At 31.7% G+C, this 140297-nt stretch overlaps 19 protein-coding genes and 2 pseudogenes across 19 annotated transcripts; 14 read left to right on the top strand and 7 right to left on the bottom strand.

Moving 5' to 3' along the window:
* Positions 1-12265: 12265 nt before the first annotated feature.
* Positions 12266-12871, bottom strand: LOC113557663. Its single transcript, XM_026963227.1, has one exon. It carries the CDS (start codon positions 12869-12871, stop codon positions 12266-12268), a length of 606 nt encoding a protein of 201 aa, XP_026819028.1.
* Positions 12872-15747: 2876 nt separating this feature from the next.
* LOC113557662 (NFX1-type zinc finger-containing protein 1-like) lies at positions 15748-23515 on the top strand. Its single transcript, XM_026963226.1, has 12 exons — positions 15748-18559; positions 19006-19089; positions 19181-19452; positions 19516-19658; positions 21361-21629; positions 21692-21893; positions 22036-22183; positions 22263-22415; positions 22490-22754; positions 22812-23045; positions 23337-23413; positions 23465-23515. The coding sequence occupies exons 1-12, from the start codon at positions 15748-15750 to the stop codon at positions 23513-23515; spliced, it is 4710 nt and encodes a 1569-aa protein (XP_026819027.1).
* Positions 23516-25016: 1501 nt separating this feature from the next.
* LOC113557661 lies at positions 25017-26182 on the bottom strand. Its single transcript, XM_026963225.1, has 3 exons — positions 26086-26182; positions 25593-25996; positions 25017-25511 (listed from the first exon to the last, which is right to left on the bottom strand). The coding sequence occupies exons 1-3, from the start codon at positions 26180-26182 to the stop codon at positions 25017-25019; spliced, it is 996 nt and encodes a 331-aa protein (XP_026819026.1).
* A 5675-nt stretch (positions 26183-31857) lies between these two features.
* LOC113558669 lies at positions 31858-32289 on the top strand. The gene has a single exon (XM_026964162.1). It carries the CDS (start codon positions 31858-31860, stop codon positions 32287-32289), a length of 432 nt encoding a protein of 143 aa, XP_026819963.1.
* Positions 32290-39391: 7102 nt separating this feature from the next.
* On the top strand, positions 39392-41463 carry LOC113557660. Its single transcript, XM_026963224.1, has 3 exons — positions 39392-39488; positions 40136-40169; positions 41028-41463. The coding sequence occupies exons 1-3, from the start codon at positions 39392-39394 to the stop codon at positions 41461-41463; spliced, it is 567 nt and encodes a 188-aa protein (XP_026819025.1).
* Positions 41464-46300: 4837 nt separating this feature from the next.
* On the top strand, positions 46301-47680 carry LOC113557659. Its single transcript, XM_026963223.1, has 2 exons — positions 46301-46314; positions 47050-47680. The coding sequence occupies exons 1-2, from the start codon at positions 46301-46303 to the stop codon at positions 47678-47680; spliced, it is 645 nt and encodes a 214-aa protein (XP_026819024.1).
* A 3795-nt stretch (positions 47681-51475) lies between these two features.
* LOC113557658 lies at positions 51476-51854 on the top strand (annotated as a pseudogene).
* A 2926-nt stretch (positions 51855-54780) lies between these two features.
* On the bottom strand, positions 54781-58310 carry LOC113557657 (putative leucine-rich repeat-containing protein DDB_G0290503). The gene is made up of 6 exons (XM_026963222.1): positions 58168-58310; positions 58002-58104; positions 56369-57927; positions 55367-55962; positions 55102-55303; positions 54781-55042 (listed from the first exon to the last, which is right to left on the bottom strand). Exons 1-6 carry the CDS (start codon positions 58308-58310, stop codon positions 54781-54783), a joined length of 2865 nt encoding a protein of 954 aa, XP_026819023.1.
* Positions 58311-69062: 10752 nt separating this feature from the next.
* Positions 69063-69548, top strand: LOC113557656. The gene has a single exon (XM_026963221.1). The coding sequence runs from the start codon at positions 69063-69065 to the stop codon at positions 69546-69548; it is 486 nt and encodes a 161-aa protein (XP_026819022.1).
* A 6865-nt stretch (positions 69549-76413) lies between these two features.
* Positions 76414-77603, top strand: LOC113557655. Its single transcript, XM_026963220.1, has 2 exons — positions 76414-76423; positions 77023-77603. The coding sequence occupies exons 1-2, from the start codon at positions 76414-76416 to the stop codon at positions 77601-77603; spliced, it is 591 nt and encodes a 196-aa protein (XP_026819021.1).
* A 704-nt stretch (positions 77604-78307) lies between these two features.
* Positions 78308-80721, bottom strand: LOC113558950. The gene is made up of 2 exons (XM_026964537.1): positions 80568-80721; positions 78308-79062 (listed from the first exon to the last, which is right to left on the bottom strand). The coding sequence occupies exons 1-2, from the start codon at positions 80719-80721 to the stop codon at positions 78308-78310; spliced, it is 909 nt and encodes a 302-aa protein (XP_026820338.1).
* Positions 80722-82155: 1434 nt separating this feature from the next.
* LOC113557654 (piggyBac transposable element-derived protein 4-like) lies at positions 82156-83242 on the top strand. Its single transcript, XM_026963219.1, has 2 exons — positions 82156-82366; positions 82584-83242. The coding sequence occupies exons 1-2, from the start codon at positions 82156-82158 to the stop codon at positions 83240-83242; spliced, it is 870 nt and encodes a 289-aa protein (XP_026819020.1).
* A 30-nt stretch (positions 83243-83272) lies between these two features.
* Positions 83273-83908, top strand: LOC113557653. The gene has a single exon (XM_026963218.1). It carries the CDS (start codon positions 83273-83275, stop codon positions 83906-83908), a length of 636 nt encoding a protein of 211 aa, XP_026819019.1.
* Positions 83909-91221: 7313 nt separating this feature from the next.
* Positions 91222-91836, bottom strand: LOC113557652. Its single transcript, XM_026963217.1, has 2 exons — positions 91432-91836; positions 91222-91248 (listed from the first exon to the last, which is right to left on the bottom strand). Exons 1-2 carry the CDS (start codon positions 91834-91836, stop codon positions 91222-91224), a joined length of 432 nt encoding a protein of 143 aa, XP_026819018.1.
* A 387-nt stretch (positions 91837-92223) lies between these two features.
* LOC113558980 lies at positions 92224-100873 on the top strand. Its single transcript, XM_026964575.1, has 3 exons — positions 92224-92353; positions 100338-100643; positions 100701-100873. The coding sequence occupies exons 1-3, from the start codon at positions 92224-92226 to the stop codon at positions 100871-100873; spliced, it is 609 nt and encodes a 202-aa protein (XP_026820376.1).
* A 1008-nt stretch (positions 100874-101881) lies between these two features.
* Positions 101882-102283, bottom strand: LOC113557651. The gene has a single exon (XM_026963216.1). It carries the CDS (start codon positions 102281-102283, stop codon positions 101882-101884), a length of 402 nt encoding a protein of 133 aa, XP_026819017.1.
* A 6708-nt stretch (positions 102284-108991) lies between these two features.
* Positions 108992-110058, bottom strand: LOC113557650 (protein ALP1-like). Its single transcript, XM_026963215.1, has 2 exons — positions 110051-110058; positions 108992-109925 (listed from the first exon to the last, which is right to left on the bottom strand). The coding sequence occupies exons 1-2, from the start codon at positions 110056-110058 to the stop codon at positions 108992-108994; spliced, it is 942 nt and encodes a 313-aa protein (XP_026819016.1).
* Positions 110059-111633: 1575 nt separating this feature from the next.
* On the top strand, positions 111634-112212 carry LOC113557649 (annotated as a pseudogene).
* Positions 112213-116433: 4221 nt separating this feature from the next.
* Positions 116434-118752, top strand: LOC113557648. The gene is made up of 3 exons (XM_026963213.1): positions 116434-116602; positions 116663-116710; positions 116813-118752. Exons 1-3 carry the CDS (start codon positions 116434-116436, stop codon positions 118750-118752), a joined length of 2157 nt encoding a protein of 718 aa, XP_026819014.1.
* Positions 118753-119886: 1134 nt separating this feature from the next.
* On the top strand, positions 119887-120135 carry LOC113559304 (ATP-dependent DNA helicase pif1-like). Its single transcript, XM_026964977.1, has one exon. The coding sequence runs from the start codon at positions 119887-119889 to the stop codon at positions 120133-120135; it is 249 nt and encodes an 82-aa protein (XP_026820778.1).
* Positions 120136-128059: 7924 nt separating this feature from the next.
* LOC113557646 lies at positions 128060-129497 on the top strand. The gene is made up of 2 exons (XM_026963212.1): positions 128060-128551; positions 129168-129497. The coding sequence occupies exons 1-2, from the start codon at positions 128060-128062 to the stop codon at positions 129495-129497; spliced, it is 822 nt and encodes a 273-aa protein (XP_026819013.1).
* Positions 129498-140297: the final 10800 nt, after the last annotated feature.

Raw genomic sequence — 140297 nt, 5'->3', positions numbered from 1 at the left:
GTAAATAAAACTGAATAATACGAGGTGTGATCAAAAAATACCCGGATTTTTTAAATAAAACTTTATTAAGACAATATTATTCTAAATACACATTATCACCTTCAAAATAATCTTCCTGGGAAGCAATACACCGTTGCCATCTTATTTTCCACTTTTGAAAACATTCCTGGTAGACACTTACTGGAATGTCCTTAAGATCGATTTCCGTATTTTGTTTAATGTCATCAATTGTTTGAAAACGACGTCCTTTGAGCGTTGATTTAAACTTTGGAAACAAAAAAAAGTCGCACGGAGCCAGGTCGGGTGAGTAAAGTGATTGTGGAACTACTGGAGTCTGATTTTTTGCTAAGAACTGACGAATGAGTAAAGAGCTGTGAGCCGGGGCGTTATCGTGATGCAACATCCAAGAACCACTTTTCCAACTATCTGGCTTTTTTTTCCTAACATTTTCTCGTAATCTTTTCATGACTTCTAAATAATAATGCTGATTTACTGTTTGTCCTTGAGGCACCCATTCACGATTAACTATACCACGAAAATCAAAAAATGTGATTAACATCGCTTTCACATGTGATCATCTCACTTGCCTTGCTTTTTTTGGTCTAGGAGAATTTGCTAATTTCCACTGTGAAGATTGACACTTGGCTTCAACATCATACCCGTAAATCCAAGTTTCATCACCTATTATAGAATTTTTTAAAAAGTCTTAGTCACTTTCTGTTCTTTCAAAAAGTTCTTGAGCGATGGTCTTTCGGTTTTGTTTTTGTTCATCGGTTAAGAGGCGAGGAACAAATTTAGCTGCGATTCGGTTCATGCCCAATTTGTTTTGTTAATATTTATTGGCACGAACCATAAGATATTCCGACGTCTTCTGTTACTTCTCTGATAGTTAATCGACGATTATTTTGAATAATTTCACGAACACGAGCAACAGTTTCATTTGTTTTACTGATCGATGGTCACCGGGTCGTTCGTTATCCTTGATGGATGTTCTACCTTTCTTAAACCGTTTAAACCACTCAAAACATGTTGTCCGAGACAGAACATCATCTCCAAAAGCTTGCTGCAAAAGTTCAAAAGTTTCACTCGAACTTTTTCCTAATTTAAAACAAAATTTTACGCACACGCGTTGTTCTTTTATACCTTCCATTAAGGAATTCGCCATACGACTGAAGCATGTTTTTGTAAAAATAACATAAAATAAAATAAAATATTGTTGTCGATTTCAAACCAACGCTCAAATCCTCGTTAGAAGTTACTTTATCGAATGACATCGGAATTTTGTTATCTTAATTGGTATAAATATTATTAACACAGTCCGGGTATTTTTTGATCACACCTCGTATATTAAGATTTTCTTAACCTGTCATCATCTTTAACAATTGTTAAACATTTTAAATGTCGCCATTGATTGTTTGATTGAATGTATTGCATACCATATGATGATTTGCTTCCTGGGTATTAAGAACAAGAAATAGTACCTTGACAACATTTTATAAAATCCAAAGTAATTAAACACTTTTGCACATCTTCAATGTTTTCAGCTTTAAAGTCACTTAGTTCTATTTCTGATGGTACTATTGTCTTACCACTAATTTGCATAATTAATCCAAAATCTAAATGAAAATTTTATTTTTGTACTACAATTATGTTAAATTTCAAACAAATTTATGCATTTTAATGTAGTACTCATAAGCAATTCAATATTGGGTTACCAATATAAAAGTTATAATTAAAGTTACCATTATTGAGTTTTGATTTTTAACTTACTAATTTATTGTATCAAACATATTTTTTATTATAAATGAAATTATTACCTTCAGTTATAATCAATTGCATTTCAATGTATTTGTTAAAATTATGTTGAAAATTGTTCAATTTATGATAGGAAACATAAATTTCAATTCCAAAATACCAATTTTTTGGAATAATAATTGAGCCCAAATTTTTCAAAACATTTTGATAAAAATATATTTCTGAAACTTCTGTATCAATCTGTTAATAACATTAAAACATTGGGAAAATTCTTAAATCATACTAGCTAGTATTAATTAAATTAATATTCAGAACATTTCTTCTTTTAAAAGTCGAGACTTCTGATAATATTTCATTAAGCATAAGTTATTAATGGTAGTAGAAGTTGCTTGTATATTAGGATTGAACATTTTTTTTTGAATGACTGATTTTTTATTTATTATTGGAAATAGCATCGATAGACGTTGATATGCTAGTTTTAGTTTTGTTGATAAGTGAGGCCCCCAGGTCAGCCTCTTATCAAGAGTGACTCCGAGGTATTTTACAGTTGGTTCCCAAGGTATGGGCACGTTGTCAAATTTTAATGGTGGTGGTGCGGAGTAGTGACGAAGGCTGAAGATGATTGCTGTACTTTTTGATGCGTTTATTTGAATCTTCCAGTTTTTACACCAATCTGATAATACATTTAAGTGGCTTTGTAGGTTGTGAGTTACCGCTTCTATGTTCCTGGATTCGCTGTAAATTGTCGTATCATCTGCGAAGAGGGCAATATTGGTGCGTGGTGACTGTGGGATATCAGATATATAAATATTAAATAAGATTGGGGCCAGCTTGGATCCTCGGGGTACACCGGCAGTGATAGGCTGGCGGTCAGAGAAAGAGTCATTTATTTTTACTGAGAATTGTCTGTCCGAAAGAAAGGATTTAATAATATAGAATAAGTATTTTGGTGTTTTTATACTTTATAATTTGTACATAAGACCTGTGTGCCATACTTTGTCGAAAGCCTTAGATATATCAATAAAGACGGCACCCGTGTGACAGTGCTTTTCAAAGGAGGTGCTGATATGCTCTGTTATACGAAACAGTTGTTGAACTGTTGAATGGTTCGATCTAAATCCAAATTGGAATTTAGGAATAGTGTCTGCGCTATTTATAAAATCTTGTAACCTGGTGTGAATAACTTTTTCAAATATTTTGGATAAGGAGGTTAAAAGACTTATTGGTCTATAGGAATCCGGGTTCGATTTATCTTTACCAGGTTTTTTGATAAGTATGATCGTTGCTATTTTCCACTTCGGTGGGAAGTGTTCAAGTCTTAACAGAGAATTAAATAATGCAGTCATAAGGACGAGACCTATAGCGGGTAACTTCTTGATCATGATGTTCGTGATGCGATCGTTTTCTGGTGCTTTTTTGTTTGGTAATTTTTTAATAATTAGCTTAATTTCATTAGGTGTTACGTGTACCATGGGTTTCTGGATAGAGTAATCGGGTAGATCTAAAAAATTTTGGACTCGACGATCGTTGTTAGTATTAGAGATTTGGTTAACAGAAAACGTGTTGAATAACATTTCTGAGAAGACGTTGCATTTTTGGGCATCAGAAGTCACTAGTTGATTGTCTTTACAAAAAGGGGGAATAGTGTTAATTTATTGATTTAACAGTCGTTTGGATGCCGGGTTTCTTTGGATTTGCCAGTTCCGTCTAGCAATATGTTTTTGACGTATTAAAGATAGTATAAAGTGTGGTATAAAACCGATATTTTGAGAATTATTATGTGTCTTGGGTTTGAAGCAGGCTTGTGCGGCTTCTGTAATGACTGTAATTAGATGTTCTGATGTTTGTTCCGCCGCTTGTATAGAAGGTATACTATTTAGTATTTTTAAATTTGTTTTTATTTGATTAGAATATATATCCCAGTTTGGTTTGCCTTTAATTAGTGAATTATTATACTGATAAGATTGATAAGTAGAATTTAATGTAATTTTTACAGGTGCGTGGTCTGAGTCAAGCTCAGCGAGAGTTTCTTGCATGCATACAAACGGAATTGATTTTAATAATAAAATATCTAAAATATCCGGTAGTCTGTTAATGTCCGTAGGGAAGTAGGTAGGTTCGTTTGGTGCAGCTATTGAGTAGGGAGTATTGGCGATAAAATTTTGAAGTTTGACACCATTCGGATTATTGACACGACAGCCCCAATTAGTGTGCTTGGAGTTAAGGTCACCAGCAACTATAATAGAATTGTGTAGGCTCATTACTTTATCGTAGTCAGCGATAAGCATTCTACGACTGGGTGGTTGATAGGCGCTAACGACCATAATTGTTTTATTATTTATGTTTATTAAGACTGCCACGGCTTCCAAACACTCGGGACCGGTTATAGGCATTTGTTGCTGAACAATTTTATTTCGAACTAGTAAGGCTACGCCGCCCATAACACGGACTTGTGTGACTCGATCCGCGCGGTATACATGTACTTGACAAATTATTTCATCAATAACACAATAAGGTACTTATTAGGTGGCTTCACACATGTAATATTAACAACACTTAATATCCCAAAATAAATAAACAGTAAACACAATTTAAAATTTGCCAAATATCAATTTTTGTAACAGCTTCTACAATTTACACATTTGTAAAAGATATCATTTCTATCAACACCCTTTTTTAATTTTTGTTTTTTAAGCATATCTACAAATTAAAATACTATAACATTTAACATATACATTGTACAAGTGTATTATATAATATATCATTCTTATTAAAAATGCACGTTGTATGTAACTCAATAAAGAAGTATACTTATGGTATACTATTATTAAGTCCTTCACCAGACTCCCATATGCTAATAATATCAGATTCTTTTAAGTGTGAGGCACACACTAAAACTTTTTTTTAGTGTAATACCTAAAGCATCTTCCCGAAGTTTTTTTATTTCGTCTTCTTTAGGAACGCCAAAAAGAATTTTAGACACATAATGTGACTCACGAATTGCATAATAATTAGACATAATAACCAAAGGCAATAAACGTAATAGAAAATTCACTAGACCAATAACCAAACACAGACTACAGTGAATAGTGATGAGATTTCGACATAAAATAATCATGATATAGACCACGAGAGCACTGAATCGTGATTATAATTTAGTTATTAACTCAATTATATTTAAAATTGAATATTCAATAATTTAACATTTTGGCGGGATATGGGCATATTATAATATTGTAACTCCAATTAACAACCGCCGTGAGCGTTAGTAGTAGTTCACTTTTTCGTATGTTAGATAAGAACTTTCGTACACCGCGGTCTAACATTGCGTAATATACCCCGATGTTCAACCTTTCCATCTTAAACCGTGCTACGCACACACACACATACACACGTACAAACACCAATTGTTATTTTTATTTTTTGTATTAGTATTTGTGGTTGTGAATTATTTTATAATAATATTTAATTTCGGCCGCCGCCAACTCGCTGATGCTCGGATAATTAGCACGGCCGCCGTAATTCGTCAGTTGTTTTCTCGTACCGTACGTCGTTATGCTAAAACCAACCAGCAAAAATGGGCATTATTAGTTTAAAATTGGCGTTCTTTTTTATCATTATATTGTCAATCGAAGTGTATTGGCGTTTTTAATATTCGCGAGGCTCGAATCGCCTAACCTTTATTATATATACATATTATCCAGTGAGAGCGAATCGCCACTTTTATTTTAAAAAATTGTACGTGCGCGAATCGCTGTATCTTTATATTATATCTTAGGACAGTTCCTTGAGGGATTGAATAATATACCGGTAATTCATTACTAAGTGAATTGTTTAACTTTACTCTTTGAAACTTATTACTCGGGTAGTCGGGTACGATTTCAATAATGATTATGGAAAGTAGTCCTAATAATGAAAAACTAAAATTATTTTATGACTATTTTGTAGAACATTGGCTCGAAAATGAAATAATGTCCAAGAATTGAGTTGTTACAAATGTCTTAAATTAGAAACTGAGCATGGAGACTTATTGTTCAATCGACATTTTTTAAATTTTGAAGGAAAGAAAAGAAAAAAATGTTACATGGAACTCGACATTAGAATTGACAAAACATTAAAATCATATGAAAAGGACATAAACTTAAAAAAGAACTCTAAATGGTTACTAAAAAAAATGTTTGATGGTACAAACCATCTCCTCGAACACTATCGTAATATTGCATTTTTTTCAACTCTTAAGTTCACACATACCAAAATCTAATGACTAATAGTAGTTAAATTAACGGGGATTGTCATTTTTTTTTTATTTCAAAAAAAAATTAACTTTTTGTATCCACTGTTTAAGCGTGAGAAATTTTTCTTCATCAATATTTAAATAAAAAATGAGTTATATGCATGAACGTTTGAATTACGATTATTAATAAGGTCCATATAATAATTTATTACATTATCATTTAGATAAAACTGAGTATTTGAAAAAATGTTGATGTATAAATGAGCGATAGGTAGGCGTATAATGTTATGTATTTTATATTAATTTACTAACTTAAGGAAAGTTGTAGTTTACTGTATTATATTAAAAAATTATTGTTATTATTAATTTTTATATTATTATATCAGTATTGTAAAACCAGTTCATTGGTATAAAAAAAATAGTGACCACAAGTGCCACAAAAGGTGCCTCTTATCCACAATATTCTAACTTTTTATTTTAATATTATGATCCTCTGAATCAAATGCTTTCTTAAGATCTAAAAAAACGCCTAGTACTTGTTTTCTTTTTTTTAATCTAACTTTTCGTAAATAATTATGCCATAAAATTTCCCCCTTGTAACAATACATATTTAATTTTTTATACATAATAATAGGTTAGATGGTTGGAAAATAGATTCTTTATTAAATATACGAGCATCTATCGACTATCATTATTCGCATTCCATAATATGGAACGTGCTTGAGTTAACTAAATCTGATATAGGTGTAACAAACAATATTTTGGAAGGGTGAAATAATAAACTTTCAACACTATAGCGAATTAATCATCCAAATATTTGTCACATATACCGTCGGTCGCGGAATCAACACAAATATAAATTTAGATGTCATGCATCGAGTGTTAAAATACATTTACATAAAAAAATTGAAAGGTAAACGCTTAGATAACCTGATTGCATTACTTCTGAAGATGTCTCAAAGAAGTTTATTCAAGGTTTACCCAGCTAATAATAGAAAAAGACATTCATACTCTCAGATCTATCAGGGAAAGACATTCAAAAGGAAAGTCTCTGTAAATTCAGAATCTAACTCAACATTGAAGTATTCAGTGACAATATCCGAAAAAGGTTCCTGTAATTGCAAATGGATTTGTCCAAGCTGAAATATTTGTCTACACAAATACTCTTGCAGTTGCCCCGACCATAGTATTTCTAGTCAGTTTTGCAAGCATATAAACGCGGTATGTATCTTTGCCTTACAAAATAAAAATAACTTCAATCACCTTGATTCTGAAAACAATGAATGTAATATAATTAATTGTTCCCGGCCACTTATTTTAAATAAGACCTGCGAAAATTCTTTTTCTAAAAATGTATTATTATTGCAGCTAAAGAGGTATGCAAAAAGTGATAATGAAACAAAAAAATCATACAGAGCTGAAGACGGCACATGATTCTAATACTATATATAATGTTGACTTATTTTGTATTTATACTTCAGTGAGAGCTATTACTCTGTTCAACGTTGGACGAAAAGTACTGATGTATTTTTAAAAAAAACTGCCATTACCTATTAATTTGAAAGCCAATGGTAATAATCATTGTCTTAGTATGGTAGAAGTATGTAAAATTGAAATTCAATATGTTTAGACAGATGGGTTTAATGTCCCTTGTTAAAAGAATTGTTATAATGATTGTGGGTAGTACTGTGTACCGTAGGTAACTGAGGTATTTAGTGAGCACAGCCATTTCAACTTTAAAAAAAAAACACATTAATTTGTTTAATTTAAAGTGTTTAAACTAAGTGAGCTCATATGCTGTTGATTTTCTAATATGGAACGTGATTGAGTTAGCTAAAGCTGATATAGGTGTAACAAACAATATTTTGGAAGGTTGAATTATCGCTGTGTATATATACCCGACCATGGTCGTGCTGGTAGTAGACACACAACCATTTTGTTATCAAATGTACATGCGTGAATGTGTGATATACTTTTAAATTATAATTAATTATATAATATGTATTATAAGCACAATATGATGTTGTTACTTGTTGATTGTTAAATAGATGTCAATATTAGGACAATTGTGTTAAGTACAAACAAAACAAAAATGGTAAGTGCTTAAATATATTTAATAGATTTTTGTTTAATCATTAATATTATATTCATTTAAATTTTATTTCATTAATTTACATGTTTCACAAAACCAATATTTTGCATTTTGTTTTGATTTAACGCAGTCCATATGATGCCAAATTAAACAAGAGTCACACAATATGGAATTTTGATTTGCTTTTATGTCATTATTACATAATGGGCATACCCAGATAATATATATTTTTTGTTTGTTTAATTACATTATTAATATTTTTCCATGCATTATTGGAGTAGTAAGACTTCACAGTACTTAAATCAACCTCATTTTCCATAATCCCATTAAATATATCTGAATAGTGTTTAACATCTTCTTTTTGTATTACATACTTATCTTTTCTCACTTTGTTGACAACTGTCTTATTTGTGAGCCATTACATTATTAAATTTTCTTTATGTAAATAATTATGCATATTATAAGGAATTGGTGTTATGTGTTTCTTGCGTATTGGAAGACCTATAGTTGTTTGTGTTGCACCTTTTGGTCTACCACTACACTTAATTTTTGTTGGTAATTTAATATCAGCAACTTTAAACTTGTTTGTGGTAGGGTTTTTGTCAGGTCCAGAACTTGTTGATGGCTGGCTAACATTTTCTAAATTGAAGCACAAATTGAAATAATATATTTATTAATTATTAATAATTAAATAATTCACTTTTATTTTATTCTAGTATGTACCTGACTGGTCATTCTGGACAGAACCTATCACATTTCCAATGATATTGTTTTTCACAGGTCCAGAACTTGTTGATGGCTGGCTAATACCTGTCTCCTTAATTAAAAATTCTTCTTTTTTGCTCCATACTATAATTATTTGTTCTAACTGACTCATTCTTCTTTCATAATTGAATTGAGATGATATTGAAAGAAGTTCGGCCAATTTAGATGCTTTAACAGATGCCTTTCGAAACTTTCCGTTGGCTGATAATAGACTTCCGTTTTTAGGTTTCTTCTGAATTCCAATAGGAACATCTCTTTCAGCCTCACATAACTTAAGCGATTCTTTAAAAATGACCCTATATGACTATAAAAGGATTTATAGTAATAATTCCTTGTCCATCTTTTATCACAGATATCTTCATCGTACAAGGAATGATTTGTTGCTCTTCTTTTATTAAAAATATGCTTGCATGGCAACTTCATTGAATTATAAATGCACAGGAACAAGGAATTATAGAAGTACTTTCTAAGATTTTAGTTTTGTTTCTACAGGTTAGACCCTTTTATAAATAGTTAAATGCATATGACTTTAAAAGCATGCTATATTTATATTCATCACTATTTTCAATTTTTTTTGTTGGGAGTTTTTGTATTAAATTTATGGTTTTACTGTCCCTTTCTGACCGAACACACTTAATAACCACAAATAGATGCTTAAAAAATTCAGAAAGATTTGAAAAAAATGGTATAACTGATTTTAATTTTGAATTGAAACTCTCAAGCCTGTTATTTGTAGTATTTAAAAAGTTATCACTTTTAAAAGTTAAACTAGTAACTCATTATTTGCGGATATCATGCCAATTCTTCACAAAGTACATTTTGACTTGATGTGGGGCTTGACTTAAAAAAATGACATGTATCTTCTGGTATTCTTTTTCATTTTTGCAGTAGCATAACTGTTCAACAAACTTTTTGCTATTATATCGTTCATCTGGCGTTATACCTTATTTTTCACAGGTGATTTCTCTGTTAAATGTGCGCAGAGTGTGAAAAAGGTAAATCACAAGATGAGAGGTTGGAAACAATGATTTAATAATAGAACGCTCCTTCATGTCTTTATCTGTAATAAATACTCTTGTATTTGAACAGGTTGGATTACATTCTTTGAACTTATTAAAGAACCATTGTAACGTGTCTCTCTGTTCATTTACTAGCGATCCAAGAGCAGCTATCTCACTCTGGCCATTATCATCCTCAATTAATAGCACATATAATGGGATTCTCATATTGATCAACTTGTATGTAGCATAAGCACAAACCATCTATTTAATAATATTTAATATAATTTTAATAGCTTAATTTAAATCAATATTTCAATTTTATAATCACATCAGGAAATGCTTGAAACTTTTCCTTCATCCTTAAATCTTGAAGAAACATGCCTAAAAAGTTCCCATCATTGTTTGTCAACAGTTCAACATGACAACCATACATATTTTTGACATCTTCCACCGTTTCTTCAAAACTTTTCACACATTTTCGTTTCTTTAGAAAATGGAACATTCCACATTTAAGTAAGTCACCCATAATGTTATTTTTTTAAACTAAGTATATCTGTACCTGTACTGCATATGTTCTTATCTCTTAATCTCTAAGAGTTAACACTTTGCCAGTTTCAGCTTCTACTTTGGCTCGAATAAGTTTTTTATTTGCATTCATCTCCATCAGTTCGAGTACATCAGCTTGTATCTGTGGTTCCAAGCGGCGTTGATTTGGCAAATTGGAGAACAATAATTCTGATGTCTCGTGGTTATGTGTCTCATTTATTTGAGAAATCTCTAACTTAGTGCCATTAGTTGTAACTCTTACATAGATGAAAGCTGGACAATTTTGCTTCATTGTACTACATAATAAAGAATATAGTAAATGTCTGAATGATGATGAAAGCAATAAAAAAGTAAGGAAAATTCATTTAGTTGATACTTTGGGGGTCAAAAGTAAAAAATATATAGTTTATATAGTTTTCAAAAGCGCCAGGAATAACCCTAAAAAGTTTTTTATGATTAGAATCAATAAAACTGTTTTTTCCGAGCCCTGGTTTTTAATTTTTTTTTCAAAATATTTTGTATCATGCTTTCTCAAATTGTATGTAATTTTTATTTTTTTTCACCCTTTTATTTAATAGTGAAACCACTAACAACTTTTGATTTTAATATGACAACCTATATTTGAAATATCCTAAATTAAAAGTGATGACTTTTTTTGAATTTTTCAAGTTATTATTGTTTGTTAATTTTTTAGCGAGACATAGCTTTTCAAAGTTGGGTGGTTTTTGGTTTTTATAATACTTTTTGTTTTTAAAGACCAGTAGTCACATTGGTTATGTACATATTATAAAAGGTACACATTTTCATATGTAATAAACTCATTATCGACTATCGACGCTGTGATGAACTGTGTACCTGTGGTTATCCAACGCCTCACAGCTGTAATAACCTGTAGGATAAACATCTAAAAATCTTAAACTACCCAACTTTGAGTAGCTATAACTCTTTAACGGTTCAATGAAAAATAATGATTTTAACGTTAAAATAGCTTTACTATTTTATGACATTTTAAATACCTATAAGTTACTATTTGTAAATCAAAAGTTGATAGTAGTTTCATTATTAAATAAAAAGGTAAAAATAAAATAAAAATTACATACAGTTTAAGAAAAGCATGATACAAAATATTTAAAAAAAAAAATAATCAATACTTGACAAAATGAGTATATAATGATAAAAGATACACCCTGTATAATAAGTTATCGGAAGATAGTATGTGATCGTGACAACTATGAATATGTATAATACATTTTGAATTTCACCTCATTGTGGTTTTTTCTGGATAACGATGATTGAAACTCAAATATTATTTAAAAACCATTGCCAATTTATTTTTAAGACGACTAAGAGCTCTTGTTAACGGCGACGGACAACGGTCCGTTTTCTACAACGGACCGTTATCCGTTGCACAGTGTTGCATAGATTAGTATATTTGTTTGTTTATGCACGGGAAAACCATCCGTTAGCTGATAAGAAACGGATCGCCGTACGTTGTCCCCTCGGCACACCGGGGGACGGCACGTTGCAGTGAACCACGCCAGTCTATACGAGTGTGTTGACAACGTCGGTATTCACTCCGTTTTTCTTTCAATTTTCAAATTAAAACAAACTTAAAATCTAAAAATGAATATCGATATTGAAATGCTGATTTCCCTGGTTGAAAATAGACCTGTGCTTTGGGATAAAACTTCAGAAAGTTACAAAATTAAACAGCTTAATTTTACGGCATGGATGGACATCTGCAAAATGATACATCCAAGTTTTGATACATTATCTGATAAAGAAAAAAACGAATTTGGTAAGTTTACATTAATTATTTATTCATTATTATTTATTATTTATTAAACACATATTATTTTTTCCCTATTTTCGTTAAATATACTGATTCTGCCACGATAATCTCCCTTCTGGTGACACAAAGTACTCAGCAAATTTATTTCTAATCATATTTGATGTTAAGCTACCTCTTACCGAATTTGAACGAGGTAATTGGCGTAGATCGGAGTTTAGATTTTCAGTAGTTGAATCGCTAGATATACTATTAATAATTCCCTCTTCTTTGTGAATAAAATTTTGCAACAAACAACAAGTCTTTACTATATCAACTGCTAAATCCGTAGATACATTTAATGGTCGATGTAAAATTCGCCATTTATTCGCCATTATTCCAAATGTACATTCAACATACCGTCTTGCTCTTGTCAAACGGTAGTTGAATGTACTTTTTAATTCATCGAGTTGATGACCACCAAACGGTCGAAGTACATGTTCATGTAGGGCAAATGCTTCGTCAGCAACGAATACGTAAGGTAGATCACAATCAGTTCCTAGTTTATTTGTAGATGATGGTATGTTCAATCTATCATTTAATAAGTTTTTCCAAAATTGTGTTTGTTTGAATACCGCTGAATCGCATTCTTTTCCGTATGCACCAACATCGATAAAAATATAATTATAGTTAGTGTCTGTCACGGCCATTAGTACGATGGAAAAGTAGTGTTTGTAGTTTAAAAACATTGACCCACTTTGTTCGGGTTTTATGACTCTAATATGCTTACCGTCTATGGCTCCTAAGCATAGAGGAAAATTTGCAGCGCTTTCAAAATTATTAGCTATCATTAACCAGTCGTCCTTGGATGGAATTTTCATATATATATTACACAATTCAGTCCATATTGTTGTACATACTTCTTGAACAATATAGCTTATTGTTTTTATTCCGATTCTAAATGTGTATTGAAGATCTGTAAATGTACTTCCTGATGCCAAGTACCTGTAAAAATAATATTTTTAAGTTTATAATATAAATATTAATTTAATTTTAATTTTATAATTTTTATTTGTTTTTAATTTTAGGAAAAAATGTTATAAAAAAATGGAATAATGCAAGAGATAATTGGATGAGATGTGATAAAAAAATTAAAGAGTAAAAGTCAGGTTCAGCAGCAAAACCTGTTCAAAAATACAAATTTTATGAGCAAATGCAGTTTTTAAATAAAATTGTAGGTCATAGACCGACAGAAACAAATATGCCTCTTGCTGAAGATGTCGAAGAAAATCAAATTGTATCTGAAAGTCCAGTTCAAAAAAAGAAAATGAAGAAACAAGTAACAGAAAAAGATCAGTTGGAAAAAAGAATAACGAGATTAGTCGAATCTGTAGAAAAAGATGATCAAAGTAGAATTATGTCTTTTTTTAGCGGAATTGCCCCGACCATTGAAAAATTTAATGATGCTGATATAGTTGAGTTTCAGTATGAGGTCATAAAAGCCATGAGAAACATAACTCAAAGAACTCAGACGCCATATTTACAGCATGATGTACCAAGAAATTATTATCAAAATCTAAGTCAACCCGCGCAATTTCATTTATCACATCCATCTCATGTTGCACCGAACATTAATGAAGATCCACGTGGCATATATCGTAATTATAATGCAAATGAATCAAACAAAGTTCATCAATATATGACAACGAATGGTAAAAGGAGCTTTTCTTCGACTGCTGAACCTTCGCCAAAATCAATCGACAGTCTAGACACAGCCGAAAGTCAATCAGCCGTTTCCGATTACGATTTCGATTTTTCAAAATCACCAGTTTTTTACGAATCATTAATTAATTAATTCATTCATTGTTTATAATAATTAAGAATAAATAATATTTGTTAAAAAATATATATGTTTTTAATTATAATAAAATAATCAATAATATTATAATATAACTATTTGTGTGCAAATGAATTAATTTTGATAAATTTATAGTGTGCTAGATCAACAATTAAATACCTGCAAAACTCACCAAGTCCATATATACTATGCAAAAGTCAAAATCTAACTTAGTAATTTGTATTTTAACCATAATAAAAATGAATAACTACTTAGCTTGCTTAAAGAAAAATCAATTTTAACTAGCAAAAAACAAATTTGGTTACATTTGGCATACAGCTATATAGCTATATTTAAAGTTTGAAATTGGGAAAGCTGATTCTCAAAAATCATGTTTTTGGGCTTGGTGTGTTTTGCCTAAATGGGGACGATATTATATTTTTATATTATTAAAATATAATAATAATTTTTATATTTTTAAAATTATATTATTCATACATACCTTAAGGTTACAGCCAATCGTTCAGTAGGTGTAATAGATTCACGCATATTAGTATCATCATGCCTTAATTTATCTTGTACTAATGTTAATAATTTTTGAAATGTTACTTGACTCATTCGAAAGAAATTAAAAAACTTTGTTTCGTCTTTCTTTAAATCTTCAAAAAGAGTGTAGAAAATACCATATCTTTTTCTTTCCAATAAAATAGGATGTACCCACATTTTTTTCTTTCTTTTTTCTTTCTGCTGCATTTTTTTGTACAAATAGTACGCTATTATAACCTTTTTCTTTCTAGTAAACATTTGTCTAGACTCTATACTCAGCCGCTTCTTGTTTAGAACTGACTAAATTTAATTACAGATAATCGATAAAATATTACAGGCAACGGAAGTATATCCGTTATTTTAACGTTTCGTCAACAAAACCATCCGTTTTACAACGGACCGGTATCCGGTAAAAAAACGGACGTTAACAAGAGCTCTAAAATGGCTTAAGTAGGTGGAAACGGGTCTCGCCCCAGATTAGGATACCCGCCTAATACAAATAATTTAAAGGTATAGAAGCCATTACACCTCAAATATTAACTATAGGTTACCAGTATATATCTACACTATGACATTTTATTAGTATTCTTGAACCAGAATTGCTTCTATATTTTTGTAGATAAAAATATAAGGATGGCGCAAATTATAAAAATTAGGTAAAATTAGTTGTTTTTACAGTAACTTTTGTAATTCTTCGGGAAAAAACTTTAATTTTTTTTCTAAAAAAGTACCAGTAGAGCAAGCGTAGATTATAGGTGTGTTTTAACTTAATTGTTGTATAAAAAATTGCATGTTTAGTCGTAGAACTTCAAGTTTTATATTTATACATGAATATATTAAATTATATATTTAATGCATAAAAACAATTCATGTAATATAGATTTAATTAATTCAAAATTCAAAATTTGTTTTCTTTTAAAGTAATAACAAATTACTTTTTTAAATAAAAAATATATTTAATAGTTTATATTTTTACTAATAGGTAAGACGATAAATGTTGAATTATTAATTAAACTAGTTTATAACTTAAACTTAAAATTATAAAATAAACAAAATTTCAATTTGTTCACCTTTTTGAAAAATTACAGTTCAGTGTTTAATGTTTGAGTTACAGTAAAAGCCTAAATTTACTATAGTAAATATTTAATATTGTTACAGGATACAAACATAAATATATAACTAGTCATAAATTAGAGAAATATCATGTCCAATAAAAAACATACAGACAAGAATGATCTAGTTCAAAATTATCATTCTAGAAGATCCAGAACAAATTCATCTGTTAATTCCGAAAATGTTCAATTTAATGTTAAGCCGCTCAAACAGCAGAATGGACAGTCACATCCAAGTGGTTCTAGTAAAAATGAAGAACAAAATAAAAATAAACCAAATTTGGATAATAGGCAAGAATATTGGAGAAAAACCCTAAATTTTGAAATTAGAAAATTACAGTGGACATCAAAATTTAATCTAGAAAAACGACAAGAACAATGGAACTTTGAGCAAAAACAAGATTTGTATAATAATGCTAATGAAAAAAAATATAAGTATACTTTTGGATTTAAACGCCTTAAAGAATTATGTGATAAGGAAGTGCCTGAAATTATATTTGTGATGTCCAACAAAACTAATGGATTCGTCGACTTATTTAAACAAAATAAAGAACCAGATTGGATATTTTTGCTTATGAAAGTTTCAGCTAAGGTTTGTTTTTCAGAATTAATGCAAAGTAAATTTTTTTTACTTACAGAATTAACATGTAATCAATTTTTTAGTCATATAAAAACCTATATATTGAGTACACCTACGGAAAAAAATCAAAATCGATGCAACCATATGAATACATTTTTTGAAGATTGTTTAGTAGTTTTTCAATCTATAACTTTATTGTTTCCGAAAACAGCGGAAGAAAAATTAAAGGAAATAATAGTTAGTAGTAATATTGCTTTAACTGGTATTAAAACTTATTGTAATCATATCAAAATAAATGAAACTACAATCGCTGGAATGAATGAGCTTCTACAAAAACTGAATGAAATCAAAGTAACAGATGAATTAAAATTAAAAGAAAAATTTATGATTAATAATATAGCTCAAATCATTCCTCCTCCTGAAAATTTTAGGGAACTCACAGTATATCCAAATGCGAATGATCTTGAATATGGTGAACCATTTTTACGACCTAATATCTTAAAAGGAGCATATCAAAATGTAGAACATTATTTAGACGTTCAATTTCGTCTTTTACGTGAAGATTTTATTGCTCCATTACGAGAAGGAATGCAGTTTTATAAGGAATCAATAAATGATCAACGCCAACCTCAACGTAGAAAAAAAATAAATAATATTCGTATTTATTGTGATGTTAAATTTCAAAAAAAAGGTGAATTTGTTTGTGATAAATATGGTTATTTAATAAATTTTGATATAAAAAAAAAATTAAAAATTAACTGGGAAATGACTAAACGTTTCATGTATGGTTCTTTATTGCTATTTTCTGTTGATAATTTTAAGACATTTTTTTTGGGTATTGTTTTAAATCGAAAGATTGAACTTTTGAAACAAGGGAAGTTGGTTGTTGAGTTATTAGAAGATGCAAAACCATTATTTAATATATCTCTTACCATGATAGAGAGTGAGGTATATTTTGAACCATATAAATGCTCAATGGAAGCTCTTAAAAATATAAATAGACATAATTTCCCAATGGAAAAATATATAATATCGTCTTGTAAAATAATAAATTATCCATATTACATAGACACATTACCTGAACCAATCTATTCAATTGATGATTTAGAAAAAGTCCATCTACTAAATACATTTGAATGGCCCACTAAAGAACAGCTAAAACTTGATGATACGCAATATAGAGCATTTAAAGCAGCACTAACTCAAGAATTTACAGTTATTCAAGGGCCACCTGGTACTGGAAAAACATTCATTGGATTGAAAATTATGAAAACTATTATAAATAATTTATATTACAACCAATGTCTCTCTAAACCAATTTTAGTAGTGTGTTACACCAATCATGCATTGGATCAATTCATGGAAGGTATTTTGAGTTTCACAAACAAAGTTATAAGAATTGGTGGCCAATCTAAGTCCAAAATAATAGAAGAATACAGTTTAAGGAATATAACTCGCATGTACAAAAGATCCATAACTACTAATAGAGGTTTAAGAAATGTTCAAGAACAAGTCAAAACAATTATGAATAGCATAAACTATTTCAAGACAGTTAGCGAAGTTGTATCATACAATGCTGGAATATTAGAACTATCGTTACTGAAAAATGGTATGCCTAAAAAATATCATGGTTTTTTTAAAACTTCTTTAAATCTTCTCTCTTGGTTATTTCATGATTCTAAATACTTTGATGTCGACCCAATTGGGTTTATAACTAAAACTAACCAGGATTTGATCAATAAAATTTATCATTCCGAAAAATTGTTGAAAATTGAAAAAGAAATAGATGAAAGTGATGATGGAGATGAACAATATGAATCAAATACTTCAGATCTAACACAAAATTATAAAGATGTTGTTATTTATAGTATGACTTTAGATAACATAAAGTATTCTTGTTTGGAACTTCTTGAGGAGAATATTCGATTGGAGAATCTATCAAACTTGGATATAAATTATTACAATGAATTTGAAGAAGCCAAATTTAATTTTGATATGATGGAAAAGTTGCACAATTATTTTGAAAATATGTTGAATTTGGTTGATGTTTATACTGAACTACCAAAATCAATTAAAGATTTAAATTTATTAAGTATGAGTGAAAGATGGTCTTTATATTATTTTTGGGTACGGGAAACAAAAGAGATGATTAATCCAAAAATAATGAATTATGAAGAAAAGTATACTCAAATATTTAAGCAATACTCTGAATTAAGAGAATTGGAAAATATAGAGCTATTAAATAAGATGCATGTAATAGCATTAACTACTACTGGTGCAGCTAAACATAGAATAATGCTAGAAGGCCTAGAGTCACCAATAGGTATGTATTAAAAGGATATATCTAGTACCCGTATGTGTTATCTCTGTTTTACACGCATACAACATGGCATTTTTTCGTTCACCAGTTTTAGTATTGTACTGTTAGTCATAATATTTGAGTGAACTGAACTATTATAAAATTTTTAAGTAAATTATGATAATTTTAAATTGTGGAGTTTCAAAAAAAAATGATAACTTACTTAAGAATAATATTAAAAAATGCTACGTGTGGTCCTAGATAATAATCTCATCTTTAAATTTTATAATAGATAAGTTCATTCTATATCAAAACTAACAGTACAATATTGAAACTATCTAGTGAACGAAAATTTGATATGTTGTACGTGTGTACGACCAAGACAACACATGCGGATAATGCATTCTCTTAAGATCAATATCAAATAAATATTTATTTTTATAAATTGATTAGTCAATTTCATTTTTTAGTTGTTGTTGAAGAAGCTGCTGAAGTTTTGGAGGCACATATAGTTTCTTCATTAACAAGACATTGTCAACATCTAATATTGATAGGTATTTATATAAATATAAAACTATAATAACCTAACATAATGAAAAAAATAATGAAAATTATGGTAACAGTTAATTATTTTACCTTTAATAGGTGACCATAAACAATTACGTCCTAGCAATGCAGTTTACAAATTGGCTAAAAATTTTAATTTCGATATTTCACTGTTTGAACGTATGGTCAATAATGAAGTACCATGTTATACGTTGGGTGAACAACACAGAATGCGCCCTGAAATAGTATCCCTTATAACTCCATCAATCTACAATGAATTGAAAAGTCATATTTCTGTTAACAATAGAGAAAACATTCGTGGTGTAACTAAAAATATGTTTTTCCTAAACCATAATGTGTATGAAAAAGAGGTACGTTATGTGTTGGTAATACATTACAGTATAATTTGGTTAATTCAATATTATAACATTTAGGTTGAAGAAATTTCAAGCAAAAGTAATGATCATGAAGCTAAATTTTTAATTATGTTTGCCAGACATTTAATTTTACAAGGGTATACAACTGATCAAGTGACAATATTAACAACTTACAGTGGTCAATTATTTTTAATTCATTCATTAAGTTTACATAGTTTTTTTTTTAATCTGGAATACAATTTATTTTTATTTGTCTTATATAAATACAAAATAATACAAATTATATTAAAGGCTTAATTTATAATTTTATTTTTATTTTTTAATATCGCTGTGTACATGTTTGCTAATGATGTAGTTTTAATTGAAGAAACCCTAAAATAATTAAATTAAAGATAAGAAGAGTGGACAGTATTGCTTGAAGGTAAAGAGCTAGTTAGTCAGTGTAAACAGCGGCAATAATATGTAATTATTGTAGTGAGATTGAAACTTTTCAAGTACTTAGAATTAGTAGTATAAAAAACCATTTTTTTTGAAGTATATCAAAAATATAATTTAATATAAATTAATAAAGTGGATAGAAGCATTTGGTATTTTGAGTGACAAGAGCAGTGTTTCTCAACCGGTATAACGTGGCACATAAGTACCGATAAGATTAAATGATAGATATTTTAAGATTTGTGAAACTAGCTATGTCTGGATAGAATTTTGGCAATGAATAAAGAGACAGAATAGAGGATAAGCGCAGTAGAGATGAAAATGCTTAGATGGATGTGTACAGTAACTAGGGAATGTAGTATAAGATACAAATACCTTAAGGGGGTAGTGTAGAAGTTAGGTACATAACAGTGGATAAAATGAGGGAAAATAGGTAAAAGAATTTTCAAAATCGGTTTAGTAGATCCAAAGTTACCCCTAATAACATCCAAAAATAACTTCTCTTTATATAATACATATATATATAGATTGGCATGGCCAACCAGCCAACATGTCAACAGTCATCTCTTTATTTTTAATTAATATAATTAATTTGATTTACTATAAATATAATAACTTACCTTATAGATAAATCATAATATTTCAATTGTTTTAACTCGTACTCTGCTACTCTCGTGATCTCCGATATACTATCCTTAAGAACAGGGTTATTCAGATGATAGTGTGGTCTTTAACCTTTTTGGACTTGCGGCCCACTTTTTTAGGCCTACATTTTTCACGACCCATGTAAGCTTTGTAAAAAAGTTAAAATTGCTAGACTAACAGAAGACTTATCGCGAATCAATTTTAAAGCTTACGTGTTCGGTGGATCATTAAAGACCACTATAATTTACTTTATAATATTATACGTTGTTATATCGTTTCAATTGTGTTAATGTATGAACGCAGGTCATAAGTTTCTATGACTTGTAAAATATAACTAAAAAACTTTGTTTGTATTAGTTCAAAAGCCTGGTTCTCAATTCAGGTTCGTTTAGTGGAAATAGCTAACCAACTACTCCTTAATTAGATAGAACTAGATATAAATATCGTAAGTCACTTGGTTATAATAAACAAAGTAGGTATATGTGTTGCAAATCCAAAACTTATAAAATATTATTGTTGTTATTATTTTACATCTTTCAACATAATAAGATAATTCACAAACATTAAGTATAGTTGATGAAATGATTGAAGAAGAATATCAAATAAGAAATGAAATAGAGAGTGACACTGAAATAGCTAATATGTATACTAGAGGTTAGATTAGCCCTATGGAGATGTAGGATAACGTACAATTCGATGTGTAAGTCGCAGTACAAGAAGAAGATTATCGTTATTAATATTTATTTTAAATAATTTAATACATAAATATCATTATTTTATGTTTTATTTAAATAAATAAACATTTATATATATACTTTTTAAGTTACGAAAAAAACATTCAATATTAGAGGGCATGAAAATAACGGTTGTCGATAACTATCAGGGCGAGGAAAACGATATTATACTGCTATCACTAGTTAGAAGTAATGAACAGGGGAGTGTTGGATTTTTGAAAACTGAAAACAGAATATGTGTTGCTTTGTCGAGAGCTAAATATGGACTTTACATAATGGGTAACATGGACAATTTATACAATTCTGGTAATTTATGGAAACAAATAAAAGAAACATTAGTAAATCAGGATTCATATGGTAACTATATTTTTGTTTAGTTTTTAAGAGTATATTTTAATTTTTCTACGTAATATTTTAAGGCGATGAATTGACTTTGGCATGTACAGTACATTATGGTATTACGACAAAAGTTTCAAAGAGTGAAGATTTCAATATAATTATGGAAGGTGGTTGTAACATGTTGTGTAGATCATTATTATTATGTGTCCATTATTGTGCAAGTGTATGTCATTCTTATGATCGTGACCATTTGGAAATTAAATGCAGGGAGCCATGTAACAAGTAAAATGTTCAAAGATTTTATTTATAATTTTTAAAAAAGATCTTTAATTAACTTTTTCTTTTTTTTTATATTAATAAGCCACAACAACTTTGGTTATTGACTTTTTGTTAATTAACTTTTAATATATGACGTGTATCATAGATTCTGCGATTATAATCATCCTTGTACAAAAACATGTTTTATGGATTGTGGACAGTGCACTATACTTATGGCCAAAGATTTACCATGTGGTCACCAAACAGAATTACCATGCTTTATTGATATTGATACTTATCCGTGTGAAGAAATGGTTGTAGTTTTACTATTACAATTCTAATATTTCTAATTTATTAATTTAATTAAAAATTGTTCTTAAAATTAAAATTTAGATGGAATCTATCCTAGAAGAATGTGGTCATAAAGTTATAAAAAAATGTCATGACAAAAATCCAAATTGTTCAGTTAAATGTTATATTCGTTTAGATTGTGGTCATGCTTGTGAGCGAAATTGCCACAAAAATGATGATCCAGACCACGAGAAGGTAGTGTTGTTTATAAAGGTGTTTGATATTGTAATATCTAGTATTAATTATATTATTTTAAAACTCATCCACAGTATAATTGCTTAAAACCTTGTGAAAATATTAACAAAAAATGCTCCTTTAATCACAAATGTCAAAAGATGTGTTATGAAAATTGTGCATCATGTACTGTTAAAGTTAAGAAAACTCTGCCTTGTGGACACATAAAAAATGATGTTCCTTGTGGATTAAAATCTAATGAGATTAAATGTAATCTTCCATGTATTCGTCCTTTAAAATGTGATCATAAATGCCTAGCTAAATGTTATGAACCGTGTAAACCTTGTGAAAAATTGGTAAGTTCAATGTTCTCTTCTATGACTCTGTTTTATTTATTTTATTGATTTTTTTAGGTAGAAAAAGTAATACCAGAATGTGGACACTCAGTAACAATTAATTGTGAAACAATACCAGAACGTAAGCATTGTACTAAGCAATGTGATACAATTTTAATTTGTGGACATTTATGTAAGAATCCATGTGCAAAAGAATGTATATCTGAAGAATGTGAGGATATTGTATTACAAAAAATAAGCAAACTAGCTTGTGATCATGATAAAGTTTGGGTCTTATGTTGTGACAAAGATAAAGGTGATTTATTTTATTATTTTGGTATTGTAAAAATCTATGTTTAATTAAACATATTACAATATGCGATGTTACATAAAATGATTGTTTTTTATTTAAAATCATATTGCTATGACTTTTGAAGATTATAATATAATTATTGTGAAAGAAAATGCATGCAATATTACCACGTTGTTTTAGTTACATACCTACTTTTTACTATTTTTTTATTTTATTACCCTCTGGTAATTTTTTTAAAATTTATATTAATTTAATTGGTTACGACCCCAGTTCCTTTTGAGGCGTTATAATTAGGAAGAGTACCTGATGATAAGTGGGACACTAAAGGATTGAGTGAGATGGTGTTGCAGCTTAGAATGAAATCTTTTATAGTATGATTTGGCTAATTGGTCAACTGTTGTAATTTTTAAATCATTGTGTAGGGTTTTATTTGTTACGTACCAGGGGGCCGAGTGTTATTAGCTGAAGAGTGATGGACTGGGAGGCTTGGATGGTGCGGATACTTATCTAGATTAGCTCGTGTTTCCACGCGTGCTCTGTCGTTGGTTCAAAATATAGTTCTTTTGAGATTACGTCAATTTAGAATCAGTGTTGCAATTATTTCCAACAACTCCTGAGTCTATGACTTTTTGTCAATCGTCGTCGTTGACGACAACCTTTCGCCACACCGAGTGCCGAATCTCGTCGTCAGTAAATCATATGAATACATATGATCGATCCACTTATTTATCAGTTCCTGCTGTCTTCGTCTCCAAACTGTTGATTATCAAATCACCGTGAGACTCGATTGTTTTCCCGATATTGGGACAGGTGCCAGAATATTCAAGTAAATTCACTAGCAACCCAGAATGCTTTGTGTTGCGTGGTCGCCTAGGTCGTCAAGTTGAGTTCCTCACCTGATCGGACCTTCAACTGCCTTAATTTTAAGTATATTTTAAATCCGTCCTATTATTATAATTGTTCCCTGTAGCCATTGCACCAGACCAGGCTGACCACAGGGCACCCCGTCCTTATAACTAGCCTGTATCACCTTAATCCCGTGTATAAATCTCCATTCTTTCGTTCCATCAATAATAACCCATTCCTGATAAATTTATGTCATTGTGTGTTAGGTTGTCTATGGTGCCTGGCATGTCAGTAAATGGACTACCCCGATCAATCTCAGGCGTCTATTTTATATTTTTATTAATGCTCAATAATTCTCGGTTTTTACCAGCCGAGTGGTCCTTCGACGATTTAATTGTACGTACACAATATATACAGGGTGATTCTTTTATCATAAAACACTTATTACAGTGGAGCGTCGATTATCCGCACGTCAATTATCCGACCCATCAATTATCCGCACTACAACATTTTTAAGTACAAATTTATTTTTAGTTTAATTTAATTCAGTTTTATCATTCGTTATGTTTTATCGTATACTATAATGTTATATTACATATAAATATCTATATATACAGTGTGTAATCGGTTGTTGGAAACACTCTATAACTTTACAAATATTAATTATACTTGAATTCTGTTTGTTTGTGGTGCTTAATAAAGTTTGTTATAACTTATTAAGGTAATTAAACAATTTTTATGCTATTTCATTTCGCGCATGCGCATAACAACTTTTTTTTTTTAAATGGCAACCCCACTATTTTTTGGCTAACTATTTTTACTTTTATTTTTTTATGAATTTTAATGGTAAAACCAACTTCCTATGTTAAAAAATAGCCGAGTTATGGATATTTTATTGATTGATATTATTTTTTTGACATTTTTGAATTATTCATCAATTTTATGGCTTAAATTTTTAGCACGTCATGATATCTTCTAGTGATATTTTTAGTACCTACTTTTGGAAGGATCCTCTTCCCCCTATAGCAACTAATTTTTTTAAGTTCGTCTTCTTAGGCGATTTAAAAAAAAAAAAAAATACAATGTTAATAAATTTTATTTTTTTTAGTTCAAAATTACATTTATTCATTATCTTATGAATTGTTCAAACTGCTCTCCATTATAATTTAAACATGCTTCTGTCCTCCGTAGAAATTCTTTATTTGTTGCAGATGAAATTTGCCCTTCAGTAAGTTGGTTACACGCCACAATTATTTTTTGTTTCAAATCAATAAGATTAGTAGGTGGGTTTGCATAGACGACAGTTTTTAGATGTCCCCACAAAAAGTAATATAGTGGTGTAAGATCTGGGGATCGAGGTGGCCATTTTATTATACCATTAGTTCCTATCCAACGATTTTCAAAATGTTCATTTAAATAATTCTTCACGACGATCGCATTATGTGCTGGGGCTCCATCTTGTTGCAAAATCAAATTGTTCCTTGTTGCAAGAGGAATGTCGTCTAGCATGATCGGTAGCTCATTAATTAGAAATTCTAAGTACCGTCTTCCATTTAATGTTCCGTCGTAGAAATAAGGTCCCAACAATTTACCTCCAATCAAGCCACACCAAACATTTGTTCCCTAGACATATTGATTATTTGTTTCAAAAACCCAATGGGGATTTTGAGTGTCCCAATAACGATTATTTTGTTTATTTATTACTCCGTTGTTGGTGAATTTGGATTCATCTGTCCATAATATGTAATTTAAAATAATAGGATTGTCTTCTAATTGAGTTACCAACCAAGAAATAAACATAATCCTACGCTCAGCATCACCTTGGCGTAAGTGTTGCACTAAATCAGGTCTGTATGGATGAAATTTATGTTTTTTTAAAATTTTATGAACGGCATTATGAGAAATACCTATTTCAAAGCCAACATGACGCGTACTAACTCTAGGATTTGCTCTTACGTATGCCAACACTTGAAGCTCAATATCTTCCCCTAATGCATTAACTTGTCTAGGTTGTTGGTTGGCAATAACTCTTGTATTAGAAAAAGAACCAGTATTTCTTAAATTCCTTTCTAACTTATGAAAATAACTATGTGACGGGTGTTCCCTATCTGAATTTAGAAAAACGAAAAATTGTTTTATTATTTTCACCACGAACATAAAAAATCATTAAAAGTACTAATTAATAATAAATACATACTTGGATAACGTTCAACATAAGCACGCGCAGCCTGACGTGAATTTTTTTCACATTCCCAGTAAACAAAAAGCATATCAACTTTTTCTGAATTATTCATATTTTTTTTTAAACTACAAGGTATCTCAATTATGAAGTTATTTAATGTAACTTAACTATTGTTTAATAACACTCGTGAATTCGTAAAATACGACTGTAAAGCAAATACAAAACAATAATAGTTGCACTGGTCTATTTGATATGAATCGTTTGATCGTATCTAAATTACCTAATAATTCAGATAAGAACAGTTGTGAAATGATGGGAGAAACCCATCATTTACATTTTACAAAAATATCACTAGAAGATATCATGAAGTGCTAAAAATTTAAGCCATAAAATTGATGAATAATTCAAAAATGTCAAAAAAATAATATAAAATACGCCACTGGATATATCATCAGGTATTTATTGTAATATAAGGCCGGCCGCACACCAAAAGAGCAAAGCTGTTTTAGTCATCGCTAGTAATTTTTGTCTTAAGTCAACTAAAAACAATTTGTTTTGGTCGGTCGTACACCAAAAGAGCAAAACTGTGTAAGTCATTGTTAGTCGTAAAATTGTAGTTCAGTATTTCAGTCACCAACATGTCTTCCGACGAAGTAGAAGTTATTGTTCCTATTTTGTGGTCTTTGTTGTAAAATATCGAAGAGGATGAAAAACAAAAAAGAATGTGGGTTCATCCTTTAAATAAAAAACGTACAACAAATAATTTAATCAAATGTTTTTACGTGAATTACGTAATGATTTAAAATTTAAAAATTTTACGAGAGTAAGTCCTGAAACATTTGATTACATTTTGAATATAATTTTTGAAAAAATTCAAAAAGCTGATACTAACTTCAGAAAGAGTATCAAACCGGATGAACAACTATTAGTCACTTTATGGTAAGTAGAATTTAATTTAATTAGTATCGAATTCAAGTTTTAGAGGAAAAATAATTTTTTTGTAGACTAGTATTATGGGTACCTATTACACCTTTATTTTAATGTAATAATCTAAATTATAATTTTATATAATTATTTATGAAATACATTTAACTTATTTATTTTTAAATTATCATATATATCACTTAAAAATTATTTATATGAGTTCTTGATATGAGTTTGAACTTTCTGAAGAAGACAATAATTCTGGACTCTGAGAAAAGAGAAACTGTGTAGTTTGAGGTGTGTTTTGATTTAATAGTTGGGGCTGAATAGTATGCTGTTGATTTGGCTGTACAATGTTTGAATATAATGTCGACAAAGTTACTTGTATATATCGATGTTGCAGAAGATGAAGTTTCTTGTTCATCAAGTAGTTGATTCAATGTACTTAAAACAGTGTTTTTAAATCTACGCTGGTTTTTGTTATTGAGCTTTTTAAAAATAATAGTTCTGGTGGATCTTCAATTGGATTGACTTTTGGAGTAGTTTTTGATTTTAAATAGCTGATCATTGGTTCTGCAATCATCTCGCTTGTCAGAACTTTTTTAATTTTTTTTGGTTTCTTAAACTCGTGTGAACTTGAACTTTGTTCACTATCTATTTCTTCATCCACATTTACATCTGGGTTCAACTGAAGTGTTACATCAGATTCTTCAACATTTCTATAGGTTATTTCATCCAAATCATCCGCAGTAAGGTTGCTTGTCATAGTTTTATGTTGCAACATATAATCTTTTAAAAACGCCATGTTATCGTATAAATACCATTTCCTTTTTTTCGTTGCACCGGAGCCAGATGTAAATTTTTTTTCCTCACGTAATTGTCTAGAAAACGAATTACGTAAAGTTGTCCATTTGGTTTTATATTCTGAAACTATAAAGAAAAAGAAAGTTGAAGACCTTATAGTATGTTTTATTTATTATACATTAATATGTACTTAATGAATAAAAAAGTTACACAATATGGGTAAGTTTAAAAATTAGAAAAAATGTTTTATATTAATTCAAAATGACTAAAAAATGTAATGGATTTAATTTAAAAAAAATTATGTCAAAAAACGAATTTTTCTATGAATTAAATGTATATAAAAATAAAACAATATTGTTGAGTATGCACAAGTGTGTCACTTTTCTAGAGTTTTGTATTTGTGTAAAAAATGATCCATTATTATTTTATTTTAATTTATTCCTCATAATTTATGTTATAAATTTATGTTGATTATCCTTGGAGATTTCAATGCTAAAATAGGAAAAGAAGAAATGTATAGACCAACAATAGGTAAAGAAAGCCTCCATACTAATTCTAATAAAAATGGAAACCGACTAATTAACTTTGCAATCTCTAAAGGACTAAGGATAAGTAGCACGTGTTTCCCACACAAAAACATCCATAAAGAAACATGGGTCTCACCCGGAGGTAGTACCAAAAACCAAATTGATCATATCATGACAGATATGAAGATAAACAATATTATAGAAGATGTTAGGAGCCATCGTGGAGTGTCTGCTCAGTCAGATCACTTCTTGGTTAAAGCTAAAATACAAATTAAACTACCTCGTAAATGGAGAAAAAGATTAATAATAGAAGAAAAAGTTGATATAGATAACATAAAAAACTCTGAAATGTTAAAAGAATACAAAAATAAACTAAAGGACGGAATAGAGGCAGAAAATATTGAAACCCGTTGGAAAAAATTAGAGGGAATAATAAAAACAACTGCTTTGGAACACCTATGAAAAAAGAAAAAAAGTACAAAAGCATAAATGGTTTAACGATAAGTGTCAAAGCGCAATTGAAGAAAGGGATAAGGCGAGATCATTGATGCTTACAAACCCAAACACAGAAAACAATAACAATTTTGCCCAGAAGCTTAGAGAAGCTAAACGTATAATAAGAAGGGAAAAACGATTATGGGAAAAGGAAAGAATAAAACAGATTGAAGACAACAGGACGAACCCGAAACTCTTCTTCAAACAAACAAAAGAATTAAAAACGGGGTATAACCCCAGAACAGAAATAATGAAAGAAGAAAATGGAGAATTTGTAACAGAAGGAGAAGAAATTGCAAAACAGTTTGGGAAAGTGTTCGAGGAACTACTCAACCCACAAACGTACCAAGACCATACGCAAATTGAGTACTATACAGCAGAACCTGAAGACGTAGAACCAACGGACGACGAAGTTAGAATGATCATAAACACACTTAAAAACAATAAATCGCCAGGTGAAGCGGCTTAGCTTCAGAACTCTTAAAGTATGGTGGTGAGGAACTAATAAGAGAAGTAGGGAAATTAATCAGAGGTGTATGGCATAAAGAAGAAATACCAAAAGAATGGCAACTAGCAATAATATGTCCAATTTATAAAAAGGGAGACAGATCAAGATACCAAAATTACCGAGGAATATCGTTGCTAAATACAATGTACAAAGTATTTTCAGGTCTCATACTAAACAGAATAAAACCTTACATAAAAGATATCATTGGGGACTACCAATGTGGTTTTATGAGTGGTAAGTCCACCATAGATCACATTTTCAGTGTTAAACAACTAGTTGAGAAACATTATGAATTCGACAATGATCTACATCTACTATTTATTGACTATAAACAGGCTTATGATTCAATTAATAGAGAAGTACTATGGGACACACTTATAACCTTTGGGATACCAGTAAAGATAGTGAAAATGACCAAATTATGTATGAATAAAACCAGGTATAAAGTTAGATTCAATCAGCATATATCAGATGAATTTGAAGTTAAGACTGGACTTCGACAGGGAGATGCCCTATCCCCAATACTCTTTAATATAGCTTTAGAAATGGTAGTTAGAAAAACTCAGAAAAAATATGGTGGGGTAAACTTGGAAGAGAATAGAAGACAATGCGGAGTACTAGCGTACGCAGATGATATTATCATATTGGGATCAGACAGTCAAGAAGTCAAAGCAGGAACCAAAGAACTAATAATAAACAGCAAAGACATTGGATTACAAATAAACGAAGGAAAAACCAAATATATGGTAATATCTAGGCGAGAAAATCACGAGGAAAATTTAGAAGTTGAGAATTATAAATTTGAAAGAGTACAAAATTTTAAATACCTGGGTGTTACAATAAATAGCAAAAATAATAATCACGATGAAATTAAAATAAGACTAACTGCAGCAAATAAATGCTATTACGGAGTAACGAGTATACTAAAATCAAAACAGGTATTACTCAAATCAAAAATTACAATATACAAGGTAATTATCAGACCAGTCCTTCTATATGCGTGTGAAACATGGCCAACGACTAAAGGAGACGGAGACAAATTAGCAATACTCGAAAGAAGAATATTAAGAAGAATATTTGGGCCAAAAATAAATAACATGACACAACAATATGAGAAAAGAAACAATATAAAAATACAACAGTTATATAAAGAGCCAGACATAGTAGCAGTATTAAAAAATAGGAGAATGGCATGGGCCGGTCATGTATGGAGGTCAAATGGTCTTATGAAAGAAGATTTAAAATGGAAACCCCAGGGGAAAAGACCACTTGTCAGGCCGAAACAAAGGTGGATCGACAAAGTGGAGAAGAACTTAGCAGAGATCGGAATACGAGATGGAGAAACAATAGCACAAGACAGAGACAGATGGAAGCGAGTTTGTGTTGCGGTAATGGGCCTCAATGGCCATTAAAAACCGAAGAAGAAGAATTTATGTTGTAATAAATGTTACAGTTATTTAGCGTCTGGTGAACGTTTTCAACGATTGCACTTCCATTTTCGTTTGGGAGCTACAACCATTGGAATAATTGTTGATTCTGTATGCTCGGCGATATGGAAATTACTATCTCCTATTTATTTGCCATCACCGAAAAAAGAAGACTGGATATAAATATCAAACGATTTTAATGAAATATGGAATTTTCCAAATTGTGTTGGTGCAATTGATGGTAAACATATTTCTATTATTTGTCCTCCAGGTGCCGGATCGGAGTATTACAATTATAAGGGCTATCATTCAATTGTACTACAAGCGGTAGTCAATGCTCACGCAAAGTTTGTTGTAATAGACGTTGGTGATTATGGTCGATCTAGTGACAGTGGTATTTTTAAAGAATCTTTATTTAGTAAAAAATTAATTAATAATAAATTAAATTTGCCTGAACCAAAAATAATTGACCAGAATATAAACGAAGACTTCCCTTTTGTATTTGTTGGGGACGAAGCTTACCCACTTTTACCAAACCTAATGAGGCCATTCCCTCGCAGACAGTTAACAAATGAAAAACGTATTTATAACTATCGTTTATCCCGTGCAAGAAGAATAGTAGAGTGTGCATTTGGAATTATGGTAAAACGATTTAATGTATTGGAAAATAAGATGTTAGTTGGCCCCGAGAAAGCTACTAAAATAACTCGGGCCATATGTGCACTTCTTAATTTAATTATGACAAGGGAAGTAAACCTTACAGAAATTCATAATGAAATTGAAAATCATCATAATCAAATAGAAATAAGAAACGAAGCAAATATTGTTCATCATAACAGATCGTCTATAGCAGCTATCGAACAACGTAGGCCCCCATACACGATCAAACAGTTTGCGCAACCACTATGTTTGCGCAAAAACATGGTTGTGCAAACACACGTACATACACGGTCAAGCGGTTTATGTGAACCTCAGTCCTCAGTACGTTTTTGTATATTACGTAGACATAATGTCCGACACACTAATTGCTTGCGCCGCGATAATTATTGCCTGTTTGACCGAAAAGAAAAAAGAAAAACGAAAAAGAAAGCAGAGAATATGGATGAAGGAATGGTTAAAGAAGAGGGTAGAATTTGGTCATGACCGTTTAGTATCAGAACATAAACTAAGTTCAATAGTTGACTACAAAAACTATCTTCGAATGGATGCTGATACGTTTGGAGAATTACTAGAAATGGTTACACCTTTAATAGAAAAAAACACTACAATCATGAGGACACCAATATCGGCCGAACAAAGATTGTTGGCCACTTTAAGATATCTTGTAAGCGGTGATTCATTCGAAGAGCTAAAATTCCAAACTGCCATAGCAGCCCAAACACTTGGGAGAATAATTGTTGAGACTTGTCAGTGTTTGGTCCACGTTTTGAAAGGATGTATAAAAGTAAGTAACAAAATTAATATTTTATTATTATTTATAATTATTACTATAATTATAATTATTTATTATTTTATCATAGGATATAAAAATTAAATTATTTAAAAATTCATTAATACTGTTCATCATTAGGAAGATCATTAATTGATGACGGTACAGAGTCTTGTATAACTGGAACGAATGTTGTTGTGTGACTGGAACTGGAGTACGGAAGTTGATGTGGTTGTTGTAGTAAAATAGGTGAGGGTGATTGTGAGTGTGTAGAGGGTGAAGATAAATATGATGAGCGTGAGTTATATAATTGTGGATACTGATGATTATAGAGTGTTGATTGGGAGTTTAATGGTGAAGGCAAATGATTGATGGAAACTGAGTGTCTGTGAAGATTACCCAATCGCCCTTCGAAGAGAATGTCATCAATAAATTTTTTAGCATACAATTGCTGATTTGGGGTCATTTTGCTAAGCTCTATACCCCACCCACTTGCTATGATTTGGAATTCTGATTTGGGTTTCTGAAGAGTATTACATGCCATATCCAACAATTTAGCCCTTTTAGTTTCTTCGTTTTCTGTAGTATTTCTCTTGTTTGCCAGTTTTTGTTTTGAAGTGGACTGCTGTTCTGATGGCCTAGGAAAATCCCTATCTCCATCAACCTTAAAATAATAAAATAGGTTGGAATTATATTAAATATACTAAAAAACTATATTATATTACTATAAAAAAACTAATTTTAAATATAGAAATTAAATTTAATAAATTTAAATATATTATTGCAATATAACACATGGTAAAAAAAAATTACACGGCTGGTAGTCGGTAAATGGTAATATTTTATGATAAAAATTAAATTTTTAAACTAAATTTAACTTCTCATTACAGATTGCAACTAATGAAAACGAATGGAAAGACATTGCTAAAGATTTTGAGAAAAGGTGGAACTTCCTCCATTGTATAGGTGCTATAGATGGTAAGTATATTACTATTCGTAAACCACCAGGAACAGGCTCTTACTACTTTAACTATAAACAGTCATTCAGTATTGTTTTAATGGCAATAGTAAATGCTAATTATGAGTTCATAATGGTAGATGTAGGAGCTAACGGAAGAGTCTCTGACGGAGGAGTGTTTTCAAATACAAAATTCTATGAGTTACTTGTAGAAAAAAAACTTAACATTCCTGAAGCTGATAAATTACCCAATAGTAAAATTAAACAGCCGTACGTTTTAGTGGGGGACGAAGCATTTTCTCTTATGGACAATTTGATGAAACCGTTCAGTCGAAAAAACCTCAACGAAGAACAAGCCATATTTAATTATAGATTGTCTCGTGCTCGCCGAATAGTAGAAAATGCGTTCGGAATTCTTGCATCCCGGTTTCGAATATTACTTAGAGAAATTAATTTGAGTCCAGAAAAAGCCACACTTATTCTTCAAGCATGTACTCACTTACACAATTTTCTAAGAATGAAAAAAATTGAATTGTACTACCATGGAGGTTTGGACGTTGAAAACACAACGACAGGCGATATCGAAAACGCCGACTGGAAATCACAAAGAACACTACTTTGTTTACAACAACTCCCCGGCCGAAACATTTCTGTATCTTCAAAAGAAATACGTCTAAACTTTTCACGCTATTTTAATAGTGAACAAGGTGCTGTCCAGTGGCAAGATAATTTTAGACTATAGTAAATATCATTACTTATCGGCTATTAATAATACGTACCTATAACATTATTAATATACATTTATTATAGTCCTACTGATAATATAATTAGATTTATATTTATGTTTATAAATAGAATAATCAAATTGAAAACTGTTTTTAAATAAATTTTACAATTAAAAAAACATAAATAATTACCGTTTCATTCATTTGATCTATCTCCTCGGCAATTTCGTTGTCATCCATTGTGGAAGTTCCTTGAGTTTGACCCTCTTGGTCCCTCAAAAAATCAAGTTCGTTATAATACCATAAATTAGGTTTATAAATGTCGTCAGTCCCTGCACCAGATCTTATGCTTGACTTAACTTTTTTCAACTCTCTCCGGTAAGAAGTACGAAAAGCATTAATTTTTGTACGCACCATAGCTCTATCCGCTTTGGGTTCGATTTCCTTCATTTTTTCTACCATTTTATCATATGCTGCATCCTTCTTATTTCTGTTTTTATACACTTCACTTTTTACTTTCCAAAATTCTGGTAACTCTTGGTAAAGTAAGAAAAATTCACACCAGAATTCTCTGTCTTCGTCATTTTTAGTTCCCATACTAATAACTGTATTATATATTTATATTATTAAAATAAATAATAATAGTAAACGTGTAAAGACATACACGTTCAAACCGCTTATCAATCATTGAGCGTTGCACAAAATATTTCGGACTCGACCGAAAACCTCAAGCTTGGTTTCAAACAGTTGCGCAACTACTCAATCCATTCCATACACGATCAAAATGCTTGCGCAAACATAGTAGTTGCGCAAACTGTTTGATCGTGTATGGTAACCTTAATAAGTTTATGAATTTTTTCAATTCAGAAGATGGTTCAATTCCTTGCCAAGACAGGTATTTAGTTTAAAAAAATAATTTTAGTTCTAACTTTTAAAATATAATGTAATTATGATAATATGAATAGATTTAATAAATTTAATTTTTTTTAATATAAGGTTAAAAAGTAAGTTGAGATCCATTTTTATTTAGTACATTTGAAGTGCTTTATTTTATTTTTTCTATACTTTTATTTTATAACTATTCAATATAATTTACTACCTACTTATTTCTATAAAAATATATTGACCAATGATCAATTTTATTTTGTCCTATTTACTTTACTAAATTATTTGTTTAATTATGTAGTGTGTATCAGCCATATTTCATAACATTAAAATGGAAATTGAAAAAGTGAATTATTAAATGTAAAAAAAAAAATCTAAAAATATTTAATAATATATTCGGCTCAGCGGCGTATACCTACTATAAAATATAGTATATGCATGCGCAGGCGTGTCGCATTATTTTGTACAATAATAAGTAAATAATTTTGATTTCATATAAAAACATAAAATAATTCAAAATAACATAAGGGCTTGAGCAGGAAGGCGCTCAGCTGCGAAACCTAGAATTATATTATTACCTATAAAATATTATAGGTACCTGGAGCTTTTAGTATTCTGGAGATTTCTGTCCATAATTTTTCCTGAACATCTCGGTTGCTATGTTGTTTGTCTTTATAATTATAGATGGTAGATCTTTGTTGAACAAGTGTTATGAGTGTTTCCAGGTCTATATTTTCAGTGGTCATAGTTAAGACTGAGTAGAAAATTTAAAATAATACGTTACATGTTTATTATTTGTTAATATATTATGTAATATGTGGAATATGTTTATAATTACCTTTATATAAGTATAAAAAATGTATAACGTATAAAAAAATTTTAAAATATATATGATAATATGAATTGTAATTAATTATATTAATGATATTAATTCTGCAACGACTGTGGTATCCAACTAGTTAACCATCTAATACCGGTGAAACTGAGGGTTTGACTGATAAAAAATTTTTTGTTTTGACTGACGGAATAGAGCCTGTTCTATTTCGATAGAACACGATTAGTCATGACTAGAATTGACTGAAGAGCAAAAATGTTTTGTTTTGACTATAACTTGTCAGTGTGCGGGTTTCACTGAATTACATGTGTTCTATTTTTAATTAGTCATAATAAAGCTGCCTCAGTCTGCTTTAAGCAGTTTTGCTCTTTTGGTGTGCGGCCGGCCTAATGTAGACCAAGGAGTCCCCACCCGTCAGACCACCACTGATTAGAAATCATATAAATATTAATTAAGTATATACGACTTAAGGCGCCTTTACACGTAGAATCTTTCCTTCACTCCTGGAACCTACGGGTTTGAGCGAGGACTTGACTGCGCGCAATACTCTGGCGCGCAATCCTCTCTAGTCAAATTGCTGTAAAATTCTTTCCCGCGCGCTTTCCTTCTTTCCATTCGTCCTTCGCTCAAAAACGTTCGTCTAAAGTGTATTCCCGACGTTTTGAAAGCGTGAAAGCGTAGCGCGTGGAGTGTTCGAAATTCCAACAGTTTTGCAGTCGCGTGGAAGTTTTTTAAAGAAAAAAGCTAAATATTTTTTTTTCAAAATGATGAAAATTCGAGAAAACAATCGTATTTGTACTATTGCGTTTGTTGGATTGTTTTCAATAATGGATCAAAATCGATTAAAATTGAAACGAGTTCGCAGTGTGTGGGTGAAGGAATATCGGAGGCGTTTTGGTCATTTGCCATTAATATCGGAACTACGAGAAAATTACCCAGACGACTTTAAAAATTATTTACGGATGGATAGTGCATGTTTTGATATGTTATTAGCATTAGTTGGTCCAAAAATTTGTAAAACCGATACAATAATGAGGAAATGTATAAGTGTAAAAAAACGTCTCACAGCAACACTTAGGTAAATATATTTAGGATTTTAGCATTTAAGTCATTACTTGTAATTTAGTTTAATAATAAAAAATTATAAATGTCAAGGTTTCTGGCAACTGGAAGATCTTTTGAGGACCTAAAATTCAGTTCAGGAATTTCTGCTCCATCATTAAGTGTACTAATTCCTGAAACATGCAAAGCCATTTTTGAAGTGCTGAAAGAAGAATATATGAAGGTAAAGTACCTATGGCTTATAATATTTGTAAATTATTATGTTATATATTTATATAATTACGGCTGTACGACTGAACTAACTAAAATATCATAGTATTATTACTTATTAGTATTATATCTAGTAATATCATCTAAATATAATACCTAATATCAAATACTCAACTATGCCCCATATAGGTTAGGTCAACTGTTATTTGTTAAGATGGCTTAGATTTATTTAATAACATCATAATTACAATAAGATTATTCTAATTTCAGTTGACTTTACAATATAATTACAATTAAAATAATTAGAATATAATTACATAACATTGAACATAGGTAATATATTATTGTTACTAGCACCTGTATTTTAGTGTAAAGTGTTAACAATATAATATCGTAGATAAATACATTTAATAAATTTAAATCTAGTAATAATTAACAATATTATGTTGGTGACTACTGACTTGGTATATTATGAACGGTGTAACAATTGATAAATCATTAACTTCAACAAAAATTACAAAATGTACCTAACAGAAATGGTTTATTTTTAAATGTATAACATTGGTTTAACATATTATATTAAAGCATTGATTTAAGTATATATTTATTATTTTTAAATACAATAACACATAGGTAGGCGCAGAAAAATGTTTTCGTCACAGGTTAGAATAGTTATTAGAAAACTTTACTTTGTGTTAAGTTAGGTTGACCTAGTCTTTAGTATTAACCAACTTATTCACATTTTTATTTTATGTTTAAACTTTTAAATGGAAACTATAGATGAATTTTTGAAGTTTCTGAACCTATACCTTCATAAAAAGTTTTTAAAATTGTAAGTTGATTGTTGTTTTCTATAAACGATGAATCATCTGTACGTAATTCTGGAATTGAAGGTGGACCATGAGATGACATTTCTTCTGTATAGTATTGTGGTGTTGGGCGTGAAGGTGTGGCTGTATACTCCAATGGATATGTCCGAGTTACATTTTGATAGTGGTTAGAAGTTAGAGATGGTGCGGCATTATGTGTTGATGGGATAGAAAGCAAATGAGAAAAACATTTATTATTACATACATTTGTGTCATCTGTCAATGTATTAAGTAAGCCTCTACGTAAAACTGTATTTATTATCGATTCCACATAAACCATTTGAATTGGATCCATTCTTCCTAACTTCTTGGTCACAGTAATGCCGATTGCTTCACACTCACTGACATCAGTAACAGTTTGAGTTTTTAAAGCAGCTGTACATACTTTCATAAATTCCAATTGTGTATCAGCCATTTTTATTTTTTTTTTTTAATGCCAGGACGAATTGGCGAAGGTGTTGCAAATATGCCACTCTAAACAACCATGAATTAATATTTAATTGAACAATTTAATTTTATAAACAAAATAATAACGTAATTTAATTAAAATTATTCTACTTAATTTGCAAATAGGTACATATCAAACTAACAGACTATTAATCATTATTTAAATAATATGAAATTATCTTATAAATATTTCATCAACATAAAAATATATTTGTAGTTTTTCTAATATTTTTTAGTTTCCTACAACAACAGATGAATAGCTTCAAGTGGCTAAAGATTTTCAAGATAGATGGCAATTTGTTAATTGTGGAGGATCGATGGATGGCAAACACATACGTATTGTTCCACCACCAAAATCTGGATCAACATACTATAATTACAAAAATTTTAATAGTATTGTTTTAATGGCTTTAGTCAACTCTAACTATGAATTTATATATGTTGATGTTGGAAAAAATGGCAGATTATCTGATGGAGGTGTTTTTGAGTATACAGAATTTGGCAGAAAATTATTGGCTAAGAAATTAAACTTGCCAGATACTAATGCAACTGTGAATAATATGAACTATGTGTTTATTGGTGACGAGGCATTTTCTTTGGAAGAAAATTTTTTAAAACCGTATGTCCAGAAAGATTTGAATTTTGAAAAGAGGATTTTCAATTACAGATTGTCCAGAGCTCGTAATGTAGTTGAAAATGCATTTGGGATTATTTCTTCAAGGTTTCGTATTTTGCACACACCTATCAACATGCAGCCAAAAAATAAATCTTATGTTATATTAGCGATATGTGTTTTACATAACTTTTTAAGAAGAAGATGCAATGCATACATTTCACCAACCACAGTTGATAGCGAGGATACGGATGGTTATGAAAAACACCAAGGGGATTGGAGGAACAATGCAGTGGAATTAGTGGGTTTACAGCCAGTTAATTCAAGAACTGCTACTATAAGAGCAAAAATAAACAGAGATAATTATAAAGAATTCTTTAATACTGAAGGAAGAGTTGAATGGCAAGATGCTATGATTAGAGCTGGAAGAGCTTAGCATCTATAACTTTGTGTATTCATTGTTACTATTATTATTATTATTATTATTATTATTATTATAGTTGAATATATTATACTATTAATTAAATAATGAAATTTAAATATGAATAGAATATTACCGTGTTTTGTGGTTGGTCCTCACGTACAATTGAATTAATTGGTTCAATGTTGTCAGTAATATCATTTGATTCATCATCATCAACCATCGGTTCATTCATCACAGGACATTCATTTTCACCCAAATTTGAAATACTGTCCGTGGGTATTTCTTGGTCTTCAGTGAATAATAACAAATCATAATACCACAGTGTAGGTACATAAATATCATCTTTAGAAGAACCACTACGTTGGCTTTCCATCACTTTTTTCATTTCTTTTCTAAACCAAAATTATATTTAATGAATTATAATATTTAAATTTTAAGTGTTATTAATTATTAAAAACATAACCTACTTACTTACCTGGTACCTTGTTTTTAATTTTCAATCCTAAACTATGAAAGTTAAAAATTTTATCAATTTTTAACTAAAAAAAATTTTAATTTAAAATGTGAAAAAATTTGTCAAAATTCGAACTTTGAATGCTTATAAATAAAAATTGTGCCTATAGATTTTGAATATTTTTCAACTTTTATTGTAATAATATATCAGGAGTCTTATATAAAATTTTTACGCTTATTGGGCAAACAAATATATTTTTTTGACATTCATAGGAAACTAAAAAAAATGGAAATTTAAAATTGTCCGTAAACAGTTCAAAACTAATATAAATATTTTGAAAAATGTATCGTATATAAAAAATGCTAATATAAACATCCAGTGAAAATTTCATGTATCTACGGAAATTATTTTTAGAATTACTCCAAAAACCGACATCCATTTTGTACTTATGGTTTATAACCAAATATAGTAACAGCTTTAATTCAAGAGATGGAGACGAACGTCGGTCTTCGTTTCATATCAAATTAAAATAAGTAAAAATAAATATTGTTAAAGCTAAATGTTTCTAAATGTTTATAAAACAAAAATAGATTGATACGTTTTTTATTATTTTATATTTAAATTAAAACTGTTGACAGCTAACAGGTCTGCGTTGTTATAATATCTATACAATATAATTATTTTTCAAAGATAAATATAGAACACACGACACACGCATTCACTATTCATAATGTTTGTTATTCTTTGTTTAAATATCCTTAATCCTTATCCAAATTATGGACACGGTACACAGTGAATGAATGTATTTTATCTTAAACTGTGTTGTTAACTTGTAGCCTGTAGCTGTAGGTACTAAGGTAAGTACCTATGTAATATTATGTTCACAGGTTTATATAAATTACAATTATGCCTACTAAATTACAACTTGATATTATATTATTATACACCCCATTGCCAACAAACACCCACCCACCCAATTTAGGTGGTTCATTTGAACCACCTAAAGTACGTACTCGGCGCCACTGGGCCACTCCCCAGTTTTTTTTTAAATTTAAATTTAAAAGTAATTTAATAGGTATGATACATACCTAATAAAATACCTATTTGAAAATATGTAATAACAAATATAGGTGCTTTATCTGAATGATCCACGTAAAGCGGTCCATACACGATCAATATTTAAATCAATAAATGTTTCAATTTCTTTTGCACTCACACGATCATATTATTGCTCAATATTTACATCAATAAATGTTTCAATTGAAATAATTGAATATATTGTTCAGTTTCGGTCAAAATGTCTAGCGAAGAGAACGCGATAATTGCTATTGCTCTTGCCTTGTCACTTGATGAAAAAAATAAACCAAAAAACAACGAAGAACCTGGTCAAAAGAATGGTTGAAAAATAGACAACAATATACTCACGAGAAGCTATTAACTGAGTTGCGCAATTTTGAAAGAAATGATTTCAAAAATTTTTTAAGAATGGATGATGAATGTTTCGATGAAATTTTATCTTTGGTGAATCCATTTATTAAAAAACAAAATACGTCAATGCGAGAAGCTGTACCAGCAAGTCAAAGACTGTCTATAACTCTACATTATTTGGCTACCGGAAACACATTCGAAGACCTGAAATTTATCAGTGCGATATCTCCTCAATCCATTGGAAAAATTGTGATTGAAACTTGTGAAGCTTTAATATATTGTCTTCGAAACTATATAAAGGTAAGCTACATATTCTGCCGCCTTAAATTACATACATTTTTTTGCGTTAGAGAATGCTTTTATTCATAAGTATATTTATTATAAATGAATATTATTATTAGTAGGTAGTAGATATTATTAGTATCGTAAATATATAAATTTATAGAACAAAATAACAATGAAATTAAAATTAAAAAAATTACGGTTGAAATGAATTGATAAACGCAGTTGCCGTATTTATGTTCCCAGATGGTTCAATTTGTGTTTTAATAGAGTAGTTTTGATCTGCTACACTTGTCATAACCCACGAAGACGGACTTGGCGTAGGAACTGGTGTATAACTGTATGGAGTACTCACTCTGCTTGAAATAGTATTGATTTGAATAGAATCACGGTTCAATGTACCCAATTGTCCTTCAAATAAAATGTCAGCTATCCCTTTTTTGGCAAAAAATTGTTGAGATTTATTCATTTTTAATAATTTATTAGCCCATGTTTTAGCTATTTGTAATTCTTCACTTTCCGGTTCACACAAACGTTTACAGGCTAATGATATAAGTTCATCACGTTGATCTGTACTTCGTTTAACTGGTTTATTTTTAACAGTTTGAAAATCTGTATCATTATCCTAAAATAACAAATTCAAAAATAAAATAAAATAAAATCTAAATGATGTATGATTTTGTATAAAGCTAATTAAGTATTTTTTATTTGAGAACCTAATTAATTATTATTAATTTTTAGTTGCCAAAAACTTCACATGAATGGAAAACAATCGCTGATGAATTTGAAGAAAAGTGGGATTTCCCACACTGTCTGGGATCTATAGATGGAAAACATGTGACAATAAAAAACCACCAGACTCTGGATCATTTTATTATAACTACAAACATACATTTAGTATTGTGTTATTAGCTTTAGTAAACGCTAATTATGAGTTTTTGATGATGGACGTAGGATTAAACGGAAGAATATCTGACGGCGGAGTAATACGTCACTCAGATTTTGGAAAAATGATGGAAAATCAATCACTAAACATTCCTGAACCTCAACAAGTGCGACGCAGTAATAAGATTCTTCCATACGTTTTTGTCGCCGATGATGCTTTTGCTATGACTCAAAATTTGTTAAAGCCTTATAGCCGTGTAGGAAATAATTTAACTGAAGAACAACGAATATTTAATTATAGACTTAGTCGAGCGCGGCGTATTGTTGAAAATGCGTTTGGTATACTTGTATCTAGATTTGGTGTATTACAAAAGGATATACTTTTATCTCCAGAAAAAGCACAAACTATTGTTTTAGCTTGTTGTCATATACATAATTATTTGAGATCAAAAAACTCAAAAACATATATTGGTCAAGGTTCTGTAGATTTCGATAATCACGAGACAGGTCAAATGTATAACGGAGCATGGCGGAATTCAAATGATCAATTATTAACATTACAAACTACTACCATCAGAAATACTTCGGATAGAGCTAAAGAAATCAGAGACATGTATTCTATGTATTTTAGTAACGAAGGGGCTGTACCGTGGCAAAATAATTATGTTTAAAACAAAATGTAAATAAAAAAATTAATAATAAATAAAAAATAATATTATTATTATTTTTATTATTATTTAAAATAAATAATAAAAATTTAATTCAAATAATTACCTCTCTAACAGTTTCAGTGATTTCGTCTATTTGATCATCAACATTGCTTGTATTTGCGACTTTTGATGGTGGACGGATTTGTAAAGTGCTTCGTGATTTTGCTGGTGTTTCTTGGTCCCGGAGAAAATGCATTTCATTAAAATACCACAAGTGTGACTGATAAATGTCTTCTAAACCAGCTCCAGATTTATACGAATCATTTACTTTTTTTAATTCTTTTCTATAATTTGTGCGTAAAGAATTAAATTTTTTTTTAAGATCATCTAATGTCGCTGTCGGAAAACGTTCTTGATATTTCTTTAATAAAACATCATACGCGTGATTTTTCTTATTTCTGTCCATGTAATCATCAGATTTGATTTCCCATAATGCTGAATGATTACGATAAACTTGAATACATTATAATATAAAGTTTCGTTCCTCATTTCTTTCGGAAGAAGACATTTTACATACGCTTTTAAAACTATTTCCGTACAGAACACGTGTACACGCACTTGTTATCGTGACAAAAACAAAAACCATACAGACGGAATATTCTCAATAGTATGATAAGTGCCACAAATAGCACAATAATATTGACAATCTATCAATAAATATCAAAATAATTTTGATTGTTTCAATATATTGAACACGTCTTCAATATGATCCATACACTGTCAATATTATTGTCAATATCAAATATTGAGCAATAATATTGATCGTGTATGGACCGCTTAAGCTTTGTATTTTTTTGACAACAAATTCCCTATTGGCTTCTGGAAAACTGGGCTTGCAAAAATTAACCATTTCATCGTATGCATCATTGCGCAGATGTTTGTTGCTATAATCTTTTGACTTACTTTTTCAAAGGCAGGAAAAGGACTTATAAATGTTTAAGAACTCTATTAAGAATTCTTTGGACCAACAGCGAACATCAGACATGTTAAGATACTTGAATAAAATAAATTATAATGTAATATTTATTCTTAATGTTTATTAATAATAATTAAAAAATATATACATTATATTAAATTATATGTACTTACGTATTAAAATATTATAGGTACTAGTAACCTGTTCGCTTAATTAATATTTAATAGTCTTAAATAATTAAATTTCTTAAATATCGGAATTCAAAATATTACGCGGGTATTCTACCAGGTGGCAGTGATTGAACGGCGCGTCGTCACAAAAATGAAAAAAAACGATAAAATGATTAACCACGCGCAAGAACGGGCAACAACCGTACCGGTTTGAACACGATCAATCCTGCAAGACGGAAATTCTTTCCCGCGTGATAGCCCGCACGCCATTCAATCGCGCGGTCAAAACTCTACGTGTAAAGCCCGCTTTACTATTTCACTTTTAATATAATAAAATATGTAGACATCTAATAATTGTTCTTTTTCATATTATTATGAAAATGGCTTACTATACTGTTCATTTATATTGGTAGATATTTGATGTGTGAATAAATAATAATTAAGAATAACATATACAAATTACTAATTAATCGGTTATTTCAAATGAGTCTATTTCGAAAAATGTATAATACCTAATTGGGCCAACTGTGCTCTTTTGAGTTCAAGTACTGTAAACTCAGCTTCTTTTTATATCAGATAGGTAGTTAATTAATGTTGAATGTATCTATTTTATAACTTATAGAGAAAGCTAGGGGAGCCATTAAAATATAATTATAAATGATATTTTCCACGAACTTAGAATTAAAAATTATTTTAACATAATCAGTTGTTATATGTTACAAATAAACTGAGTGTTACTGCTGGTTAACTTTTCTATTCACGTTTTTTTATGTCATTGTTATATTACGCACATATGGTTATTGTAAACTACATTACAGATTGTATACAGAGTGATTCTTTTATCATAAAACACTCATTATTTCAAAAAGTATTCATGTTTTTGAAAACATTTTTTTACATAGTTTCAAGTTGTTAAGAAATAACGTTTTTATCCTTATATTTTTTTTTAAGTTTTTACTTTATTTAATGACAACATAGAGTTTTAATTTCATATTTCAAAGAAGAATAATTTTTTGAGTATTTTGATGCATCAAAATCGAATTTAAGGCGACTAGTTTATGAGTTATACGTATTTAAAGTTTAGACAAGCGGAGTAGTGGACAAACATTTTGCAGGGTAACCCCATACCACGGAATTTTAGGCTGTTTTATTAAAATATTATTTAACTAGCCAAACCCATTAAATAATTAATCTGTTATCGTATACGCGCAAATTCAATAATATTATGACAAACAACATTGTTATTCAATATCTGTCCCCCTACCCCCCACACAAGCAGTGATCATCACGTCGATGTCGCAGCCGATTGCCCGTCGTCGCCGTTGCGCGCTGCTGCCACGGCCACCGGCACTTGGCGACAGGGCAACCTGTTTCTCAATAATACAATGTATTCAAAAAGTTCGTGACGCGATGACACTGAAAAACTCGCTCTCCACAACATTTTCGCCGACTTGCCAACCACCGCGCTCAAGTTACTTTTTCCACGACTGCTAACTACGCAAGACGTATTTTCGAGTTGCGTCGCCCGGACTGACTCCAATTTGTTCAACAAACACTGTTGTCATTTTCAATCAACACTTTAGTTATTTTGCTAACACTAAATTTTCACTGGTGCATCATTACAACAGTATGGGCTAAGCACAACCGTGGCGGTCGAAGCAGCCAATACCGCGTATTATGTACCATCTACACCGTCGTCGTATTTGTAATGTATACTACACTGTTTCCCTCAATATAATGATCATAATTTCCCGTTTTTTCTTAATCTAACTTCGTTTTTCTTCTTTTTTTGTATAACAATATTCCAAAACTAATATAATATATCGTATAGGTGTACGTTTGTGGGTTTCAGTGTTTAGCACGAACATTGAAGTTACGAGTTACGACGTTGAACTACACTGAATTTGTATTATCATGCAGTTACTACGAATTAACACATTTCACGATTTACTATTACTTCGAATTTATAAAATAATTAAATTTAAGAACTATTACCACGACACGTTAATACCCCTTCATCATTTTACTACGTACAATTTTTTATTTCCAGAACCAAATGAATTTTAATTCGTCTATGTAATTAAAACAAATTTAGATAAAATAGCTGCATAAAAGTAAAAATGTCAATAAATCACAATTATAACATTATTATAATAATTATACTCTACTCTGAGTCTATAGATAATAACCGTACATTAAGATTAAATTTTGATATTATAATATTTCTACTACCACTAATTGCTATGGTTGTAAATTTGTAATTAATAAAAATTGTTGTTTATTAATTATATTATTGTTTTTATTTTATATTTTTTATAGTTGAAATTGTTTTATGTATAATATCATTAATATCATATATGTTATATTATCAATTTTATATTTATAATTCATAAACACTCGTCATTTATATTATTATTTATTACACGAATCAACTAAATAATAAATAATAAATATAATAATAGATCATTGGATCATTTATCGTATTTGTAATTCGTATCTTTGAGCTAAGAGACTGCTAAAAGCTTAGACGTTTAATGTTTAGTATATTAAATTCTTCAAGTCTTGCAATTAAATTTGGCAAGTAGGAAAACCATTTTTTATTACTTTATTGTAATACGTATGTGTGTATTGTACTATCGTAGTATCGTGTAAATAACATAATAAACAATTGGAATATTGGATATAGACATCTAGTACTATTTAATATTTTTCATAATTATAATTTGATTTAGATTAAAGTATTGATAGCTTAATAAGTATGAACGAAATGGTCCATAACGGTTAATAATATTTCGAGATAAATGTCGACTTAAAAACTATAATTTTATAAATAGTTGAATATTCAATAAAATACACGTGTTCCTTAGAGTGAGTTGAAATTGAAAAATTTTATTTTTATTTTATTTTCATGTAGTCACACTACATAAAAGTAGCTTCGGATGACTCGTAAAAGGAAAACTTTATAACCAGCATGCACCTACACTTTTCTCAGTGGGTCAAACGATAGAGGAAGATTGGAAGATTTCAGCAGCATTGAAGATGCAAGCTATGGCCAAGCATCAAAAGCGAATAAGAGATGTCTAGAAGAGCAAGAAACACTCCAACATTTTAAGCAACACACCAACCGTAATGAAGAGGGATGTTTTATCGTACAGCTTCCCACCAAGCAGGCAATCAGTGAAATAGGGGCAACATTGCCTATGGCGACCGCACGTTTCTTGAATGTTGAAAAAAGATTACAACATGATGAGCATCTAAAGGCTGAATACATACGATTTATGAACGAATATATTGAAATGGGACACATGTTTCAAGTAATGGACGATTTGATTCAGACGCAGAATTCCTTTTATCTATCACACCATTCGGTAATAAAAGCGTCAAGTTTAACTACAAAAGTCCGAGTGGTTTTCGATGCATCTGCCAAAAGTATATCTGGCGTATCTCTTAATGATGTCTTGAGGTGTGGTCCAGTTGTTCAGCAAGATTTATTTTCAATTCTCATTCGCTTCCGCAAGCATCAATTTGTCTTAACTTCGGAAATAGAAAAAAAAATTTCACCAAATAAAGGTGGCAAAGGAAGACTGGGACCTACAAAAAATTGTTTGGAGATCCAGCCCTGAAGAATTACTACGTTCGTACCAGCTAACTATAGTCACGTATGGAACAACTCCTGCCTCATTTCTGTCAACCAACTGTCTTATTGGGAATCGACACCGCCACGCGGTAGACTAAAAATGGCGCACGGAACTGGGCATGTAGTCCGTCCAGCGCGGTGGCAACAAGCTGTAGTTCAGTGGACTCGAGGTCATATAAAGCACAAGATAGAGTAATGAATGTCTCAAATCTCAAGATATCTTACAATTAAATAATAATACCATCATTGGTTATAAATTCTAGTATTTATAATCAATGACACTATTAATAATATTATTAATATTATTAGATGGGTATCATTAAAATTTCGTAAAATGGTAATCCATCAAGTTTTATTTTAATATTTTGACGTTATATTATACGCATATTATACCAATTGATAATTATATTCTCATCAATGAGGTCTAATACAAATTTAGCGTAAAGTAGTTAAAAATAAACTGTTATCGTCATACACTTTGGATATTATTCTATTATATAAAAATAGATATCATTATACAATTTTATTATATTATTTTACAAATCTATGTTTATCGTCGATTAGTTTCATATATTTTTCATTTTTCATTTTGTTTTTCATTAAAAACTTTTGTCAGTACTACATTTTTAAGTACCTATATCATAACATAAATTACTGTATTTATGCTTAAAAGCAAAATGGACACAATTACTCTAACAAAAATTTATAGGTTTTGCAACGGTACTCCGACCACCAGAAATATGGTGGAAGGAGAAAATGTGTTAAATAGTGGGCACATCATTAATTGTGGGTACGTTAATAAAAACCAAATGAGCATTCAAATTTTTGCGAGATGTCTACAAATCTCATTAATTAAGGATAAACCACACGAATTATATGTTAATCTAAATTTTAAAAGTTATTGGGAAATAAGCGAACTGAATGGTACATGTAAAGCTGGAGCTAGCCAGAGATGTAAGCATGCTGTTGGTGTATTGCTTCACATTTTCAGGTCAGTACCTAATTAATAATTTATGAATCAAATTTAAATAACTATTTTTAGTAATATAAGTATTTTTTTAAATATTATATTATTATTTTTTGTTCAATTAGATGTGGAATAAATTCTCTAGATCCCATTTCCCAAACAGACCGTAAGTGCATTTGGAGTGAACAAAAGTCTGTTCTCCAAAAGTACACACCAAAATCACTTAAGGATCACCCAATGTTTGCTCAGAAATTAATTATTTCAAATTCATCTATGCCTAAGGAAATAGAAAAACATATAACACAGTTACTTTTGGAACAAAAATAAAAACTCAGCAATTTCAAAACATAGGTATATCATATTTTAAATATGTTAATCAACAATACCTACCTATATTATTATTTATTAATTCAGCCACTTTAACATAACTTACATTTATTGTTTTCTGTATAATAAAATAATAGGTTAAAACAATTATAGCAAATTTAACACATGTATAACAATTGTATAGGTACCAAATTATTTATTTATTTATTTCAGAACTGGAAGACAGTTGACTATGAACAGTGAAATAAATATAATTAAAGAAAGAGAAGAATTTGACCATATTTTAAATTTAATTATAACCAGAGAAAAATACTCAATAATAATAAACTACTATTTTGTCTCATTAAGAGAATGTTGCCAACATAATTATGATATATTGATGAGTGCTAATATAGGTGAAATATATTTTGAAAATAAAAAATATAGATATATATGGGAAAAAGAACGTAAACTTAGAATTACTGAGTCACGTTGTTATTCTTTACAGTTTGGAATAGATGACTTGGGTAAATTGCAAGTTAGAACTGCAATTTTTTTCAAATATCGTTTAGTCATCCAAATTTAAGGATTCAGAACAGTATGATAGTGCATCTGACACCTTTGAACTAATAGTTTGCGTTGCTAAAAGTACCTTCATTTTTTCTTTGTGATATTTGATGTGTGTTTTTTCGTATTTTTGTACAAAGTATTTCCATTTAATAGGTACCATGTTTTCATCAAATATTATTTTCCAATCTCCCAAAGTATTACGACACAAATTCAGCATATGAGCTTGGTCAAGTATAATATGCACAATCGTTTCTGATCCCGGGTGCTTAAAAAAAGGTTTGAGATTAGTTAAAGTAAAATCAGCTCCTAAATATTTGGCCGTTGAAAAATTTTAAACCGTGTACCATCAAAATTCAACGTTTTAACTATCACTTCATAGTCACACAAGTGATCAAGACAAGCATTTACTAAATTTGCTTTTTCTATGGATCCAATACCATTTATTAAAAATAACCTACTGGCACTTTACAATTTGAGTTTATAGAAACTAACATAAATACAAGAGCTTGCGTGGCTTTTGGTCAACTATCACAACATTCAGAACCAGTACCATAATTTACATGACCTATCAATCTGTCACCTTTAAACACAATATTTTCTTTAATGTGCATTTTATCCATCATCAATGCACTAATTAATTTTTGTCTTTACTTTTCATTTCATTAACCTTAATTTATACTGCTTTAAGGGATTCTTATATGAAACCAGGCTTAGCATCAACAGAATAATACCATTTTCTTCGAGTGCTTGGGTATAGTAGAGCATCTTTAAAAGTTTGACGTAGTTATAGGCATCTAGCGAATAGAAATTAAGTGTTTAAGTTCCTGGGTGAAGTTGCCTTTTAAGGAGCTGAGCTTCTACATCAGGTACACAATCCTTTTAATAAAAAATATAACAATAAAATTAAAGTGTTAATAATTAATTTATTAATTGGCGTTTTAATCGACCTGGCATGGCACTGAAGTTGCAGTTATGCATAGACATTTTTTAGTCAAGGTATAAAGTCTTTAAATCATTCCACCAAGCTAATGGATTTTCATGACGTTCAGTTGGTGGTTCATTAAAATATTTGTCTATTTCTATAATTCCAGCCGCTTGAGGATTTTGGACTACTCTATAACAGTCGAATTCTTGGTTAGATTAGTTCGATTTATTTTTTGGTAGATTTAGACGGTTAAAATACCTAGATATATCAAGGACAGACTTCATCTCATCTACAGTTCTTTCAGCATATGTATAACGTAATTTGTGTTTGAAAAACAAGTCAAATGCTAATATAAATTACTTTATTGAAGAAGGGATGAATTTTTTGAGACACCAAAGAACTGAATATTGAAATCCTGCGAGAGAATCATCAGAAGAAATGCAATTTTCTTGGAAAAAAAGCGGTGGCATTACATCCTTCGCACGATTTTAAATGCGATTATTAAGATTAAGGTTTGACGTCAGAAATTGGAATACAGTGCAGTTCTGTGTGTTTGGACATGATTGAATTACATACGACAGTAAGTACGACAAAACACTAGAAGAGCTTATTTTGAATAATACAAAGAGGTCAGTAAACTATTTATCACCAATATTTCAAAATAAATTGTCACCATCGGTGACACAAGGTGATGATAATAAACATTTTGTATTGGTCTGGTTGCGCTGGTCACTCTGTCACTATTGTCACTATCACTAACATTTAGATAATTCTATTGAACTATATTTGATAACTGAAATGTTCACCAGTCATAAGACCAATGTGTTAGAAAAAGACAACAGATAAATATGGTGATGCTATTTTTTTTTTATCACACATAATTATATGAATTGATTACCAAAACATTTTAAATTCGTTGTTCGTTTAACGTTTTGACTTTTGTTCTGCTTTCAGCGTTTTTAAATTTTTTAAAAAAAATTAAAATAGTGTGCACTGTGCAGTTAAGACTTAAAATGTTGAATTTTTGTAGTGCCTTTAATTGTGCTAGCTCTAGTGATGTTGGAAAAGACTTGTAATTTCACAAGTTTATTAAGTTATTATATAGTGTTATTTACTCATTGATCATTTTAAACAGATTTACATCTATTATTTTAATATTCAAGGTTCCCTCTTAAAGATAAAGAGAGGCTTCAAAAATGGGTGCATGCTGTTCGAAGGAAAGATTTTAATCCTAGTTCCAATTCAACTTTATGTAGTTCACATTTCATTATTTCAATGAAACTGACTTCTATTCAGTAGTTGTAAGTGGAAAATAAAATGTTAGTCAAATCTGCTGTACCAACTGTATTTGATTTCCCAAATCATTTAACTCCAAAAATTTACAATTTCTGATTTAAATAAATATTTTGATAGTTTATTTTAACTGCAATATCTTTTTTTATTAATTTATAATTTTATTGTCATTACAGAAAAAATATCTAGCTAAAGTCAACTCAACATAAGTTACATTAGTTAACTTAACAGATCATATAACTCCAAGGTTATGAATATAATTAAAGTATCTACAATGTATCATAGTATGTTTAAAAATTTATTTTTTTTAGGACATTTTGGTCATGAAATGTATTGCAAATTTTGTTTACTGGATATTCCCAGTATTAATATTTCCTAAATTATAAATCTACAATATTAAGCTTAAGTTAGGAAAGTAGTAAGTACACTTCCTATCTAATAATCTGTGGCAACAATTAATAAATATTTTTCTTATTAATTTATATATTAATAAATTAACAAGACAGAGACAATATGTGGGTATAATGTCCTCTATATTAAAACTATAAACAGTATTAACTATTAATTATTGTTAATGGCATTGAAAACATTTAAATAAAATGTATAACAATCTATAGACTTTATTCGGAATGAGATCGTACCTCGGTGGCAACCAGTTTTTATCGAGCGACACTGCGACAGTCAGCCAACACCTGTTTGTCCACCTCACCGTGTCAACTATCTGTACGCCTGCTGTGTAGTAAAGCCACGCCCATGCGCACAAGTTGGTACGATATCATTCCAAATAGAGTATAGTTATGATTTAAAAAAAATTTTGATTAACTTTTGATGGTTTCAGACGATTTCGACGTTTGTTAAAAATTAATCCAACCTTTAGAAATACCTTTTCACAAGAAACTGACGTTGTCATATTACAGTGTTTCTCTCTTGACAATAAACTTAAATTTGGGTGGTTAAATCTATACTCATTCCACCAGTTTAGTGGATCACCTGTCCTTAATAATAGGTCTTCTTCTATATATTTATTGACTTATACGATGTCTTAAGATGTATAAGATTATTGAGATGTAATTTTTGACTTTGTTGTATCAATACTATTTCAAATACAAAATTCATTGTTTTCAATCTGGATATTATTGGTAATTGTTATTATTTGGTCTTGTGGTTTATCTTTTTTTTCTTGGCTATTTGAGTTGTATTTATTATTTTATTTTTGTTCGGATATGCTATATTTTCAGATAATGAAATTGCTTAAATTTAGGAATCCAAAAATATACAAATTGTTAGTGTTACTTTTTTCAAAATTTAAAAACCACTTTTTAAGTCAATTTTTAATTTAACAATATTTTATGCCACGTAAATATCAAAATCTTAAGTATACATAAAATTTAATTAATACATTACATTAATAAGAATTTGCAAAATAGATATAAGATATTTATATGGATTCTTATTTATTATTAATATGATTCAGGCTCTCAACGCCAGTGTTAACTCATACAACAACAAAAACTTACGTGGCCACACGATACAGTATAAATCACAAGCAATTAAAGATAGCCAACAAATAACACCACTTTTATCGTCAATGCTGAACCAGTAGACACAAGATGCCAGAATTATTTGTATGTTTATAAATTGACAACCCTTAACTAATAATACAAAATAAATACATTAATTTACAAGTAAGAGTTGCTGAACCATAATTACCAGATGATATAATACGAATAAAATAAAAAACAATTGCCGATCACAGCATACAACAAAAGGGTATAACAATTACGCATATGGTTTTATAACAAAAAAAAAAAAACTGCCAACAGTGTCGCCTAGAAAAAATAAGTATTGTCTTAGAGACTAGTTTTTATACATTTAAAGCTCTACGTTGCTACCACCGATAACACTACTACTACAAACAGGAGAACAGTGGCGATAGAAACTTAGTAGGTACAGTGGCGGTTTTTGGGGTAAGGCAAGTGAGGTGGCGCCTCACCTAAAATTTTGTGATAAATAATACTCAAAATGTGAATTTCTTGGTTCACTAATAGCATATATTTCGCTAATAATTTTTAATGTATTTACGACTTTATTTGAGAAAAAATGCTTCTTCGTTTCACTTTAATCATTCCGTGTATATTATCAAAAATATCGATAAACCGATAAGAAATGTACGAAATAATTAGTACGTAAACGTCGTAAACGAATTCCGGTATTTCAGCTTATTTCCACTGATGTCAGAGAGGCACCGTTTTACGTCACCTCTGATTTTGTACTTGTGTACACAAATTACACACACATACATATGTATGGGAATGCACGCGACTGGGTAATTAAATAGAATTACGCATGGGCAATAATTATAGTGAGGCAAGTTTTGTCATCGCCTCTACGTACTGAAAATAGATTTACTATTGTAGTCGGCGTCAGCCCGCAGCCACGGCTAAGAACACTTTGGCAATGCGGCACGTTCAACAAAAAAATAAACAATCAATTGTTATTGTTGTAATACATATGTATATGTCACTATATATAATTAAAATTATATTATATTATAACTAATTTTATAATTTTAAATTCCATTCTTACTGTTTAATTTTTGTTATGATAGGAGGGGAAGGGTATACATAATTCGTCTCACTAAAAAAATACAACCAAAATCGCCACTGAGTAGGTACATAATGCGCCAAACACACAAAATATAACATACAGCAAAATATATACAAACCCCGCTGTAGTTGTTTAATACAAATCAATATATTACCTAACAACAATACATTTTGTATTTAATTGTAACAAACGGATTTTATAAGTGTATCATTAATTTGAAACGCTGGCTCTTGTAGTACCTATCCTGACTTCACCGATTTAGATTTTTGTTACTTTTGATATAATATTTGACTTGTTTATCACAACACTGCTACTGAAGTAATTCATCTTTCAATGTTCTACTTGCATTTGTGATTTTTAACGCTTATTAATTTTGTTAATTGTCGACTTCTCGTGAAACTCCGTTTTTATCACCCTGTCATTCTACAACACCATCTCTCTGTAGGTTTAAAATTTTTTGTCTATTACAAGGATTTTTTGATCCAATACAACAAGGTAAATTCAATTTGGGACCATATTTATTTTTTTTCTTTTCGGTCTTCTTAGTCTTTTTCAATGCGCAAATACTTTTGTTAACATTTTTTCTGGTCGAAATTCGTTTTTTCTTCGTTAATGTTTGAGATATTTCTACTTTATTGTCCAACTCAGAAAACATTTCATTCAGATTATTATTGCCGTCCCTAAAACATAATTATTTTTTTATAGCTTACATAAATAAACACGTTTAATCTGTTTTTACGTGATTAATTGGAAATTTTCAGCAGATGAATGTTTGTTTAATTTTTCTAATTCCAATGGTTTTTGATGATTTAATAATGGTTCTTCATAATCTTTCTTACTATTACTTGCAGAAACTACTTGTTTTTGTTCAGATTCGATTTTTTTATCCTTGTTTTGTATCGTTTCATTAAGTTTCTCAATTTCCATTTTGAATTGATGTTCTTTTAAATAATTTTAAAATGTTTCATATTATTAAAATTATATTTAAATAAATATTATTTTACCTCGTATTTGGAAGTTTTTCAATTCATATTCTTTATACAGAATTGCTGTTTCGTATGATTCTAATTGAGCGTTAGCGTCATCCAATTGTTGTTGGTATTGTTTCCTTGTGTCATCTAGACATTTGTTTATTATCATATCCTTATTGTAATAAATCTGTTCTGTGTCACATAATTCTTTCTTTGCTGCCTTTTCTTTTTTTTTTAACAGTAGTTTCATTTCATTCAGTTGACGTTGAAGATTTTCTTTATCAAATAAAAAACCAAAACATTGTGTTGAGACTTTTGATTTACCAAAACAAGAACAGTTATCAGAAGCGCTAACAAGAGAATTTTTCTTGAAATCCATCTGGCATGGATTATTGCTAATTTTATCGGAATCACATGAACTAATACAACTATTACAGTTATCACATTGTTTAGATTTGCAAGAATTGGAATTATTTGTAATAGAGTGAAATGTTGATGTTATAGGCTGACATATGATCGGACACATATGTGTCTGTGAACCAGCGTCAACTAGGTTTAAATGTATTATTTGTTCACCATCATTAGCATTTCTCGCAATCTTACATGACATCAAATTTGGATTACTGAGTCTGTAATCATAATGTATACAATTATATCATAAATATAGAATAATATAGTATACAATATCATCGAAATTCTTTATTTTTAATTTCTTAAGTTCAATAAATCAAAGTTAATCTACATTTTACAAAATATTTTTTAGATTTAATTTTACGACTGTATTGTTGAGAATAATAAGCCAATTTTATATAGTGCTTTTTGAGAAGTGATACAAATCTAAAATCACGTGTACAATAAAAACAAATATTTTTAATATATAAAGGAACAAAGCCTAAATAAAAAAAAATGTAAAATAAACATCAACAATTGACTTACTAATTGAAAATTATTAAAAGAATTATATCGTTAATATAAAATAACCATTTTCATACAATCTATAAATTAAAAGATAGTATGATTTACGAAACCAATAACCTGTTATTATCGACATTCAGACACTTTTCTTGAGGACACGAATAATCATACATTATACTACAATATTTTTCATTTATTTTATCTTTAAGATGCGTTTCATTATTTAATTTTAACTTTATCTCTTCTAGTTCTCGTTCAGTGCATGTTAGTTTTTCAGTCGTTATTTCCAATTTCGTGTTAATACATTTTATCTCTAGATCAAAATGACTTATTTCATCATTTGCAATCAATAGTTTCTCGTTGCATGCAGCTAAATCTTTTCGCACGTGATTCTCCTCTTTGTTGACACATATTATGTTTTCATTTAATTCATTAATTTTTTCCAAGAATTTACAGTTTTCACTTTTCAGATGATCACATTCCTGAGTTAAATCATGGAGTGTCATTTTATATTCTCTATCGATTTCGTTAATTTTAGTTTCTAACATTTTAATTATCATTTGTGATTCTGATAGATCTTTATTACTCATCATACATTGATTTGTTAAAATATCATGTTGTACTTTATAACATTCTATGTCTTTTTCATAGTTTTTAATGTTATGTTCTAATTGTTGAATTTTTTGAATTTGGCAATCGTTTTTATTTTTTAGAGATTCTTTAGTATAAGCTAGTTCAGATATGGTAATAGCTAATTTATTTTTTTGTGTATTAATCATACTATTAAATTCCTTTAGTTTTAGTTCTGCTTCATATTTTTCAGTTTTAAGTTTGGAAATTTCCTCTGTATACAACAATTTGTGATCTTCAATACCTTTTATTATAGTTTCTAAATCATATATTTTTTTGCATAAATCATCAATATAAATAGCTTTTTTGCAATTATAATTTTTTTCATTTTGTAAATTATTTTCAAGATTTAAATTTAGTAAAATTAAATCGTTACATTTATTGTTACAAATATTATTTAACTTTTTTGATTTTTCTAACTTTTTTTCCAAATTGCTTAATTTAAATTCCATCTCCTGTTTAATTATTATTCCAGCTTCAATAATTTGACATTTTTTACTTAATTCTTTTTTAATACATTTACTTTCGTCAATCCTCAAGTTTAAACAGTATTCCACGTTGTTCAACTGTTCTTTTAGCTCATCTGATTTCTTCAACAACTCTTTATATTCAATTATTTTAGACAATAAATCTTTTGAAACTTTGTCTATATTACAACTCAAAAAGTTATTATGTTTAATGATTTCTTTGAGTTTATCAGCGAGAATAGATAAATCTGTTTTCATTCTGCATAACTCAGAATCTTTATTCTTAGACATTTTTCGTTCTTCGTTTAATGATTTAAAACAACATTCAAATTTCTCTTGGTTATATTTTAACGCTGAACTATGTATTTCCATTTCCTCGATTAAAGAACAAATAGTAATCCTTGATTGTTTCAATAGTTTATTATTTGGGTTGCATGGTTCTTTTGAACAAAATTCTTCAATTTCACACAACAATTGTTGTGCTTTACAAGAAATATTATTTTTATTTATACAGTCTGGTAGTGGTTTGTTTTCATATGAGCATTTAGCAATACAAGAATTTGAACAATAACTTGGCCTTTCCTATACATTTACAGATTATTTCTTAATGTATCTGAGTTATTTACAACATTTATTAAAAATACACATACCAATTTAATAACTTCATTGTTTTTTTCAGACAACAAAGAACTTAACAAATTTATTTTGTCTAAATCATTTTTTTCGTGGTTATTCCGCATTAGAATTTCATCAATAAAACTATTTATGGTTAAACATGTTTAAATAATAAATAATTTAATATTTTTTAGTTTTAATACTTACTGGTTTCCATTTCCTAAGACTTGTTCATCATTTTTTAAATTTTGGTTTTCCGTTTTTAGATTAGTTTTTTTATTAAATATGGTACAGTTATCAATCATGTAATTAGAATTATGTTTACACTCTTCTCCAATACAATTATCCATACTTTAAAGTTGAATAGAAATTATTAATTTTTTTTTTTTTAACCATGTACAAAATTACTAAAATAATTGAACTTAAACAATTTGTTATTCATACATTATAATTGTAATTTCGTTTGTTTCTATGGAAATTATATTTCTAAGAAATAATCAATTTCTTAAATTATTAAGGTTCAGAGATTAAGTGAAAAAAATTTAAATTGTAAGAAAACAATTTGAACAATTTAATAATGACTTAGATAAAAATAATGGAGTATTAATAAAGTAGTGGACAAACATTTTGCGGGGTAACCCTGTACCACTTCACTCCGCTTGTTAAAACTTTAAATACGTATAACTCATAAACTACTAGCTTTAAATTCGATTTTTATGTATCAAAATAGGTATTCAGAAAATTATTCTGCTGTGGAATATGAAATTAAAACTTTATGTTGTCATTCCAAAAAGTAAAAAACTTAAAAAAAAATATAAGGATAAAAAATATTTTCAAAAATATGAATACTTTTTGAAATAAATGAGTGTTTTATAATAAAAGAATCACCCTGTATACCATTAATATATGTTGGATGTATGCTAACGCACTTTTTATCACTTGATAAAATCTGCTATATGTCAATGAACTAATGTCTAAAATAAAATGTTGCTCATGATAAATATAGATATTTATAACCTTACTGAAATCGCAGATAAGCATATATAATATATTAAATTGAAGGTATAAAGTTATCATTGCGTTCATTTTATCATATGACGTGGTGCTAAGTGCACACGTTTTAGATTTGTTTTATTTTTTTTTTTTTGATATATATTATTGATACTATGGAACAAGGTAAGTATATTTTTAGAAGTTTTAAACATTTATGTATACTAATTTTTTATTTTTAAATTTTTAAAATTGATTTTCTAATATTTTGTTAATTCAAAAGGGTAGTCTTAAAAATGTATTCATTTTTACAATTTGAAATACATACAAACTATAGTTAAACTAAAGAACTATACAGATAAAAAAAAAAATTTGCGACTATTTGCTTTTGCGCTTAAAATTTATATTTTTCTAGAGACTAGTTATTGAGAGAGTGGTGTAATAAATTTGAAATTTCGCGATCTATTTGAATTATTGCGGAATAAAGGACTATTAAATGTTACTAATGCAGTAAAAAATAAATTTAAAAAAAACTAAATCCTAGCCTATGTATGGTTATATGATTATTGTTTTCATAGTCATCTTCAAACATGTCAAAACTATAAAGTAATATAATTGTTTACTATTATATTGACTATCTAATTACCGCCTCGAGGCACCGTTCATTTGGTGACCTTTGAACAGTAGATAACCGTTAGCGGCATAATGTCATCTAATCGGCCAAATAAAAATAAACCTTCCATCGACCATACACCTATACAGTATGCCTCAAATATCCCAGTGCCAACTATCAAAATCGTCAAAACATCTACCTCTAATAATTCAAACAATAACGGATCCGGCTGGACCCTACAAACCAAGCATTCTTAATCTCCGGGTACGTCCCCCCAACCAAAAGGGAATAAAACAAACAATGTTTTCTTTACGCCAAACCGTTATGAAGTCTTAAATATTGATGACGATACTAACGAAAGCAACGAAATGACCACCGAATCTGTCCCCCGACCACCATTACCACCGCCAATATTTATCACATCAGCAATTAATTACATTGATTTCTGTAATCAAATAAAATCGATTTCTGGCGATGAAGGATTTTTATTTAAATCTACATCTAAAAACCTCAAATTATCATTATACTCGTCCAACTCTTTTCGCCAAATAATCAAGTTACTTAACGACAGTTCCATCGAATATCACACATATCAATCTAAAGAAGACAAGCCTTACCGCGTTGTCTTAAACCTTCACCACTCAACCTTTACGGACTACATCACACAATCACACAAGAATTAACTGAACTCGGTTATTCTGAAAGAAATGTCACAAACAAAAAAGAGGTTATCAAATGATCCACTACCACTTTTTTTCATAGATCTCAATCCGGAAACTAATAATCCCGACATATTTAAACTTGAAACACTATTCTACTCAAAAATTAAGATAGAAGAACCCCATACTAGACGTGATCTCCTCCAATGTCATCGGTGTCAAGACTATGGACATACTCGTTCATATTGTAACCGTAAACCAAGATGCGTACGCTGTGGACAAGATCACCTATCATCTGACATGTGCGAAAAAAGCAAAGACCTGCCAGCTATCTGTGCTCTATGTGGAGAGGGTCACCTATCAAACTACAAAGGATGCACGGTCCATAAACAACTCCAAAAATCAAGAACCACGAAAATCGCAGAGCAACGCCAAACGAAGTCTTCAACTACAGATTCACCAAATTCCATCTCCAATCAACCAAACAACATCGTCCAAGATTCATCATCATCTTAAAACTTAACGGGTAAGTCACTCAGCACCACCACTAACCTACAATATACATACTCCGACACTATTAAATCCCCAATACCTCAAAATGAACAATACCCTACCTCCTCCGAAACTACACTTTTCACTCAAATATCATCTTTCTTGGAAAATTTACAATCACTTATTACACCACTTATAAGTCTCCTTACCACTCTTATTAACAAAATAATCTCAAAAAATAACTGCTAATAATATAATTAACTCCTCGTTGCTTATACTTACCTGGAATGCTAATGGGCTAAAACAACATAAAGATGAATTCCTTTTTCTACTTCAAGACAAAAATATCGATATAGCGCTAATATCTGAGACTCATTTCACCCCAAACTCCTGTTTCAACATTTATGGTTATAAGGCGTACTTTGCCTGTAATCCAGATGCCACATCTCACGCTGGCGCAGCAATATATATCAAATCCAATCTATCCCACCACCCTCTACCTCCTTATATTTTTCCACATATTCAAGCTTCCGGTGTTTCGATTATAACATAAAACAATATACCTATAAATATATCTTCTATATATAGCCCTCCTGGTCCTGGTATAAACGCAGGCCAGTTCTCAGATTATTTCTCAACCCTAGGTCACCGATTTATTTCAGGTGGAGATTTTAATGCTAAAAACCCAAAGTGGGGGAACTGTTCTCCCAACACTGAAGGTAGGGCTTTACTGAACTGCATAACCAATAACAACTTATCAACATTAGCTCCCCCTAATTCTACTTATTGGCCCTCCTAATACAATAGACTACTCGACATCTTGGACTTTTTTGTTTACAAACTGCCTAGTAATATTCATAGCACTATAAGCAAACTTTTTATGACCTATCCTTTGATCACACACAAACCTTACTTGAAATTGGATTAAGCCCCATTATACCAAAAAGAAAAACACTTACTCCTGGTCGAATGAATTGGTCAATCTTTAAAGAAACTTTAAATAACAATATAAAACTAAACATTTCCTTAAAAACAATAGATGAAATAAATGAAGCGATGGATTCTCTAACGTCATCAATACAGTCAGCTGCTTTGTGTGCCTCCATTACAAAAACTAACCCATCTTTGCATAATAATATACCGAAACACATCAAAATTTTATTGTTAGAAAAACGTAAGGCTAGAGCCAAGTGGCAAAATTTAAAATACCCCACTGATAAGATTAAACTCAATCAGTTAAGTAACAAACTTAAAAAGGTAATTCGAAAACATAAAAATGATTCCTATAATTCATACGTTGATGCTCTTACCTATGGAAGGCAACCAAATCCCTACTACGGTTAAACCAACCTTCTCCCCTTCACAAAGTAGACAACTCCTGGACTATCACAGACCTTGAAAAAGTTAACATGTTTGCTGAGCATCTATCTAAATGCTTTACTTCTCACGATATACAGCCTAATGTATCACAACTAGAAATAGTGGATAGCTCTCTTCATTCACCCCTTCCTATGTCACTTCCTGCTAAATACACCTTTCCTGGAGAAATTGAATACATTATCAAACAGCTTCCTATTAAAAAATCACCCGGTCATGATTTAATTAGTAATGTCATCACAAAGAACTTACCCAATAAAATCATTATTTTTTTGTCACACGTATTTAACGCCATCTTCAGACTATCATACTTCCCAAGCACTTGGAAATAATCGGTCGTCATTTTAATCCCTAAACCCAACAAACCGCCACAAGACCCTGCCTCATACAGACCTATAAGTCTTCTCCCAACCTTTTCTAAAATATTTTAGAAAATTGTTTTAAAAAAATTCCTTCCTCTCACTTCCTCCAAAAATATAATACCACACACTCAATTCGGATTCAGACCAAAACACTCAACAATGCATCAATTACATAGAACAGTCAATATCATGTCCAGCTCACTGGAAAAAAAAAACAATTTTGTACAGCAGTATTCCTAGACATATCCCAAGCCTTTGACCGGGTTTGACATGATGGTCTATTGTATAAACTTATAAAGTCCTTACCCGCCCCTTATTTTTTTTTAAATAAATCATACCTGTCAAATCGTTCTCCGCCTAAAAACCACCTACTCAACCCGTTACACTATTAAAGCTGGAGTCCCACAAGGAAGCGATATCGCACCATTCCTTTACTCGATTTTCACTCATGACATACCCAAGACTTTCTATACCTCTCTAGGTACATACGCTGACGACACGCTAATAACTGCCTCCCACAAAAACCACGTTACAGCCAGTGAAATGTTCCAAAACCATTTAAATATGATCAGCCTATGGGCAAACAGGTAGAAAATCAAAATAAACGAAACTAATTCTGTCCAAGTAACCTTCACATTAAGAAATCTCGATGCTTCACCTGTTACACTAAATAATTTAATAACTCCAACGGCAAACGAAGTCAAATATCTTGGTCTAATCCTAGATAAACGACTAACCTGGAGCCCACACATTAAACATAAACGTAAAACTGTTAACTCTAGACTTTATATCCTTAGACCACTCTTAAAATCCAAACTTTCCCTACCCAATAAACTTATTATTTATAAATCAATAATCCGACCAGTTTGGACATACGGTATTCAGTTATGGGGCACTGCAAAGCCATCCGATATCAAAACGCTTCAGGCCTTCCAATCCTTATGCCTACGAGTAATAACATCTTCCCATTGGTACTTCACAAACAATAATCTTCATAAAGATCTAAAAATTTTTACACTCAATTAATTAGCAAAATTATATTACTCTACATTTCACAACAGCTTAAACTCTTACAGTAACCCATTAATAAAACAACTATCCTCCAATTCACTTCCTGGTAATGTACGCAGAAGACTCAAAAGACAGTGGCCTAGAGACCAACTAAAATAAAAAAAAAAAAAATTATAATAATATTTAAAGTGTACCCGGTCGGGTGGTACTGCTGAGTGCCTGCCCATAAATGTTAATCTCCTGTCACCAACCATTATAAGATATCAAATTTGCTTATTGTACTAATTTTTGTATAGATTGTAAATTATTTTAAATAAAAAAAAAAATATATCAATATTAGGCGTGGTTCAAAATTACGTACCTGTGATATATACCCAACATACGATAATATATTATTAGCAAAAGAAAAGTGCTATCCTGTCCGATCCATTAAATATAATATCAGACAACGATTTATTCTTGTTTTCTTTGGTACCAATTCAGTTTAATGGATGAAAAGGTGTTTGTGATATGGGAAAATCCCTGACCTTCATCAACTAGGTTTTGTCGGTAAATTCAATTTATGTTGATGAAAGAGACGATTGAAAATACAAAAAAAGAAGTTGAAGTCATTGAAACTCAAATAAGTAGTTTATCACCAACAATTGTCACATTTCAAGATAATATTTTAAGCGTTAAACATAAATTAATATTTTCAATGGTGGATGGTAAGGTAAATAAAAATAATAGCTTAATAAACAATAACCTCCAATTTTGTTATTTTTAATAAAATCAACATAAATAATTTGTTAACAGGTGTGTTATTCGATGACTAATACATCTAGTCAATTGTGTTATATTTGTGGATACACTCCAAAAAAATATAAATATTGAAAAAGTAAAAAACATATTAACTAATTCCGAAAATTTCAAATTTGGTCTATCCACATTGCACGCATAGATTCGATTTTTAGAATGTATATTGCACGAATCATATAGACTAGAATTTAAAACCTGGCAGGTATACCTAAATATATTACTTAATTTTAAAATGAATTAATTTAAAAAATTTAATACTTTTATAAAAAGTAAATAAATATTAAAAAAAAAACAATATTTTTTAATAATTAGTGTATAATATAAAAAAATATTACACATACCTACTGTTTTTTTACTTCGCAAAAATATAATACACTTTTAATTTAATCTAATATTTATAGGTTAGATTAAACGACAGTAAATTACTTTTCGCGACGAAGAAAAAAGATGTGTAAGACAGGTTTAGATTGGAAATGGGGTTATTGGTTGATATCGTATTATAAGGTATATTATGCAAAATAGTTATATATTTACTATTACATTAGTATTTACTTATACTACTATATATCTACATATGTTTATATTTACAGGGCATGGGACGACAAATGATGGTAATACTGCTCGACGATTTTTTAAAAATGCGGAAAAATCAGCTGAAATTACCGGTATAAACTTAGATTTGATTCAACGATTTGGAGTTATGCTATCAGTATTATCTATATTTTATGAAATAGATGTTATTGCTTTTGAAGTCTACAGTTTAGAAACTGGCCAACGTTTTGTACAACTTTATGCCTGCCAGTATCCACAAAATTCTTATTCATAGAGCAGATGTTATTCGACACGCACTTTTTCTAATAGGTATATAATTTTATCATTATACATTTTATATTTGTATTAGTACTTTAGAAAACTAATAATTTCTATTTCATTAATTTTAAAGTCAATTGTCAGAAGAGGCTCAAAAATGTCGCAATAAGGACTTTGAAAATTATCGAGAACACCACAAAAATAACCAAATTCGAAAATATTGATTTTCTTCGAGGATATTAATTTAGGTAAGCTAGATTTCATTTCCTACCACTGCCTGTCGTCAAGATTTGTCTTGTCCGGCTCAAATACATACCAGTATACAATATTTTAAAATTTTCCGCTAAAAATCATTGTCATGATTCTGAAGCGGCGAGAATATTTGGAAATATAAATATTTCCGGATGTCATTCGAGCTGAAATGTTTTTAAAAAAATCGGAGAGTTACATTTATTATCAAAATATAACAATGAAGCAAATTTTTGAGTTGCTACTAAAACCATTTTTGCGTTGGCGTTTGTCCCATTATGTGATTTAGATATGGCTGTAGATGAGTTAGTATAATAAGTTAGTGCCCCATCAAAATGTGTGGCCTACAGACTGGCCTTGTCCTGACATAAGCCTGAACCAAGAGCTGAGGATAGGGATACAGCTATAACCGGCAGTGCCCTAGAAAACCGGAAAGATGATTAAATGCATCCAAATAAACCTGAACTGCTGCAAAGCAGCCCAGACTCTGCTACACCAAGTAGCAGCCGAGAAGTCATCTGACTTCATATTCGCAAGCGAACCAAACCGAGATGAAGGTCCAAACTAGTACATGGACACAATGGGCAAAGCCGCAATCGTTAACACTAAGCGATCAAGACTTGACGACGAAGGTACCGGGGAAGCGGGTTTTAGGTGGGTCTCAGCGCATGGAATAAGACTCTATTCGTGCTACTGGTCATCCAACTCCACGTTCCCGGAATATTTGGATTTCCTAACCAGACTAGAGTACAGCATAAGAAGCGAGCGAAGCGAGGCTATCATAACAGGCGACTTCAACGCTAAACATACAGACTGGGGATCGCCGAGAAGTGAACAGCGAGGAGAAGCTTTGGCCGACCTGATAAACGCCTTACGGCTGGCTATCTGCAACGAGGGCAATAGCAGCACTTTCAACAAAGGGAGTATATTAGATCTGACTTTAGCAACTCCCAACTTAACTCGCAAGGTATCAGGATGGAGAGTGTCAGACGAAGAGTTGATCAGTGACCATTCCTACATAGTCTTCGATGTACATCTTGGCGCTGCAAAAAATGAAGCACAGAATTCTAGATTCCCGAAAATAGATTTCAAAATGCTGGAATCAGCACTCACCACCGAACGTTTTAACCAAGTTACATCCTGTAACGAAGCCGAAGAAAGTGCGCTGGCCCTCACAGAAGCAATACACGCCTCTCGTAATTAACTCCAGCCGGCAAGAGAGCTAGAAAATCAGTCCACTGGTGGACCCCTGAAATCGGCATACTCCGAAAAACAGCCAACCATCTGCGCAGGGTCTTCCAAAGAAAGAGGAAACGGGCCGGACTCAGAAATAGTAAAGCTGAAGAGGAGAACGCGAAGGCAGCGAGGAGCCTAGTGCACGCTATAAAGAGGGCGAAGAAAGACGCTTGGAGGAAGCTCTGTGACCTTGTAGAACACGACACTTGGAGACTACCATACAAACTAGTCATGGATAAGTTGTCGAGACCGCCCCCCATTCCGAAACTCAACGCCACAGGACGCATAGAGTATATCGTCAACGGATTATTTCCACAGCACCCAAGAAGGGAGACCATCTTTGGGCACCGTTACCCGTTGCTGGACGAAGCCCATTGGAGAATAAGCCCCACAGAGCTAAAATCCGCAGCAAGCCGGTTGAGGAACAAGATAGCACCAGAAACGTATTACTCAGCGTCTACAACTTCTGTCTGGCGGAGGGGATTTTCCCGCATAAATGGAAAATAGCCAGGCTGGTACTCCTACGAAAAGGCGACAAACCCCTTAGCGAACCATCTTCTTACAGGCCCCTATGCCTACTAGACTACCTGGGAAAGCTGTTCGAGAAAATCCTGGACACTCGTCTGCGGCGCCATTTAGAGGATACCGGAGGACTGGACGATATGCAATTCGGTTTCCGTAAGGCCCATTTCACACAGAACGGTTTTGTCCGTGCGGATTTTATTCGTACGATTTTCCTCCGCACGGACGTTGTTTTCACACAAGACGGTTTTTCCCCCGTGAATCGTCTACGTTTGGTTATATTTTATCTTTTTTAACTCAGTTGGATTTCAACATGAGTCGAAAACGCATCATTGCCATGTGGCTTTTGTTCCGTCGTTTGCGATTACGTAGAAAACAACGTGTTCGTAAGTACTGGGTGCACCCAATTAATGAACGAAGAAATGTCATGGGCACATTTAACTCGCTATTTGAAGATTTACTTGCAGATGAAAATAAATTTTTCAACTATTTCCGCATGTCTATTTCATCCTTTGACGAACTCCATAACCGGCTGAAATGTAGTATTCAGCGGCAGAATACTAAAATGAGGGACTGTATTCAACCTAAGGAAATGTTAGCTGTGACACTGAGGTAAGTCAAAATGTTTTTTATTACAACTCGTCTATTGAATAAAAATAAAATAATAACTTTATACAATAAAAAAACATATTAGCAAGAAATAACAAAAGGTGAGTTGAAATATTTCCTAATACAACTCATTTAAAAATAACTTAATAACTTTCCTGTGTAAAAACCATTTTATTAAGAAATAAAAATAATATTTTAAGCTTCTTTCTTAGGTCAAATTTTAAAAATTTAAAAATTTAAACGTAAAACATAGATTAAGTCTGGCTGTAATTGGTTGAAAAATCTATTTCACTATAACAGGAAGAACTTGACTGGGCTGGAGATATACTTTGAAATGGTCGATTTAGTGGTGTAATAGTATTTGAATTGGAGGGTTGACCATAGTTTGGGAAACACTGGGTGGCAGTTTGTGGAGATTGATAACTAACAGGCATCATGTAATGGTATGGTTGAGAAGTTGACGCATGTTGTTGAGGAAATGAAGGTAGAGAAACTCTTTGTTTTTCATCGTTGATTTGCGAAATGAGTCGTAAAACCCCCATTTGGAACTTCAAAACCTCGTTTTCGTCAAATTTGTCCAATGCTGGCAAAACTCCACGAAAGAAAGACAGATGTCTGTTTGGATTAACATCATTTTCTAAAGCTTTCAGCATCTTCATCTCGATTTCATCAGGCTTACGTTTTTTTGAGCGAGAACCCAAATCTTGACTAGCACGTCTAGTGGGAGTGGCTTGAGTTGAAACTTCATCATCCAAAGTTTTCGACTGTTTGTTAATATCAGTATCAATATCAATATTAGAATTCAGGGTATCATTGTTATCGTTTTCGAAGTTTTCAACTACATCTCGTTCTATATATAATTTTTTTAAAAACAACAGTTGATCATTGTAAACGTATTTTTTGTGTTTGAATGCACCAGAACCGGATTTTTTATTTTCTTTTTCTTTTTTGCAAGACTTTGCAAAGGCATCCCGTACATTAGTCCCCATCTTCTAATTACTTCTTTACCTATATAATTATAGGAAAGCATTTATTAAAAATAAGTATTACGATTTAATTTTATTTTATGTTCTACATAAGTTGATATTAAGGGGGTGGTTTTGAGCAAAATAATAGGTCGGGAGCAGGCCTCTTAATATAAATATAAACATTAGTTGAACGATATCCCGTAAATATATTTTATTAGCGTTTGAAGTTCGAATTTGTATAAAACTCAACACAATTATATTATATTATATTGAATTTATATTACTAATTTTACATGTAATGCAGGTTAATAAAACTTAATAATTTTCGTTTTTTAGATATCTTGCAAGTGGATGCACTTTCACAGATCTTCACTATACATATAGAATTGGTATTTCAACAGCAAGCATGATAGTAAAAGAAGTATGCAATGCTATTTGGTCAGTAATGAAATCGGAATTTCTACCCACACCTTCAAAAGAAAACTGGGAAAAAATCGCATTGGATTTTGAAAGAAATGTTAATTTTCCCCATTGCATAGGAGCAGTAGATGGGAAGCACATTCGGATAATTTGCCCATCTGGCAGTGGGTCCACGTATTATAACTACAAGCAATATAATTCAATGGTATTGATGGCAATAGCTGATTCAAATTACTGGTTTGTATATGTTAATATTGGAAGTTATGGGAAAGATTGCGATTCTGCTATTTTTAAGCGAAATGAGATATGGAAATCTATTACAATGGGAACGCACCAGCTTCCAGAACCGAAATGTCTGCCGGGTACTGATAGTCCTAATGTGCCTTATTTCTTCGTTGGAGACGAAGCCTTCGCATTACACAAACATTTATTACGGCCGTTTGGAGGATCAAACCTCTCAGTACAAAAATAATATTCAACTATCGCTTAAGTAGAGCGAGGCGATATATTGAATGTGCATTTGGAATTTTAAGTAATAAATGGCGAATTTTCCACCGACCAATAAACGTGGAACCAGATTTTGCAGTTGATATCGTCAAGGCTTGTGTTGTTCTGCATAATTTTGTGAGAGAGAGGGATGGAATATTTTTTGAAGATACTACAACAATTACAGGGTTGGAGAATTTACAACCAGAATATTCATCTCGTGGGGGTTTATCAGCAAATAATATACGACAAACATTATGCGACTATTTTGTAAACGTTGGATCAGTCCCGTGACAAATGTCAAAAGTGTAAATATTTTAAATGTTATAATATTATAATATCATAAATATCATAAATATTTTAAATTTAAATTAAATTAAATATACTACTCAAAAATAAATAAATATACAAACTCACCAAATTCGTTTTTTCACTATTTTGTAAGCTGTTGAAATTTGATTTTAGTTCAACACACACTTCTTCCCAAACGTTTTTTGTTCCATTCCTATCCCTATACATTTCTTGGGATATATCCCATAAGATGGGTCTGCATTCCACAGCAGAGATTAAAATGTCTGTGTCGATATCCATGTTTTTTTAATAATTATTTCTAAAAAAATAGACAACAAGTACCTTTGAAGACAGACGGTAGACGACTAAAAACCGTGAAGTATGAATACGCGTGTCTAGTCACGTAAGCCACTGATAAGACGGCGACGGCACGGCGCCGTGATTTTCAGTCGTTGACACGGCTGTATCACGGCGACCGTACATATAAAATTCGCCCACCGTCCCGTGTGAAAGCCACAATTAATTTTATTTGTTTACTGCCAAATAAAAATCCGTACGATTAAAATCCGCACGGACAAAACCGTTCTGTGTGAAATGTTTTTAAGGGCCGATCAACAACGGACGCCCTGAACACATTGAGGGCTACCATCAAGACAACAAGGGCAAAAGTAGGTATACTCACGATGGACATCAAAAACGCTTTCAACTCTGCCCCCTGGGATGCAATTATGAAGGCAGTACATGAGAAAAACGTTCCTGATTACCTGCAACAAATGATCAACAGTTACCTTGGCAACCGCAGACTAATAATCGAAGCAGGCGATGAGGGTATCACAGAGATCGAAGTCACGTGCAGAGTCCCACAAGGATCGGTCCTCGGGCCTACCTTGTGGAACATATTGTACGATGGGCTCCTGAGGACTATTCTCCCCACTGGGGTCAAGTTCCTCGCATTTGCGGACGACGTCGCCCTTGTGGCCGAAGCCAGGGACAGCATCCAGCTGGAACAACTGTTGACCATCTCAGCCGTCAGAGTCAAGAACTGGCTCGACAATGCAAGATTGAAACTCGCACTCCACAAATGTGAAGCGATGATTATCGCGAACATCAGAACGAACAACGACATGCGCATCACTATCGATGGTCACCAAGTGACCACACGCGACAGCTTAAAATACCTCGAGCTGCAACTGGACAGCAAGTGGTCGTTTTCAGCTCATGCCAAAACAGTTGCGGCAAAAGCTGGCAAAGTCGTCCAAAATTTGTCTAAAATAATGCCCAATATAGGCGCTGCGAAATCGCGGAAGAGGAAGTTACTCAGCAATGTAGTGCACTCTATCCTGTTGTACGGCGCTCCGATATGGGCACAGGATATGAGTAAGACAGGTTGGACTACGCTGCTGAAAATACAAAGAAGGATCTGCCTGAAGGTAGCTTCGACATACTGCACGGTATCCAGCGATGCCGCAGGAGTCATCACAGGCATTGCCCCACTGGACCTCATGGCTAACGAAAGAAGAAACATGTATGAACTCAGAGGTAACACAAAAATCCAACACGCCGAAGACACGCTGATAGCTTGGCAAAACAGATGGGACGACAGCTCCAAGGGCAGATGGACGTACTCCCTAATCGGAGATCTAGAGACTTGGGTGACAAGGAAACACGGGACCGTAGACTTCCACTTAACACAGACTCTCAGTTGACACGGATGCTTCGGCGCCTACCTAAAAATATTTGGGAAGCTCAACTCCTCAGAATGCTGGTACTGTGGCCACCCTGTTGATGACGCTGATCACACTCTATTTGTTTGCGATGCCTGGGAGAGCAAACGGTCCAGGGTGAACACGCTATATGCGACCACCATAATAACCGCAGAAGTCGTCAAGTGTCTACCGAAAAAAGCAATCATACTATTAACTTACATTTACAACGCAATTCTAAGACTCTCTTACTTCCCCTTACTATGGAAATTGTCTCACATCGTTAGGTTCTCCAAACCCAATAAACCACCTAACTCCCCTGGCTCCTACAGGCCTATAAGCCTTTTACCGTTCCTTTCAAAAATTTGTGAAAGGCTTATACTTCATCGCATTTCCCCATATATTATCACCAATAACATCCTTCCTCCATCTCAGTTTGGCTTCCGTACCAACCATAGTACAATCCACCAAACACATTGACTAGTTGATGCCATCTCAACAACTCTCGAACGCAAACAATACTGTACCTGTGCATTCCTAGACATATCCCAGACATTCGATCGCGTCTGGCACGATGGCCTCCTATTCAAGCTTCGTAGTTTTCTCCCCTCGCCACTTTTACTTCTTATTAAATCGTACTTAACAGATAGATATTTCAAAATTCGCCTCGGGTCTTGCACTTCCGATTCAGTCCCAATCAATGCAGGAGTACCCCAAGGAGCCATTTTATCGCCTCTTCTTTTCAATATATACTCCTCCGATCAACCCTTTTCACAAGACACCCTAGTCGCCGATTATGCCGATGATAAAGCTATAATGTTGATCCATGAAAATCCAGTTATAGCCTCAGCCAATTTGCAATCCCATCTTGATCTACTCTCCCAATGGTATACCAAATGGAGAATTAAACTCAACCACATTAAATCAGTTCACACTACCTTCTCTCTTAAACATTATTAACAGTTATTATGTGGCAGCAGATATTCTGGAATGCTTGGATGGTTCTCTTATTAGATTTTTTTGGCAGAACCCCATATAACAATTCCATATGCCCATAAAGATTGTAAGAGAGTTTTGTATAATATAATTTTAAGTGGCAGTGATAAATTTGATCGCAGTAGTGGTCCTAATAGATGAAGTCTTGAGTTTAATTTTTTCCGTTTGTCTTTGAGATGGGATGACCAAGTTAGGCGTTTCAGTCCAGTAAATAAGGGGTTTTGCCTTGCAAAAAATACTAAAGTTTTGAAACTTGGCAAAAAGTTTCGCCTTGGGGCCCTGATTAACCAAAAAAAATGCGCCATCCCTCCGAGGTCCGCAACCGTCCGCCATCTTGGATTTTAGGGGAAATTTTTAACTCTTTTACAGTTTTTTTACAATTACTCTAAAGTTATTAATTTTACGATAAAAACAGCTTATATAAAAATTAAAGGTCGTACAATTTTTGATAAGAAAGGTTCTATACGTTTTTAGCGTAAGAGTAATAGATAAGCGACAAAGTCCATCTGCCCGTCATAGAATGTGCCGCCGAGCGATATAATGACGTATTTATTATTATATTATATACATATGCACGTAGTTTGCAAAACTAAGATGGTATGTAGAATTGTACGTAGATCAAATGTAGAATTGGTATATGTTTAGTTTCGTGTTATTACCTATATTGTAAATAGTATTGCTGAAATATATTATTATTAATGACTTACCTCATTTGTTATTTTTTATAACAATAACATTACCCTTTATACTTTTTATATTTATTCTTCTCTGTAGATATTGTCCGCAGTACTTAAATTAATCTTTTGTAAATACTGAATAGTATACATTTGTATCATTAATTAAATTTTTTTGTGAAGAAAATAGGATAAATAAAGTAACATGATTTTAAAATATTATTAAATGTAATATTTTGTTTTTAAAAACATTACTGAAAATAGAATTAAATAAAAATATATTATACGAGTAGCTACATGTAAATATTTACAGATATTAAAATTGTATTTCTTCTTTTTTATCTCGTTCTTTCCTCTTCATAATCATGCATTGTCCACTGAAACTGAATAAATCAAATTATTATATACCTATACTAGACAGTATTATATTTGCAGTTTTCTAAATTTAATTATATTTACTTTTTTTGCGCTTTGTTGTTGTTGTTACGTCTTCATGATCTGAATCATAATCGCTAAACTGGTCATCTATTTGAATTTCGATACGAGAATTTGAGCATGATTCACCGTAGCATGTTTTACATGCAACTGAGCACTTCATCCCTTGTTTCCGACAGCCACAAGCCGATCCACAGTTTTTCAAACAACCACAAGAAATATTTTCCATAATACTTTTTGGCGCTGGTTCATCATTTGTAAAAATTGGTTGTAATCCGTTATTTGTTAATTTCCATCCCCAATGTTCTGCATTGATTTCACGTCCGTACCATGTTTGCACCTGATGAAATTTTCGGAATAAATGCTGTTTTAAGCTTTCCTGTGTAGGAGGAAATCCAGCTAAATTAAATTTTGTTTTTGAAGTATTTCGGACAAAGGAAATATAACGGTAGTTATTGATGGAATGTTCTTCATCGGGAGCTCCATAAAGTTTTAAAACATAATTTTCACCTGATTTTAAAATTTCGTCTTGTGTTGAATTTGGATTATTAAAAATGGATATGACTTGTTGAAGGTCCGCATATTTTTCTAATAATTTAAAATGTTTATTTTTTCCAACATTAAAAAAACATGAAACAGTGTCGCAACCACTTATCGCGTGTAAAAATAAAATAGATTGTTTCATTCCATTTATTTTTTGAACTTCTTGAGTGAAGTAAATATGTTTATCATTATTTCCTTTTCCTGGTTTTAAAAATATGATATTATTTTCTTCTGGAGTAAAAGCAACCAATAAAACTAGTAAGTCTATATCTTCTCCAACTACAATGACATCAGGCTCATAGTTTGCTTTTAATATCGCCTCGTTTACTATCATTGTGTTGGCATCATCGGCTGCTTGTAAAACGGTGTAACCATTATTTTTCAAGTCTATAGATAACATATTAATAAATCTACTTTTATTTTGTAGATTTGATAAAAATGAACTTTGTGCAATTAGGTGCAATCGAAGGCGAGAGAAAGATTATTGGGAATCAATACTACACGATTAATTTATATAATAATAAATTGTATTATTCATTTATAGTTTCTCGTTATGAATTTTAAGACTTTTTCTTTAGTCGTAGTTTTATAGTAAAATTATAATTCATAAATATACATTATAATGTTTATACGACTATATATGTATTGATGAATGACTTGAATGGCATTAAGTAGGTATTTGAATATAAATACACATTTATAAGCATTGTCTATTTGTCTATTATATTAACGCCGCACAGTGGGAGGAGTACGAGTTCTAGCTGGCCAAAAATAGAAAAATTAGGTATTGTAATTAACGGTTAATACCGGGAATATTTGGACCCACTGATATGACGATGGTAAATATATCACATTATGTAATAATTGTTAATTAATGAGCTGATAGGAGTAGGTAATGTACTTAAGATTATTGCATTCGGCGCAATCACTTGTTATTCGAACATAGCTTTCATTTTAGTTTGTCCGTTGACGTTATTTCATGAGTATAAATGTAATTGATTTTTGCTAAATCAAAAATGGATCAACCAACAGACATGAGTAAGTTACATTTGTTCTAAGTACTATTTATTAAGTCATATGTCGTGATAAAAATTCATAGATATCATGATTCTAAAGAAATTCCACTTTATTTAATTTTCATAGTGTAGACATTTTTTTTAGAGGCTCTTAGAAGTGTGAATTTTGTTTTAGTTTAATCATATACATGTACACTTTGAATTATTTCGTTTATAAGTTGCCCCAATTTGCCCCTTATTGAAATAAATTTATTTTTCTAGATGAAAGTAGCATCGTAAAAAATCGCTGTTTATTTGAAGTTTTAAAAAATAATAGTTTTATTTTAACATCAAGTATTTATGAATCACGAAATGCAATTATTGCTTACATAACTCATAGGCTGGGAGAAAAATCGAATTTAGAAGGCAATGAGGAATTTGAGAAATGTATTCAAAATAAAGTTGAAGGATTTAGTAGTACGTTAAAGAAGAAATGGTTAGATTCAAATCGGTGTTTGACTAAATTTTTAAAATAAAATGATAATTGGTTGGATTTAGAATTTAAAATTCCATTATTGAAAAAATGTGAAGAATTGTACGAACCTTCCACAAGTTCTGATAGGCCACGTAAATCTTTTTTAGAGTCAAGTGATCGTTCTAAGCGCAGGCAAAAAAAAACCTAAGAGGAATAACTTCATCAAATGAATTAATCTGTGCAGCAAAATCGACATTGTATGTTGAAGGAAAACGTGCTGCAGCCGATCTTGTTTCCCAGGCAACAGAGTATTCTCCCCAACGTGCAATAAAGATTAGAAAATTGTATAAAAATGAAGCAAAAAATAAATATAATTCTTACACAGATGATGAGGCTGTAGCATTTATCATCGATACTCATATGACTAAAAATGCGTATCACAAAACTAGATTAGGTGCTAAAAAACACGGAGCTGACATATACCCTTCGTATGATAGAGTTCGATTAGCTAAATATAGATGTTACCCTGAAAATATTATTATTAGTGAAATAAGTGCGTCAGTTCCACTTCAACATTTGTTGGACCATACAATTAAACGGTTATGGGAAACATTAGATTTTGATGATACAATTGATTATGCGGAAGAGTATTCCGAGCTCAAATTTATTTGTAAGCGGGGGTGCGATGGTAGTTCGGGTCACAGCTAATACCACCAAAGTTTTCATAATATAGAATCTGATGATACCGAGTGCAGACAAAATGCTATAACTGACAGTAGCATTGTTTTATTCTGCATTGTGCCAAAGCGTCTTACAGGAGTTATTAAGGTTTCGAACACTCAAGTTATTTTATGGGAAAATCCGACACCCTCTTCTACCCGATACTGTAGACCTTTAAAATTTTTATATACAAAAGAAACTAAAGAAGTTACAAAAACTGAAGTCGGAAGAGTAGAGAAAGAAATTATGGAATTAAAATCTGTCGAGTTAAATATTAACAATAGTGTTTTATGTATTAACTACACAATGCTTATGACAATGGTTGATGGAAAGGTTATAAATACATTAACCGAATCTTCGAGTCAAGTTTGTTATATATGTAAATGTAACCCAACTAACATGAATGATTTGGATAACATAAAACGTTTTGTAGTTGATGAAGATAATGTTAAGTATGGAATGTCAAGTTTACACGCGTGGATAAAATTTTTAGAATTAGTATTGCACATTGCGTATAAATTAGAATCGGCTCCTACTACGAAACGAACAACTCCCGAACAAAAGAAAAAAATTGAGGAAAAAAAGAAGGAAATACAATTTCGTCTTTGGAATGAATTAGGTATTAAAGTTGATAAAGTTGTTCAGGGTAGAGGCACGTCTAATACAGGAAATGTCGCTAGACGGTTTTTTAGGAACACAGAAAAAGTTGCTGAAATCACTGGAATCAATTTAAATTTATTAAAGCGATTCTCAACTATTTTAACAGTTATTTCTTGTGGTTATGAAATAAATTATGACGAATTCGAAAACTATGCAAAAGATACTGCAGAACTTTATGTCAAACATTATAATTGGTACAGAATGCCACCAAGTATACACAAAATTTTAATTCATGGCTCATTAATTATAAAAAATGCTCTTGTACCGATTGGGCAGTTGTCGGAAGAGGCTCAAGAGGCAAGTAATAAAAACTACAATCGATTCAGAGAACATCATTCTCGAAAATCATCACGTATTCATACAAATACAGATATTTTTAATTTCTTATTAGTGTCATCTGATCCATTAATTACAAGTTTAAGAACACAACCTAACAAATCACATACTAAATTACCTCCAGAAGCCATTCATTTACTTAACATCGAAAGCTCAGAAATGAAAGAAATAGAAACTAGTGATAGTGAAATAAGTACTAGTTATTCTGAATAATTATTAATGTTTTTTATATTTATTAATTTTTATCCAATTAAGTACCAGATAAATTTAATTTTTAAATTTCATACATAAATGTTTATTAGGCGGGCACGCACACCAGAGAAATTATAAACACGAAACTTTTTATATGCAATCGGTTTCAGAAACTAGTTTCACGTTGATCTGTATATTGAAGAAACTTAAACAATGAAACTATAGAATAAACGAAATATGATTAGTTTTCAAAATGTCGTCTGACGAGGACGACGTGATTTTGCTTTGGTGGTGGGCACGTCAAAAAAAAATTTCAAAAAAACGTTGTTATTGGGTACATCCGATAAATGTATCTAATATATGTTCTAGTACTAGTGTTGTTGCAAATGAATTACATAGCGATCCAGATAAATTTAAAACATTTTACCGCATGAGTAAAAGTAATTTTGATAATTTAGTACATATAGTTGGGCTAAAAATTTTCAAAAAGATACAAACTTCAGGATTGCAGTACCAGTAGAAGAAAGAATTTTAATTACATTACGGTAATTACATACATTACTACTAATTTATTATTTAAAAAGTAATTTCTGCATTATAATTTAATTTTAGTTTTAATTTTTAATTATAATTTGATTATTAAAAAAAAATATACAACAAGTATCTAAGTATGTTTAGTCAGTTTTATAAATATGTGTATAAAAAAAGGATATTGTATACATCATTCAGGCATCAGGCATGTAGTATTCTTGGTTCATCGTATTCGAAATGTCCACGTTTGCTTTTGAAATGTCTACGTTAGTCAAATTGTTTGTCAATGTTGTTTCTGATGATAAAGTTTGATTCCACGGTACATAATCAAGTCCTGATGAGGATTCACTAACCCATGAACTTAGTGGTGTAGAGCACAAGCTTGTGTTGTTACCATGACTAGTATCCTGTGTAGTTTTTAAAATATCATCAATCAAAACATTCACCTGAGTACGAAATTTTCTAAATTGTGTATTATTCATTTCATTCAAATCTGGCAGTAAACTTAACAAAAATAATTTTTTTGGATTTTCCTCTGAAGTACGTTGTTTAGCCTTAATATAATCTATTACACATTCATCTACACTAGTGATATTATTTGAATTTATCTTCTTTTTCAAGGGTGGTTCAATGCCAACGACTTTATTTTCTACAATATTATTTGTATTTGTAGAAGGAATTTCTTCGGTTATTGTTATGTTATTGCATAAATCTGTATTATTGTAGTTGTCTTGAGAAGATGATGCGCCTTGGTCGTTGTCATTGTCATGTGTAGGAGAAGGTAAATTTCCCGGTAGTGAATTTCCTTTTTTCAAGTTCAGATAAGGTCTTATAAACTGCATCTTGTCTGTAAGGTAATATTTTTTTTTTGCAGCTGATCCACTTTTTTTGGTAATATTTCTTGTAAATACAATCCGTAAATTCCTCCATGTCTCTTTACAGTATATAACTAAACAAATATATATTAATAATTAATATCGACCATTAAACATTTTTAGAATTAATTATTTAAATAATTTATTCGATTCACATATATCATTTTTTGTATGTATTTTAAATGTAGCGCTATTTGTCATATTTTCAAAATAAATAATTTTCTTAACCTCATGTCAAATGTACACAAAAAAAAATTCGTTACGATTGGTTTATTATTTGGACGTATACCCCATTAAGGACGATGTGGGAAATATTTTTCGAAATGCCTCTGACAATTAAAACTAGATTATTAAAAAATATTAAAAAATTGATTTAAGTCTATTAAAAAAATATTATTTCAAATTTTTAGCCACTGGGTGTAATTTTAGAGCATTGGCTCAACATTTTATGAGAGGAGAGACTACTGTTGGTAAAATAATTGCAGAAACTACAGAAGCTATTTGGGAGTGTCTTTAACCTACCTATTTACCAGTACCAAGTTTAGAACTATGGAAAAATATTGCTGCACGTTATGATCTATTATGGCAACTACCCCATTGTTTGGGCTCAATCGACGGCAAACACATACGCATAAAAAAATTCAATAACACAGGATCAAGAAATTTTAATTATAAAGGTTTTTTTTCAATACAACTACTTGCTTGTGCAGACGCAGACGGCTGTTTTATCACTGTAGATATTGGAGATTTGGGTAGAAATAGCGATAGAGGTGTGTTTAGATTATCTCATTTGGGTAGATGGTTAGAAATTGGAGAAATGGACGTTCCACAATCAGAACCTTTACCACACGACAACGAAGGTCCCAATTTTCCATATTATTTTTGTGGGGATGAAGCTTTTCCTTTAAAATCTTATTTGCTACGACCATATCCACAGAAGACTTTAAACGATCAAAAACGGATTTTCAATTACAGATTAAGTAGAGGTAGAAAATCAGTCGAATGCGCCTTTGGAATGATGGTCTCCAAGTTCAGAGTTTTTGAAACACCAATCGCGTGTTCTGAGTCAACTGTAATATCTATTGTAAAATGTGCTTGTGATCTTCACAATTACATACGTAAAACTGAGGGAAAGTTTTATGAATCACAAAATATTAACAGTCAAGATGAAATTAATATTCCCCAGCATTTAAAAACAACACAACACCAACAAGCAGTTCATAATTTATCGACAGCAAGTTCTGTGCGAGAATATTTATCAAGTTATTTTTTAAGACCAGAAGTTTCATTACCGTGGCAGTGGAAATACGCAGTTGAACCAAATATTTAGCATCAATAGCATCTATATAATATTAAACATATTTTTAGCTATATTCAGTAGCTAATTGTTATGTTTCTTTTATTATTATCATAATTTTGTAAGTAATATAAATAATAACAAGATATCCAATCTGATGTTCCCAAACTTGTTTTTACATTTTTAAAAAATCGTTTTTTACATACTATAATATTTACAATGTATCAATAATAATAATTATAATATTTACAATACAAAATAGTTATTTATATTAACACTAACCTGTATCGTTTACTTCTTTAGCAATACTTTCCCAAGCTAGTTGGGTTGACTCACGTTTGCTATATTCGTTTAAATTATAATTGTACAAACATGGATATTTTTCTACTGCTTCAACTAATAGTGTATTAAAGACAGGATCTTCTTTTTTCGGCATTTTTAATTAACTACGGAATATGTTGAACAAAAAATATATGAATATAAATAAATAAGTATATAAAGTATAATTTAAAGTATGATTTTGTTTTATTGATTAGTTTAAAAAATATGTTTTTACTAACTTACTTTATTTCAGTACGTCGAAAAATTCGAAAAAAATATTGTTTTTTAAACTAGCACTAGTATTTTAAGTATTATTATATTAATAATAAATATTAATATTAATATAAAAATATTGAATAGTAAATAAGTTTATAAATCAAATTATAATGAGTATAATTCACTCAGTAAAAACTAAAAACGTGCATGACTGTGTGAAAATGTTCATGAAACTGAAACAATGAAACCAGAATAACAAATTTCTTGTTATCAATTTCGTAAACTATAAATAAAAATAGTTGCATGAAACTCGGTGTGTGTTTCCCCATGCAAATATATCGGCTGGTTTCATGCAATTATAGTTTCGTGTTTCATGTTACAAGTTTCGTGTTTATAATTTCTCTGATGTGCCCGCCTTATAAAAAATAAAACGACTTTGTTTGTAATATTATTATTCAAATTCAATGTCAACATTTAAACAAATAATAAATTATAAGTATTTGACTTAAGTTATAAAATGAACTAATATTATTGTTATTTGGTGATGTTTTGTTTTTCTTGATAGTAATAAATTATAAAGTAATAAATTCTGTTGAAATACAATTTAGTATATATGTAATATTTATTTACCTATCATTTATGTATTGATTTTTGACGTTGGCTACCATGAGTATGTCCGGTGCTTCTCGACAAAACAAGCATATCCTACCGAGCTAATTTTTTAAAAACTTCTATTGCGTACCAAATCCATAATTCCATAACTAAGCAAGATAAAAATATTCTGTTTGGATCATTTTGATGTAGATTACATAGGGATCATTAGTATAATTGTTTTGGTGTGAGAAGTTCCGGTGACACACGTGGTACAGAATGAATACATTTCATAGTTTTTCATATGAGAATTACCAGGGACTCTCAGAAATATTTCATGGTTCTTCAACGAAATATCTATTTTTGAACGCTGTATTTAGATTTTGTTTACGTTAATGTTTAGATAAGCCTTATTTAAAGCTATTTTTCGCATGAAAATTATCGATAACGACGACGACGACAATTGGGTATAATTATAGCTAGAGTATTATATATATATATATATATATATATATATACATTTATTGTTCATTTCATATTATATTGATTACAGTTTATTAATATTATTATTTTTATAGCCAAACTAGATTCTCTGTTACTGCAGTACTGTACACTGTAATATTGTTTAATTTGTTTAGTCCCTATTCATTAGTTGCTGCGTAAAGTTATCCGTAATTTTAAAACTATACCTTTTACGTAAAATTACGTAATTTTATCTTACGTACATTTTACCTTACGTAAAATGGATTCCGATGAAATTTTATCAGCACTTGAAACCGAATTTGAAGATTCTGGAAGTGATTTTATTCCTAGTGATTTATCTGATTCTTCTGATGAATCAATAGAAGATGTTATTGAAAATAGTCAATTTGACTTTGAAGATGATATTGAAGAAAATTCAAATAACGAACAGACTACGGAAATGCAAACTGATCAATGGTTTGATGTTTCAAGTATGTATAATAAATCATAAAATAATAAAATCAATGTAATTTACACTAAACCATTATTATTTTGTATATAATATTCGGTTACAATATTTATTATAATTGTATAGATGTACATCAATCAACATTTCCATACATTGGTAACGATCGAAATATTTGTAATCTTGATTCAGACAGTAAGCCAATCGATTTTTTTATCTATTTTTAAATAATGATGTTATAGAAATGATTGTGCGAGAAACAAATAGACAAGCCAAAAAATATAAAAGAGATTGGGTGGATACTGACCATTTAGAGATAAAGAAAATGTTGGCCATAGTCATGAATACAGGACTAGTCACTTATCCAAAATTAAGTGATTACTGGTGTCGAAAATTGCTATATAAAAACTCTTACATTCCTTTACTGATGCCTCGAAATCGTTTTCAACTTTTGTTGCGATTCTTTCATTTAGCTAATAATGATGAAATTTTGGATCATGATCGATTAGGCAAAATTAGACCTTTAGTAGATATGTTGATGAAAACGTACAATGATGCTAAGATTCCTGGTGAGAATGTAGTTATAGATGAATCCATGATACCTTTTCGAGGCAGGTTGATTTTCAGACAGTATTTACCTAATAAATCATCAAAGTATGGAATAAAATTATACAAATTATGTGACTCTATAGGATATACATATAAAATAATTGTACATAGTGGAAAAGATTCTAATTTATCTCTTCAGACAAACTTTCCTGCTGCAGGAAAAGTTGTTATGGAATTAATGGATGGATATTTAAATGAAGGCAGGACTTCAATAATTGATAATTTTTATACTAGCTTAAAATTGGCACATACATTACTCCAAAACAATACCCATATGGTAGGTACACTATGAAAAAATGCCAGAGAATTGCCAAAAGACGTGATGAATGCAAAAATTAAAAAGGGAGAAATAAAAGGAAAAGTAAATAGCAAAGGTGTTGTAGCAAGTGTCTGGAAGGATAAAAGAGAAGTAAGGATGATTTCTACTAAACATGGTATTAATATATTGGAAACAGGGAAAAAAAATAGGAAAGGTGAACCCATAAAAAAACCAGAAAGTATAATATTTTATAACAAACATAAACAAGGCATCGACGTCTCCGATCAAATGACCACCTACTTTTCTCCTTTGAGAAAAACTATTCGGTGGTACCACAAAGTAGCATTTCATTTGTTATTAGGAACATCAGTAATCAATGCAATGATACTACACAAACAAATTACAGGTAAAAAAATACAAATTTCTGAATTTAGAGAGAAAATTATTATGGCTTTAGGAAAAGTTGATCAAATTATTTCTCCGAGGTCTAATAAACATAAGTTGGTTGAAAATAATCAGTATAGGAATAATAGTAATAGGAAAAACAGGAGTAGATGTGTTGGTTGCTATGAACGATTAAGAAAAGAGTTAGGAAGAAATGAGGCACAAAAAAAATGTAAACAAGTGAATACCATGTGTGAGACATGTGAAACTAACCCTTATTATTGTATCGACTGTTTTCAAATTTATCATAAATAAGTTATAAATTTGTTATTAAATTTGTCATATAATTTTTTTTTATTTAGACAAGTGTTGTATTTTTTTTTTTTACCAAGACAAGTGTTGTATTTTTTTTTTTACCAAGACAAGTGTCATATTTAAAAACTATTTAATTCTAAGTAAATATTATGTTATTAAACATTTAAAAGATTCTTATGATGTTATTTAATATTTTATATAAGTATACATGTACAATAATAGTATTATGTAAAAGTAGTCATTAATACATTTTGATTGTATTTTATTTTATTACATTAAATCTATAAAACATTTAATATGATCCTTGTGTGTTTTTTTAATAAAAAATCATATGCATAATGAAAATGTACATATTTTAAAAATCGGGAGATACCGGCACTTCTCATTATACCCCAAGGTAAATAACATAATAAAGATTTTATTTGATTATAGTTTTATCCAATAGAGCGCGCTAACAGTATATACTGAAGGTACTAAACTAAGATAAGCTGAGTGTCACCGGTCACTCCCACAGTATAGCGAGAAAAACAATGTGAGAGTTACCAGTACTACACATGGTAACTAGCGCAAGTTGGTTGAAAAACAGATTGGTAGCCAACGTGTTAAAAAATACGCGATCGTTGTAATCGGTGTAAATACGCGATCGTCGTTATCAAATAAATACACGACCGTTGTTTACTAACGACAAGTCGTAAGCAAGCAGAGAAACCCATTACATGGTGTAGTGGTCCCCGCGCCAGCAGTTTCGGGGCTAGCGAACGTCGATTCCACAAGCGCAGTCGAAGAGGAAAGTCGTCGTTAACATCCAAGGAATTCGAGCCAAGCCAAGCAGAACATCAGTGCAGATCATTTGAGCATCCAGTAGAAGTGTTAAAAAAATCAGTAAATAAAAAAAAAAACCATGGCAAGGATCATTTTAACTGCACTACTGTAAGTAAAAAAAAAAAATAATAAAGAAATAATAATAATAATAATAATAATAAAAATTAATTATGAAACCATATCTCGACTACACTCCGTACTGATCAATAAGTACGTTTTTCTTTCTCATCTATTTTTTATTTTTTTTATCATTATTATTTCTTTCTGTATAATTTAGAATCGTAAATCTGTAGTATTCTTGTATTAATATAATATTAATATCGTAGTTAACATAAGCATTAATTTATAATTGCATGTAAACATACACACATATATATAAATATAGGTTAGCAATTCGTTAAGTATCAGCCAAGTAGATAAGTAGTTAATGAGCGGAAAACGGGAAAACGGGTTGGATAGATCGTCCCCAAATCCAGATAACGAATCGAGTGATCCAATAACACCGCCAAGTCCTACCCCTCGTGTAAGTTTACCAGTACGATTCTCAAATCCAGAAAATCCTACATCCGAACGTTCTATTGGGAATATCAGTACTGATAACATCTTCATCAGAACTGGCGTACTAATAGACCATAATTCGGAGTTAATACATAACGTCTCCGTAACTTTGGGGGAAGTAGATACTGTTTTGGGGGAAGCAGAAAATCAACTCAACCTTAATATCCTAGACCAAACCATTGAAGAAAATCTTTTAAATCAGACTATACCCTCCCCTCCTCTTAACTCCAGCTACCAAAACATGAATCAAGACACTCAGGAAGCAGTTCAGACAACGGGTATCAACGATAATACTCGACAAAGCATCATGGTAAATTCTGAAGGACAATCGAATACAGATACACAAGCAATATCAAATCCTCCAATAACTGAAGGAAACCCGAATCAATCAGGTGTCCGATATTCATTCGGACCCAGAGAAGAGACAATAGGATTGGAGGCTGCTCTAAAACTCTTGCCAGGCTCGTTCAGTGGAGACAAGCAGGAGGAGTTAGAGATATTTTTGGAAAAATGCGAGTTTGCGTTGGCATGCGCACATGACCATGTACAGGCTCGACTACTCCAAGAAATACAAGTTAGACTGACAGGGAAAGCCCGTCAGGCAGTCAAGTTTAAGGAGATAAGACACTGGGCTGAACTAAAGGAAGCGTTAAAGTCTGCATTGGAACCGCAGAGGACGACCACATATTTATTCTCGGAGTTGTATTCGACGAGACAGAAAATCGGAGAAGACGTAACAAACTACGCCAACAGAATTGAGCAACTCCAAACACTCATCATAGAGCAAGAGACGAGTGGGCACAGTTGGGAGGTAGCCTAAGCGCTAGGAACAAGCATCCAAGTCTTTGTAGAGGGACTAGGACCTTTAAAGGATTTTATAAAGGCGAGGGATCCATTAACATTAGACAGGGCCATACAAGCAGCACGGGAAGAAGAACGGGTCAGAAACTCAAGGAACCTCTTTAAAATCAGTAGACAATGAACACCTAGACCTAGAATCGAAAAGGGAAGGTGATACTGGTTATCAAGCATTTCTGGAAGCAGATGAAAGTAAACTGGGTCCTACGATGAAAATTGCCGAGCTAACAGGAGATCTGTTTTCCGTAGAGGCTGGAATCTCATTAGCACATTGTGTATTAGCAGATTTTAAAGCAAGGAAAGGAATTGCATTTGAATTCCGAACCCGATTTGGAAAAGTTAATGAACTTCGTCAAAATAACATATACAATGCCAAATAACAGAGATTGCAATAATCAATGTGAACAATCATCAGGTGTTTTATATAATCACAAAAGAATTTTTCTGGCAAAAATCAAGTTATGAAATTCTCTTCCAAAGTCTACAGAACCTCAAGTCAATCTGCGTCAAGTATAAAGTTACGCAGCTCGCTTGTCCACGTCTAGGCTGCGACCTAGATGAACTGAAGTGGGAAGTCGTACGAAATATGTTAAGGTATACCTTCCGTGACTCTCCTGTGTATATTCAGATATACACTCGCGATGTGTTAACGACAGATAACAAACTACAGATCATAAAGGAATTTCACGAAAATCCACTTGGTGGACATCAAGGTGCAACGCGGACATATAATAAAATTTCACAGCAGTACCAATGGCAGGGTATGATGGCACAAATCCGGAAATACATCAAGAAATGTCCTGCATGTCAAATCAACAAAACTCCAAACCGGACCATCAAAGAACCTATGGTAATAACAACTACTGCTTCGAAATCATTCGAAAAAGTATTCATGGACATCGTAGGGCCACTCAACAAGTCCTACCACGGGAATTCGTATATTTTAACTCTAATCGAAGATTTTTCGAAATTCACTTGGGCGTGTTCCATGAAGGATCATGAAGCAAACACCGTCGCACAGCATTTTGTCACTCAATTTGTATGTCTGCATGGGCAACCTGAATCTCTAGTGACGGACTGTGGAACTGAATTCCTTAGTAAGGTTTTCAAGGAAGTATGCAAACTCTTAAATATCTCTCAAACATCGACCACCCCGTATCATCCGCAGAGTAACGGTAGCTTGGAGAGGAGTCACCGCACCTTAGGTGAATATTTAAGGAACTACTCTGGAAAAAATCCACAAAACTGGGATGTACATGTCCCTTATGCAATGTACTGTCATAATTCTCCAGTAAACACAGCCACAGGGTTTCAACCACATGAAATCGTGTACGGATATCCATTATCAATACCAAATTCGTTAAGTCGTAAGCCAGAACCTCAGTATAATTATCAATACGAAATGAAACGTCTTATGCAAGAAACGCACCAGATGGTAACAGAGCAACAGATGAAATCAAAACAGAAATCGCAGGAGCGATATGATCGTACAGCTATGCCTTTGCAAATCAATGAAGGTGATAAAGTCATAGTGCAAGAAAAAACAAGTAAAGGAAAATTATCACCTAAGTGGTTAGGACCATTCACAGTGGTGGAAACTAATGCGGACTCTCCGAATGTGACCATCTTAAAAAAAAATAAACATGTAAAATTGCACAAAAATCTCTTGAAGAAATTTCATGAATCAAATCTAAATTGTGTTTCAGAACCTCAATGGTATGTCGTAGGTTTTCAAACTCTCAGAGCGGAAGTTTCCAAGTTACTTCATTTCAGAACTCATCGGGCTTATACTTTGAAGCAATGGGACCTCTTCGCATTTCCTACACCAATTGGGATTTCATCACTTACGTGAATCTGACAACTTATTACATGAAGTACCAAATACTCCAGAAATTCCATGATCAAACGGGTGACATTTGTATTCAATTGAAAAAAAGAGAGGATTCGATCTTAACTAGTGCGTGTACGGATTTCATACAATCCACGGTTCCGTTCATGCAAGAAATTGGATCAAATCTCAATTCTATCATACGAATCCTTGGGTCAGACCACAGAACCTCTGAACATCCGAACCGACAACCTCGTGGGTTGATAAATGCAGTAGGAAGGCTAGTAAACATTCTTTTTGGAGTTTTCTCCTATCAGGATGCAGAATTCTTTTACAAAAACATTCAACATCTTGCTCGTTCCGAGGATAAACATGTTCATCTATCACAGGAACAGATACTCATAGTCTCTTCAGTCATAAATAACGTAAATTCCACCATGCATGAACTGCTAACAGATGATCAGAAATTGCAGCAGAATATAAACAGAATAGAAGAACAATCAAGGTGTTCTGAGGCAACAATCAATGTATTGGAAATACAAAACACCTTCCTGGAGCACACTGCAATATTGACAGTTTTCCTAAACCAATTCGCTTGGGAAACTCAAAACCTCCAATCAATTGTCAACTCAGCATTAAATGGATTGATGCATACAAATGTCTACCCCCCTTCTCAATTGATTCACGAACTTAAACAAATACAACTGACATTACCTTCTACACTAGAGCTACCTATAACTGAATCTCATTTATCTATCCCGGAATTATTCCGTACATCCAAGTTAAGCGTAGTGTACATCCAACAGAATCTCGTATTTGTAACCCGTATACCCTTATTGTCAAACCTTTGGTTTAACCTGTTTCATAATATTCCACTTCCGATACTTACAAATAAAGGTAATATATTAATCATTGAACCACAAGCTCAGTACTTAGCAATAAGCGATACTAACGAATATCATTTCAGTCTAACCGACGATCAGTATGAAAAATGTGAAACATTGTTCTCTTTAAAGTTATGTGTAAATCCTGAGGCTATTAGTAAATCTAAACACCAGGATAATTGTGAGGTATCTTTGTACAATTCCCCGTATCAAATGATAGGAGCTTGTAATTTCAAATATCTGAACCTAAATACTACAATCTGGCATAAGCTTTATCTACAAAACGCGTGGTTATATTATTGCATTTCGCAGGCAGTTACAGTAACATGCGCACAAAACTCTAGCAGAATCCTACTCAACGGTACAGGAAAAATTCAAATTTCCGATAATTGTGTTATATATACAGAAAATCTGATTTTAACACCATCAAGAACCCTATCATCAGAAATTCATAGAGATTTCGTCCCAGAAAATCCGAATCTGCACGCAATATTAAAAATGCCAGAAATAATTAACAGCCGTGTTCCCGAGCAAATAGATACAAATAAATATTTTAAAAATTTTAATCAGTTAGCTGAAGATGCTAAAAAACTGAAAGAATTATCTAAAATGTACAACGATACCAACATATTTGTAAATCCAGATCATCATTTTATTATAGTTTATTGTATTGTCATTTTAATAATAGTAATAGTTCTGTACATGTTGATCACATATAAGTGTAATCTACCTCGACTCTACAGACCGGAAATAGCAGAACCCCAGAATGTAGCAGAGTATGTGCAATCCACACACTTCCTTACAAAATTCTAAAACTTCAGAGCATCACAACTCACGGATGAAGTGAAACATGGTGATCATTAGACCCCCATGTCTCATGTAGTCCGGCGGGTGTTGTGAACCCCTGTCTGTATGCTATACCCAGAATAGGATATAGTTATAATATAATATAATATAGTATAGTGTGTAAGCATATTAACATGTGAACCGATAGAGTGACACGGTTTTAGGGAATTCGCTGTGTGGACAGTTTTGAGCCCGAGCGAGCCCCTACCGTGTCTCGTCGTCTGTGTAATATTTAGTGTAGTCCTGGCAGACCATCGAGCAGAGCCTCTGTTATTTTCTTAAGTCTAACAATTATTCTGTGTAACTAAATTCTTTTAAAATTGATTATATTAATAAAGTATTAGTGATAACTTAAACACCGCGTATTTATTACTAACGAACAAACTCGGTTGTGGAGACGTCCATAACACTACGATCATTTGTTTTAGAGTTACACCAAAAACTAAAATTGATTTTGCGTAAAAATTCCCGTTTTCCTTAATTTTTTTTTTGTTTTTATCCGTGCATATTATGGAACTACTGAAAGTTTTTTTATTTTTGACCCCCCAAAGTACCAACTAGTACTAGATTCACTTTCCTATCAGAAAAGATACGGTTGAATGACATACACACACATCGCTCTGCTCAGAATCTAAAGAAACTTTTTTTATTCCAGTGTCCTAAAACAGCAAATGAGTGGATGAAAATCGCTTCAGATTTTGAAGAGAAGTGGCAATTTCCTCATTGTTTGGGTGCGATTGATGGCAAACATGTCCAGATCATTCCACCAAAGGATAGTGGTTCCCAATACTACAACTACAAAAAGACACATAGTATAGTCTTAATAGCTATTGCAAACGCTCACTGCGAATTTATATATTGTGACGTAGGAACGAACGACTTGTAAATAATCAATTGGATATTCCTGCACCTGAACCAGTAAGCTTCGATCTTGACCTGGAATATGTTTTTGTGGGGGATGATGCTTTTGCGATGCGACCTGATCTTATTAATCCTTACAGTCGAGATTCACTTAATAATGAGAGAAGAATATGTAACTATCGAATATCGAGAGCACGGCGAGTGGTTGAGAACAGTTTTGGAATTTTAACATCAAGATTTCGTATTTTTAACACTGCAATTAATTTACAAGTGGAAACTATTGAATCAGTAGTTCTCGCATGCTGTACCTTGCACATTTATTACGCAAAAAATCAGTTTCCTACACCTCTCTTGAATGTTTTGATCACGAAAATACTATGGATGGTACTATTCAACTAGGTGCAAGGTGTAATCCCGATATATTACACAACCTCGAACGACGTTCAGGAGGTCAAGTTTTAGAAAGAGCAAAAATTATCAGAGAAAAATTCTGTACATATTTCAAAGGTGAGGGGTCTGTTCCTTGGCAAGAAAAAAAGTGCATTGAACGTTTGAAATTTATAGTTCTTGAAAAAAGCTTATCATATGTTAATTATATTAGAATGCTTATTATATTGCTTGTAAGAATTTAGTTTTATAGCGATTTTTTCACTTTACTAGATTACAGACAATTCATTTGAACACTATTTATCATTAATTCATTAATTCATAGTAAAGTATAATATTATACTATATAACATTTAGATAAAATTATTATTTAATTATTATTATTAATTATTATTTAATTATTATTATTATTATTATTATTATTATTATTATTTATTATTAATTATTAAGCTAATTTTACTATAAATAATTTGACTTACAATATATTGTTGTGTTTCTTCGTCCTCGTCATCCATTGTGTTCCTAGTAGATCTTACAGAGTCCTGGTCGTTCAAAATATGCAGAAGGTCGAAATACCACAAACTAGGTTTATAGATTTCATCCGCTCCAGCCCCAGATTTTAACGAATTATTAATTTTTGATAGTTCTTTCTTATAAACCGTACGCAACGCATTAATTTTTTTCACAACAGTGTTTCTGTCTGCTAAAGAATCAAACTCTTTGTACTTTTTAACCATCTCTTCATAAGCAAGGCTTTTTTTATTTCTGTCCGAGTATTCTTTGCTTTTAACAAGCCACAAGCAAGGAAAACTTTGATATAGCTCAATAAATTCTCTCAAGAAGTCTCGAGGTGTTTGCTTGTCACGAGGTGTTTGTTCTTCCATGATAATTTGAGTAAAAATAAAAAAAAATTGTCAACGAAAGAACGAACTATCCTTCGTGAACGGCCAATGCAAACTAAATCAAATTGTAGCAATAAATTGTTGCTACATGTTTACATGTTCCAACTTATCGTTACGATTTGGAGAAATTGATGCCGCTCGGCATCAATCATCCGATCTAATTCCAATTCCAATAAATCGTTACTATGTCCTATTTATACACAACGATAAATCGAAACAATTCGATCGTTACGATAAATTGCTGGAATTTATTGTTACGTTGGATCAATTTTTTATATTTTTTACGTTTTCTATGGTTACACAACAAGCGGATTTTGTTATATCTTATAATTATTGTTTATATTAATAAACTTTATTAACTTATTTAAAATGGCTAAAATGAAGTTGTATCCACTAGTTCCGTGTAACTTCGCCATGTTCTGCGGAATTATTTACATAATCATTATTATGGTTGGCACATTTTATTTTTCAAGCATTATGTCATCACAACAACAATCATGTGAGTGTCCACTATGATACTTTTATATAATAAAATAAGTATAATACTGTAACAAAATGTAAACAGTAATTGTTTTCTGTTTTACAAGTTTTATCTTTTTATTAATATTAATACAATATAATAACAAAATTGTACAGTTTATTTTTTTACATCATATATTATATACCATGAATAGGTTTACATTAAAAAATAACATATAAATGATCCAGTTCACAAATAAAATATCATTGTATAAGTATAAATATAAATATTATAAAAACTGTCCGGCGACTGCTAAGTTGTGGGTCCATTTTGATGGTGATACGCAGAATAAGGCTAGGTTCACATGAGAGGCGTTTTTAGTCAGTGTTCACATGAATTACAGATTTTACGCGTTAAGCGAGCGTATAGTATAGTTGTATATAGTATATAGTTATACTATATAACTATAGTCAGTCATGTTTTTCATTCCGGCGAAGATGGACGTAGCAGAAGCTGTATGTTATGGATCTTATATAGACGAATGCAGCGTCGTAGGCAGAGAAATAGGAAATACTGGGTTCATCCTATTTTAAAAAACAGACTAAGTACAATCACGTTGTATCCAAGTTTGAGAAATCATGAACTAAATTTTTTTAACTATTTCCGGATGTCGATTAAATCTTTTGATGACTTGTTGGAGCAAATCAAACAAGAAATTGTGTCTGACGAAAATGCAATTAGATATTGTATTTCACCAGAAGAAAAGCTCATAATTACTTTGAGGTATGTTAATTTATTTATTTTAATAACAAGAACATAACATTACAGCATAATATAAGATAACAAGTGTAACATTTTTACTAACGAATATTTATTATATTTATTTATTATATCTTAATACATAATATTTTAAAGAACCCTTTGCATACATTATATAATACAATTATTGATAAGTAAATTTTAGTCAAATAAATCAAGTATAGACTGTGCACTGTCTGTTTCACTAACATTTGTTGGCGTTGGTGATGGTGCAGGTGCAGAAGTATTTAGTTGATTACTTTTATCAGCAAAATTGTGATCATAATGAAACCCTTGTGTTGTGGTGTTTTGTGGCGTAGAATTATAACCACAATTTGGATATCCAAAGTTACTTGGCCGATATTGTTGTCTATACATAGCATGTTGATATCCATCAGATGATGAAGTCTGATTTTGTAAAATTAAATTGTACATATCAATTTTAAGCTTGAGACGTTTGTCTTCAGGAACTTTTTTAATTTCTTTTATTAGTGATAAACAAAATAGTTTATCTTCATAATCCTCATCTTTTTTTTCGGGAACATATCGTTGAGCCATACTTTTTTCCAATATGTTTGCGAAATGTTCATCTGCTGGATGTAATTTTATTTTTTTTTTGTTTTTACGACAATCTTCTTTATGACTTTTAAAATTGTCATCTACATCATTTACGTTGTTAAAATTTTTAGTTATTTTTACATTTTCATCATCAGTTGAAAAACTGCTTTTGGTTACATGATTTTCTACTGACCTTTGCAGAAACCGTAATCTTTCAAAATGTAAGTAAGTACATTTGTTCGATCTTCCTGAACCTGATTTCACCATTTTACATTTTTTGGCTTCTCTTACATAATTGTCTCGTAAGCTTTTCCAATTTTTTTGTAATGTTAATCCTAAACTCTATTCGCCGTAAGTTGACCACTTGCGCGCATGCATACTGAGCCGCGGGAACGTTCAGACCCCCCACGTCGGAGACAGGTGGTCTGTGATTGGTCAGTGGTGTTCGGCTGTCGACGGTGCTCGTCATAGTAGTCAGCTGCCGCCGTGCATACAGAATTATATCGATAATATTATATTTTAATACGGTATACACGGCATCTGTAATAAATTCAATACGATCGCAACAGTCTATTACTGAACCAAAATAAAATACTTACTGTATACATTTTATTATTATTAAGTCGTATCATATATAAATAATGTTAGGTATGTTGTAAAGATATTTAATTAAAAATAACACGTAATAAAACACTTACGGTTATAATATACGTAATATAAAATGTTTTATTTTTACTTTATTAAATATACAAATAATTACAATAAATTTAAAAAAATGGTCATATTAAAAAAACAGTAATTAAAAACAAATATATTTACAAATTATAAGAATAGTTCAATCCATATCAGACTCTGAATCAGATGACGTATCTCCAGTAATAGTTAAAGTTAAATTTTGTCTCTCCGCTTCAAACACCTCGTCCATAATGTCATCTATTTCCCAAAACCTATTTTCTTCCGTTATCGTGTGTCTTATAAAGTTCTTCCACATATCTGCATCTACTCTTTCTATGCCTTCTATTAAAAGTTTTTTGACATCAGGTAGTTTAAATGTAGTGTTGTTCATTCTTACGTGATTCTTGATCGATGACCAAGCAAGTTCGATCGGATTAAGCTCGCAATGATAAGGCGGCAGACGTAAAATTGTTTTATTTTGTGCATTGGCGATTTCATCAATAACAAATTTCTCATGTTGAGGCTTAATTTTTTTTACGATGTCTAAAAGTTCTCGTATTATCATAGTCCTATCCACCACTTCCCCTTTATTCTCCAACCACTGTATAATATCGGCCTTCTTCGTTGACGCAGTCGGTGCTTTGTCCAACTTAACTGAATGATACGACGCATTGTCCATAACAATAACGCAGTTGTCCTTTAGACGAGGTAGAATATTTTCCATCCACTCGCAAAATGTTTACCCGTTCATCTCGTCGTGGTAATCGCGGGAGTTCTTCTTGGATTCAAAACACAATAATCCATTGTCAACAAAACCATCTTCGGACCCTATATGAAGAACAATTAGACGCTTGCCTTTGCCAGACGGATTCACGGAACCGGTCGACATTCCCTTTAGGAATGCGTCACGGTGGGATGTTATTGTTGTATCACGCCATTCATAATTTGGACAGTCACCAGCATTCACCCAGGTTTCGTCTAAATAATACACATGGCGACCCTCTTCACGATAGTTCCGTATTGATCTCAAGTACCTTCTTCGCCAAAGTATTAACTCGGTTTTTTCTGTTAGAGCACTGTTACGACCTCTCTTAACGTAACGGAATTTTAATTCTTTCAATAATTTAAACATACTAGTACGCGATACGGTTGGCAAATCTTTATCATCAGACACAGCTTTGTGAATTTTATCAACCGTAGGGATTTCCGTTAGGAAAAATGGTTAGACATTTCCAAAGGATTTGAACAAAATGCCAAGTTCCCTAATTGCATTGGGGCACTTGATGGCAAACATATACGTTTGATACACCCTCAAAATTCAGGGTCACTTTATTATAACTATAAACATTTTTTTTCGCTAGTATTAATAGCATTGTGTGACTCTAATTATTGTTTTATTTGGGTGGATATTGGGGCATACGGAAAGAATAGCGATTCTGGGATTTTTAAAGAATCATCTTTGTATACTAAGCTCATTGAAAAAACTTTGAATATTCCTGAACCAAGACCTATTATAGACAACGATGAAATCAAATTGCCATACGTCATAGTTGCTGATGAAGCGTTTGGTATGCAAGAAAACTTGATGAGACCATTTGGTGGAAAATTATTATCTCACGAAAAAAAAATGTATAATTACCGGCATACTTTAGCACGACGATATATAGAATGTACCTTTGGCATTATGAGCAATAAATGGCGTATATTGCATAGACTATTAGATGTGAATATTGAGTTTGCACAAGATATTGTTAAAGCTATTTGCGTACTTCACAACTACGTCAGAATAAGAGATGGAAATAGTTATGAAGAAACGTTATTTACAGCACCCCTATCAAATTTAACAAGTTCTACTACTGGACGTGCTATACGAGTAGCAGAAAATGTTAGAGTTAAATTTATGAATTATTTTAATAACGAAGGAAGTATAGAATGGCAAAACCGCATGATATAAATTGTAAAAATGTAGTATTAAAAAATAATGTAATATTTTTAGTTTTTAATGTAAAATATTAATAAGAACATAATATTATAATGTACATTAAATTGTATTCATTATTAAAATATGCATTTGTTTATGAGTTAAAGTAATAAAGTAATAAAAAATAAGTAATTAAAATAAAGTAATACATACCAAGAACTTTCTTTTTTTCCTCTGTACAACCTTCTTCAGAAAAAATGAGTACTATTTCTTCCCAGGCATTTCTTTTTATTATTTTATTTGAATAATCACGACTGGTCATGTCCCAGATCGAGGGCCTTTTTTCGATTTCATCGATGAAAAATTCAGTATTGAATTCTTCCATTGTACGAGTAGACGAAAAACGACGTAACGCCTTGAAAAACGCGTTGCAACTGAACACGTCAATGCAAACTTGTACAATGTTCAAACGCGCGTCGCCATCCAACGCGCGTTACCATGTGTACAGTTAACAGCTATTAATAGTAATTGTAAACGCCTCTCATGTGAACCTAGCCTAACTTGAAGGGACCGACACTGTCACCTATACTTGAGAACGATTTAATTACCGTATTGCAACGTACGAGGACGTTGCTGGAACGTTAAGTATTTTGAATATAGGAATTGTGTAAATAATAGAAACAAACGACGTAAACACTATATTATGATTCGCAATATTTTAGTGATTCCTGTATTGCAACGAGCTACGACTGCGTTCACGAAAATAATAAACGATAACGGAGTATATGATTTAACCCTTTCATGCCCATTAATTCAAATAATTTGAATTTCAAAATTTTTTTTCTTAAATTTTCTTGAAAACTCTGATTTTTCCAGCTATGGCTCCATATGGCATCATTGGGGGTATGAGGATTTAATTTTTTACATTTTCAAAAACCATTAGAAATGACCACTTAATTGTTTAATACTTTATTTTATTATGTAGATGAACAACACATTAATTGTTCATTATAAAGGAACATGAGTTAAGTAAAACATAGTTAACAAATTAATATAATAATTAAAAACAAAACAAAATACATTTTTTCTATATAACATATTGTATAACCTTATACATCATTTTTAATATAATAATTAAAAACAAAACAAAACATAACTTTTTTCTGTATCACAATAGTTAATTGTAATAAAACATAATAATAATAAAACTAAGTGAAAAATAAACTATTTTTCATGATAATGTCTAAAACAATTCCGGTTACTGTTGTAACATAAAGCTACTTTACATTTGGCACATTGAGTTCTGGAATATGGATTTGATGGACAGTACTTGCATCTTTTTTTGTTTTGTATATATTCCGGCCAGTGTTCATATTTATCAAACCTTACATCTGAAACTGGTGTATTAGTATATTTTCTTCGAGATGGTGGGGTCTGAAGATTAAGCTTAGCTCTTTTTAATTTGCCTTTTCCAGAGCTAAGTAATTCTTGTGCAATTTCAGTTTTAAAAATTAATAAAGAATTATATTTTGGGATATTTAATTGCTTGCAGTGGCGCTTATACATCAACCAACTATTTACAATACACATATCCATTATGTGAAAAACAATTCTCATATAATATCTTTTACATTTTATGTCTGTACGGTAAATCTCTACAAACATATCGTGTAAATCTATTCCCCCCATAAATGAGTTATACTCTCTTACCATTGCTGGCCTTGTTACAGGAATTTGTGCCTTATCTGATGCTGACCAACGTAATACAGGATCTGTAGGTTCTGTACCAATGAAATTTGATATCAAGTATACACTTTTATTATCATACCACTTACAGCCTATAATACCATGAGATGTATCAATTTTTGTATCATATGTCCCTCTTCCTGCTTTTTTGAGATCTTTGTCATTTTCAAATTGGCATCCTGCTATTCTATTTGATCGAACAGTGCCAACAGATAAAATGCCTAAACTGTTTAAATGTAATATTCAATTATAAGATGTAAACCAATTATCAAAACTTAGTTTATAATTTTTATGTTTTGGTAAAATATCAGACAATCGAATTACAATATCACCACTCAGACCCATTTTAGTAGAAGATTTTATTGTTAATTTTCCCACATAAATCTCAAAGTCATGAATGATACCTGACTTAGAAGCCATTGCAAACATCTTAATTCCCCATTTATGGGGTTTTGATTTGTTGTATTGTTTCATTACACTTCTGCCTTTGAATGGTATTATTATTTCATCTATTGCAGTGAATTCTTCGGGTGCAATCATTTTAAAATTGTTTTGTATAGCATCAATGTATGGTCTTATTTTAAAGAATTTGTCATGGTTAGGGTGGTTATTGGGTAAACAGTAAGTATTATCATTGAAATGAATATTAGCACGTAAATTTTCAAATCGATTGCGTGCCATGGCATCAGAAATAGCTGGATATTTTGAGTTATTTGCCCAATACATTCTCATAGTTGGCATATTCACAATAGACATAACCATATGAATTCCCAAAAATATTTCAATTTCATTGGTATTTGTGTTTATACTAGTACCATTTTTTTGTACTGAATACAAATTTGTTTGGTAGACTATGTTTTGAATTATATTTGTATCAAAAATTTGTTTAAAATATTGTAATGGTGTGTAAGGTGAAATTGGAGGATCTGATAAAATAACATTACATGGGTACGGTTGGTTTTCTCAAGAACTTCTTACCCAATTAGGTGGCAAATTAAGATCTAAGTTCTTTTCAGAGAAGTCTTCAAAATTATCTTCTATTACATCAGCATTATCATAAGAATTATTATTTTCCAAATCTTTGGTCAGTGATATATCACCTCTTATAATACACTGTTCTCTTTCCTAATAATTGTAGTATATTATTAGTAAAGTAAACTTCTTTGAATAAAAATGTATTTATTACATACCAAATCATCTAAGTGAGCATTGTTATCATCAACAAATTCATTCATATCAGCTATGCATTGTTCTAAATTATATTCTTCTGGTTCTTCATCAAAAACATTAAATTCTTCAATATCAGATAAATTTCCTTGCAACAGTTCTTCAATTTGAATTTCATTTAAATTCATAGTGCGAATAAATGTCCTAAACAACAATATAATTTATTATAGTTAATTCAAGTCACACATAGTCCTAATGATGCCATATGGAATCACGCATTGTCATAGCAATTGTATAAAAACTAATACTTACACAATTTCAATATCTATCTTATTGTAATTAACACTAAATTTTAATAAAATAATAATTTTTTTTTTGGAAATTTGATAATACTGGTAATCACAAATATGATAACCACAAGGCAGTGTCACCATATGAAAGACAAGAAAATATTCAATGATAAATGATGTCTTATGGAATCATTGGTCAATTAGAAAAAAATAAAAAAATTATAAACATCGTGATGCCATATGGCATCACCTTGCACGAAAGGGTTAATCAAACTGTAAAAAAGAATAACAATAAGCTGGATACACGTTAAAATCAGTGGAAGCGTCGTATTACTTACATACACCGTGTCACTAGCTTCTAAGTCTAGAAAGACTGTGATGGTTTACTGGTTTGCAAGATCGTATCGATCTGTATTTCTATACTTTCCGGCGATCGGCTCTCGTTAAGCTGCATTACGAAGGTTTTAACGTTTAGACTATCGGCTTTTATTTATGAAAGTGTCGGAGATTTGATTGTTGTGTGTATTCATTGATGTGAGCGGGGTTATTCTATTGGATGTATATTAATTAGTTTAATGTCTTAACTTGATTTTATTAGATGTCCTTCATGATTTTTAACGAGGTTGTTCGCCCGCGTATTCTGATAGGTAGTTGCCCGAGTTTTTGGACTATAGAGGGCGACACTATCATTATAATGTTGAGATGTAACGGTGTTCCATTACAATAGGTACCTACAAAAGCTGAAAAAATATATCAGTTTCTGTAAAGTATATAATATGGTGTAACAACTCATAACATTTTTAATCTGTACATACCTTGAAAAAAAAAATATATATTTAGTTAAATATTGTAGGTATTTCGTTTACAGATACACATCTACAGCCGGACAACACATTAGTTTATTTCGTGGGGAATCGACGATTATCCGGTGGTCTTAACGAAAATGGAAAAGAGAAGCACTATCACGTTACTGTTGGTCATTCTGAAGGACAGATGAGAAAAATAGAAAACTATTCGTGGTTGGTACCCTTATGCTATTTACAATGGCTTTTACCTTTATTACCGTTTTGTGATAATCATCAACAAAAAGACCATTCGTTATTAACGGTACCGGCGAAATCAACGAACAATATGCAATCAGAAAACAATACATCAACTGGGTCTGACCAGAAAGGTACGTTCATACCTTAAAGGATAATCATATATTATATAATAAAAAATAATAATACAGGTAGGACGAACAATAACAATCAATACCTCGCAAGATCCAAGGGAAAATATAATATCATAGATCTTCCATTCTCGAGGCTGGTGCCTTATGTCTATGAAAGCACTGCGTTTATTTTCGGATTTGGACTTATTATCATATTAGTATTCTCATTATGTGCTTGTGTACGATCATAGAGCACTGATTATAATTATCAGTGTTTACTTAACTTTAAATTTCAAATGCTAAAATATAATTTAACAAGATGGGCTGGCATATATAAAAAAAAAAAAATGTTCAGAATAAGCAAATAACTGAATACGGTTCATTGGAAGTGGTATATATACATAACTAGTAACTTATATTGTTCGTTGGAACAGATATTATTATGTTGCCTCAAATAATAACGTATCTTTAGTAAAAAAAAACAGTTGTATAACAAAAGTACATTCATCGATGTAAGAGACGTTGAATATATAGGGTTCGGCAAAAATACCTCCCGTATCGATGGATAGAGGTATTCTTAGTAGATGTAATGAGAAAAAACCAAAAAAAAAATGAAATTAAAAAAGGTGATTTAAAAAAAAAATTAAATTTTTTAACATGATCACCCTGTGATTGCATTCTTTGGGGATATTTAAAAGCGCAGTATATAATCATCGCTCCGCATCCCTGTAAGTACTTAAGAAGACAATCACCAGTCATTGGCCATCATTACATCAGAAATGACACTAAGAGTTATCGACAACTATCGGAAAAGGCTTTGTGAACGTGTTAACAGCGAAGAACTCTTCTTGTTGGGTCTGGCATGTATTACATTGACATTCAACATTATCATCACCAAAACAATCACACACATAATATACTGTTATTTCATCCCCTGGTTTATTAAGTTTCGAACTTATAGCTTGGAGCATTACATTTAGTAAGCAGTCGTGATTAATATATGCTGCTGGTCCAAGAAACAGCAAGGTTTTAGGGCGGTTTATTGAACGGCCCCTACCACTTGGGATTATAGAAAAATTATTAAGTCCTTTCTGTAAAACAAAATATTTTGTAATAAACATTTTTAATTAAAACATAAAATACAGGGTGCGGCATAATGGACTCCCACATTTCCGAAGTGAATTAAAAAAAAACGATACAAGATAAAGAAAAAAAAATTTTTATTTTTAAAAACTAAATTATATAAGGTTTTTTTTAAATTATTTTTTAAAAATTATATCGTCTAAATGATTGCCTTGACGAGCAACGCACATATGGAGCCGTTCTCGAAAGTTTTCCATCACTTTCGCCAGCATATCGAGTGGAATCGCGGAGATTTCTTGACGGATGGCCTCTTTTAGTTCTTCAATGGTTCTTGGTCGATGTTTGAAAACTTCAGCTTTGAGGTATCCCCATAAGAAATAATCACATAGGCTCAAATCAGGGGAGCGAGGAGGCCATGTAATGTTTTCCCTTAAGGAGATCAAGCGACCAGGAAACATTTTTTGCAATACAGCACGAGAACAACGGGCTGTATGAGCTGTGGCCCCGTCCTGTTGAAACCAGAAGACATCATTATTTTCGTTCTCTTCGATTTTCGGGCGTAAAAAGTTCTCCAACATCTCGCAGTACCGGTTGGAAGTCACAGTAACTGTAACACCACCCCTTCAAAAAAATAAGGCCCCACGATGCCTACCGAGGACAAAGCACACCAAACTGTTACTTTAGGACTATGAAGAGGTCGTTGGTGTATTTTTAGAGGGTTTTCAGCAGCCCAATAACGAAAATTTTGTTTGTTCACTGTGCCAGAAATGTGGAAATGTGCTTTGTCGCTACTCCACACAATACCGTTGGGAGGCACAACTGTAAGGATTTCATTACAGCAATCTTTTCGTTTTCCCCAATCTGTTGGACTTAATTCCTGAGTTACCATAATCTTAAATGGGTGTAATTTAAGATCACAGTGCAAAATTCGCCTTACCGTCCGATCCGATATCCCGAGAGCAGAGGCATGTTTCCGAGCAGAACGCGACGGAGACTGCTCTATCGATGTTCTTACTGCGGCAATGTTTTCCGGTGTTCTCACGGACTTGGGACGTCCAACCGGTTTTTTAGGCATTGCAGATCCCGTTGCTCTTAAATTTTGTACCCAATTCAAAATCGTTTTCCGATCAGGGACACTTTCGTTTGGATTCAAACTGAACCGAGTGCGAAATGCTTTCTGTGTCGCAATCACACATTCAGCGTTTTTGAAAATTGCCTCAATAACGAAACCACGTTGTTCACCAGGCCACGGCTTGGTGACGACTAAAAACCTTATTAATAATCTAATCTAGCGAAATAAACCACTTTAATCTAATCAGTTTAATTACGCGCTAATGATTATTTGAAATATGGGAGTCCATTACGCCGTACTCTGTATTATACATTCTTTTATTTGTGCTGGTAATATATCGTGCGTTTTCCCACCAAGTGACTCAATGAATGTTTTAGGATATATATGTTTAGTACAATTCTAACATCGTTATTTCCGACATTTTAGAATCTGTTATTTTTTTCATATTTATATGTATTGTACTGTATTGATTTTTGATACATTTCCATGTGTTCACTGTTCATTCAAAATTTTTTGTTCTGATTTGTTTCTAATTTGAATGGTGTTGCGTGTGTTTTTTGTGTAACAAATCCTATAATACAGGTTTGATTAATATCCTCAAAAGAAATATATATGAATTCGTATGGTTAACTATAATTACTAAAAATAAATAAATTAGCTTTCCCATATCAGTGTAGTGAAATGGATATTAACAACAATAATAAATAAAATGTTTAGGAGGTACATGGAGACAATATGTTCCCATATACTTGCATGTTCTCCTATTCAGGATATTTGGTGTTGGTGCTCCTGATAATAAAAATAAAATAAAGTATAACAGATTTTTTGTTAATTTTAGGTTTAATTTATTACTTTTTAACGATATCTATAGCTTTAATGATAACCCATAATAATTATCGCAAGTTGGGAATTTGTATATTTGTTTATGGATAAGTTCATCGTTGATATTAATTTTACATAACTGGCCCGTCTAAGAGTAAAATTTTTTCAATCGAATAACCGATGATGTATCATTTGTTAAAAATAATTTATTATTCGAATAATCGATTAAATAATCGCACAGCTTTTAAACATAATAAAGAGGTAATATAATTTAGCTAGTCGGTGTCTTACGACTCAGAACAATTCATATCTACACGCCGATAAAATACACACATAAAAAAAAATATTACAGTAGCTGTGGCAACGCATGATTATTATTATTATTATTATTATTTATTTTTTAAATATTTCTGGTGAACCACCCTCTACACCTAGGGGTATGAAAAATAGTTAACATCACTCTCTGAGGCATACTTAATATACACACAAAATTTAATGAAAATCAGTCCAGCCATATCTGAGGAGTTTGGTATCAAACATTTTCAATATTAGCAATAATATCTTCCCCAATAAAAGCAGCTACTACAAATTCGCCAGTGAAATCAGTCACTCCACATTCTTTACCAGGAAATGCATTTGATAATGAATGTATGGAGCTGCATATAAAAAAATACATTATTTACATTATAATACTTACATTAACATTTACCTAATATCAGAATTCAACATTCTGTGTTAAAAAACAAAAAAAATAATAATTCAGAATCAATTATTTAAAATGTATACTTATACGATATTCAGTTTAGTGCACAGAACAGTGGCGGATCCAGGGGGGCCTAGAGTCCTCGCCCCCCCCAGACCAGACCATTACAACTGTCTTTTTACTAATCTAAAATATAAATATTTTAAATTCTGGTAATAACGCATTTTAATTGATTACATAATATCTATTTTGGAAGCCACTGGGGAGTGGAAATGTTATTGACGTTATTGCCGTTACTTAAACAGATAATAAAGTTATAATATAGTTCTATTTTTAGAACTTATTTCGTTGTGTTCGAGATTCGACGAAAAACATTTTATCGGCTTATCGGGTAATTTTTTTCGGGACCGTGTCACTGTGAACAGTGTGAACGCGTTTCATTAAATATTAAAACCCTATTGGAATTTTGTGTTTTTACTTTTTAATGAATTAACTTTTTAACTATGGATTTTATTACCATGGTGAAATAAAAACTTAACAATTACACCTTCAGACCTGAAATTAATGTAAGTATCTACATTTATTTATTTAAAATATTATGAATAACATAATTTTCAATTAAATTTACTTATTGAAAGTATTTTATATTTTATGTACCTCATAATACTAATAATGCAATTTATGACCGAGAAATCAGAGAAACTGTACCAATAACCACTTCAATTAAAGTCAATGTATGTATTTATATTGTATATAATATCATTATATTATATAATTATTATTTATTGACATTTTCAAATATGAATTATTATCATGTATTTCCATAATATATGTAATATCTTAATATTTTCAGTTATAATGATTATTAATATATAACATTTATTATTATGTTGAATGTTATTTGGGAAAAAAACTTATCATTTTTTGAAAATAGTATTTTATTGTTTAATTTGTATAGTAATATGGTGATACAAATATTTTACATTTAAAAATTTGTATTTGGTATCTATTTTTAAGAAGGAAATTTTGAAATATCAATATTATAATTTTCACTTGTAATAACTTATTTTATTTATTTAACTGTTACAGAATTTGACATGAAATCAGACAAAACCTGTTGCAATAAAGAATTATATAGGCTGTATGGACATTGGAAATTTTGTTGATAAACTTAATTTGGATCTCTACATAAAATATTCAATTTTTAGAAATCATTGGATTTCTCCTCCCAATTATGGGTATCCAGGGTCTGAATACATACGAGTAGGTGGAACTAAAAAAACAAAGTCTTCACAGAAACATTTAGACAGTGCCGTATCTAGGCATTGGCAAGTTGGGCGATGGCCAAGGGCGCAGTTTTAAATGATCGCGCTGGGGGCGCAATTTTTATATTATATAAATATTAAAAATTACAATATTTTAAATAATATTAATATTAAAATTATTAAAATGTATTATTTCACTCATATAGTCATTAAGTATTTAATTAAGTGAAAACACGATTTTAGAAGTTACCTATATGGGTATTTTTATTACTTTCACAGATTACGATATTTTTGGTTTTATTATATTCGTGGAAAACACAACAATAATAATTGATATGAAGGCAATAATAACAATTATAGTAATACTCGTGTGCACCTCAGGTACACAACTATAGTTGCCCGTATAAAAACTTGTTATTATATTATTGTTAAATTTGTAAATTAATATTAAATATCGTATTCCCAATACCGAATATTTTTGTCAAACTTTAAACGTCACTATATTGTATATCGGTACTCACTACTCAGTTATCACTCAACAGTGTGCATAACGCAATACTATATAAATATACATATACAATCAACAGATATAAATATTTTTTTTTTTTTATTACAAATTATAAGTATTAAGAGTAAGTACAGAATTTATATTTTCTAGTCTTTAATTTTATTGGTTTTACATATCACTATTTTGTCTGTACACTGTACAAAAAATAATCGTAAGTTGTTATTTTTCGCGTTTTTATTTAAATACTTAAATAATTAATTTTTCTCTTTATAATTCAATTAAATTTCCACATGACATATATAATATCTAATATTAAAATATTATCTAATACATAATATGATTATAAATCGAGAACGCGTCTTTGCGTAATTATAGGCATAATATATTTTGTTATTGCATATAAATTGGTATTTCAGTTGAATAGGTAATATTTGTTTTTAATTTATATAAATTTATAGAATGTCTACGAAAAAATCTGAACATAAGTTTTGTAAATTAAGAAAAGAAAAAAAAAACGATTGTATACTTTTAGTAAATATGAAAAATTGGTTAATTTAATTTACCCTTTTGTTGGGGTACTTACGTAGACCGCAAGCGATCAAAAATAAAGAGAAAAAAAATAAACATACGCATTAGGTATATTCGCATTACTTTATTTTGACATAAAACATAATCTTGATGAAAGGACGAACACGTCACACGGACCGCATCTTGATATGCTAATCGCCGACCATTGTCGCGCAGTGATATATATATAGGTATATGACGACTCTAGAATATTCGTGAACTACCGATACACGATCGACACGCGTTATCGCATGGACATGGGCCGGCCGCGTAACCATAGTCACGAACATTCTAGATCATTCTCACATAAATACCTAACACTTTCTGTAAATAATGAACTAAAAGGAAACGAAAACGAAAATAAAAATAATATTACTGAAGCAGAACAAAACGACCAATCTTTATTAAATTTTAATACAAATCTTATTAGCCCTGAAATTCCAGAAATTCAATATGAAAATATGTTAAGTGATATCGATATAAACAAAACAAGTATATCTCAAAGTACTATTGACCTTACCGATCCAGTAAAATGGCCAATAATTACAGATACAGTTAGACTTCATATAATAGAAAATGGCCTAAAATTAATAGACAATATTGATCAATAAACTTTTCCATTGGCGGATGACGGAAGACGATTTAATTTTAAATGGTTTTATAAGAAACTTCCCTATGGTGAAAATTATGGGTTGACCTTGGGTAATGTTTAAATAATTTATACATTAACAACGGTACGAATACCGCGACGAGCTGGACACAGCGAACAATGCACACGCTATCGGGAGCAGATAAAGCGGAACGAGAGGCAATTAAGGCCTAGCGCACACGATGCAACTGTTTTGGGACAAAAGTTGCAAATCAGTTGCACGCGCAACTGTTTTGTGACCTTGGCATCGTATAGCTGTGGCGTCCGAACACGAGGCGATAAAACTAAAATTAGTTTACAATCAGTTTAAAATCGGTTGTACACAACCGTTTCCCGCGGTTGCAGTTGCGTTGCAGTTGTTTATTTTATTTTTTTTTTGTTTATATTTATAATTAACCACGTGCAGTATTCGTATTCGTTCTATTATAATATTATATTCAGTTTGTTTTTTTGCGATTTCTGAATATGGGTGACCAGGAACTTAACTTAAAGCTCGTCAATGAGGTAGAGAAGCATGAAGAGCTCTATAACTATAAACTTCCTGCGTATTCCAGGAAAGATTTGACGGAAAAAGCATGGCAAGATGTGGCTTCTCAAGTTAATATGCCAGGTATGAAAACTTCAGTAATTTATTACTATTTAAAATGTATTGTATTTGTATTTTGTAAACGTAGAGAAAATTTGCATTAAAATATTACCTATATAGTTACAAGATTGCATTGTGGTATATATATTGTACAGTAGTCGCCGCTTATTGTAATCACGGTTAATGTTATCAATCATTGATTGTCTATAAGTATGAGCCGGATGTATACTTATACGTGTAAATTATGTCGGTTATTATAATCAATACGCCGCATAATGTTATCAGTTTGAGGTCATAAAATCAACATTATGTACGAGATATTGTTTTAAACATGGAGGTTTTGCAGTAAGTATCGAGTAGGAGGAAGAAGAAGAATATGAAGAAATAGACTTTGTTTTTAAAAATTGGTATAAAAATTGATGAAAATATACCTACTACATCAAATTTTACCGAAGAAGATGTTTTACATGCTTTATTACAAACATATAAACTTGAAGAAATTGAGCTTTAGCCACAAACGGATACGTACTAAAAAACCTTACAATTTTTTTTGAATGAGAGAGACCCTATAAATATTATTAAGTGGAGTGCAACAACACTCATCAAATTTTAAATAACATTATAAATATGAACATTTTATCAATAATCTGTTAACGATACAATAAAAAAATATTATAAAATTAGTATTAATTAATATAATTTGTAGGTACAAATTAATATTAATATATAATTACATTTTATTTTATTTTTAAACAATTTTAAATTTTGCATATACTTAGATTAATTTAAATAGTAATCAATTATAATGAATTATAAATAATAATAATTGCTAATAACTTACTATGTGTGTATTAAATTTGATGCAACATTACATTATTTTATTTTTTTATTTAAAATATGTTTTATTTTTTTTCAACTTTCGTTTAGTGTTATCAATCGGATTATATTATCAATTATGTCCCGTATCAAAGTGATTACATTAAGCGCCGACCACTGTATATACATATTACATAATTAGAGATGTTAAAAAAATAATTTTTTATGTTGGTGAAATACTCGCATTTAATCATATTATGTTAACAACGTTTTAAAAAATTAAGTCATAACTGTAAAATTATTCTGTATTCCCTTCCGGTACTGCGAATTTCCACTGCCAAGGGAGACTTGCACGAGGGGAAAGGAAATAGTTTGCCAAATAATTCCTCAAAGTAGTCGCTGAAGAACCCTCGTGTATAGACATATCTCGTACTCGTATGTTGGTCGGTACTTCCGTTGTCTCGTTCATTTGTGCTGTATCGTGGGGTCTGTACTCAATTCCTTTTCGTTTCCGTACGAAATTGTGAAGGATGCAGGCAGATTTTATTATATCATTCACTGTTGTTGGATCACGACATCGTATGGGCCCATTCAATACCGCAAACTTTTCTGCTGCCATACCAAACACACATTCAATAGATTTTCTTCCACGACTCAATCTATAATTAAATATTCTCTTCGTATTATCGAGGGATCTACTTGAATAGGGTCTCAATAAGTCTCGAGACAGTGGAAACGCTGCATCTCCGACAAAATAGTAAGGAAATGGAGTGTTACTTTCATCATGTCGTAATGAGGAGGGTGGGGGGATGTTAAAACTTCCATGGGTCATCCAGTAGTTCATTGTACATACTTTAAAAATTCCTCCGTCACTGTTACGTCCAGCAAAACCTGGTTCAATAATGGTAAATAGGCCATCTGCGTCACAGCATGCCATAAGTACTGTAGAGTGGAAATGCTTATATTTGAAATTTTCAGAACCTGTGTGTGGAAATTTCTCAATTCGGAAGTGCTTCCCGTCCAAGGCACCAATGCAGTTGGCTAGGTTCCATAGCAGCTCAAAACGATCAGCAATGTGTTTAAATTGATCTTGTGTTGGTACAGGCATATAAATATCCTTCAGTATATTCCAGATGATGTCAGTAGTTTCCCTGATAATTTTTCTGACTGTGCTTTCACCTCTGGCAAAATATAATGAAAGCGCAACAAATGTTCCACCAGTAGTCAAATATCTGTAATAATACGAATTTTAATACAAGGTTCTACAATTTTATCGATGATAAATATTTATTTTTTCTCTACATATCATATAGTATATTATATCGTAGTCCATATAGAAAATTATATTTGGCATCACTTATACATGGTATAATTTTTAAAAGATTAGGAGTTTGAAACTAAAACTAAAAACCAAACATTTTTACGAGTGTCTACATTTTAAATTTTTACGAAAATAAAAATTAAAAAAAAGTACAGGATACAGGAGTTGGGTAGGATACAAGAGATGAATTTATAGGTTAAGCATTATAGGATAGATTTTGGGATTATTTTATATTATAAAAGATGAATTGTCAGTGTATATGTTTGTAGTAAATCGTTATTTAAACGTGTGAATTTTTGTAAAAATTACAGCTTCAGACGCTCGTTAAAATTGTTTGATTGAAATGATCGTGACTGTACAGCACAGCGAGTTTCCGATTTTTTTTTTTTTTATTTTAGCTGCCGAATGCAAAGAGAAGTGGCGAAATCTACGTACAGTTTTCATGCGTAAAATGAAACCACCTCCAAGTGGAGCTGGAGCAAAAAAAAAAGGCATATTATTTGGAAGACGCCATGCATTTTTGTTTGCCGTTTATAAAAACATCCGCTCCTCCATCAACCGGAAATTTGCCACCAGTACCACTTAACTCACCTGGTGAAGTTGTAGACGATACAGAAATATTTGAGGATAGTGCATCCCAAATGGATTTATCACAAACATTTGTACCTACGCAAACATCATTCCCTGACTCTCCAGTACATTCACCGTTTCAACTTAGTAATTCAACCGAGAATTGAACACCATTTCAACAAACAATTGATCAACCAGTAAAATTATCATCATCCACTCAAGCCAGGAAAAAATTGACTTTGAAAAAAAAAACATCAGCAGCAACCGCAGATCATTCTGTAGCTGAATATTTTAATGCCAAACGGGCAAGGTTGCAGATAAATGAAGCAGAGAATAGCTCTCAAAAAATTGATAGACAACAGGGTATCAAAATGTTTCTACTCAGTCTAATACCAGAACTGGAAGATTTATATGATTCTCAAATCAAATTATTTAAACGACGTGTTTTTAACATTATTGACGATATATCAACTCCACTGCAGTACCAGCCACAGGTATCAACTTTCCAAACAATGATCCCATCAGCGTCTAATTCTTCTCAAATGTCTCACGTGTCACAAACAACAGATTTTTACAACGATTTTTCGCAGGATCTACATAATTCAGATATATAAATTGTATTTAAAAAAAAAAATGTATATTTTATAATTTGAAATATTTTGTAGAAAAAAATAAAAAATGAACTTACCGCAATGTGAACAATATTCGTTCACCGGCAGGCACACATTCCCTCATATTTGTGTTCATTTTCTCCAGGAAAGGGCCGACCATCCTTGCTAATTCCTGATAAGTTTCTTTCGACATTCTGTAGAATGCAATAAACTTTCTATCCGTCTGAGATAGTTCCTGTGCTGCTACAAATAGCCTTAAGTTCGCATTTTCTTTTATGCATGGATGTACCCAATGCTCTCTCTGTATTCTTCGTAGCTTGCGGTATTGATAATAATCAATGATGTCTTCTTCATCTGAATCCGAATTCGACATAGCAAAAAACCGAAAAACCAACTGCACTGCTCGAATAGATTACACCAACTGATCTAAAATCAGTCATGTCCGTGTGCGGACACCAGTTTCGTACTGGTTTCAATTTGGTTGTAAACTAAACTGATTTGCAACTTTTGTCCCAAAACAGTTGCATCGTGTGCGCTAGGCCTGACGTGTGGACTGTACGACGACTTAACACGAACTGAAGTTTAATTACTTATGGAAAAATTATGACTATACCAAAGATGTATTAGCTGGTAAAATATTTTTATTAAAATGTTTTATGTAACTTATAATATATGTATGATTAAATTTTAGGAGAATATGACTTAGAAAATAACAGAAATAAAAATACTAAGCACTGCTATACCTTCACTAATAGTTTGTTTCAAAGATATGTTCCCTATAATTTTTTCATTGTTAAAAATATTAGCAATATTGCCTGTTAGTACTGCTACTGCTTAGAGAAGTTTTTCTACTTTGAAGCGAGTGAAAACATGGCTCCGTACTACCATAAGTCAGGAAGATTAAATGATTCATGTCTTTTAATTGTACATAGAGATTTAAATTTATATAAAAAAAGTGAAACGATCATTAACAATTTTGCTTTTAAAAATAAATGTAGATTAGATTTTGTACTGTAGTTAATTTAAAATAAAATAATTAAAATTTATAATAGTATAATTATTAATTAACATAAATGATTCCTAATCCAACCATAATTAAATTAATAACGTTCTCTTTACCATTTCTTTTGTATTTTTAGGAACAACGGACATTTTTATGTACTATATAGGTATTAGGGTGTTCCTTAATTTTTGATTTTAAAATATGTTTGGTCTCACCCCCTAATATTGTGCCTATATGTATAAAAACGAACTACAAAAAGTTTTGGTTCGATCAGGTAAGGTTAACCCGTGCCGACTTGTGAAGTGCCGAGGAAAAATTAATTTTATTACACCAAAACTAGCCGGAGCTTTAAATAGGTGCCAGTTAAGCATACGGTATGCAGTATATGTTCTTCAAGCTACTTTAGAAGCCTTAAATTTTAATGTTGAGGAATATGTTATAAATAAAACTTCTATATATAGGTGTCGAGAAATATATCGTCGCGAGCGCAGTGAACTAATTAAATTACGATTTAAAGAATCTGCACCTAATTACGTGGTTGTACATTGGGATGGGAAATTATTACCAGACACTAAAATGAAAAATACAACTGTAGAACGACTACCAATTGTGATAACAAGTACGAATATCGAGCAAATTATAAATGTTCCGCAACTTGAGCGGTCGTCAGGCGAAGAACAGGCTGTAGCTGTGTGTAATGCATTACAAGAATGGGGATTATGTGATATTGTTCAGGCATTGTGTTGTGATACAACTGCATCCAATACGTCCTGTAAATGGAGCATATATTTAATTTGAACAAAAACTCGGTAAATACCTATTATATCTTCCTTGTAGGCATCATATTTATGAGCTAATTTTGAGATCTGTTTTTGAAATTAAAATACCAGAAGTTACATCAAGCCCAGCCATTCCATTATTTAAAAATTTTCAAAAACAATGGCATAAATTAGATATTAACAAATATAACATCGGAATTGTAGATCAGGCATGTGGCGCTGCTTTAGAAAATGTTAAAGAAGATATTCTGAATTTTGTTAAAAGTAAATTAGAAACTAAACATCCTCGTGGAGATTATCGTGAATTTTTGGAGTTAATATTTATTTTTATTGGCGGTAATTTGGAAAATAAAATTAAAATGCATCCTCCCGGAGCCATGCATCAAGCCCGGTGGATGGCACGAGCAATTTATTGCTTAAAAATATTTTTGTTTAGAAGCCAATACAATATTTCCGACTTAACAAAAAAAGCAATCGGTGAAATTTGTGTTTTTATTATTAAATTTTACGTCAAAGCTTGGTTTACTTGTCCATTGCCAAATAAGTCCCCAAATCAAGACTTACAATTTATAAAAGATATGAAATTATATGAAGTATTTGATAGAGAAATATCTAGAGTATCAATTCAAAAATTATGCAACCATTTGTGGTATTTAACTGAAGAGGCTGCTGCATTATCTTTCTTTGATGATTCTATACCACTAGAGGTAAAGCGTCAGATGGTAAAAGCCTTAAAAAATAAGCGACAAAATATCCGGCCAAACGATTGATAATTAAACCAAACCAAATAGATGATAAATTTAATGGTAAGTAAATAAACATTAAGTTTAAAAAATATATTGAATACGTTTAATAATTTATAAAATAAAAAATAAGCAATTAATTATATTTAATATTATAATTTTTACAGAAAAAAATATTGACGCATTTATAACAGAAGAAAGCTTAAAACTATTTTCCCGATTTAACATTGATGACGGATTCTTAAAACATGATCCGACTTCCTGGGAATCTAGTGAAAGTTACATAAACGGTAAAAAAATTATTAATTCATTAAAAATAGTTAACGATACTGCAGAGAGAGCCGTGAAGTTGATGGAAGAATACAATTCTACACTCACATTAGATGAAGAACAAAAACAATTTATACTAAAATGTATACAAGAACATCGGAAAATTTATCCAGATTGTAAAAAAAGCACCTTACAACAACAATATTAATTTTCTTTATTCTATAGGATTTTTTTTTATGATAAAAACATTTCATTTTTTTAATCTATAATATAAAAATGAATCGCAAAATGTGTTGGTAAGCGCATAACTCAACAACGCCTGGACCAATTTGGCCAAATCTTTTTTTAAAATGTTCGTTGAAGTTCAAGGATGGTTTTTACGGCGAGAAAAATTAGAATTATTGCTGGAAAAACCCTAAAAATAGCCCTTTTCTTTTTCCCATACAAATGATTTGTAACTAAAACGTAGTCAATTTGAGCTTTATTGCTATGGTATAAAGTTCATATTAAACTAACTGGTTTACCCGGCTTCACCCAGGAGGTATTCAACTATTATATATAAAAAAAATGAGAATGAAAAAACTACTATTTTCTTATATTATACCTTTTTTACTTATCTATATATATATATATTGGCTTCGCAACTTCTTATCCAGTTCTCATACAGTTTTTTTTAAATGAAAGAGGATATCACGGTTTTAGGCATAAATAAAGTCCGATAATGTTAGTCAATAATTAGTTATCTATACATATAATCCAAATACCACTGACTCACTGATCGCTGTATCTCAAAAATTATTAACTACTCAACGTAAGTTTATCGATAAAAATAATCTCATGCATCGCGCGTACACCAATACTACTATTTTATTATAATGAACGATAAAATGCACACCGATAACATAAACCAATACACATACTAATTCTATTTGTAGAATTAATTTGGACTTGCGTATAAAGTTATAAATATAGTTTCGATTTATTCTTATCTACACGACGACGACGACGAACAAAAAGGATAGGTTGCAGGTAAAAAAATACATAAAAAAATAAAATTTTAGGTAAAATACATATTTGAATACATAGTTGGAGGAGTTTAATGTCGCGTTCCGAAACTCGCGTTTCTTTTGTATTAGTTTCGGCACGCGAGATAAAATGCATCAGTTTCCACGTCATTACATCAGTCAAACAAAAATCGCGTTACCAACAGTGTTTTATTATTTTTAAATAAATAAAACAATTCGTACGACTTAAAAGGATTTGACTTCAAGTCATATCAAATTTAATAAAAAAAAAAGTTGTCTGTTACCTAATCTACTGAGTTTGCTTTTGTCAACTGATACACGAAACAAATTCGTATATCGTGTTTTGTGCAGAGTGTTTAGTTAGTTAGTGTTTGTTTAGTTCGTTATTAGTGAAAAAATAATTTATATTTGATATGCCTCCTATAAGACGAAGCAATTTAGGTAGAAGAACCAGAAATGCTACAAACCAAGCTAATTACCGATCTAATCGTACTGCACAAGAACGTGACGACGGAAATGAACGTGAAAGAATTCGGATATCACAAACGCGTGAAGCGCGAGCGCGACATTCAACTAATAATCGCGCAAGTTTGAATCGAGCTGCTTTCAGTTACGATGTGTCAATTGACTACAGTAACTACCAATGTGTTGTTATTGGTTCTATGAACTCGGTTTGCTCACACTGTAAGGCATTAAAATACAAAAACGAAGCCAATGGATTGTGTTGCGCAAATGGTAAAGTGAAATTGATACCATTGGATCCACCACCAGAACCATTGTACTCATTGGTTTCAAGAATAGGAACAGATTCTATACACTTTTTGACACATATCCAACAATATAACAATTGCTTTCAAATGACTTCATTTGGGGCAACAAATGTAGTTCGAGAAAATTTTATGCCAACTTTCAAGGTATGTATTATAGCAGTTACTCATAATTATTTTAGCGAACAAAATTTTCTGTCACCAAAGTTAACATGTGTCACTAATCTTCAATTTCTTAATCATTACGAAATATATCACTTAGTCATCATATTATATGGTGATTCAGTTTCAGTGACACTTTTATTATATTTTATATTTGATAGATATTAGTTAAAACTAAATATATACTTTTTAAGATCAAATATTATTTAAGTTTGATCACTGACAATCCATTAATTTATACCACACCATAATATTTTTTTTTTATTTACAGATACAAGGGCAAATATATCACAGAGCAGGTTCACTGTTACCAGTGTTAGATAGCGACAACAAATTCCTGCAAATTTATTTTATGGGCAATTCACCACAAGAAATTGATCTGCGTTGTGCACATAACAATTTAGTAAAGAGTCTATTGTAGAACAATTACAAACTTTATTTCATCAACACAATCAATTGATTATATTGTTTAAAACTGCCCTGGATCTGATGCCATCCGATAATCACAAAATTGTAATCAGAGCTGATAAAACACCTGCAGGTCAACATACAAGACGTTTTAATGCACCAACTATTGATGAAGTTGCTATCGTTGTAGTTGGAGAAAACTTGGAATCCCGTGATATTGTTTTACATCGTCGGAATGATCAATTACAACGTATAAAGGAAACACACCGCTCATATGATGCACTGTAATATCCCATTATATTTTGGCAAGGTGAAGATGGCTACGATTTCTCAATAAAAATGATAAATCCCATTACAGGTAACTAAAATATTAGTTTAGCTATGGCGATAATATCTCAGTCATTATATTATGTATTTTAATTTTATATTTGAATGTTATTAAAACAAAATCTATTTACAGGTTCTGAAACCAACAAAAAAGTCAGTTCAATGAACTATTATTCATACCGCCTAATGATTCGGGAAAATGAAGATAATCACATATTGAAATGTCGGCGATTATATCACAAATATGTTGTTGAGATGTATGTTAAATTTGAAACGGAGAGATTAACATTCATCAGGTTGAATCAAACCAAACTCCGATCTGAAGAGTATATTCACCTTCGAGATGCGATTAATACTGATGGAAATGCACAGAATGTCGGTCGGATGACTATTCTTCCTTCAACATACATCGGAAGCCCTCGGCATATGCACGAATATGCTCAAAATGCCATGTCGTATGTTCGTCATTATGGTACAGCAGATTTGTTCATCACATTTACATGCAATCCGCAATGGATAGAAATCAAGCAGGAGTTATTCTCTGGGCAATCACCAATTGATCGTCATGATATTACAGCCAGAGTCTTTAGACAAAAGTTGAAATCTTTAATGGATTTCATCGTAAAACATAATGTGTTTGGTGAGACACGCTGCTGGATGTATTCTGTGGAGTGGCAGAAACGAGGATTGCTACATGCACACATTTTGATTTGGTTGGTTGAAAAGATAAGGCCAAATGAAGTTGATGCAGTGATATCAGCTGAAATCCCTAATGTACAAGTAGATCCTGGATTGCATGAGGTAGTTATCAAAAACATGATACATGGTCCCTGTGGAACTCTTAATCAAAATTCACCGTGTATGATGGATGGTAAATGTTCAAAACGATATCCACGGACATTAATATCGGAAACAATTACTGGTAATGACGGTTATCCATTGTATCGTCGCAGATCGAAAGCAGACAATGGAAAATCAACAATTGTCAAATTAAATCAACAAGATATTAAAATAGATAATCGTTGGATTGTTCCATATTCACCCATTTTATCAAAGACATTCAAAGCACACATCAACGTTGAATCTTGCCATTCAGTGAAATCTATTAAATACATTTGCAAATATGTAACTAAAGGGAGTGATATGGCTGTGATTGGAATTGGTGCAGAGAATTCCAATGATGAAGTTACCCAATACCAAATGGGCCGCTATGTCAGTAGTAATGAAGCAGTTTGGCGAATATTTTCTTTTCCTATTCATGAGAGACACCCTTCTGTTGTTCACTTAGCTGTGCATTTAGAAAATGGACAAAGAGTGTATTTTACAGCACAGAACGCAGTACAAAGAGCTGCTCAGCCACCATCTACTACATTAACCAGTTTTTTTGAGACATGCCAAAACGATGATTTCGGACAAACATTGCTATATTCTGAAATGCCAAAATATTATACCTGGAATCAATCCTCAAGGAGATTTATACGACGGAAACAAGGAAAACCAGTTCCAGGATATACAGATGTATATTCCACCGATGCGATTTATTCAGTACATCCAAGCAATGATGAATGTTTTTATTTACGACTGCTATTAGTCAATGTACGTGGCCCAACATCATTCCAACAGTTACGAACTGTTGATGGTGAATTGTGTGGATCCTACAGAGAAGCCTGTCAACGTTTGCAATTGCTTGAAAATGACGCTCATTGGGATCAAACTCTCAATGATGCTGTAATATCATCACACGCTCATCAAATACGAACATTGTTTTCTATAATCATATCTACATGCTTTCCATCAAACCCAATTGATTTGTGGATCAAGTACAAAGATTATATGTGTGATGATATTTTGTATCAAATACGGAATAGAATGGGAAATCCAAATATACAAATCAGTGAAGAAATTTACAATGAAGCATTGATTTCAATTGAGGACATGTGCTTGATAATGTCAAACAAACTATTAATTCAATTAGGCCTGACCGCGCCCAATCGTCCAATGCATGACGCTTTTAACCAAGAGTTGCATCTAGAAAGACTGTATGATCTCAACGCTTTGAAAGAATTAATTTAAACAAATCTTCCACTGTTAAATGAACAACAGAAGTATGTATTTGAAACTCTTATGAAAGTAACAAATGATGAAACTGGAGGGATTTACTTCTTAGATGCACCTGGTGGTAAAGGAAAAACTTTTTTGATTTCATTAATATTAGCAACAATTCGCTCACAAAATAAAATTGCACTTGCACTCGCTTCGTCGGGAATCGCAGCAACTTTGCTTGAAGGTGGTCGAACAGCCCATTCAGCACTAAAATTGCCATTAAATATGCAAAGCAATGAAATTCCAACCTGCAACGTTTCGAAGAACTCTGCAATGGCAAAGGTTTTGCAGCAATGTAAATTGATTGTTTGGGATGAATGCACGATGGCACATAAAAAATCTTTGGAGGCTTTAGACAGAACCTTAAAAGATCTACGGAGCAATAATAACCGATTTGGTGGTGCAATGATTTTATTAGCATGAGATTTTCGTCAAACATTGCCAGTGATTCCACGATCAACGCCAGCTGATGAACTCAATGCATGTCTAAAGTCCTCCAGTTTGTGGAAACATGTTAAAGTACTTCATTTAAGCAAGAATATGCGTGTCGAGTTGCAAAATGACCTATCTGGAAACATATTCTCTAAACAACTCATTGACATTGGTAATGGCAAATTTCCTATAGACATGTTGACTGGCTGCATTAACTTTCCTCAAAGTTTTTGTCAGTTAACTCGATCAAAAGATGAACTTATTCAGAAGGTGTTTCCAGATGTTTCTCAAAATTACAGAAACCATGATTGGTTGAGCGAACGAGCTATACTGGCTGCAAAAAACATAGATGTAAATGAATTAAATTTTAAAATTCAAGAACAAATTACAGGCGAATTGAGGATATATAAATCAGTTGATTCGGCTACTAATCAAGATGATGTAGTCAACTATCCACCGGAATTTTTAAACTCGCTGGATTTGCCAGGATTGCCACCTCACAATCTTCAATTAAAGGTTGGATCGGTGGTTATAATATTGCGAAATATCAACCAACCGCGTCTTTGCAACGGTACACGGTTAGCGATAAAAAAATTACTAAACAATGTGATAGAAGCAACTATACTCAAAGGAAAGTATAAAGGAGAAGATGTTCTCATACCGCGCATCCCAATGATTCCGACTGATGTGCCATTTGAGTTTAAACGACTACAGTTTCCAGTGTGTCTTGCTTTTGCTATGACTATAAACAAGTCCCAGGGGCAATCATTAAGTGTTTGTGGTATTAATCTAGAAAACCCATGTTTCTCACATGGTCAATTGTATGTTGCCTGTTCCCGTGTTGGAAAACCATCAGATTTGTTTATCTATGCGGCAGGTAATCAAACAAAAAACATCGTATACCACAAAGCACTACAATGATAATAATAATAATTATGATTCACATGATTAACAATAAAGCGATTACTTACTTTTAAATCCTTATATATGTTTTATTTAATTATTTTTTATTCACAACGCCCTATCACCAGGGTGACGGTTCTGTTCAGGAGAATTTTTTGAAATACGTAGGCACAAAAACTGCCACATTACAAATCTTTTTGACAGGACGAAGTCTGTCGGGTCAGCTAGTATATATATAAAACATTAACATAATTATTAATTATTCTATAACATTGTTTATTATAATTAATCGTTACTATGTTGCTCGTATTTCCAAAGATATCGTGTCAAATCAATATAATTCACGAACCATTAGATATATGAAAAAATGTAAAAAAATAAAAGTTATAGCAAATTTAATTTAATTTAAAATATGTAGTATTAAAAATATCGATATTTCTAAGGTTAACGAAATATTTACGAAAATGTCGAAAATTTTCGTAAATATTGAAAAAGTCACATCGTGTACGCATGTATCAATTACGCTCCTCGTTATTTAATTCATACTCTTGTGCAAATTCATCGACTTTTCAAATTTTTTTTTTATCATTCAAAATAGAGAAAATCACGGATTCAAACTTTTCGAAGAACGTTCAAACTTCAGGGGTCTAACGACCCCCCAGGTAAAATTCACTTATTACAATTACCGATATTCACCGCAAGTAATACAAGCGACATCATATCATGTTACATAACAATAAGTCGCCGCCGACATCACCGGCCGCCGTGGTAAATAAAACAGATAAGCGCACACCGATAACACCAATTAAAATAGTTAATCGCAACACCGTTCTAAAAACAGCTAATACAAACTACCTCCAATGCGATAACGCTAACGATGGAAATAATGATGACACCGACTGGATAACAGTCGAACCCAAATCACCTGTTGTATATAAAAAACAAAAATTCTCAACTAGTTTATCTCCCAAACCAAAGGAATCAGCCACAATTCATCTTAAACCACTAAATAACTACACCGTATTAAAACCTCCTGATGACGATACGAATAACATGGATACTGATCAACCAAATATTAATTTATCCGATACTAAAACCCATACAACTCCTCCCATATTTATTAAATCAAGTTTAAATTATAATGGTTTTTGTAACGCGATAAAAACCGTAATTGGCTCTAATGATTTTACATGCAAAAGTAATTTAAACGAATTAAGGCTTCAAACATTCACTACTGATGGGTATAGAAATGTAATACACTTATTAAAAGAAAAAAACGTTGATTTCCACACATATCAACTTCAACAAGAAAAACCTTTCCGTGTGGTTATTCGAAATTTGCATCACACTACTGATATAGATTTTATAAAAGATGAACTTGAACTACATGGTTACACAGCAGTTCAAGTAGTAAATGTTCTCCAATGGCAAACAAAAAAGCCACTTCCTCTTTTCTTTGTCGATTTGAAACCTGACCAACACAACTCCGAAATTTTCAAGCTATCTTCTATCTGTTTCACAAAAATTAGAGTAGAAGAACCCCGTCCTCGTCAGCATCTAATCCAATGCCAACGTTGCCAAAATTTCGGCCATACGAAAACATATTGTAATTACCAACCACGCTGTGTTAAATGCAGTGAACCTCATTTGACTGTAAATTGTCAAAAATCAATCGATCAACCACCCAAATGTGTTCTCTGTGAAGGACAGCACCCGGCCAGTTACCGAGGATGTCCCTTTTATCAAGACATACAATCCAAACGAAAATCCTCTTTTACAACAAAATCGAAGACTAATGAAAATAATACAATTTTAGAAACTAATGTACAAGAACCCACCGGTAATACTTCTAAATACGAAAGCCAAAATAAACCAAACAATACACGAAAAACCTATTCCAAAGCCGCTCAAAATCTAAATACTAATAACCAGCCCCAACATAACAATAACGATTCTTTAAATTTAACGAATCAACTAAGCTCATTTATAAGCGAACTTAAATCTATTATTAACCCACTAATCACACTACTTACTACTGTAATAAACAAAGTTCTCCTTAAAAATGATTAACATACAAAAAGCCGCTTCTAAAATAACAATACTACTATGGAACGCTAATGGTGTGTCCCAACATAAAAACGAAGTGCAAAATTTACTCTATGAAAAAAAATTCACATAGCCCTCATTACCGAAACTCATTTCACCCAAAACTCAAACTTTAACATACCTGGCTACTCGTTATACAAAACTGACCACCCTGATGGTTCTGCTCATGCAGGCTCCGCTATACTTATTTCTTCTGATATAAAACACCATGAACTACATTGAGGCTTTCAAGAACCTCATATACAGGCAACAATTATTTCTATACAAATAAAAAATGTACCAATTAAAATCGCCTCTATCTACTGTCCACCCCGTTACAAAATTGACTTCGATGACTTTAATAGATTTTTTCAACTGTTAGGTCATTCTTTCATAGCCGTTGGTGACTTCAACTCAAAACACTCTCTTTGGGGAAGCAGAGCTTCTAACCAAAGAGGTTCTGTCCTCCATAGATCCTTAATCAAAAATCATATATCATTCATTTCCCCACCGAACTCTACATATTGGCCAACACATGCTAATAGGTTGCCCGAAACACTTGATTTCTTTTTTTCCAAAATCCCCAATCACATAAATACTTCCATTGAAAATATCTGTGATCTATCAAGCGATCATTCTCCAATACTTTTATCAATAACTGGTGACGTATTATTAACCGCTAGACCTTCCTTAACTAATGGACCAATCGACTGGGACAAATTCAAATTTAATCTGGATCAAAATATTAATCTAAAAGTAGCACTTAAGACTCATTCTGACATAGACAATGCTGCCGAAGGTATCGTTCGAACAATCCAACAATCAGCCATTAAAGCTACATCATCTATTAACCCACACACCTTAAATTCTTCTAAAAGCCTACCTGCTGACATACAACAGCTAATAATTAATAAACGTCATGCTCGTGCCAAATGGCAAAGAACAAGGTTGCCTAGTCATAAAAAAAATTTAAATTTTTTAACAAATCTTTTGAAATATAAACTATATATGCACAAATCTCAATAGTTCCAATTATACATGAAATCTTTACAACCAAATAACGGCTCTCTTTGGAAAGCAACTAAAAGGATCACCAAACACAGAGAAAAAATACCACCTCTCCGGCATGAAAACGGTCAACTAGCTATTACCGATAAAGATAAAGCAAATATTTTTGCTTCTCAATTGGCCGAAACATTTCAGCCTCATTCGTGCACTGTTCCTGAAAACGATTCAATTGTCGAAATTCAACAATTTTTATCAGCTCCGCTACCTATGTCGCTACCAGCAAAACCCATCTCTCCTGGTGAAATACAGTATATAATTAAAAAATTACCTCCCGGTAAGGCACCTCGAAATTATCTCATTACAAACAAAATTTTGAAAAATCTATCTCTTAAAACTTTAACTTTGCTCACCCACATATATAATTCTATGCTAAGATTGTCTCACTTCCCAAAAATCTGGAAATTTGCTGTCATTATACTTGTACCTAAACCAAATAAACCTAAACACTTATCCTCATCATATCGTCCCATAAGTTTACTTCCAGTTCTTGGTAAACTTTTCGAAAAGGCCCTCCTGAAAAGATTACGTCCCATCCTTCAAAATAACCAAATCATACCAAATAATCAATTTGGATTTCGAAGTAGGCACTCAACAATTCATCAAGTTCATCGTCTTACTGACGAAATCTCAACTGCTCTCGAAAACAAAGCATACTGTTCTGGACTTTTTTTAGATATTGCTCAAGCATTCGATAAAGTTTGGCACGAAGGCTTACTATACAAATTAAAACTCTTCATGCCAGCTCCCTACTATCTTATTATAAAATCTTATCTACAAAATCGTTCGTTTGTCGTACGACAGGGTAACGACATCTCATCTACTCACTCAATATATGCTGGAGTCCCGCAGGGTAGTGATTTATCCCCGGATCTATACAATGTATTCACAGCAGATATCCCTCAATCTAGTAACACGCTTCTTGCCACATACGCTGATGACACAGCTATTCTTTCCTCCAGTTCAAATCCTAACCTAGCTTCAGCTGCACTTCAGGAACATGCTAATAAAATCGACGAATGGGCCAAAAAATGGAAAATCAAAATAAATACAGATAAATCTGTGCAAGTTATTTTCACATTAAAACAATCCCCCGTGAGTGCCCTCAATTAATCATGAACAACGTCCCCATCCCTGTCCGAACCGAAATAAAGTACTTAGGCATAACTCTTGATAAAAGGCTAACCTGGGGCCCCCACCTAAAAGAAAAAAGAAAATCAGCAAACAATAGACTACATCTCCTCCGACCACTCCTCAACTCCAAAATATCACTCCAAAATAAACTTATTATATATAAGTCAATCATAAGACCAGTCTGGTCTTATGGAATAGCAATATGGGGTCCGGCCAAGCCCTCGAACATTAGACCAATTCAGGCTTTCCAATCAATTGCGCTAAGGTTAGTTACCAAAGCCCCCTGGTACGTTTCTAACTTTACCTTACACAAAGACCTAAAAATAGCAACTACCACTGAACTAGCCATAGCAATGTACAAACGTTTTCACCAAAATTTAAACACGCACAGTAATACTTTAATATCAAACATGTCTACCTTCACCCTCCCAAAAAACCCATCGCACAGACTAAAACGCCAATGATGTAGAGACCTATTAAATTAGTAAAAGAGGTGTTACCATTGGGTTTCTTCCTCAACACGTCATTCATGTTACTTTATTCTGTTTTTCTTTATCTAATTTGCTTATTGTAATTATTGTGTACAGATTGTGAATTTTCTTTCTTAAATACAAAAAAAAAAAAAAAATATTGAAAAATGTAGTAAGTTCAAACTTAAATCACAAGTCGGCACGGGTTAACCTTATCTGATCGAACCAAAACTTTTTGTAGTTCATTTTTATACATATAGGCACAATATTAGGGGGTGAGACCAAACATTTTATGATATTTTTTTCTCATCATCTATAGCTAAGGAACACCCTAATAGGTATGGCTCAGAAGCAATTTTTTAGGAGGCCCCCCCAAAATTCAACTCTGGATTCACCACTGGCACAGAATGGTGGTTCCCCATTCATTCTAACTTTGCAGTCTTGGTGAAAACAGTAAAGCCTATATACATGAAGATGAGACTTTAATAAAAAGAGCTAAGTCGCGCTTTGCATATTGGGCTAAAGGAGGAACGGTAATATTTTGTTGATTATTCAAATATTTAATAGACAATAATGAAAAGTTTTCTATAATAGGTACGGTGTTGAACTTAAGACCGAAAACGACAAACACAGCTCAAAACGTATGAATTATTATTTTGTTGGCCGAAATCCGTGACCAGTGATTTAGACAAATTGATTGATGCGTTTTCACAAATTTAAAACGATCTTTACGGCCACCGTCAAATATCCACACTCATAGCACGTCAACATCTACCCGGATCGGTAACCAAATTCACATATTTATATATATAATCTAATCAGCAATACAAACTGTTGCAGTCGTTATAGCAACGACCGTGACTGCTTATCTAAGTTCGCAAGAGCGCGACCCATGACCGGTCGAGTGTCCCGGGGTGAGACGGTAATCTTCGATGATCCGCGGTCGCCGTATATATATTACTGTCGTACTATTGTTATAATTTATACTTGTTCCTAATGTTTATACGCGACGTGAGTTTTTATTTATTCCGAACCAGACACCTACACAATTATACTTTACAATAATCTACCATAATAATAATATACGTCATTTATACTTATGTGCTTTACTTCAATAAGGTAATCCTGATCTTTGGTATTAATATTACACACAGAGGTCGAGTCCCGTTGAAGAGGGGATGTTACACAATTTTACAACTACAAATGTCAATTAAATAAAAGTATAGGAACAATAAACATAACAATAACCTAATTATTAAATATTAATCCCAAATGCCAAATACTTAATAGATAATAGATTATCTACAAATTAAAATCAGTTTTATGTTCAATTACTAACTAAATTGACTATCAATTACTAGAACTTGTCGTTATTTTCACTAAAAAAATGTAAGTTATGTCTTCATAATTTTACTATGTAAAATCTTTCTTCCCGTAATGTGCTATTGGTGGGATGAAACACAATTTGATCTTTCAGCGTCTTTATTTACAAGCTGTACAATTGATCAGCTAACAAAGTGTGACTCAGTGAACTTAGCCATTCAAAGAAAACTAAAAAATGCAGACATGTGTGTATACCTGTAATTATATCATTATTTTTTTAACTATGTCTCTTCCAGAGTTGTATGCCTGTCGGATATCTCGGCAATAAATTAAAAACAGAAACTCTTTCCTCTTAACTTTAGTGTTGCGAATTATAATTTATTTTTTATTTACTTTAAATCCAATACATATAAATTTACAATAATTTTTGATTCATTTATATCTAAGCAAAGCTTATGGTGAGGTAAATGAGTTATAACATATAGTAATACTATAATAATTACTTAAAAATAAGAATTATTACAAATAAACTTACTTAACCTATCACTTAAAAACAATTATATATTAAATGTTTTTTATTATAGTTTTTTTAACAAATACGCAAATGCTATTTTTTTTTTATTATATAGATAGCCTTGTGCTTTATTAAAATACCTAGATAGTCAACAATATGTTTTCCAAACTCTTTTTTAGTGTACCATACAGCAATGTCATATGCTCTAATATCACGCTTTTTGTCATTTTTATTACTAATTTTACTAGTTGAAAATAGGATAACAAATTGTTTGTACAATTATTTAACTGGAAGTACCTTCAGCTGTTTATAGTTTTGTGCTGTAGAGCCCTAAAGATATTTCCTGTCCAGGCAGATTCTTACAGTTAAATTTTGTTGAATTTCTATAGGTCTTATAATATATGCTGAGCATCTACCCCATGTTGTTAATCCATATTAAAAGACTGATTAATATAATGTTTGGTAAATGGTACTCATAGTGTCTGTTGGTAGTTTTTTATTTAGTTTATAAAATGTATATATAATAGTCCTCAAACACTTTACTAAAATATTAATATGAATATCCTAGTGGAAATCACTATCAATAAATATACCTAAATACTTAACTCTATTTACCCTTAATATCTTTTGGCAATTAATACAGTTCAAAAGGTCATTATTACTAGAATGAATTTTGTTTTCACGATTACGATAAGGTGATGTGATTAGATGGGGAATTGCTATCAAAATTATGAAGAAAACGTGGAGGTAGAAGGGCACTCGCGGCTATCAAATTTATATCGTTCAGCTTTACGGTAAAAATAACGATGTTGTCGAGTAACATAATATCTATCCAATTTCACATCACACATCGAACTAAAACTGACGTCAGAAAGTATTGACGCCAATGTGGCATAGTTCGGGTTTTATATGTACCTATCTAATAAACCAAGGAAATAACAGATTTAGAAAAAAGGCGTTGGATTAATTATGGACTCGTGTAGACTTCTTTATTAATACGAAGTAAAAATTAATAAAAGTTGTACGAATAATAAAACAACGAAAAAAGGTAAAATGTTCATAAGACGTAACGAACGTAGAGCGAGAGAGTGGGTATATATGATAAGAAAGGCCGGTGGAAAAAAATTAGCCGTTAGGATCGGTAGAATTCATTACCGTTAAAAATACTAATGATAACGATAATACCTTTTATCATCTGCTGCAATGCAATACCATTCCGTCACCATTGGTTTTTTTTACTTGTTTACACTAGGATGTGTATACGTATTTATAATAAATTATTATTTATTTATTTATAAAAAGTATATAACCATGCTATAAAATTTTAAAATTAAAAAAAAATTGTTTTAACATGAATAACATTACCAACAGCGCAACCCTAACATCCAGAACTATACTGTTTGCGGGGGAGCTATTGGTATGCACGTCGATGGTTACCGGGATAACCGTACTTTTATATTTCTTACTAGCTAGACATCCACGTGCAATTCGGATGGTGACCGCTAATGGTTGGTCATTCGCTGTGTACGTAGCGCCATATGCAATCAATTTTATGGTGTGTTGGCATCTCCTGTTAGCGTTCGAAAGAGTGATCCTGTCCACATGGATCATAGATTTCACGTCCAGATACTATGTAACATCCAAAGTAACCTTGAACGTCACCGCATTCGTCACCAAGCACCATCTTTTCTGGACACGGTCCAATTACTTCTACAAAGCTATGTTGTTTGTCGGCCACTTGGTTCTGGTAGCCACATCAGAAGCTATGTGCTACGAAAAATATGAAAAGACGACAATACACGTAGCTATGCTACTGTTGCTCTGCCTGACCGTACTCATATTGGTGGGTCGCGAATTTATAATTGACATGATTACCTAATTTGTTTCGTTATTGAGATGAGCATGGAGAGCTTTAGAATTGTTACATTTATATAAGGTTTCGTAAACAATATAATAACCAGTCATGTTGTTTTTTTTTTCATCAAAATTAAAGTGTCGTGCAATATATATATATATATTTTGTATAATACAATTATTAAAATTCTTAACAGTATGATCTATCTATAGTTTTTATAATAAACATATTCAAGTTTTTGACAATGATATATTTATAAAAAAAACGAATTAAATACATTTTTGAGAAATCGTATTTAAACAAGTTACGATAATTAAACTAAAAGCTGTTTAATTTTTAGTATATATTACATATATAAGCACGAATGAAATAAGAAAAAAAATAATACTTTATAGGTTATGAATTTAAAAATTTTATTTAATACTTTAGTTTAACACTTTTCTACTAATCTGCTGCTCTGCTCTTCTCAATCCAAATCATTTAATATCAAGCGTACCTTTATCAGTTTCGTATATATTGTTATAACTAATTATATCCCTTTCGTTGTCATATCATTACATACATATCCTCAACACGTGGTATTGATCTAATATCCCGTATGCAGATAACGCCGGAAAATACATATCAAAGGTTGGTGTTAACTGACCTTCTTACTTGGAAGCGATTCTCATTGATTTACGGACTGGTGACAAGCGCGTGTCACAATTGGCTTAATTCTGGCAGTAGAGGAGCCGTCGACACATTACTGCTGGTACTTGTGGTGCATGTACAGCTGGTGTTCCTGTGCATCACGTACTTTTCAGACGGCCAGCAAATATTACGTAACATTATCGGTCTGGGCACATACAATCCAATGGCAGATTCGCTGGACATATATTTCACAATGGACTCGATAGTGTCAAGAACTGGCGCATATATCGACAACCGAAATTAAGACTAGTTAACACAATAATACATCATGGCAGTAAGTTCATGACTACATGAAATCTAATGTGAAAATGTGAAATGTCGTATACTGTTAACACACAAATTAGTTTCACGGCATATAAAATAAATAAATAGAGAGCGTTTTGATAATTTTATCATCAGTTATCAGTTTTGTTTATTTTATATTTTTGCTATTTAATTATTCACTAGGTATATTAGGTAGGGTAAAAATATTTTAGTCAAGTTTTAATTTAAAAACAAATCTATATTCATATGTAATTGCATTGTCCATGATTTTATTTTATTACAAAATGTTATATTGTGGTACACATGATACGGATGGCACATGTAATGGTGGCTCGGCGTTTCCGCGTGTCGTAGAGTGTGCGGGTCGATGATGTGAAGGAAAGGCACAAAGAAAAATGAAATCCCCGCACTAGGAAAAAAAATCCCCAGTAGCATTATACAGGGAATTGACTAAATATTATTTTATAAATTATATATTAAAAATATAATAAATCTATACTAATATATAAAATGATAGCGTTTGTTTGTATGTCGGAAACTCCGAAATAACTTATTTAATCGTCGTACAGTTTTTTTAATTTAAAGAAGACATCACAGAGAAGGTTTACGGCATAAATTTAGTCCAATAAAGTTAATAAATAATTAGTTATTATTAATTAAAATCTTGGGCGGAGCCAAGACGGGTATGCTAGTATTGTATATTATGTTAAAAATTGTATATTAACAATATTACTATAAATATATATAATGTATGCCACGATTGTTAAACTTTCGGCATTTTTAACAGTAGGTATATTCAAAATAAACTTGATCAAGATGTAATTTAAATTGACCAATTAGTTGTTATTTGTTTGAGTTCCGGTATAAGATAGTGTAGATACCACATTCAATAATCTTCCTAGATAAATAATTACATTATTAGGAGTGTATTTCCAATGTAGGTATTTTATAGGTTTATCATATAACATGTTATAGGTAGATAACATTTACGATTATATAGGTACACTATCATTCATTACCAATTACATATTTTTCAATTTTGTTTGACTTACAATTTTTTTTACTCATAAATTTGGCGCATATACACCAACAACTTAATTTTAATCAATTTTTTTTTTAATTGTATGTAATTATATTATAGGTGTCTAACAAAAAACATATGTCAACAAATAATATGAAACAAAATAAAATTATAATAATATCGTTTTTCGAAATATTCATAACTACTTTAAGTACGTAAGTATGCCCAAATCCATTAAATATTAATTTAGATTTTGAATTAGCTGCCATAAATGCAGTGAATTTAATTTTTGGAAATCACATAAATATTCGAAGATGTTTTTACCACCTATGTCAATCAACTCACAAAAAAGTTCAAGAACTTGGTTTGTCTAACATATATCAATAAGATGAAAGGTTTAGTATGTTTTGTGCAATGATCGATAGTTTAGCTTTCTTACCATTCAATAAACTATAAAGTACAAGAAGCCAGAAGGTATGGATTGTTTAAAACGAAACATTTCGAATGGAGCAGATGATCTATTAATTTATTTTGAGACTAATTAGGTGAATGGTGCTCACAGACGAATTGGGAATATAGCTTGATGTAGATGAACAAAAGAAAAAAGCTAGGGTCGACCCAAACTATAGAAAGAAGATTGAAAGAACTATGACGTACAAGAATCCAAAATTATGTTATAAATGTTGAAGACTTCCTAAAAGCGATCACTCATAACATTAGAAAGCACTGTAATGACTAGGTAATATTATTATTATATTATATTATATATTAATTTTATTTCTAATAAGTAATGCTACTGGGGATTTTTCCAACTATCAGAAAAATGCACTATGTAGGTATCAAGTTTACGTTTATTGTTGATATTAATATTATACATACCAGGAAATAAAAAATAATAAAAAAAAGACAGTCGTGCACCTAACCCAGTTGCGTCCTTGAGATGAATAACACGAAGTTAAGCAGTAAATGCGGGGTGCGAACAATAGGTTTCACGTTTGGTTTTATTTCGCTCTTGAAAAAAAAAAGATAAATAGGCGTGCATGGAAAATAACAATTAATAATAATTATGGCAATGGAAGATCGTGGGGCGAAGGTACGAAAAATGCGTTATAGATACTTTTATAGGTGGTCGAAATCAAATCGAACTAAAGCTCGTTTTAGTAGCAATAATGCAGTTTGGGCGTTTGGCTTGATACCAAACTTTATTTTCTAGACTTAGTGTAAACCTTTTTCCCTAGTACATCAGGTATTTTTTTTTAGTTAAAATTTAAATTATACATATAAAAACTATGAAAAAAAAATAATAATTTAGGTTCAGTGGGTCGACCGCAATCATCGATTTTGAAAAATGCAGTGATAAGTCTAAAATAAAAAAAAAAAAAACAGAAAATGTCCGTCAGTCGTTAAGTATGTTACAAATGTTCAGTGCAACAATGAAGCGAAGACTAGACGGAGATGAAGATAGGGCAAAACTGTTAAAATAAATATAAAGTATGACTCCTACCAGAGGCAACCTACCTAACGCGACGCTTGGAATTCACATAAACAAAAACAGAACCAAAAGCAAATGACTACCGATGAAGCACTTGTATTGATAATTTCTGCCTCTTTAACAGTTCATCAATATAAACTTCTTCAAAAATAAACTCTAAAACTTAATCACGGTCTTTATCCTTCATACAATACAGTTTCATCGTAAAAAAAAAAAATGATTATCTTAAAAATAATTAGTGAAAAAAAAAATGTGAAGTCAAGCTAAAAGCTGTATTAAATCATACAATCATATAGCTAAAGCATTATTCCAAAGTGTTTCTATTGAATCACAGACTGAAAATTATATTTTGTATTGTAAATTAAATGGCAGCTTAGGATTTTCGCAATACAAACAATACAGTTAATAAACGAAGTAAACAACAGTATAATTTGGGAAAACCCTACATATTTATCTACTAGATATTGTAGACCAATTATACTGCAATACGCCAAAGGAACTATAGAATTGTCTCAAGCCGAAGAACAGTATAAACTTTACAAATAAGCCAACTTCGTTCATATGTAATTGATAAAGGTAGTATGAAATTTTCAATGAAATTTACTATGATTGATGGTAAAGTTTGCAGTGCAGTTTGCAGTTACAAAAACTTCATCAATGATGTGTTACATATGTAGATCAAATATTTCACAAATGAACAATTTAAATCAAATGAAAGAGGCAGTAGTTGATATATCAAAATTTGGATATGGTTTATCAACGTTGCATGTAAACATCCGATTTTTCGAATACCTCTTACACATATCATACAGATTGGACTTCAAGCAATGGAAAGTCAGTAACAAAATGGAACAGATTTATTGTTGGCAGTAAAAAAAAAAATATTCAAAATAAATTCAGAGAAAAGTTAAGATATTTGATTTATTTTCCTAAGCAAGATTTTGGCAGTAGTAATGACGTTAATACTGCTATTATCATAATATATCAGCTGAAATCATCGGCATTGATGAAACGATGATTATACGGTTTGGAGTTATTATTTAATCTATCAAGTAGTTAAAAAATAAATTTGATTAAATTTAAAGATTATTGTTGGGATATTTCAAATCTGTATGTAAGATTGTATGAATGGTATTATTACCACCTAGCGTACATAAAATATTGATACACGGATAAGAGGTTATTATGTAATACCAATTGGTCAGTTGAGTTAAGAGGCTCAAGAAGCCCAAGATAAGGATTTAAAAAGGTATCGAGAAAATTACACAATAAAAAACATCACGAATTAATACGAATAGGGACTTATTTAACAGGCTATTTCTATCCTAAGATCCTAAAATGAGAGGACTTCAAGAAGTTAATCGAAAAAGAAGATCTTTCTCCGTTGAGTAAAACGGTTATTAGTAGAGAACGATTCTGACAGTTAAAACCCGGACAAAAGTAAAGAAGAAACGGATGAAGACAATTAAAAATATATAACAATTACCTATGAATTGTCAATTAATTATAAATATAGGTACCTAATGTAAAATTCATACAGTTAATCATCTATGTACACGCAAAAAAATAAAATTATATGTGTACTAGCCGTAAAATGCAGTTCCATACGGCATAGCACAGCATTTAGTTATAAGTACTAAACGGTTGTAGTTACAAGATGAGTAATTAATTAGTCTACAATATGTGATTGCTAATTTTTCTAACAATATTATTTAGTTAAATTAACATTCTATTGTATATATATAGTTAATATAACTAAAAAAATTATTAGTCTTGCTATGCTATTAGTAAAATTTATTCAGTCAAATATTTGAAACGGCTAAACAATGTAGTTAAAAATTTCCCTAACTAAATATTTAGTTAAGCCAACTATTGTTATATTTTACATTTATAGTAAATAGAACTAAACATTATATAGTTTTACTATAATTTTAGTCAAGTGTACTAATAATTTGTTTTTGGAACAGCTAAACAACTATAGTAGATTTTCCCAATTATATTAGATAGTTTAATTTAAACTACTAATATTTTTAGGGGTGACCAAGTAAAAATAAGAAAACACAAGAACCCTAGAAGAACACTGCAGGATTAAGACAAAATTTAAGTTAAATTAAGATTTAAGAATAACATACAGACATCTTTTTAATTATATAAGTAATATATTTTAAACAAACATCAATCATAAATTATGAAAATCATCCATTAATGTTTTCACGGATAAAACGGATAGTGAAAGTTCAATGAAAATAATGGCTTATGACATAATCCATAGCTTTAGTGTTTCTAATTTGTAGTATGTATTATAAATTAAAGCAAAAAATTCAGTTAAAAAGCTTTGTCAACTGTGCTATTTTTAATTCACCAACATCCTAAAAAAAAATCATTAAATATTAATTTGTATAATATTTTAAGATAAATCATGTTTAGTAGTACTTACAAATATAAATGTGATAAATTCTGCAGCTTGCGTCGCTTTAGAAGGTCTCCAACCTAAGCTTTATCCCATCAATGTTAGGTTTTCTATTAAGCTTTTTGGTTAAGGGGATTCGATACATTAATTTTCTGTTTTTGTCTAATGAATGCGTAACATAGGATTTTAGACAGATCCTTTACCAATCATACCAATGGATCCAATAAAGCGATAAGAATTCTGAAAACAGATTTAAGTTTGTCGTCAAGTCTATTTGAAATCGACTTTCTCACAGCTTTGATATTTTCCTCCAAATTTCTAAAAAAATTATGTTAAAAAGGAGTAATTAAAAATTGCCGTATTTTAATTTTTGGAGAAGTTAAAATCAAAAAGTCAAAAATCTGGAAAAGTCAATTTCTAGTAGACTCAACGACAATTTCAAATCTGTTTTTAGAATTCTTATCGCTTCATCTGATCATTTGGTATGATTGGCAAAGGATCCGTCTAAAATCCTATGTCACGCGTGCGTTAGGCAAAAACAGATAATCATGGTATCGAATCCCCTTAGTAGTTGAAACAATAATGGAAATAATTTAAAGACTGCTATGTATTCATTACCTTAAAGAATACATAGTATCAATTAATTTTAAGAAAGTTACAATCAGTATTCAGTCATATTTAATATTTAAAATGTATAATTTGTTATTGTTAAATTAAATAGAAAATTGTAATTAGTTAAATATTTACCAGATTTTGACGGAGTTTTCAGTTCTTTTATTATACTAGGTACTTGGACTTCAAATTTAAAATTGGTACTTTCAATATATTTAATAAGTATTACTATGAAAACATCTATTTTATTTAATAGTTTAAGTCTTTTTCTGGATAAAAATGGTTAAAATAAAGTTCAATCTGAAATAAATATAAATCAGTAACATAGAAAATATTTTAGTAATCTAAAATATATGTATAGGTATTTATAGATTTTACATAATTTACAGAACATGTCTATAGGTAACTAGTTTAATAGTTTAAGTAAATTAGTTTAAATTATTTATTATTGTTTATTATTACTATTTATTTGATCAATATTTGCAATCAAAGACTGTATGAGAAAACAACGGTAATATATTTAACGCAATAAATTATACCTTGGCCCATAGGCTGAGTTAAAGATGTTGTATTTGGTGGGAATCAAGCAAATTTTAAATTTAATAAAATAAGTTTCGGGTTGCAAGACGTGTTATCCAAGAATAAAATTATTTTTCTATTTTCTCTTAACAAACGATTATTAAACTGAAAAAGGTCAGTTTTCTATTATCGATCCAGTCATCCAAGCTTTTTTATTAGCACATCAAATGACAAGTTATTTTGAAAAATCTTGGTTTAACTGATTTTCCTATCACTAGAGGCTTTTCCATATCTCCGACCATATTACCACTTAGTAACACGGTTAATCTTTCTTTAGATTTTTCTTAGATTCTTTCTTTAAAAAATAAAAAAAAAAGATGAAATTACTATTTAAACATTCTTCTTTAATTCTGTTTTGATTTTTAAGATTATCGTAAACCTGAGTTTTTCCACAATTAAATAAATTTTGTAATTATTTTACTGAATGTCCTTTTATACTTATATCAATCAGTTGATATTTTTCATTTATGAAAGACACTTATATTTTGGAATTTTAATACATAATACGATGAACGGAAGATAAAATGAAAAGCGTACGTACGGATTATTGGTGTAAGACTGTTTCACAGTTACAAAGAAGAAAGTTCGTATCGTTATGCGATATATGCATTGTATGTACATATACATGAACATTGCGTACGAATATGTATAGACCATTTTATCTTCTTTATCTATCACTTTTTAACGATGTAAATTCTACATACAAATATCTATATTTTACACCTTATTTTTGATTTGTAGTACACACATGTCGTGACACATGCGTGTCATTTTTACGGTTTATGCAAGGTTTTTACTTACACGGAACTTACAAAATCTTTCCGTTTCCACGTTATGAAGGTTCCGTTTTATTGAGGTTCAGCGTCTTGTGTCTATATAAAATTATAGTAACAGGACGGGACCATAAAAAGATTCCGTATTGGATAGTTTTCCGTTTTAGACAGTTTTTACTATTTTATGCATTTAACTAATTATACTAAAACTTAACAAAAACTAACCAAAATATACCCTAAAAGTTGGTTTAGAGTAGAATATAGTTATAGTTCCATTAAATCGTATTTTTATGATGTCGATATCTAACTGTTTCTATCCAATATTTCTGAAGAGCTTAGCTTGGTTGAGTATTATTCGGATCAACGATAATACGCGGCGGTTTAGTGTAGATAAGTGGTAAATTATACCGAAGTGCGCATACGAAAACATCCTCGGTCGGCTACCATTGCAGGCCGAGAACCTTGATGCCGCCCACATCCACAAGATCGAAAGGTGACGGGCTTGTAGCACAGGCGGAGGAAAGTAAGGCGTCGAGTACCTTGGGACAATTACTGGACCATTTTTTAAGCTCTAAACCTGATTTACTGAGCACGGTGATGAAATGACGTTGAAGAAACAAAATATTGTCGATTGAATCAGTCCCTACACTTATGTCATCAACATATGTTTGCTGCAGTATCGCCTGACGGGAATCCTGGAAAGTTAAGCTGTGGTACCGGCTTACAAATCTGTAGCGGCACTTGAAAGCGACCGGACGGCAAACGACTATGTTCGAATTGGGACTCGCACCAACCCTCGTCGTGAACGATGATGGAGCTGCGTCGGGTTCTTCAGCAGCCCAAAACTTGTCCATCATATCATTTCTTCAATGGATGTCGCTAAGGATACTGGAATGAACTGGAGATGACAAGTAAGCGTCGACGGGAGTGCCCCGATGAGGACCCATACGAATATCGAACTGAATACCATGGGTAGCGCTTCGTCGATTTTGACTTGCCGAAATTAACCGTCCAAAATTGCGGAAAAGACGTCAGCACCAAGTAACACCTTTTTTTTTTTTTTTCTTGTGGTACCGATATATAGGGTGGAACAGACCTTTCGGTCACTTCACCCCCATATACCATCGTTTATTGGAAAGCAAAAACCAATTTACAAATATTTTACACAGTAAAAAAAAAGAAACAATACCTTAGCGGAATGTTAATACAAAATAATTGGGTGCCTCTAACTACCCTGTTTTGGCCTTCGGACTACATTGTTCATAAACTTAACTATGGCAAAAAAGTAAAACTAGTTAATTGATTGATTATTTTGGCGTCTCCGTTCTTCCTCCTCTTTCTCCTTCAGCACCTCGTGTACAAAAGTCGCTCTTATAGCCCAAAAATCTTCACTTTGGATGGAGCATGTATCTCCGATTAGGGAGTACGTCCATCTGCCCTTGGAGCTGTCGTCCCATCTGTTTTGCCAAGCTATCAGCGTGTCTTCGGCGTGTTGGATTTTTGTGTTACCTCTGAGTTCATACATGTTTCTTCTTTCGTTAGCCATGAGGTCCAGTGGGGCAATGCATGTGATGACTCCTGCGGCATCGCTGGATACCGTGCAGTATGTCGAAGCAACCTTCAGGCAAATCCTTCTTTGTATTTTCAGCAGCGTAGTCCAACCTGTCTTACTCATATCCTGTGCCCATATCGGAGCGCCGTACAACAGGATAGAGTGCACTACATTGCTGAGTAACTTCCTCTTCCGCGATTTCGCAGCGCTTATATTGGGCATTATTTTAGACAAATTTTGGACGACTTTGCCAGCTATTGCCGCAACTGCTTTGGCATGAGCTGAAAACGACCACTTGCTGTCCAGTTGCGGCTCGAGGTATTTTAAGCTGTCGCGTGTGGTCACTTGGTGACCATCGATAGTGATGCGCATGTCGTTGTTCGTTCTGATGTTCGTGATAATCATCGCTTCACATTTGTGGAGTGCGAGTTTCAATCTTGCATTGTCGAGCCAGTCCTTGACTCTGACGGCTGAGATGGTCAACAATTGTTCCAGCTGAATGCTGTCCCTGGCTTCGGCCACAAGGGCGACGTCGTCCGCAAATGCGAGGAACTTGACCCCAGTGGGGAGAATAGTCCTCAGGAGCCCATCGTACAATATGTTCCACAAGGTAGGCCCGAGGACTGATCCTTGTGGGACTCCGCACGTGACTTTGATCTCTGTAGTACCATCATCGCCGGCTTCGATTATTAGTCTGCGGTTGTCCAGGTAACTGTTGATCATTTGTTGCAGGTAATCAGGAACGTCTTTCTCATGTACTGCCTTCATAATTGCATCCCAGGGGGCAGAGTTGAAGGCGTTTTTGATGTCCATCGTGAGTATACCTACTTTTGCCCTTGTTGTCTTGATGGTAGCCCTCAATGCGTTCAGGGCGTCCGTTGTTGATCGGCCCTTACGGAAACCGAATTGCATATCGTCCAGGCCTCCGGTATCTTCTAAATGGCGCCGCAGACGGGTGTCCAGAATTTTCTCGAATAGCATTCTCAGGCAGTCTAGTAGGCATAGGGGCCTGTAGAAAGATGGTTCACTAAGGGGTTTGTCGCCTTTTCGTAGGAGCACCAGCCTGGCTATCTTCCATTTATGCGGGAAAATCCCCTCCGCCAGACAGGAGTTGTAAATGCTGAGTAATACGTTCCTGGTGCTATATTGTTCCATTCGGCTTGCTGCGGATTTTAGCTCTGTGGGGCCTATTCTCCAATGGGCTTCGTCCAGCAACGGGTTACGGTACCCAGAGATGGTCTCCCTTCTTGGGTTCTGTGGAAATAATCCGTTGACGATATACTCTATGCGTCCTGTGGCGTTGAATTCCGGAATGGGGGGCGGTCTCGACAACTTACCCATGACTAGTTTGTATGGTAGTCTCCAAGTGTCGTGTTCTACAAGGTCACAGAGCTTCCTCCAAGCGTCTTTCTTCGCCCTCTTTATAGCGTGCACTAGGCTCCTCCTCGCTGTCTTTGCGTTCTCCTCTTCAGCTGTACTATTTCTGGGTCCGGCTCGTTTCCTCTTTCTTTGGAAGACCCTGCGGAGATGGTTGGCCGTTTTTCGGAGTATGCCGATTTCAGGGGTCCACCAGTGGACTGATTTTCTAGCTCTCTTGCCGGCTGGAGTTTATTACGAGAGGCGTGTATTGCTTCTGTGAGGGCCAGCGCACTTTCTTCGGCTTCGTTACAGGATGTAACTTGGTTAAAACGTTCGGTGGTGAGTGCTGATTCCAGCATTTTGAAATCTATTTTCGGGAATCTAGAATTCTGTGCTTCATTTTTTGCAGCGCCAAGATGTACATCGAAGACTATGTAGGAATGGTCACTGATCAACTCTTCGTCTGACACTCTCCATCCTGATACCTTGCGAGTTAAGTTGGGAGTTGCTAAAGTCAGATCTAATATACTCCCTTTGTTGAAAGTGCTGCTATTGCCCTTGTTGCAGATAGCCAGCCCTAAGGCGTTTATCAGGTCGGCCAAAGTTTCTCCTCGCTGTTCGTAGGCCACACACTTACCGCTAACCGGAATGTGGTCAGTGGCTTTTTGGATGTCCTGGCAGGCCACACACTTTGGTGGGGCACTACAAGTCGTCGCCTTATGTCCTTACTCACCGCATAGGCAGCAAGCGTCCGAGCGGTCTGGTCCTTTGCAAGCTTGTCTTATATGCCCATACCCTAGGCATCTAAAGAACTTTGTGGCTTTAGCTTTAAGCCTTACTATGGTGTTTACCCACCCAACTTTGATGCGACCCTTTTCCACGATTTTGCGGGCATCCACTCCTTTCAGCTGGACTGTGGCTCTCTGTGTACCCATGAACGATTGTTGAATGTTTCTGACCTTGACTGATTGGTCATCCGCAT

The sequence above is a fragment of the Rhopalosiphum maidis genome, chromosome 3 (genome assembly GCF_003676215.2).
Source record: "Rhopalosiphum maidis isolate BTI-1 chromosome 3, ASM367621v3, whole genome shotgun sequence".
Taxonomy (NCBI): Eukaryota; Metazoa; Arthropoda; class Insecta; order Hemiptera; family Aphididae; genus Rhopalosiphum; species Rhopalosiphum maidis.
The sequence above is the reverse complement of the archived record's forward strand: the minus strand, read 5'-3'. Positions and strand labels throughout refer to the sequence as shown.

Excerpts from the sequence above, each read along its gene's own strand:
- LOC113558950 (XM_026964537.1), bottom strand. The coding sequence starts at position 80,721 with ATGCCGAAAAAAGAAGATCCTGTCTTTAATACACTATTAGTTGAAGCA. Across the intron at positions 79,063-80,567 it reads TAAAGAAGTAAACGATACAG|TTATATACTGTAAAGAGACA; the intron begins GTTAGTGTTAAT and ends ATATTTGTTTAG.
- LOC113559304 (XM_026964977.1), top strand. The coding sequence starts at position 119,887 with ATGATTCCGACTGATGTGCCATTTGAGTTTAAACGACTACAGTTTCCA.
- LOC113558980 (XM_026964575.1), top strand. The coding sequence starts at position 92,224 with ATGGCTAAAATGAAGTTGTATCCACTAGTTCCGTGTAACTTCGCCATG. Across the intron at positions 92,354-100,337 it reads GTCATCACAACAACAATCAT|ATACACATCTACAGCCGGAC; the intron begins GTGAGTGTCCAC and ends TTTCGTTTACAG. Across the intron at positions 100,644-100,700 it reads AACTGGGTCTGACCAGAAAG|GTAGGACGAACAATAACAAT; the intron begins GTACGTTCATAC and ends ATAATAATACAG.
- LOC113557648 (XM_026963213.1), top strand. The coding sequence starts at position 116,434 with ATGCCATCCGATAATCACAAAATTGTAATCAGAGCTGATAAAACACCT. Across the intron at positions 116,603-116,662 it reads TCGGAATGATCAATTACAAC|GTGAAGATGGCTACGATTTC; the intron begins GTATAAAGGAAA and ends TATTTTGGCAAG. Across the intron at positions 116,711-116,812 it reads AATGATAAATCCCATTACAG|GTTCTGAAACCAACAAAAAA; the intron begins GTAACTAAAATA and ends ATCTATTTACAG.
- LOC113557663 (XM_026963227.1), bottom strand. The coding sequence starts at position 12,871 with ATGGCCGTGACAGACACTAACTATAATTATATTTTTATCGATGTTGGT.
- LOC113557657 (XM_026963222.1), bottom strand. The coding sequence starts at position 58,310 with ATGGATAATTGTATTGGAGAAGAGTGTAAACATAATTCTAATTACATG. Across the intron at positions 55,304-55,366 it reads GAAAAACTTCCAAATACGAG|AACATCAATTCAAAATGGAA; the intron begins GTAAAATAATAT and ends ATTATTTAAAAG. Across the intron at positions 55,043-55,101 it reads GAAAATTTCCAATTAATCAC|GGACGGCAATAATAATCTGA; the intron begins GTAAAAACAGAT and ends ATTATGTTTTAG.
- LOC113557654 (XM_026963219.1), top strand. The coding sequence starts at position 82,156 with ATGGATTCCGATGAAATTTTATCAGCACTTGAAACCGAATTTGAAGAT. Across the intron at positions 82,367-82,583 it reads TCAATGGTTTGATGTTTCAA|AAATGATTGTGCGAGAAACA; the intron begins GTATGTATAATA and ends ATGATGTTATAG.
- LOC113557660 (XM_026963224.1), top strand. The coding sequence starts at position 39,392 with ATGTTGTCAGTAATATCATTTGATTCATCATCATCAACCATCGGTTCA. Across the intron at positions 39,489-40,135 it reads ATTTGAAATACTGTCCGTGG|TAACAGCTTTAATTCAAGAG; the intron begins GTATTTCTTGGT and ends AACCAAATATAG. Across the intron at positions 40,170-41,027 it reads CAAGAGATGGAGACGAACGT|AACCAAAAAACAACGAAGAA; the intron begins CGGTCTTCGTTT and ends ATGAAAAAAATA.
- LOC113557652 (XM_026963217.1), bottom strand. The coding sequence starts at position 91,836 with ATGGAAGAACAAACACCTCGTGACAAGCAAACACCTCGAGACTTCTTG. Across the intron at positions 91,249-91,431 it reads AAGAAACACAACAATATATT|TGTTCAAATGAATTGTCTGT; the intron begins GTAAGTCAAATT and ends AATGATAAATAG.
- LOC113558669 (XM_026964162.1), top strand. The coding sequence starts at position 31,858 with ATGAAGGAATGGTTAAAGAAGAGGGTAGAATTTGGTCATGACCGTTTA.
- LOC113557661 (XM_026963225.1), bottom strand. The coding sequence starts at position 26,182 with ATGAATAATTCAGAAAAAGTTGATATGCTTTTTGTTTACTGGGAATGT. Across the intron at positions 25,997-26,085 it reads TTATGTTGAACGTTATCCAA|ATAGGGAACACCCGTCACAT; the intron begins GTATGTATTTAT and ends TTCTAAATTCAG. Across the intron at positions 25,512-25,592 it reads CCAAATTCACCAACAACGGA|GGAACAAATGTTTGGTGTGG; the intron begins GTAATAAATAAA and ends CAATATGTCTAG.
- LOC113557653 (XM_026963218.1), top strand. The coding sequence starts at position 83,273 with ATGAATGCAAAAATTAAAAAGGGAGAAATAAAAGGAAAAGTAAATAGC.
- LOC113557656 (XM_026963221.1), top strand. The coding sequence starts at position 69,063 with ATGATAGTAAAAGAAGTATGCAATGCTATTTGGTCAGTAATGAAATCG.
- LOC113557662 (XM_026963226.1), top strand. The coding sequence starts at position 15,748 with ATGTCCAATAAAAAACATACAGACAAGAATGATCTAGTTCAAAATTAT. Across the intron at positions 18,560-19,005 it reads AGGCCTAGAGTCACCAATAG|TTGTTGTTGAAGAAGCTGCT; the intron begins GTATGTATTAAA and ends TTCATTTTTTAG. Across the intron at positions 19,090-19,180 it reads TCAACATCTAATATTGATAG|GTGACCATAAACAATTACGT; the intron begins GTATTTATATAA and ends TACCTTTAATAG.
- LOC113557646 (XM_026963212.1), top strand. The coding sequence starts at position 128,060 with ATGAATAACATTACCAACAGCGCAACCCTAACATCCAGAACTATACTG. Across the intron at positions 128,552-129,167 it reads GCCTGACCGTACTCATATTG|ATAACGCCGGAAAATACATA; the intron begins GTGGGTCGCGAA and ends TCCCGTATGCAG.
- LOC113557651 (XM_026963216.1), bottom strand. The coding sequence starts at position 102,283 with ATGTTGGAGAACTTTTTACGCCCGAAAATCGAAGAGAACGAAAATAAT.